This window comes from Populus trichocarpa, chromosome 2 (genome assembly GCF_000002775.5).
Source record: "Populus trichocarpa isolate Nisqually-1 chromosome 2, P.trichocarpa_v4.1, whole genome shotgun sequence".
Taxonomy (NCBI): domain Eukaryota; kingdom Viridiplantae; phylum Streptophyta; class Magnoliopsida; order Malpighiales; family Salicaceae; genus Populus; species Populus trichocarpa.
The window spans coordinates 22,623,601-22,755,512 of NC_037286.2; the positions used below are offsets into that span (position 1 = coordinate 22,623,601).

At 32.5% G+C, this 131,912-nt stretch overlaps 9 protein-coding genes across 12 annotated transcripts; 3 read left to right on the forward strand and 6 right to left on the reverse strand.

Annotated features, from left to right (window-relative positions):
- Window positions 1-4,678: 4,678 nt before the first annotated feature.
- Window positions 4,679-10,890, forward strand: LOC7466188 (tRNA(His) guanylyltransferase 1). Its single transcript, XM_002301609.4, has 13 exons — window positions 4,679-4,883; window positions 4,958-5,089; window positions 5,169-5,213; window positions 5,291-5,460; window positions 5,618-5,703; window positions 5,954-6,061; window positions 6,429-6,685; window positions 7,240-7,371; window positions 7,469-7,513; window positions 8,338-8,507; window positions 8,725-8,810; window positions 8,966-9,067; window positions 10,437-10,890. Exons 1-13 carry the CDS (start codon window positions 4,780-4,782, stop codon window positions 10,557-10,559), a joined length of 1,560 nt encoding a protein of 519 aa, XP_002301645.4. The 5' UTR covers window positions 4,679-4,779; the 3' UTR covers window positions 10,560-10,890.
- Window positions 10,891-13,211: 2,321 nt separating this feature from the next.
- LOC7496770 (CRIB domain-containing protein RIC4) lies at window positions 13,212-14,634 on the forward strand. Its single transcript, XM_002301610.3, has 3 exons — window positions 13,212-13,519; window positions 13,597-13,737; window positions 14,163-14,634. The coding sequence occupies exons 1-3, from the start codon at window positions 13,330-13,332 to the stop codon at window positions 14,420-14,422; spliced, it is 591 nt and encodes a 196-aa protein (XP_002301646.4). The 5' UTR covers window positions 13,212-13,329; the 3' UTR covers window positions 14,423-14,634.
- A 1,460-nt stretch (window positions 14,635-16,094) lies between these two features.
- Window positions 16,095-22,320, forward strand: LOC7481923 (eukaryotic translation initiation factor 3 subunit H). Its single transcript, XM_002301611.4, has 12 exons — window positions 16,095-16,220; window positions 16,301-16,380; window positions 16,458-16,574; window positions 16,657-16,760; window positions 18,025-18,091; window positions 19,563-19,696; window positions 19,784-19,832; window positions 19,968-20,039; window positions 20,121-20,222; window positions 20,289-20,356; window positions 21,096-21,248; window positions 22,080-22,320. The coding sequence occupies exons 1-12, from the start codon at window positions 16,202-16,204 to the stop codon at window positions 22,135-22,137; spliced, it is 1,023 nt and encodes a 340-aa protein (XP_002301647.1). The 5' UTR covers window positions 16,095-16,201; the 3' UTR covers window positions 22,138-22,320.
- A 12,900-nt stretch (window positions 22,321-35,220) lies between these two features.
- On the reverse strand, window positions 35,221-38,845 carry LOC7481924 (probably inactive leucine-rich repeat receptor-like protein kinase At3g28040). The gene is made up of 2 exons (XM_002302859.4): window positions 36,993-38,845; window positions 35,221-36,895 (listed from the first exon to the last, which is right to left on the reverse strand). The coding sequence occupies exons 1-2, from the start codon at window positions 38,552-38,554 to the stop codon at window positions 35,419-35,421; spliced, it is 3,039 nt and encodes a 1,012-aa protein (XP_002302895.4). The 5' UTR covers window positions 38,555-38,845; the 3' UTR covers window positions 35,221-35,418.
- A 5,311-nt stretch (window positions 38,846-44,156) lies between these two features.
- On the reverse strand, window positions 44,157-49,217 carry LOC7466189 (uncharacterized WD repeat-containing protein C2A9.03). 2 transcript variants are annotated; one of them, XM_024594182.2, is made up of 10 exons: window positions 49,072-49,217; window positions 48,523-48,692; window positions 48,253-48,420; window positions 48,078-48,164; window positions 47,580-47,714; window positions 47,300-47,410; window positions 46,344-46,435; window positions 46,157-46,262; window positions 45,371-45,457; window positions 44,157-44,758 (listed from the first exon to the last, which is right to left on the reverse strand). In XM_024594182.2, the coding sequence occupies exons 2-10, from the start codon at window positions 48,664-48,666 to the stop codon at window positions 44,345-44,347; spliced, it is 1,344 nt and encodes a 447-aa protein (XP_024449950.1). In that variant the 5' UTR covers window positions 48,667-48,692; window positions 49,072-49,217; the 3' UTR covers window positions 44,157-44,344. The 2 variants fall into 2 exon arrangements, with proteins under 2 accessions (XP_024449950.1, XP_002302896.2); XM_002302860.4 differs by having other exon boundaries at window positions 49,068-49,208.
- A 3,244-nt stretch (window positions 49,218-52,461) lies between these two features.
- Window positions 52,462-63,399, reverse strand: LOC7466190 (fanconi-associated nuclease 1 homolog). Of its 2 annotated transcripts, none has more exons than XM_024595868.2 (15): window positions 63,170-63,399; window positions 62,895-63,057; window positions 62,086-62,729; window positions 61,891-61,995; window positions 60,970-61,234; window positions 60,820-60,882; window positions 59,381-59,455; window positions 59,166-59,281; window positions 57,175-57,245; window positions 56,989-57,076; window positions 56,743-56,883; window positions 56,447-56,667; window positions 54,498-54,771; window positions 54,141-54,374; window positions 52,462-53,388 (listed from the first exon to the last, which is right to left on the reverse strand). In XM_024595868.2, the coding sequence occupies exons 1-15, from the start codon at window positions 63,287-63,289 to the stop codon at window positions 52,942-52,944; spliced, it is 3,027 nt and encodes a 1,008-aa protein (XP_024451636.2). In that variant the 5' UTR covers window positions 63,290-63,399; the 3' UTR covers window positions 52,462-52,941. The 2 variants fall into 2 exon arrangements, with proteins under 2 accessions (XP_024451636.2, XP_024451637.2); XM_024595869.2 differs by having other exon boundaries at window positions 62,895-63,077; window positions 63,170-63,335.
- A 3,040-nt stretch (window positions 63,400-66,439) lies between these two features.
- Window positions 66,440-68,499, reverse strand: LOC7466191 (protein WHAT'S THIS FACTOR 1 homolog, chloroplastic). The gene is made up of 2 exons (XM_002302862.4): window positions 68,355-68,499; window positions 66,440-68,125 (listed from the first exon to the last, which is right to left on the reverse strand). The coding sequence occupies exon 2, from the start codon at window positions 68,000-68,002 to the stop codon at window positions 66,551-66,553; it is 1,452 nt and encodes a 483-aa protein (XP_002302898.3). The 5' UTR covers window positions 68,003-68,125; window positions 68,355-68,499; the 3' UTR covers window positions 66,440-66,550.
- A 9,695-nt stretch (window positions 68,500-78,194) lies between these two features.
- Window positions 78,195-80,752, reverse strand: LOC7466192 (probable aldo-keto reductase 2). 2 transcript variants are annotated; one of them, XR_008058543.1, is made up of 5 exons: window positions 80,285-80,752; window positions 79,770-79,942; window positions 79,550-79,652; window positions 78,332-78,748; window positions 78,195-78,296 (listed from the first exon to the last, which is right to left on the reverse strand). XR_008058543.1 is itself a non-coding variant. In XM_002302863.4 (4 exons), the coding sequence occupies exons 1-4, from the start codon at window positions 80,702-80,704 to the stop codon at window positions 78,410-78,412; spliced, it is 1,035 nt and encodes a 344-aa protein (XP_002302899.3). In that variant the 5' UTR covers window positions 80,705-80,752; the 3' UTR covers window positions 78,195-78,409. The 2 variants fall into 2 exon arrangements, 1 of the variants encoding a protein (XP_002302899.3); XM_002302863.4 differs by having other exon boundaries at window positions 78,195-78,748.
- A 30,718-nt stretch (window positions 80,753-111,470) lies between these two features.
- On the reverse strand, window positions 111,471-113,944 carry LOC7462435 (probable aldo-keto reductase 2). The gene is made up of 4 exons (XM_002302966.4): window positions 113,528-113,944; window positions 113,047-113,219; window positions 112,827-112,929; window positions 111,471-112,044 (listed from the first exon to the last, which is right to left on the reverse strand). Exons 1-4 carry the CDS (start codon window positions 113,942-113,944, stop codon window positions 111,706-111,708), a joined length of 1,032 nt encoding a protein of 343 aa, XP_002303002.4. The 3' UTR covers window positions 111,471-111,705.
- Between the last annotated feature and the right edge of the window lie 17,968 nt (window positions 113,945-131,912).

Here is a 131,912-nt window from a genome sequence, read left to right on the forward strand (position 1 = left end):
TTCAATATTTTGATTGTTATTTGTTTCGTTTTGTATCATTTTTAATTGGTTTGTTTTTTTAATTTTATCTCGTAGTATTTTGTTTTATTTTATTTTTATATCAATTTTGATCATTATTCTTTTCATTTCTATTTGTTTTGAATCATTTTTTTAATTGATTTTTTTTTTAATTTCATCTCTCAACATTTGGTTTTGTTTTGTTTTTATATCAGATTTTGTTCTCATTCTTTTATTTTCTATTTGTTTTGTTTTGAGTTTTTTTATTGGATTTTTTTTCTCAATTTCATCCCTTGGCATTTTATTGATTGAAGATATGTCTTCGTGCCTTTTTAGGTTTGTCTTTTTTAGGGTAATCTCAACCTCATAACCCGAGTCATGAGTTTGGAAGATTAGCTTAAGTTGACTCGGTCTCTTTTAGGTCTTTTTTTACAATTGATATTTTTTTAATTTTATCCTTCAATATATAGGTTTATTGGAGATTGAACTTTATTATCATTACTTTTTGCCTTCCTTTTTATAGGATTATCCTAATCTCATGTCATGGGTCGTGAGTTTGGTAGGTTAACACGGGTTGACTTGATTCTTTTTTTTTTAAATAATATTTTTTTATGTTCCGCTCTTCAACATCATGTTGGTTTAAGAATTGAGCTTCATAGTTTATTCAATTTGCTTTATATGGGGTTATCTTGATCTCACGACCAAGTCGCGAATTTGGCAAGTTGCTTGAGTGGACTCAGGTAGGGTTTGTTTGTCCTTTTTTAAAAATTGTTATTTTTCAATTTTATCTTTCAATATTTGATTTCTTCGATACTGAGCTTCAATATTTTTTATCTATAAGGTTATCTTGTTCTCATTTAAATTTTTTTTTGTTATCAAATAAGATCACATAGACATTTTTAGAATATTGAAAGCATATCTTCTATGATATTGATAAACATTTTTTTTTTTGTAGTTTATCATTGTCAATTTTTTTCATTATAGTTTATTTATTATCGCTGCCTTTTTTAAAATTATATTATTAATTAATCAAGCTTAGTGAACCTGGTTGAATCAATTGCTTGAATCTCATATTTTTCTTACTTTTTAAAAAACACTAGCATCACATGAGCATTATTTTTTCATGTTAGGAAAATTTGGTCCAACCCACAACATAACATGGATAACCAATAGAAAACTGATCATTTTTTTAGTTTATTTGAAATTAGTAATTAGTAATAAAAAATTTGAAGTTATTATAATGAGATGAAAATGAAATACGAGATCAAAATCTAATAAATTAAATATATAGAGACCTAAATATAGAGTTGTAGAGTTGAGTACCCAACCTTTTAAAACCCTTAGATATGGAAAAAAAACTACAATAACACCATCAATTAATATAATTGAACAATAAAACACTAATTGTTTTTAGTTTATTGACTAGATTGGTAGCTAGCGCAACGCTGTGGGTCAGACCAAACTTTTTTTTTCATAAATAATAATGTTTACGTGACGGTAATGTTTTTACAGAAGTAAAAGAAACTCGAGAGTCGGGTTAAACCTCAATTAATTTGATAATATGATAAAAAAATAAGCAACAAAAACAAAAATAAATAATAAAAAACAATTTTAGGCTGGGTTAAGCTAGGTTAACATGCAAAACTCGTGATCTGGCACATAAGATCGGGATAACCCTATAAAAGAATGGAATCAGAAAAAATTAATTGTAGAGAAGGACCTAGAAAAAAAATATAAGTGAACTCAGTTCAATCTTTGAAACCCATAACCCAAAAGGATAAAAAAATCTTGATAATAAAATATTGAGGGATGAAATCAGAAAAGAAAGTTCCAATAAAAAAGGGTTAAAACAAAACAAATAGCAATAAAAAATAAAGACCAATTCTGTCATAAAATAAAATGAATTAGAATATTGAGGGATGCAATTGAAAAAAAAATTTAATTACATGAGTGATATAAAAAATTGAGGGATGTAATAAAAAAGATAATTTAATTAAGATAATGATTAGAAAAAAAAACTAAACAATCAAAAGAATAAGGACCAAATTTGGAAGGTAAAAAAAAAATCAATGGAGGGTTAAATTAAAAGAAAATTCTAATTCCATTGATTATTTAAAATAAAAATAACAATAAAAAGAATAAGGGCCAAATATGAAAGAAACAAATCAAATGGATGCTTTAAAAATGTGTAAATGAAGGATCTGAAACTGAGGAGGAGAGAGGAAATAATTAAGGGAAAAAATATTCACGGGAGCAAAACCCGACATTTGTTTGGTACACACACTACTGATTAATGAAGGAGATGTCATTAGAAATAAAATGTCATTGTGAAAGCCAGATTTTAGCCATCTGACGACGCCGTATACGCTGGACAAAGATTACTGGAACATTAATGCTCAACTGACTTTTTAAAATTAATTAATACTTTATATATGCTTAAATACTAAATTATCCATGATCAGAATTGATAATAATAATAATAAAAAAAAAAAGACATATAAACCATTTGACCCAAAGGCAAAGGCAATTTTAATCAAAGGACATTACAGTAATTTTATTGTGAATTTGAAATGGGAAAATCAAAAATACCTTTTCCCTTTAGCACATGATTTTTTTTTTTCTAAATGTATCCAAGTCATTTTCTTGTGCACAAAACCATAAAAAACCATTTTAACCTTGGTACCAAGGTTATGTGTTTTGTTGACACAGGTAAAACCATAATTTTATTATTTTAATCCAGAATGACTATGAGTCTAGAGCAACAGTAAAAAAAACTACAGTAAATATTCTACCCATTTTAGTTTCTTTTTAATGATAATAATAACAATAATAATTAATAATAGTGAAGTAATAATAGTAATTATGTAATGTAATCAAGTAGCTCAAAACTAGTTGCGGACTTGCACTATACTTTGGGCCTAACATTTTTATTTTTCATAAAATAAATCATCAGGTACTTCAAGCATGTTTCTAAAAAGAAAGAAAAATTCACAACTCAGTTTATAAACTTAATTAGGTCAAACAAGTTGGTTTTAATTTAATTAGGCAATAAAAAAAAGAAAATGATAACATATAGACCAAACTTAAAAAAAGTGATCATGATAGCCTGTGAATTTTTTTCTAAACGGGGACAAATGATATAGCTCAATTCTCGACTGTTAAATACATAATGATGATATAGCTCATAAATCCCTTAAAAAAAACTGTCAACCCATGTTAACTTTTCAAACTCGTGTGACTCGGGTCATTAAACCAGAAGCACTTTATTTGAAAAAGCAATGAAACCCAATTTTCAATTAATCAAATATTGAGGGATGAAATTGAAAAATAATTTTAGTTATACAAAAGTATTCAAAACAAAAAATAGCAATTAAAAGAATGAGGATCAAAATTGAAATACCAAATAAATTTTATCTTTGATTGAAGGGTGAAATTGAAAAGAAAAATCAATCTACCGAAAGAAACAAAAAAACAAAACAAATAAATAAGGATCAAAATTGAAATAAGAAATACAAATATTTTTTTAAGGATGAAAACGGAAAGAAAATTAAATTCAACAAAAGCCAAAAAACCCAAAAGAATGAGGAATAAATTGAGATTGAATGATGAAATTGAAAACAAATAAAACTTCTATAATAGGGCTAAGAAAAAAAATTTAAAATCAAAAGAATAAGGGCTAAAGTTAAAACACCACCAATAAAAAAAGCGAAGTTGTAATTTTTAAGGGAGGAAACAGAAATTAAAAAAAAAGGCTATGGAAAACAAATCACTCCACCATTGTTAACACGCGTCGTACCATCAAGAAAAGAACATGACGACGCTTTTAATGACATAGAGAAAGAGAATTTTTTGAGCTTGATAGGTGTTGCTCCAAGTGCGTGGGCACCTCCCATTCATTGGCGCTTGAGCCACACATATCTTCAATTTTTTCTATTTAAATAATATTTAGTCTATGCAAAAAAACCACGTTGCCCTTCAGGAAACCAACAATAAAAAAAACCATGTTGAAAAAGACCAAAAGACCCATAGACTCATGATTTATTTTTTCTTGGTTTCAAGGATGAAGTTATCATTTTATTGTATTTGAAAACATGAAAAGACTTTAATACTCCTGTTTGGTGGTATAAAATATCTTAATATGAAAGGTAATTAAATTATTATACTGTATTTAAAATTAAAAAAAATATTTATATATTTCCTATCAAAATTTTAATAACTAATAAATCTTGTGAAAAGATAAAATTATCGTAATACTAAAGGATGACTTTTTTTCTTGGATGGGCAAAGATGTCATTATATTATTCTAATGAGCTGTATAAATGGGTTGGGTGAACAGATATTTTCTAAGGGAGTTTAGCTTTTATTAATTCAATTATCTTTTGGATTTATAAATAAATAAAGATTTGTTTTTAAATAAAACGAGATTAATATCAGTTGAGCTAAATTTATTATATTATGTTTTTATTATTCTTTTTTATTTTTCTTTTACCACGAGATTTAATTAATTCAAATTTATTTTTTCAAAACTCATTTTTATTTTATCTTTGTTATATTTAAACTCTATTAATCAATCTTTCACACCATTAGGAAAGAACTAGAATGGAGGGGTGCGTATGACCAAGCATAAAGAAGTATAGGGACTCTCCTGCCCTGTTATGAAGTATAGGGACCAAACGTCCAACCTAGAGGTACGAGGTCTGTAGTTTACCCGAACCCATTGCAGGCAGCCTTGCAGCACTATTCCCCAGTAGCACAACAAACCCCTCCCAGTCCCGGGTATTGATGGCAAACAGCAAATACGAGTATGTCAAGTCTTTCGAGGTTGAAGACGAGATCATGTTCCCTAATCTCATCGTTGTCCGAATTGGAGACCGCCATTTTCAAAGGTAAAACAGAACAAGAACCCATTTACAGTTCTTGGGAATATTACTTATTAGTAGTACTTTGAATCTTGTTGTAGATTCAGTGAAGTTCACGAATTCGAGAAGCCAAACGATGAGAAAGCTTTGAAATTGATGAGCTTATGTGCTACTTTGGTTTTACAAGAATACCCTGATATTGTCTTCTCTTTTGGCTTCAGTGATGAATATAGGTGGTGCTCTTCTTCATTCTCTTTTTTTTTTTCAATTAATCCATTTCTTCTTTTTTGCTAATAAATTGTTGGGGTGCAGTTTTGTTTTCAAGCAGACGACTAAGTTCTACCAGAGACGAGCCAGGTTCTTTAATGTTTTATTACATGTTGTTCTTTATATTTATTGTTGTTGAGGTATTTATTTATCAACTGTGTGTGCAGCAAAGTGGTTTCCATCATCGTGTCTTTCTTCACTTCCGTGTATGTCACAAAATGGAAAGAATTCTTCCCTGAGAAAGAATTGAAATACCCTCCTTCATTTCATGCCAGGCCGATTGTCTGTGCATCCCTTGAGGTTCTACAAGAATATCTTGCGTGGAGACAACAGCATTGTAAGTATCGACACGAAATAGGATGCAAATGCTCGTAGTTTGCTGCAGCTTGTAGATGCCAATTTTTTGAATTTGTGGAAACTTTTGAGAAGCAGAAGGGCTAAGTGTTTGAGGTCCATGGATTATAAAATAGCATATGTGTTTCTTGGTTTTGCAGGCCATATTACCAACCAGTATAACACTTGTCTTTGGGAGCTTGTTAAAAGTGGCAAGACTGAAAAGGAAGCGCTTGAAATTTTGAAGGTGCTTATTTCTTCTTCCCCTTCTTCTGGAATCTGTATTTGTGTTGGCATTCATGTGTTTATATTTTCTTTGTTTTGTGAAAACTCTTATATTCAATTGTAAATATATTAAAATTGAGCTGTTCCATCCTGTTTTCCATGTATGTTGTTTATTCTATTTTCTCTCTGTACAAATTTCATTTTTTGTTTTGTAAATTGTGCACTTTTTTGTGCTTTTGAGCCTTCACTTGTATTCCTACGTGTTTTTACAGGGTACTCAGAAACAAGAGCGAAATGAGCTTCTCTTTCAACATTTTGGTATCAACTACAGAACTCTTCCTCAGATGTTTCGTCAGGGTTCTTGTGTTCTCAGGACAGAGGTTATTCCCATTCTATTTTATCATAGTTATCTTCCCAGTTCTGGTAATTCTAGGATATATGTTGAAGAATACATGCAAATTTTTGTGCTTCTTCAGTACAATTTGTAACAGTTGTTTTCATAAACTATGAATTTAATATATTGCTAGTCTCTGCTAAATTTGTAAATGCCTTTGTACTATTGTAATGTATTGTGCTCCTTATGTTACCCTGATTATATATTGAAGTTTTAAAGTTAATACTTTTGTTGGGAGCAATTTTTCACTTACAATAAGTGTATACTTCCTCTCTCACTTACAATGGTTATCATGATGGATCCATAGAGAGTATACTCTCAAATTAAATAATCCCACCTTTTGCTGGTTGCAGGTAGAAGATATTGTGAAGTACAGTGAGAATGGAACTCCTATTAAAAGAATGAGGAGGGATAAAACAACAGTCCATTCAAAGAATATTGCTGGGAGAAGTTTTTGGAATGAGCACCAAAGTCTTCTTAAAGAGCTGGGTGGTTTTACTAAGGATGTTGGCAAAATTAACTCAGATTACATTAGGTCTTTCCTTTTTGAAAGCAAATTGATGGCATCCACTTGGATTGTCATTAGAATTGATGGATGCCATTTTCACAGGTAAAGTGACTGTGTGCTTGGTAATATTGTTACCACTTTTTCCATGTAACAATTTCTTTTTATCTGAATGAACAATGAGTCTCAGTTTTTTATACATGACTGCTCCTGTGTTTTTGTATTGTTTTTTTGGAATTCAAAGAATGTCTTCCTGTATACAATTATATGTGCTTGGAAGTTGAGAATCCCTTGATTAGGTATATATGATGGATTATTTTAGGTATTGACAGTCTAAGACTAGACAAAACTCAGAAGTATACTTTAACCTTGCCCTGGATTCTCTCTTTTTTTTTTCCCATGGTCGTGCCTCTTAAATATCTAATTTAACATATTATCTCTGTGGATTAGTGGATGACTGAAAACTTGTGATATCACCATGAAATTAACAGAAAAATCTTTACAATAGTGGTATGATTACTATTCTAATCAGCAGGAATTGACTTTTAACTTCAATTACATGTTGTTATCAAGTCTCTGATGCATGAAACTTTGTTTGTTGTCTACACTGCTGTGATGCCGCAATGGAATTAAGAGTTAAGTTATATTGTTTATGGTAGATTTTCTGAAGTTCATGACTTTGAGAAGCCAAATGATGAGCAAGCTCTGAACCTTATGAATTCATGTGCAGTGGCTGTTCTACAAGAATTTGCAGATGTTGTTTTTTCTTATGGTGTCAGTGATGAGTACAGGTACTGAGTTTGTTTTCTTTTTCTTTTTTTTTTTTTTGATATCTTAACACTGTTCTTGTATCTGTTTATGTGATAATATCTTGTGTACAACTTCCAGCTTTGTGTTGAAGAAGGATTCTCAGTTTTGCCAAAGGAAAGCAAGGTACACTTTAGGCATTTTCTAAGCTGACATTCAAGTAGGATTGGAGGAAAAGCAGAACTGTGTCTCAGTTGTTAAACATAGTGCACCTCTCAGGATTTTATATTTTGTTTGCTGAGGTGCCCATGTTCCTGAAAAGATCCTTCTAATCATCAAAATATGTTGATTTCAATGCTTGTACTGCAGTGGTCTAATTGTGGTCTGGCAATATGAATAGCCAATGAAATTTAGATGGAATCCCGTTTATGGGAAGTTCTGTGTCCTTACCAAATTTGTGGTTGTCATTCTTCTCCATTTTCACCCAACTGTCTGCTGCACTCATAGACTCAAGGAAAAAGCTCTCATTGGCAAGCATGCTTGTGGCTGATGTGCCCCAATATTTTTCATCGACTCCTGGTAAAAGATTAATGTGGACAAGGACTTCTAAATAAGGCCCCCGTATGTCAGAATGGATCAAATAAAAAATAATTGAATCTTCCTATTGACAAAAGTTGTTTTTTATAGAGCTTTTTCAGCAGAATATTGTTTTTATGACTTGTGATTGAGAGATTCAAAATCATTTTGGTATTTTAAGGAAGCTATAGAAGTTTTTGGTTTCACTCCAACTTAATTGACTTTGGGAAGAAGTGGTTCTCTAGCGAATCTTTCTAATGTCAGTCTCTTTTCATCTGAAATGGGGCAGTCAGGCTTAGAAATTATTCCGGCTAAATGTGTCATTTCAGTCCATTTATCCTTTATACTGCTTGCAAACAATTAGTTTGCTACTGGTTTTCTTGAATTTTTTGTACTGATATATCATTGGAATTCATTCTAAAAATCACATGCAGCAACATCGTGTCTATTATGGTATCATTCTTCACTTCAATGTATGTGATGAATTGGAAAGCATTCTTCCCCCAGAAAGAGTTGAAATATTGTCCGGCTTTTGATGGAAGGGCTGTATGCTATCCATCAACTGAGATTCTACGAGATTACCTGGCATGGAGACAAGTTGATTGTGAGTAGTCTTAACTGATTTTACTGCTTTGCCTAAGTGTTTCTAAAATTCTATGGCTTTTGAATCTATATAAGCACACTGATGCTGGTTTTACCAACACTGCATTGAGGCTTGAGTTTCATGTTGGCTGACACTTGAATTTGCTATTGTAACATGCTTATAAAACCCTGTGTTGATGGTTACAATCTTCTCAGTTCTCCGGGTTTGCACTTTGCAGGCCACATAAACAACCAGTACAATACTTGTTTCTGGATGCTTGTTAAGTCTGGAAAAAGCAAAAGTGAAGCTCAACGTACTTTGAAGGTTCTATTCTCCACCCTCGTTCTCTGTGATGCTTTTAAATATACTCATTGTATTTGCTTTTCTATACTTGTAAATAGTAACTTAGGAGTTGAGATTCATGACGTGATTTTGATGTTCCTCTCATAATTATGTTTCTCAATTCTTTTATTATGCAGGGAACTCAAGCACAAGAGAAAAAAGAAATGCTTGCTTGGTTTGGTATTGATGACTACAATGCATTACCAGTCATGTTTCGGCAGGGTTCTTCTGTTTTCCGGGTACATATCTTTTGTTCTTCCACAGAAATTCCCAGTACAGCATTTCTGAACATTAGCTATCCAAAAACAAAAAAAAAAAACACTAAATGACATGAATATCTCTTGCATGATTGAGAAGCATTTAGGAGCAGAAAAATACTGGTTGATTATGCCAGTTGCATGAATTTCTTGTTTCAGTCTGGCCTTGAAGAGTAATTGATGGGGATCCTCATGATTATTTTTTAGGACGAATTTAGAAAAAAAATTATGGTTTGACTTCAATATTTTAGTTTCCTTATATGTTTCCTATTTTTATCAAGACTTATTTTATCGGTGTCTATTAATAAGCATCATTGGCAGACATTCAACTTTATCATATTATTATTGACTAAAATAAAAACTGAGTTTTCTCCAAGATTAAATGTGTCTCTCTTATTTTGGTCCCTTCAAGATCGAGTATGTCTCTCTTGGTTTGGTGATCTTATTCTTTGGTTCAACATCAGTAGCCCTTGTCCAAGTTAGTGGCCCCTTAAGAAGCACCAGCCCACATTTCCAGCCAGATCCTTGTTGCCATCAAATGCTACCATTTCACCACTGTGAAATGACATGGCAGAATAACTGTACTTTCATATTTTCATCCCTATCTCTGGTTAAATATCCTTTAAACTGTTGATTTTGGGATTGGGGCATGGGATGAAAGCTAACTGATTGGGTGAACAATGAGGTTCGCTTTATGCATGGAAGCATATTAAATCATGATCTGAGGTTTAACTTAAATGTGGATCGTACAACATCATTTGTTTACTTCACCTTCCAACGTGCACAGAATCATATTCTCAGCCCATTGCTTTGAGTATAGTGATTGTATTTATATCATTGTGTTCTTATATGTGTTCAGCCTTCCTGCAGTTTATTTAGTAGTATTCTGGTTATGCTTTTTATTTTTTTGTGTGTGTGCATGAAATTGTGTGAGAGTGAGTTTGTGGGAAGCTGAGAAGGTTTAAATATTGGTGACAAACATTACCTAACAGTTGAAGAATGAACTCTACTTTCCATATGTTTTAAATTTTTCTTGTATTCAAAATTTAACCACTATAATTTTGAAAAGATTGTGGTGTTTTAGTCCTTTACTTGTATGAATGATGAGGATGATTCATTACAACTCTTGGAGTGACAGCCGTGAGACATCAAAGGATAAAATGTTTTTGATGAGTGTGGTCATGGATGGACCTTCATTGGACCTCATGGTTTATTTTTAGGAGATTTAATGGAAGAAGATTGAACTGTTTCCAACCACATTTCAAGCTTAGGAAAACATGAATATTAATCATTATTCCTCTTTGTACTCGTATCCGACTAGTCCTGAATTCGAGATTTGTTTTGTATGCAGGATGGCATGGCCCCGAATGAAAACGGAGCAGCTGGTGAAAAACCTTGTTACAAAGTAATTGTAGAACATTGTAATATAATTGAGCAGAGCTTTTGGGAAGAACACCCAGGCATCCTTGGATAGGAGCATCGAACTCTCTATTTGTGCAACTTTGAAAGCTCCAGAATTCATTATTCATGTCTTCATGAAATTGCTGTCCATGTATCAGCAGTAGGTTCTGGAACTCTTACCTTGCTGACTTGAAATATTATCATTTTGTGTCTACAGCAACGAGAGAGAGGACTCGGGTAAAAGCTAGAAGTGATCTGCGAAGCTGCCTGTGGAAATTTTCGGTTTCGTTATCCGTACACGAGTTTTCTAAGAGCATAATTTTGCTGATAATGTTATAAGTTCTACATAAACCAAGATCTCCAGTATGAGTTACATGCACCCTTGAAATGATTTTGTTTGTGTATCCCTTTCACTTTCTGTCTTTTTTGACTGCCCTGTCTTTGGTTTTGCCCCCTGCTTTTCTTTAGGAAATTCACTATAAGATGCAGGCAGCCACAGCACATAAGTTTGTACAGGTAGGGGCTTGAGCCCAAATCTTTTTCAATGTAAAAAAAAAAAATGACAAGACAATAAAAGCATTTCTTAAAAAACCGAGATTTGGGTAATTGACTCTAAGCTAAGCTAATATATCCGTACATGCCAATGGATCGCCTGGGCTCTCGATTCGCAGCTCTACATTTCATGAAAGTGAAATGAGAAAGGCTGTAGTACCGTACACCACCGCCGGAGGCGGCGGGGATCACTTGAATACACTTAACACATAGTTTAAAATTCAGATCTCAAACTATCTAGGTAGTGATCCAATGATAAGAGTTTGGGACCAAGAGGTTTGCTCCTGATCTCAGGTTCGAGCCCTGTGATTGCTCATATGATGGCCACTGGAGGTTTACATGGTCGTTAACTTCAGGGCCCGTGGGATTAGTCGAGGTACGCGCAAGCTGGTCCGGACACCTACGTTAAACTAAAAAAAAATTCAGATCTCAAGTTAAATCATAGTTTTGCAACCGACATTATCATACTGGCCATAACTGGTAAATGGGGTTTAGATTTTGATCATTGACATGCATCTGCCAGTGGATGTTGTTGTCACCTGCAATCCGAAAGAATCCATCATTCTGAGCAGAGACGAGCTTTTAAAATTATTTTTTTAGCATCAAATTAAATATTTTTCAGAAGTTTTGGATGATTTTAATATAATGATATTAAAAATAAAATAAAAATATATTTTTAATTAAAAAATACTTTTAAAAAACATCTTGTATCACTAAATTCATTTTGGTGATTTGCAACATAAATAGAGGATGGAAATGAAAACACTTAATAGTTCAAGGATTAAAATTTAAAAAAATTAAACTATAGCTCATCAATGCCAATCACATGAGTCGCATTTCAGAGTTTTGTAAGCATTAGCCCAACACATGTACAAGATAACAAATTACCTACTGTTGATGAGACTGAAAATCTGTTCAATGTTCTTCCTAACTCTTTTTAAGAAATACGTTATGTGTTTGGTTGCTATATTTTCTATTTTAAAAAAGATATAAATTCATTTTAAATTATTTATCTGTAAAATAAATTTATCTATTCTTTATTTGTTTTTTTTCATTATAGGACAATAATTAAATACAACCTAAAGATTAATTAAGAATTAACAACTACTAGATTCGTTTTTTTTTTCTTTTTTAATAATTGTTTTAGGTTTCAGTGACAACATTTTTGGCTGAAACAAAAGAGACAATGGCAAGTAGCTAGACAACCACGATGCACTGAGTCATGGGAAGTGAAGCATTTTCAATTACAAAGAAGAAAAATGGATTGAAGGATGGTTAAAAGGAAAGAAAAAGGGTTCGAAAATGGGAAATTCAGAGTTGCTTTCTGTCTTTTTCTCGGATGATGTTCGAGAATGTGATAACAGTTGTTTTTTAAAATAATTTTTACTTAAAAATAAACACGTTATTAAACCAAGGAAACACTCGAGTCAGTGCTTGAATTCTCTATTAAGAAAGTCGCTTGGGATTCACTCTATCTATGAATCAAATTCAAAGTTGGTCTACATCACCAAGGAGTTCATGCTAAGAAAAATCAAGAAAAAAAAAGATCAGGAGAGTGAAATCTTGCTAGAAATATTGGTGGCTTGATCTGCAAGAGAGGCAAGTCAGAGAGATGAGCCCACCTCCAAGAGAATAATCAAAATCAATCAAGAGAATATATAACGACAAAAATGTTGGTTTGTGGGACTCTTTCTAATGCACAAATTGGAAGAGTGTGTGTATAATATTGTATAGGTTGGGTTGCCTAGTTTAACTAGCCACCCACTGCAACACATTTATTCAACCAATTATTTTTGAGAAAACTCGAGATTCAAACCCTAACCTAAATAATGTTTTTAATTAAACCGAAATAAATATTAAATCGATAAAATTTAGTTCGCCCGATTAAGTTTTTAGCGGCGGGTTAAACCTGGTTGAGTTAGTATTAAATAATCTTTTTAAAAATAAAATAATATTATTTTAATAAAAAACAGGTATATGTTAACCAAATGATTCGTGTGTTGAGCCGATAACCCGTGAATTGACCTAATAATCTAGACTTAGGCTATTTTCCAGGTTAATTCCCTGACGAGTATGACAACTATGCTGCAACCCACTCCGTAGAGTCTAATACTAGTCTCACTCTCACACATGCGCACAGCACCAAAGTTGGGTGGATCTTAACATATTCCATACACAAATCATTCTAGCTTGTAAGACAACCTACAGCAACCCAATATAATATAACAACTTGATATATTTTTCATGCCAATTCTTTATTTCCACATATCTAATCCTGGCACAGCTCTTGAATGCATGCATGCCCCTTTCAGATTTCGTGTTTGATTTTGTTGTGTAAATCGAACATGAGAGATCGTAAGGAAAGATTTGTAGTTCTTCCCTTCTCCATCGGCTGTGCTTCTCAGTCTAGTGTTGCGGTGGCTACCGCCGCTGAACCCTGCAAGAAACCAAAACATGAGACCAAATCATCACATGCAACAAGTAATCTCACCTCCCTCCTCCTCCCTCTCCGTTAAAAGTCTCTTAACAATTCTTTTTTTTCTTTTCTTTGACTCTAGGAAGACGGGAAGGGGAAGAAAGCTCTTGTCAAGAAAAGACGAAGAGTAATACATTCAGTTCCCTGGCTCTTCCAAAGCCTAACATGTCCAGTGGCATGTACAAACTCGTTAGGGGCATTAAAAGCCTGTCCCAAATATTTGGTAAGTGATTGCTTCTTCTTAATTCTTCTTCTTCCTGTCCAAATAGTGCAATAGATTAACACAGTAGCATATATACAGATTAATGGTCACATATATTAGAAATTGAAACTGAGTTTTTTGAACAAGAACCAACTTTAACCTTCGACCAAAACCTGCCGCAGCAGTGTCTTTACCCTGCTTTGCTCTTCTCTCTCTATTTCTTTTTTTTTTCCTTCGACCATCATAAAATTGACTTAATGTAGTAAAATATTCAAATCCCAGGTCTTAACTAATGCTGTGTAGCATGCCTTCTGGTTAATCACTTAGGTGTTCATGTCATCCTGGTTAATTATCTCAGCTTTTTTCCAAGTTTCTTAGCACTAATTCTCTTATGTGAAATGTCTTCCTCATGTTTCTACCCCACCTTTGGTTCATGCATGATGCAGTGTACAAAGAAGATGATGACGACAGAATGGAAAGAGAGATGGAGATCGGATATCCGACTGATGTGAAGCATTTAACACACATTGGATTGGATGGTTCCACTACTACAACGACAGCGACAAATCCTATTAAGGGCTGGGAAAGTCTGAAACCTCCAGAAATAATTTCATTCCCTTCTATTTCTTTAAGGCACTTAGAGCTTGCTATGGCTGCACAGGCTCATGGACCTCTAGTTGAGGTCGATCATTCCAGGCTCTCTTGAATGATGGGAATTCTTTAACTTCCATGTCCTCATCGTGTTTCTTTAGCACCTGGTGAATGGGAGATGAAGACGACTGATCAATGTTTTTGATGGAGGCCCTCCCTGGTTGCTTGATGTGTGATCATGATGATATGTGTATAGAACTTGACAATGTTTTTTCGGATGGAGATTGTGTTGGAAAATTATTATTATTATTATTATTATTTTGTAAATTTGTAAATCTTTGCTAAATGAAAAACTATTTGCATAAAACATTACCACATAAAAATAAACATGCTTAAAGTTTTAAAGAATTAAATATAAAAAAAATACATGCAAAATAACAATTATTCAATTAAATAAATATTGAATTGAAAAACATTATCTTAATAAGAATTTATGAGACTTATCGAAGACAATAAAAAAGAAATTAATGAGGAACTTAAACGCTATTGCCAAGAATTGAATCTTTTATCCTCAAAGCATAATTTCCCGTCACTTGATCCTAATGATCTGAATCCGAATGCAATTGTCTTGCATGAATTCAACAGCACCACATTGAAAGACAAGAACTACTCAAGAAATTTCTTAAGTTTTTTCCATTAATTAAAAGCATCTTTTAATAGGAGTTGAAAATAAAAACATTAATTACTTATAATTCATTAATATTCATAACTTATAAATGTTCATAGTTCATAAAAATTCATAGATGCATTTATTCTTATCACATTATAATTATAATGAATTGATTCATGTACTAAGATATTTTAGGAACTTAAAATTACTGATCAAACATGAATTTAATAATAAAAAAATATTTTTCATTAATCAAACTAGAGTCTAAACTCACGAGCTTACAATTTTACTGTTCAATCCATAAAATTATTTTTGGTTTGAAACCTCTACTATACAAAAGTTTTTCGAGAATATTTCTTCATTTATTTTTAATTAATTTTAAAAACATGTTAACATTATGAATAGGATTATAAAATGTAATATAATTTTAACTTTAAATGTGAATAGATCTCAAAATACTCCTTTGCTTTTATTTTCTTTCCACCTTGCAAATATAAATTTTGGGATTTTAGAAGAATTTTTTTTAATATTTTCAGTTCAAGTTGTTGCTTTATTTTCAATTACATAAATCTTATTAGTTTGATAATGTGAATTAATATAAATTATAGGGGTGAGCATGGTTTAAACAGTTTGGTTTGGATAAAAAAAATTTAATAACTAAACCAATCTCAATTCAATTTGGTTTTATATTTTTAAAAATCAAATAAGTAAAATTTAATTTACAAACCTTTTAGTTGGAATATTTTTAATAGTATTTAATTTAATAAATCTTTAGTTTATATTGAGTTTTTCAGATGTAGTTCAATTTTTTTTAATTTTGGTTTCTGAAACCGAAATAAACTGATTTTTTTTAAAAATATTTAATCATAATTATCCAAACAATTCATAAGCTATTTCAGTTTATTAATTTTGAGTTAATTTTTATGAATATACCAAAAATTCGATTAATTTACTCATCCTTAATAAATTCTATTGGGATGTAATAATGGATAAAAAGAAGAAAAAAAAAACAAAAGAGAATAATAAAAAGCACAAATCATCCAAGCCCACGAAGCCTTAAGCCCAGACCAACAACATCACTCCGTAAGCCCATAGGAAAACTACCTTTAAAAGCAAGGGTTTTTTTTACCTCTGTCGCCAGGTAGAAGAGGCAAAGGGGAAGAACAGAGAAGCAAAAGCAACCGCGTCATTCTTTCCTTCCTTCATCAATTCACCGGCGACTCCATGGCTAATCTTACCCCCAGTTTGTTCTCTTTCTCACTCTTTTCTATGTATCTTCATGGAAGGTTACGATCTGTAGTTAATCTTTTCGTTTTGGTGCAGCAATGGCACGGTCTTTCCTTCAGGTTGCAGCCACGGAGGAGGTTGCTCTTCCTCTCCGTGTTGTTCAGATGGAAGGACTGGTACTTTATCATTTTCTTATAATTTAACAACAACAACAACAACAATAATTGTTTAAATTAATAAAATTAGGTTACAGGTTGTTTTGAAGATAATCAAACACTGCAAGGAGTTTTCGCCGTCTTTAGTGACTGGGCAGCTCCTAGGGTTGGATGTTGGTAGCGATCTTGAAATTACCAACTGCTTTCCTTTTCCGGTATGCTGATTGTTTCAATTTTGAGAAAAAGTTTGGTTGGTTTCGCTGCCGAATTAGTTATTGTTATTGTAATGTAATGAAGATTAGGGAGGAGGATGAGGAGATTGAAGCAGATGGTGCTAATTACCAGCTTGAAATGATGAGGTGCTTGAGAGAGGTCAATGTTGACAATAATACTGTTGGATGGTCAGTTTCTTAATGATTTTTCATTCTTCCTTGAAGGTGCCATGTATTTTATTGATTTCTTCTACATTGTTTATGTGAATTTTGAGATAGAAATACATGATTGGATTACAGCTGATAATTTATGTGATAGCTTCCCCTTTATGATATTTCAATTTATCATCTCATGTTAGAATTTTTTTTTCTTTTTAGAATCAAAGGATTTGGAATAATACCATAATTTATTCTACAGTTAATCAGTTATGTTTATTGTTATGGCCTTTAGGCTCATTAGTTATCCTTTGAAGGATCTTTCTTTCTTTTTAAGTTTATGATTTTTAATGCTAACTTGGTCATTAGTTATGTGGTCCATGGACCATAAGGTTGGGCTTGTTGTGGTTAGATTCTACAACAAAATTTGAGATGGAGTCGCATCAAACAATTGACATGGGAACGAAGATCTCAAATGCTTGTTTTTTGTGTGATTGTTTCGGATAGCACCGACACTTTTGTTGTGATCAAGAAAAACCATGGTCTACTGATGTTTGTTGCTAATGAGGTTCTCATGTTATCACTAGGGAAAAAATATTAGTGTTTCAATCCAAATAAAACAAATCTCATTGCAGCGGATTTGCAACAACCTTTTGAATTGAAATATACTTTTACAATTTCTTATTTTTTGGAGAATTTGTGTTGAATTTTCACTTTTCATGGTATCTTCTTGTTCTTTTCCTTAGAACATGGACTATATCCATCATGCAATGCAGTGAATGAATTTAACTGGTTCACTGGACTGTTAAAGACCGTTAAATTATTTGGGAAGGATTAGTTTTTGGCCTGATTATTGCAAGTCTGTATTTCTTTTTCATTTTCAATAAATGGCAGTTTGAAAAAGAAAAAAACAACGATTTTCTGTCTTGAGTGCAAATTCTAGGAAGTATGGATTTTCCCAAGTAAATTATCTTTTATTAGGAGCATTTATTTGTAAAGTTTTACCTTGAGACTCATTTTTAATTGGTTTTGTATGTGTATGGTGTTACCTCAATGTGTCTATTGCTATATAATAGGATACACACATAAACCCTTCTCTAAATGTGTCTAATTTCCATTATGAGAGGTTGCGACATGGACCTTTGCCCACTTTATACCATGAGTTCATTGCTTTCATCGATCTTTTTCTACAACATAACTGTTCTCCTTCAAAATAAATATGTACTTGTGCTTCTGCTTGCGCATATCAAGTTTGCTAGTGCAATCTGTGATCCATTACTCTCTTCTCAATTTCCAGGTATCAGTCAATGTTGTTCGGTTGTTTCCAAACGGTGGAATTGATTGAGACATTTATGAATTACCAGGTACAGGGGTTTCCTCGTTGTTTTCTTTTTTGGCATGGCATACTCACAATTTGAGTGATGTATTCATCTTAATTCATTTTCCCTGCTCTTATTATTGTTGTCTGTGAAGTTGAAAGTGCGGGAATATGAAAGAATCAAATGAAAATAGAAAGCTAGCACTGAAATATGAGAGAAGCAAGTGACTATTTAACTGTTAAGTGGTTACATTACTGATTATTTGGTTTTTTTAATACTGGAAAGGTAAATATTTTGTCTGCTAGAATAGTTTTTGGCCTTTTTCTTATTAAAAGTAGTAATCCTGAAACAGAAACTAGTATCGTGTGTGCTGTTTTCTTGAAATTACAGTCTTACTTGAAAGTGAACCATGGCTTAGTGGGAAGGTCAGCTTGAGCGTAGATGAATTGATAATGGAATGCTTTTAATTGCTGTACATCCATTTACATGGTAATTTGATCATATTGAGGGCGAGAACAATCCTTTCACCTTCATTTAAGGATTTGCTGGTTGACATTTACATATTAATGGTATAAAGGAAAACTAACATTATTTGCAATGCTTGAAAGATGGTTAAGACATTTGATGGTTTAGGACAGCCCTTCAAATTGCAATTTTAAGGGTTATTCTACAAATATGATGCAGGATCTTTAACTACAGCACCTAAATACGGAGATTTTCAGATTATAGCTGATGTGGTGGATTAGGAAATTAAGGAATAGGTTATAGGAGAGGATTGGGATATGTTCACTGGTATAGTGAATAGGTAAAGGGTAAAAGGATATGGGGTTTATAAATGCAAATGGAGATAGATTTCTGCAAACATGTTACTAGTAGGGTTTCTTGGAATCACACCTAGAAGATGAAAACCTTAGCATCACATCTATGGTTCTTAGGAGTCACCCAGGTATATTTGAAACTCCCATTCATTCATTCTCTAAAAGTGTATGCTTACTAACATATATATGGAGCAAGTAAGAAGGTGCCATGAGGAGGTGCTTGTTAGGTGGAGCCAGCTGACCATTCACAAGAGTGAGCAGTTGACTGCTCAACTTTTACAAAATTATAAAATTAACCTGTGAAAGACAATCACAGAACTCTTGCAGGTAGTTTAGACCTCAGAATCTTACAATATTACAATACCAGCTTAGGAATATAGTCTTCTTTGGGCTAGTTCTTGTTGGGGGTCAAGCAAAATGGACATGCTTGCCTTAAAGATCACATAAAGATATATGAATTCTAATTGTTTCAGTTTCTGCATCAGTTTATTTACCCCAAAAGGAAAATAAAAGCATTTGCATATATTTCATTTTATTTTTTACGGTTTTGAACACAAACTTAGTATCCAGTTTCAGGAAGTTGGTTTTGAATATATATGAATTCATTAACGAATTTGGTTGCCAGCACTTGGTACTGCAGCTTGCTACTGGCTTTCCACACTCAATTGTTTCATTACTCAAACTTTTCATGAATGCAGGAAAATATTAAGCGGTGTGTTTGTATAATTTATGATCCTTCAAGAGCTAATCAAGGTGCCTTAGCTCTCAAGGCTTTGAAGCTTTCTGATTCTTTCATGGATCTGTACCGCAACAACAATTTTACTGGAGAGAAGTAAGAACTTTTCCTGAGGTGAAGTTGGGGAACTGGATTTAAACTATTTAACACAATCTTATCTTGATGTCTCTTTTGCTTCCATAGATTGAGGGAGAAAAACTTGTCATGGGTGGATATTTTTGAGGAAATTCCTGTAAGATTTTGAAGCTTTTTTTTTTTACTGCAAGATAAATAAAATATTGCTGACTTTTCATTAAATTGTAAAAAATGTAGCATGAAGAAAGGGTACCTGTTTCTATATGGGTAACATTTTTCTTTCTGTTCTCAGATCAAAGTTTCAAATTCTGCACTTATCAGTGCCTTCATGACTGGGCTAGAAGCTGATACACCAGTGACTCAGGTACAATTTTAGCATTTTGAGCAACTATTGGAACCTAAGCTTCATGTTTGTAATTTGTCTTACAGTTGTTTCTTATGCCAGTGTGATTATGACCGCCTGCAATTATCAACCAGTCCATATTTGGAAAGTAATGTAGAATTTTTGATTGAATGCATGGATGATTTGTCAGTCGAGCAGCAGAAGGTTGGTTTTCTTGTTATCCATTATTACTGAATAACATGTTAGCCTAACATTATAATGCCTTTGCAGTTCCAATATCACTATCGGAACCTTTCACGCCAGCAAGCTCAGCAGCAAGCATGGCTTCAAAAGAGAAGGTAAAGTGTTGATTTAGTTGTTCACTGCTCTCTTTTTGTTTGGATGGATGGTACTGTGTTTTGGGTTGCATAGTTGGGAATTCTACTGATGTTTGGGCTGCATTCTGGTTTGTAGAAGTACTAACTGTCATAGAGTTTATGTTTATATGCCCCTGAAACCAAATATGAGGTGGAACTATTATTTTCAGATAGTTGCTATGGATGCTTTGACAGGAAATTGGTACTGTTTTCCCTATAAGTTGGTTGTGTGCAATAAGGATCACAGTGCACTTCATCAGGCCTAAGAAATCAATTTCATCCCCATAGGCTGGCATGAATCCCCAACCCATTCACAAATTAGAGTGTTGTTTTTATGTATAAGTTGTGGATATGGAACATATCTGTCTTGGGTTTTGACATGTGCACATGCTCAAAGACACCCAGAGGACAAGGGAAAGATAGAGGTTGGCTATTTGAAAGGCTTGGGGTTTCAGAAGTTAGGATATAAGCTCCTTGTAACTCTTGACCACTGGATTAACAACATTTATCCACTGACAAGTCTACATCAAAAAGACTAAAGAAGAAAGGCTAACAAAAAGAAACAGAAGCTGTGGGAGAAAAATCTGTCAGATTTTAGAGCTGTGTTGTCATTTTGAATTAAAGTTCTCAACGCAAATGTGCCTGTTTTTCCGTTATTTTTTCTTGTTACTATTTTATATGCTCATGGAGGCACCTGTATTGGATTCATTCTGTTCTGCAGGTCAGAGAACATGACACGCAAAGCTGCAGGAGAAGAGCCCTTGCCTGAGGAGGATCCTTCAAACCCCATCTTCAAACCAATCCCTGAACCATCACGTTTGGGTAGTTTCCTGATAACCAATCAAATGGCAAATTATTGCAACCAAATCAACGGGTATGTTACTGATCTAAAAGACTGGCTGATATCATATCCTGTTGTAATGCCTCTCCTGCTAGAAAGCTGACTATCATTGTTTTCATTGATGAGTTCATTGGCTTCTATTTCTGTGTCCACTCTCCATTGCCTTGGGAAATTCTGATATGTAATGGTCTGGCTGTTGTCTGAGATATTCTGTGCTTTCTGTATTTGCTTTTTAGATTCGTAACACCTGCTTGTTAGAATTGCCACCTTTTTTAGGCTAAATGCTCAAATGTTAACTTTTTATGAAATTTGGACATGTTGAAGTGCCCCAGTTGCGCCTCAGTCCCCAGCATCAAAATTGTATTGTTCTGTGTTACTTCATCTTCTGCAATTTGACTTTTCCAAATCCCTACCCATCTAGATTGCTCATTTAATTGCAGTCTTGACATTTTCCTCCTAATTGATTATGCCTCTGATGATCACATAGAAAACTTTAAAAAATGAGAGACCATGTTTGGATTTCTGTTGTCGGATATAGCCTCTGAAGAAGTATGTGTTTTTGTAAATAATTCTTCAAGCTGAGCTCCTTGTTTGTTGTCCTAGGGGGGGATAATACCACTTAGCCATTGAGCCTGGGGGAACTGTAATAGAAGAGATTTTTTTGTCTTTCTTTATGACAAATTTACGTATTTATATCAGAATACAAATTTGCATAATCTAGAAGGGGTAATTAGTTAGTAACTTTTATTGTTGATGCTCTGGGTCTGGGAGTTAAATTTCTTCTCTCTTAGGTGACACTTATCCACTACCTCAAATCATTGATGTTTATAGTCTCATTGTAGCTGTGTATCATATAACATGCAGGGTTTCTGGACAGAGCTTCAGCCGATTATACTTGATGAAGGCTTTGCATAAAGATTGATGCTATGTGAGGTTTGAATGGCCTGTCATCCCTCATTTCAGAATTATTTATTGTTTGTAACAGCGAGGTATGACGCCATTTTGGATGAAAATGAAAACAATTTTGGGAAAAGAACAATTGATGCGTAAAAACAGTGTCTTAATTTTGAAATGATTATAGAATGTTACGTAGCATTGTTTAAAACCGATTCCATGGTAGAATTCCAGGTCTGATTTGCTGCAGGGTTGTCTCCTCGGGGCAAATTTCGGGAGCAGACACTTGAAAATTTTGAGTAAAAACAGTGAAAAATGAAGTTCGAGTAAAAACCGAGGTATAGAATTTGGAATGCTCCCAGATATCAAGACAGTGAAAAATGAGCCCATAAAATTACCCAAAACATCCAAATGGTATTTTCTTTAATTTCCCAGTCATGCCACTCACTCTCTTGCTCTCACGATCAATATTTATATTTTGACCTCTCTTCTAATAATTTTTTTCTGTTTAATATCAGTATTGTTTTTTTGAAGAAAAATACAAAATATGTTTGGTTAAATTGTGATGTTTTATTTTTTTTATGTAAACGATTTAAAAAACTAAAGCAGTTTTTAAAAAACAACGGAAGGTTATTTTCTATTTTCTGCTTTTTATGCATAGAATATCATGTTATATTATTATTGCCACGATACCATCTCTTTTATTTTTGTAGTCTTCAGAACTATCACTTTTGTCAACTAGATATAAAGTGGGGATGGAGTAACTTTAAATCTATCATTATTATTATTAGATGTGAATTTTTCACTAGATATAATTTAATATGGATTGTTATAGTGCAATTATTATTTTGCTCGAGTGAAAAAATAGGAGGCTTTGTGCCGAGGGTAATTTGATATTTTTCATAGATTTATTTGTTTATTAAAAGATTGTTTGAAAATATATTAGTTTTTCTTAAAGTTTTATATTGGAATATCATGTTTTTACCTTTTGAAGTCAGTAAAATTTAGAATTAACTTTAAAATAATAAAAATACTTTTTTATTTTCAAGATAAAAAAAAAAAATAGATGACCAAGAGTTTTTTTGCTTTTACCCAAACCAAAAGACAAAAAAAAAAAAGTATACATTTAGGGATGTTTTTGTCCTTCCACTTGAGTTTCTTTGTAATTTTCAAGAGAATGAGGTGTTTTAATATTTTTTATGTTGGAATTTTAATTTTTTATAATAAAAAGTTGTTGGCACGTGCCCATTATACGCCAACATATAGGTTTGTCCGCACCTTTTGGATAGCACCCAAGAGGCCATCTAGTAGCCAAACTTAATCTTTCGCCATGTCCTTGGAAGGGCCACAATATCCTCTTCCTTATGGTATGGCCCGTGACAACGGATGATAGACGATTTGTTATTGGTGGTTGTTTTTTCCCCTTTCTTTTCACTCAATTGTTAAGAAAAATGCGCGATTGTTCTTTTTGTTTTTTATATTTCAATTTTAATCATTGTTTTTTAAGTTTTTATTTTTGTTTTTATCCTTTTTATAAAATTTTTATTTATTTTCAATTTAGTTTTTCAATTATAATTATATATGTTATTTTTTTCATTTCGGTTCTTATTCTTTTAATTTTTAATTTTTTTCGTTTACTCTTTTGTTAAAGTTTTATTGGTTTTCAATTATATCATTCGATCAAAGTTTATGTTGTTTTATTTTTTTCAAATTGAGCCTCATTCTTTTGATTTGTTTTTTATTTTGTTAAAGTTATTTTTTGTTTCAATTTAACCCTTCAATTGAAAATTTTGGTTTGTCTTTAATTTTTTTTCAACCTTATTCTTTTAATTATATATTTTTTAGATTTTTTTGTGTAATTGTTTTTTCCCCCTATTTTATCCTACGATATTTGATTTGTTGCAGATTAAGTATCATATTTTTTCTATCTGAAGTTGATCTAATGGCCCGAGTTACAGATTTGAAAAGTTACTATTATGTTTTTTCTACTTTTTGCTCATTTTCTTTTACGATATTATGGTTGTGATTATCTTCAAAAAAATTTCTGTGAAATTATTATGGTTTCATGACCGAAGTCACAAGTTTTGCAGGTTTTTTTTTAAAAAAATTTGTTTTGTTTGTGTTTTATTTTTGAAAATATTATTCCAATTCATTTTTTTTTATTTTATATAGATGAACTTTGTTTTTAAAAATAAAATATCTATTTTTAGATAATATTCTTGATATGTTCGGCCTAGTGTGATTTTCTTTAAGACGCGAGTTTACTTAATTTTATTTGTGTTTTTATTTTTATTATCTTTTGTTGATTTAAATAAACAAGTTCATTAAACACAATTGGATAAATATTTTATTTTATGATGTTACATATTTTGATCTATATTTATTTATTTATTTTAATTTTTCTTTTAGTTATAGTTAATAATTTTTTTGTTTATTTATATAGATGATTATCAATTTATTTAATTAAGTTTTTGCATAGGTTTTTAATTTATACTTTAAATTTCTTTTATAAAAGAAAACATATTAACATAGCTTGCATGCTCGATATTATTTTGAAAAAAAAAAATTTTAGCAAAGCACAGGTTAAATAGTTATATATATATATATATATATAATGCAATTGTCATATTAATATTGTGGGTATAATTATGTTGGTGGTTATTTATGGTTAAAATATTCAGTTTTAATATTCATTAGGTTTTGGATGGAAATAGAAAAAAATATATTCAAGGAAGGTAGGGATGTTTGAAGAGTTAAAACTCGAAAATATCACTATATTTAATATTGTTTTGAATGGTTACGTTCATGTACACTAGTTTTTTCGCTCCTTGTAGTTATATTTTTGGGTTAAAAACTCCGCAAATCATTATTAATTTTAAAGACGTGATATATTTTTACGGTGACGCATAAAAATAGCATTTCAATTGCTTTGACAGTTGATCTTTATAGCCAAATTTCGAATCACAACGATCTTTTATTGAACATAATCCTTTATAGCATGGGTGTTGTTATTTTGAGCTTCATGAATTGTTAAATCCTATTCCACATTTATTACAAATTCTGATTCATAGACTATATTATCCTTTATCTTTAATATAACTTCTTTTTTACATAATCAAAAACTTACATAATTTTAATTACTATATTATATATATTTTAAAAAATATGTTATTGGGAGATAATATCATTAGTTTATCAAATATCAAATACTGCATTTCTTTTTCTTAATAAAAATTCCAATAACCCCTTTGTTTAATGTACAAAATTAATCCATCTCTAACTTAAAAATATTTCTAAGAATTCTCTTTCAAAATTAATTTGGTCTTTTATATATATATATATATATATATAATTGCTATGGTAAGACATAGAATATACATAAAACACTAAGAATAATATACTAAAAAGATAGAATAATATGATTCTATCATTAACATTTTTTTATTGATGTTATTTTTTTTTCTCACCTCTCTGTTTTTATTACTGTCACTTCTCACTTTTTTTTCTTTTGATTTTTTTTTTATTATCTTAAACTAAGATAAGAATATTACATGTAATAGTAAAAAAGAATATTGTGATTGACAGAAGAGCAAAATGATAAAAATATCAAAGAAAAAGGCGCCAAAACTTGTCCCTTTTCTTCTTTACGTCTCTCTCGGCCAAAATTTATGAAACTCTTTGAGCTCAAAAAACGAGTGCTGATGGATTTGTCAAAAGTGAGTGATTTGCTACTGATTTGATGAACTAGGTTGGTGGCTGCTAAAGGCGTGGACTGGTGGCTGTATAGGTGGGGCATTTTTTGTGTGGGCAATCGGCGTGGATGATTTATGATTGTTGTGGGAGGTGGTTATTAGAGGTGAGTAAAAAAACCAAAAAACAGATTAAACCAAGAAAATTGAAAAAAATAACTAAATAAACCGATTAAAATTTTAAAAAAACCGACCGGTTCGGTTCGGTTTTGGTTTTATAAGCCTGAAACTAAAAAAACCGAATCTAACCGAACCAAAACCGAAAACATCCGAGCCAAACAAAAAAAACCAAGCCAAATCAGGAAAAACCGAGCCAAACCGGTTTGAACTGGTTTTTTTTCCAAAATAACCGAACCGAACCGAAACTGGTCGGTTTGAACTGGTTTCGGTTCAGTTTTGATTTTTTTTCAAAAAAAAACAATTTTTATTATTTTTTTTATATAAAAACCGAATGAAAAATAATCACTCGTGATTACTGTTAAAGTATTAGCTGGCAAAACATTAGGAGAGGATTCCAAAAGATACTACAACGAATTTTACGAAAACTTCTAATCTACAGAATATTCTAGTCATTAATAGATTCACTATTTTGAATTTCAAATTTCTTTTAATCTCCATTTTATTCCTTAACTCAATTATGTGTATGTAAGTCTCTATATATACTATTGAATACAAAATAAACAACATTCTTTCTAGTCGTTCTTTTTAAATGTGTTTCTATAAGAAATCTATATAATCTTTTATAAATTTACATGTTACTAGAGGTAAAATAGACACACGCTTGATGCTTTTTAAAGTTTGGTGAATGGTTTCATCTAAAGCAAATAATTTATAAAATTTATTAGAGGTGTATTTCTCATTCAAATCACACCTAAAATATTTAATAACAACAGAATGTTGAGTTTTGATAAGAGCTTGAAAGACTGTGTATCTCATAGAATTTAGAATGGTGTTTTATTAAACAAATCTAACAATAAAAAGTATGATCATCAATAATAATAAAAAAAAAAAACCATAATATCAAGAATCTCCTTTTATGGCAGCATGAAAAGGTCCCTTTATATCAGAATAAATCAAATCAAATGGAGGAAAAAAAATACTTCGATTAAAAGGTAAAGCATAAAATTTTACTAGTTTACATCCACTACACATAACTTAACTAGATCTGATCTTATTCATATAGATTTTTTTTTTGAGGATTCTAATAGTTTATCATCTTAGGTTCCTAGTACTTTAAATACCTCTTTTTATGTTCGACCAATTCGTACTGATTATTTTGCAGGTACTAACACTTTACTCTCCGGTATACCTGAAGCTCCCTTTTCATCTCAGGTTTCATTGATACTACATGATGTGATCACAATAATCTAAAGAAACAAGTTTAACCTAAATACAAAAGGATCATATATAGGCTAATCTGAAAAGAAAATAAAAATATTATTCTACTATTAATAAATAAAACAAAATAACTCTATATTTCTTAACATAAGAAAGTTGCAAGTTATGCTGGTGTAGGGGTACTTCAAGTGATGAAGAAAGTGATGTGGTGGTTTCCGTATAGGTTCTCAGGTTGAAGAACTGTTGTTCTATCATGGATTTAAAGTGGAATATGGTTGAAGTTATTGTTAGGAGGTGACTATTAAGGGATGTTTGAAAATGAGATAGAGGGTTGTCAGTTATTTTATTTTTTGGAGGGGTTGTCACCAGAAAACAAGAGCTCCTCATGATATGGGTTTTGTAGGTTTTTATAGGATAAATGGTGAGGTTCTAGGGCTCATGGATTAATGGAGTCTTGACCCTTGATATTGGAGAATAGATACCAGCCCGAAGGAAGACCAATGTTGTTTTTGCTGGCAGAACAATGCTGGATAATGTTTTTAGGAGACAATTTATAGGTGTTTTTGTTGACATTAAAGCTGAAATTTTATCTTAGAGTGAAGTACATATACTTGGGTATGAGTTGGTATAAGATTTGTGTGGTATGAACAAAGGCTTATCCTACTCTTCAACTAACAAAGGGAGAAGCATGGTTGTTTTTGTAGGCATAACAGTGTTGGGTGGTTTTTTTGGAGAGAGAATCGGTAGGTGTTTTTAGTGTTATTAGAGCTAGAATTTTAGCTTAGAGTGAAGTACAAAAATCTTTTTTCAACATGCTTTTTTTACATTAAAAATATTAAGTATAAATCAAAAAGCTTATGCATGCATTTGATTAAATAAATCGAGAACCATCTGTGTAATAAATCGAGAATCATTTGTGTCAATAGATAGAAAAAAAAAAGTCATTAACGATAACTAAATATGTAACTGGAAAAGTTAAGAGGTGAATATAGATCAAGATATTTGATATTGCAATACGGGTCATTTATCTAGTTGTGTTAATTGACTCTGTTTATTAAAATCAATTTTTTATTTAATAAACTTATAGCATGAATAGATACATATATGAAATTGATTAAACAAAATCAAATGAAAAAAATATCTCGGAATGTTGCACTTATTAGAAATAAAATCCAAAAATAAATATTTTTATTTAAAAAAATAATGTTCAATTATATAAAACATAAAAAATTATAGATGAATTAGAATAATCTCTTCAAAAATTAAATACATACAAAATAACTAAAAAACACCCACTATTTAAAAAAAAAGCTAAATACAAAAAGAAAAAAAAATGAAAGAGAAGGTGTATCAATTTAAATATAAATTAAAAGATTATTTAAAAAAACTCTTATAAAAAAAGCATAATTTTTTTACAAAATGAAAAAATGAAAAAGAAAAAAAAGAGGCAAGGTGCCGCTAGGATTGACTCATTTAGAAAGGGCCGCACGGGGGCCTTATTTTAAAAAAAAATATAATTGGGGTGGATAACATGTCATCGACCCCAATATTTTTAAATACAAAAAACTTACAAATAACATGTCGTCTAATTTTCCCTGAATTTCAACCACTATAGTATCTGAAAAATCAGGATTTATGGTTTTTTGATCTAAAACTCAATTTTGACAAAATAAACTTAGAAAAAAACCCTAAACACCTTGATAAACCAATAAATGCCCTTAAAAATCGCCAAAAACCCGAAATCAACCCAAAAAAAATAAAAAATTAAGGGCTTAGATTTGGCTTTTTAAGTATTTTAAAGTGAAAAAACACCTATGAGGACTCCCCTCAGCAAGTGAAACTTGTGGACACTAAGATCAACCATTTTAGTTGTCGAAATTGGTGTCAACGTCAATTTTCTCTCTTTACCGCCAGAACTCAACGATCTCGATCTCTCTCTCTCTCTCTCTCTCTCTCTCTCTCTCTCTCTCTCAAATCAGAAACTAAAAAAATAATAGAAATAAAATTTTATACCAAAAATCAAACTGTAAAGACATTGAGGGATCAAATGGGTATGATTTCAAAAGTGTGAGGATTAAATTGAACTTTTTCCATGAACTTTGAATTCAGTGTCTTTTCCACATTGGTCATTCTTTTTTCAATCTTGTCCTTAGTTAGCATATTTGAATAAATTCTCTTTTAATTTGCCTAAAAAAAATACAATCATGAACAAATAAAGTTTGAGGACCAAAGTAAAAAAAAAACTGTGAACAATAGGGAATTTGTTGTTTTTTCTTTGGTTAAGTTGCCGTGAATATTATTAGTGGTTAGGAGAGTACTCATGTCCATAGAAACAAAGTGTTGCAAGGATACATAGTTATATATTATAATGACTTACATAAATGGTTAAGTACAATATAACCTTCATAAATTAATAATTTTGATTAAATAATATTTTTGTCATAACCCAACTTAAATTAAAATTTTAAATAATATCTCAATTAATTGATAAATTTTCACAGTTCTAAGAACATTAAACATGAATTTATAAAGGTTTAATTGTACATTGATTTTTTTTATTAAAAAAAACATATTGTTTTAGAACATACAAAACAACAGTATGATTCTTAAAAAGACAGCGATGATAATCAAAAATATATCAACCCTCCTTCCACACCCATCCTATTTGGGAGAGTGGTAGCTTTTGTTTCTGGATAATGTTTAATATACACATATGAGGTAACATATCAATAATATATATATATATATATATATATATCGACACACCATAAGATGAAAAGAAAGTAAAAAAAATTATAAAGTTCAATATGTGGCGTTGTTACACTTAAGAATGATCTAAAAATCTGGTTACAGGTTTCTAATCGATATACTGAATTTGAAAACAGAACAAATTTCTGATGTGAATGAAGAGGCAAATCAAAGAATGACACGATCCTCTAACAAACACATAACATAATTAATGCAGAAATATAAACAATAAATATAGTAAAACAATATGATTTTAAAGGAATTTTGCATAAATTTGTATAGAAATCAGTATAGGAGATACATGAGATATTGGTTACAGGAGAGTGTTTACAAGAAAGATTTTTGTTTCTTTTTCAATAAACTTTTCTCCAGTGTATTTTTTTCTCTCTCTATCCTTTGAAGCTAAGGAGGTCTCTTTATATAATGGAGTTGTCATGGAAAAGACCAAAAGATCTTTTGAAAGGTTGAAGATTCTTTTTGGCGCGTTATAGTTGGTCATATGTTCTTGTTTCACATTGTCAAGAAACAACAATCTTGAAAATTGTCTTTGAATTTCTTGGGGTTTTTCCTTATTGTTTTCTTACTCACCGACACTTGTCTTGTTGTTTGTATCATCAAGAGACTTTGTAGAAAAAGGCCTAAAACAATGGGTCTGGAAAAAGAGTTGGCCTAGAAGAAGGGCTCAAAACAGGTGAGCTTAAAAGGAAAAAAACCTTGAAAATACCTTTTTTTTTTATGAATTTTGTAAAGATGGCAGGATGTCATAGCAATCATCTTCATTTTCATTACCTAGAGGAGTATATGATCCTAATGATAATGAGGCTGAAGAAGAGGAAAACATAAATTCTCCTTTTCCACTATCCAATAGTTGTTTCATGACCTCAAAATATTCTTCTTTGGACTTGGCAGTTGCTAAGAGTGTTGAGGCATGGGCTTTTTGGGCGAGAAAAAAGGATTGAGACTGCTCTTGTAGAGGTGGTGGTTCTTTAATGTCATGTCTGTTGTTTGAAGAAAGTCATAACATTACAACAAATTCAGAGCTTTTATTTACTACCGCAAAAGAGTCCTACCATTTAACTTTGTATTTTCTGATCAAAATTACATGAGTATTATGGTCATTGTAATCAAAGTACCATGAGCATACCCAATGCACCAAGAATTTGGAACAGAACATAAGCATTGGGGGAAATTTCTTTTCCCTTTCTATGGGTGAAGGAGTTCAGTAATACAACCAAAGTAATCCCACCATTGATAGAACCAATTTGGTAGTTTTGTAGTATTGATTGAGTTATCAAAATAAAATAGCTAGGAATAGCTTCATTTGGAGTTTTAGAGAAAGAAAGCATTAAACCATGCTTGTTGGTAGTCCCAGTAGGAATAAGTTTGGCAATGGTTATGTAATTTGGTTTGAAACCTGATAGGAAAATGGATCCCATGATGAGGAGGTTGTTTCCAATCAGTTGGATGGAGGACATCTTTGATAATAGTAGTGGAATAGGCTGGTTCAGTATGTTGTTGTTTGAGGTTAAAATGTTTAAATTTTACTGAACCTGTAATTTCAATGATAGTCATATAGTAAGCATGAGTTTTTGTAGTGTCTCAAGATTTGAACTACCACCCTAAAGGAAAAAAAATTTGCATTTGTGACAAGAGGATCAGGATGGTAAAATCCATCTACAATAGTTAAAACATTTTGAAAATTGTTTCTCTTTTCCAAACTTACATTCATTTTCTTGGCCATTATATCTATCAATGTACCATCACACCCGTTGAGAGATCTCTTATATTTAATGGCAAATTCACATATAAAATCCTTGACAAAACTCAGTTACAGAGGTTTCTAGGAAGTCTAAATTATGTTCTAGACTTTTACCCAAATGTTTGTAGAATTGCAAAACCTCTCAATGATAGACTAAGAAAAAACCTAGTATTATGGTCTGATGAACATATTGCTCTTGTTCGCTAAATTAAAAAACAAGTTTAAGAGATTCTTTGCCTTCATATCATCAATCCCTTAGCTCCTAAGATTATAAAAATACATGCGTCTGAATTAGGATATGGGGGCATTCTCAAACAAGTTTAAAATTCCAATTTACTTCTACCCATTGAAATGATTGTCAAAAGAATTACTCCACCATCAAGAAAGAAATCCTTTTAATTGTTTTATGTATTACAAAATTTTAAAGTGACTTATTAAACTAGAAATTCCTTTACACATTGATTGCAAATCTGCTAAAGAAATTTACAAAAAGATGTTCAAAATATTGCTTCAAAAAACATATTAGGTTCAATCAGCACCTAAAAAACCCAAAGCACTCTAAAACTTATGGCTTTTGTCATATCTTCTGCAAAATCAATAACTTCTTGATACGATGTTGTTATTGCTGAAGAAAAAGCAACAAATCCTTCATAAATACAAAGTGACAAAGTACAAAATTTGGTAGAAACTCTATCCAAATCTCCAGAATTACTTCTAGTCTTACAAACTATCAGCCAGAAGTCCTCTCAGGAGGATGAATCCTCTCAATTAGGTAAAACCTTTAAACTAATTTCAAAAACCCAAGCAAAATCTTCTTCTAAAAAACCTTTGCTTCAATCTGCAAATCTTTCATTTTCCCAAACCAATTTTATGAAAACATCTTCAAAACCAAAATATAAATATTTCATCAAAAACAATTTTCAAAATGCTTAAACTATTGAAAATGGGTTTTATCATCCCGATCATCTTGTCACAATTGCAAAAAACTTTTCCCCATGGTGGTACTTCAAACCTTGGGACACTACAAAACCCCATGCTTAGTACATGGTCATCCTTGAAATTACAGGTTTAGTAAAATATTTTAACCTCAAACAACACCATACTAAACTAGCATATTCCACCGATATCATCAAAGATGTCCTCCATCCAATTGATTGGAAACAACCCCTTCATCATGGGATTCGATGGGATCCGTTTTCCTATCAGCTTCCAAACCAAATTACATAACCATTGTCAAACTTATTCCTACTAGACTACCAACAGGCATGGTTTAATGTTTTCTTTCTCCAAAACTTCAAAGGAAGTCATTCTTGACTATTTTATTTTGATAACTCAATCAATACTACAAAACTACCAAATTAGTTCCATCAATGGTGGAATTACTTTGGTTACATTACTGAACTCCTTCACCCACACCCTGTAGTTGAAAACGGCTATAAACTTTTCAAACAAAATTTCAAGGGCATAAAGAGGGAAAAAAAAATTCCCCCCAATGCTTATGTTCTGTTTCAAATTCTTTGTGCATTGGGTATGCTCATGGTACGTTGATTACAATGACCAAAATACTCATATAATTTTGATCAGAAAATACAAAGTCAAATGGTAGGACTCTTTTGCAGTAGAAAATAAAAGCTCTGAATTTGTTGTAATGTTATGACTTTCTTCAAACAACAGACATGACATTAAAGAACCACCACCTCTACAAGACCAGTCTTAATCCTTTTTCCTCGCCCAAAAAGCCCATGCCTCAGCACTCTTAGCAACTGTCGGGTCCAAAGAAGAATATTTTGAGGTCATGAAACAACTATTGGATGGTGGAAAAGGAGAATTTATGTTTTCCTCTTCTTCAGCCTCGTTATCCTTAGGATCATATACTCCTCTAGGTAATGAAAATGAAGATAATTGCTATGGCATCCTGCCATCTTTACAAAATCCATAAAAAAAAAATTTCAAGGTCTTTTTCCTTTTAGGCTCACCTATTTTGAGCTCTTCTTCTAGGCCTAGTCTTTTCCATTTTCAAACTCTTTTTCCATACCCATTGTTTTTGGCCTTTTTCTACAAAGTCTCCTGATGATACAAACGACAAGATAATTGTCGGTGAGTAAGAAAACAACAAAGAAAAACCCTATGAAATTCAAAGGCAATTTCTCATATTGTCGTTTCTTGACCATGGGGAACAAAAACACATGGCCAACTATAAGGCGCCAAAAAGAATGTTCAGCTTTTTAAAAGATCTTTTGGCCTCTTCCATGATAGCTCCATTATATAAGGAAACCTTCTGAGCTTCAAAGGATAGGAAGAGAAAAAATACACTGAAGAAAATTTTCTTGAAAAAAAAACAAAAATCTTCTATGTAAACACTCTCCTATAACCAATATCTCTTGTACTGATTTCTATACAAATTTATGTAAGATTCTTTTAAAATCTCATTGTTCTATTGTATTTATTATTTACATTTCTGCAAAATTAAATATGTTCTGTGTGATTGTTAGAGGATCATGTCATTCCTTGACTTGCATTTTCATTCACATCAGAAATTTGTTCAGTTTTCAAATTTAGTATATCAGTTGGAAATCTGTGGCCAGATCTTTAGATCATTCTCAGGTGTTATAACATCATATACTGAACTTTATAATATATATTTTTTTACTTTCTTTTCAACTTATGGTGTGTGTGCGCGCGCGCGCGCGCATCCAAGTTTGGCTTATACTTTTGCAGGTGAAACTTATGCTTTTGCAGGAGAGTTTCATAGGAACTTGCACCAAACAATAAGGGTTAATCATAAGTATAAAATATATATGATAATGAGGAATATATACAAGTTTGACTTATGCTTCTAATTAACGCTTATTTTCAGTTAACCGGTTGACCGAAATCTACCAACCAGTGAACCGAAATTCTTCAGGCCAACCGGTCTATTGAAACTGACCCACTAGTCGATCGAAGCCAAACAAGTCAATCGGTCGACCGATTCAGACAAACTAGTTGATCGGGAGTCCAAATTCTCGATCCACCAGTCTCTCCAAAATAAAAGATCTCTAAAAATCCTATTGACACCTCAAATAATCATAACAATTAACCCCTAACATTTAATTCATAACAATTAACCTATAAAACTTTAATTAATCCATTAATTAACTCAAAACATAAACTTCAAACCCTAAACCTTAACAAAACCAAAACTAAAGCTAATTACTATAGTCATACGCATTAAAACGTAACTCTTACCTTAAAAACCTATTTTCACCAATTCTCTTCCCTTTCCTCTATCTTTCCCTCTCTTCTCTTCTTCTCTTCCACTTCCCAATCTCTCCCTCAATTTCAGATTCTCTCTTTTCCTCCTCCTCCTCCTCCTTCTTCTTCCTCCTCCTTTTATATTTATCAATTGGTTGAGCAATTACCCCCAATGTCTCTCATTCATTTATATTTAATTACTCCTCCACGGTTATTGTTGTCTTTTCATATTAAAATCTTTTTTCTTATTTCAAAACATCACCAAAAAAAAAAAAAAAAGGGATGATGAGATACCGATGCAATTAGGGGAGGATGAAGAACTAACTGTTTACAACAGAAATAAATCAAACAGGAAGCAGCTGCTGATAATACAATTCTCAGAAATCAAAAGGTAAAACAAGACATCATGAGAAAAGGAAGGACATGTCTTTGCTTTTGGATGTTGTAGAAAGTTGTTAAAATAACTTACATGGTTCATTTCTTAGAAAAATTCTGTTCTTTGTGGAACTGGGGTCTTGATGACCTGCAATATTTGCACCACTTCTGCCATGGAAGGCCTGCTGGAAGGTATGTGAGAGGTGCATACAAGGGCCAATTTGAGCACCGGAAGAACCTCATCCTCAGGATAATCCCCCATGCTTGGATCAACACAATCAAAGACATTACCTTGTTCAAGCAAAAACCTCACATGATCCTTAAGTATCAGCACATTGTCTTCACCATATTCCACTGGCCTTCTTCCAGTTACTAGCTCAAGAATCAAGATTCCAAAACCATATATATCACATTTCTCATTGATTCTCAAGCTCTGGCATGATAGTTCTGGTGCCACATATCCTAATGCACTCTGAAATCTAGTACTTATAACATGCCTATCAAGCTTCGCCAAGAACCTTGCAAGTCCAAAATCCGAAATCTTTGGGTTGAAATTTTCATCAAGAAGAATGTTGCTTGGTTTTATGTCACAGTGAATGATTGGTGGACGGAAAGAATGATGCAAGTGTGCAAGTCCCTTTGCTGTTCCAAGCACAATCTTCAATCTGTTTGCCCAAGAAAGACGTGGAGCAGACGGTATCCTTTCATGGAGTTTGGCTTGCAAACTGCCATTAGGTGCATATTCTGATACCAACAGCTGCAATTGAGGAGTCCAGTAATACCCTTTTAATGATAAGAGATTTGGGTGCCTTGCCTTTCCTAATACCTGAACTTCTCGATCAAAATCTTCAGGATATTGGATAATGTTTAATGTCAAGAGCTTCTTTATTGCTACCATTCTTGCCTCTGAACCCAATGAGACCTTGTAAACAGTTCCAAATACTCCGTGACCTATCTCAGCAGCCTTATTAAGGAGTGCTTCTGGATTGCTGATCCAATCAGGAGATGATTTCGAATCGAACAGGACCAGCTTGCCTGTGGATAGATTTCCGGACCTGGAAGAGCTCGAGCACATGCTTTCCAAGGCATGGTCCACAAATGCAAGCCTCTTCCGGACAGATACATTTAGTAGACTTACGAGTATCACTCCAAACAAAATGAATATAGCTGCTGAAATTGCAATGATAGTTGAAACACTGAGGAACATATGATGATGGAACCTTGCGGGGTGAGAGGACACGTTTCTTGGTTTCTTACCATCCCCTTGATTGCCATAGGCATACGGATCAAGTACTAGAGGCTTGGGAACATTCATCTTACATGGCCCCTTCAACAACGGTGAGCAAAGTCCCAAATTCCCCTGCAATGCACTTCGATCCAAACTTGGAAATATACCCCCAACAGGAAGCCTGCCCACTAGCTTATTATAAGATACATTTACAGCCAGAAGATTCTCCAGTTTTCCAAGCTCTTGCGGTATCTCTCCGGTCAGCTCATTGAATTCCAACTTCAGAATCTTGAGCTTGTTTAGCCTTGAAATGGACTCGGGAATGGAACCGCTCAAATTATTTTGGGACAAGCTCCTGCAAATAAAATTAATGGTTTTCACATTTGGTACGTAAACAAGCATCGAATAAAGCATTAGTTGTAGTTTTGAAGTGGAATTGATGCAAGACTTACAGCAAATACAGTGATGAACAATTTCCAATCTCTTCTGGAATTTGGCCCACCAATGAGTTTCCGTCCAATTGAAGGATGTTCAAACTTCCAGACTCACATATATCAGCGGGAATTAAGCCAACTAAAGCACTGTTTCGAAGATCCAACACTGTCAAGTTCTGAAAGTAGCCAAGCTCTAGTGGCATTCTTGATTCCAGATTGTTCCAGGACAAATTCAAGTATCTTAAATTAGATGAGAGACCCCTTTCAGCTGGAATATGTCCTGTGAGATTGTTCTTTGAAAGATCAAGCGTATGAAGAGATGAAAAGAAAGTAATCGAACCTGATGGAATTGAACCTACCAATCCATTGTCTGAAAAATCTAATTCCTCCAGCCTAAGATCAAACAAGCCTTCTGGTATGCTGCCATTGAAGCTGTTACCTCTCAACCGAATCACTGATAACATCGTGCAAGAAACCATTGAAGTGGGAATGATGCCAAAGAGTTTGTTATTGGACAAACTCAAGTAGCGCAGAGACTTCAAGTCACCAATGGATGATGGGATGCTTCCAGTTAGAGCATTGCTTGACAAGTCCAAGTATTCAAGATTGGTCAAGCTACCAATCCACCGAGGGAACTCACCTGCCAACATATTCTTGGATAAACTGAAAAGGCTCATTGAACTCAGCCTCTGAAGAGATTCTGGCAGTGCTCCGCTAAAAAGATTGCGGCTTAAATCCAATCTATTCAAGTGCGGGCACAGTCCAATATCTCCAGGTAGTGGTCCGGAAAAGCGATTTCCCTGTAATTGGAGCTCTTTCAAAAAGTGAATGGCTGATACCCCTTGTGGCACGGACCCCGAAAACTCATTGTGTGAAAGATCCAATTTTCGAAGCCGCTTCAATGACCAAATCCCACTACTAAAATCTGGGTCACCGGAGAAATGGTTGTTGGACAGATTAATAGTGTTCAAGGAAGAGCAGCTCAATAGTGAACTTGGAATTGGCCCTTGAAGTAAATTCCCAGCTAAAGAAAGGTAACGAAGAGAATGAGAGTTTCGAAAAAGATTATCTGGGAGTGGTCCGGAGAATGAATTCTCAGAGAGATCAAGAAACTTAATGGAACTCATATTGTCAAGAAAAGATGGGATGAGGCCTGAAAGACTGTTGTGGCTAAGGTTAAGCCTTTCAAGATTTGACAAGAAACCAAGCTCAAGACTAATGCCACCGCTAAAATTGTTTTGAGACAATGATAATGTCTTCAAATGCTGCAACTTTTGGAGCCCTTTACCTAATCTACCTGATAATCCCAAGCCATCGAGTGAGACTTGAGAGACTCTGCCGCTCACCGGATTGCATTCTATGAACTTCCATGAACATGGTGAGTCATCGTCTTCGTTCCATGAGCTGAGATAGGAAGATGGGTCGATAAGGTCTGCCTTGAAAACAATCAAGCCGAAGACATCATCATTGATTTGTATCGGTACACTATCACTTCCCATGCAACCTTCAAGAGAAACAACTATAGAAACTAGCAAATATAACAACAAATGAGAATAACCCATCACTAGTGGGGTAGCCATTAACAAACCCAAACTCTCTCTACCTGGTTCTTGGCTATGGAAAGAACAAGAAATTAAACATAAGCTATAATATCGAGATACTGTACTTAACAAGAAATCTAGTATGGGTGACTGTTAGGTTAAACTGTGCGTTCACGAGCAAGTGAGTCTGAGGTGAGATAGAGCAAGACATTTTTTTTTCTTTTTTTACCCAAATGGAGTACATGTACACTATGTAGTGATTAAAATTTTGGTGCTATCACCTTGTCAAACATCCCGTGAACAAAGTGTGAAGCTAAAAGAGGGAATGCAAGAAGTTATTTCCTCATACGAAATAGTAAATTAAAATTTTGCTCAAGACAATAGGTCCAGCACGTTACAAGGGTCTCGTCATCTGGAGTCCTGACACATTCCCACCACAGACCAAGTCTTTTGTATTTGTCTACAAGCTGTGTAGCATGTCTTTGCTGAGACCAAACTTGTCGTTTCTTAAAGCACCTTCTTCTCCTGTTTCAGATTTCAATAATGCATCAGCTGCATATGACACTGCTGTTCCAAGTTTCAAAACAGCTTTCAGTGTCCATATAAAAGATGCAACTAGTTGCTTCAACTATTTTGCTGCTGGAAATACGTAATTTGCCTCAAACTTGACACCATTAAGGTTTGTGGCTCTTTTGCAATGTTTTAGCCTCTCTTCTTTCTTCCTTTTTTAATAAAACCTGCCCCCACCTCACATGTTAAATTTGAGTACGGTTTTATTTTTAACTAAACCATTATGTTCTATTTTCTTTTAAAAAAATCCATATCAATGTTATTTTTTAGTTTTTTATAATATAATTTCAATCAACTCATTTCAACTCAAGATTCGGGTCTTGAACTAGAAACGACCCTGGAATTGGATGTTTTAACCATGAATTTAGAAGGATAGTATAGTAGTAAATGTGTTATCCATGTGATAGCAACTCTTCTACTCCCATTTTAATTAGCTCCAATTGAGATAGATAACCAAGGGATTATCTATCCCTTTAAGGACGCAAAGCATGCTAGAATTATCATGTTGGTGTTAAAATATTTTCGAGGATTTAATTAACAATTTGTATGTTTAGTACCTTAATTCTAATTCATTTGAATAATTATATTCAAGTAAGATAAAATAAGTTGTTTATAGATGTTTGCATATTTTTTTTAAAAAGAAAATTTAGAATATCCATATCAGTTTACACATAACATGTTTAATCTCTAAATTCACTAAACATCTTGTAACCAGGTAAGGTAACAAATATTCAAACCTAAGGTGTAAAGATAGAAAATTTCCTACTAGGACCGCTGGGACATCGATCCTTGCATATCTTTCAATACACAAGTAGTTGGGCAGCATATTCAATGTTGCCCTACAATTAATTTGGCTTGTGTTAGCATAGGGGGAGGCGTACCTTTTTTTTTAAAAAAAAAAAAAGAATGCTTAATGGGGAATATTTTCTCTTAAGTCTAAATCTAATCATGTTCTTTCACGGATTCTAATATAAAATTTGTAATTAGTAATTTGTAAGTCTTAACAGTCCCTTTAAAAATAATGTATTACTATATTATTGTCCGTGTAAAAGAAATCTTTTTAACATGTTTTTTAATATATAAAAAAATATATTGTTTAACATATTAGTTTAGTTGAATAAAGTAGGGTTAACATGTAAATTTCATTACCCGGATCATAAAAGTCTGATCTTTATTGAAAAAAAATCAAAAAAAGTTATTTAGCGGGATGAAATTAAAAGTAAAATCCAACTAAAAAAATAAGTTGAGTTAACCTAGGTTAACTTGCTAAATTTGGATAATGAAATATGGATAACTTTATAGAAACAAAATCAAAATAAATTATAAAGTTCAATTATCAATCAACTCAATGTTGAAGAATAAAATTAAAAATAAAAAAAAACCATTGAGTCAACCGATTAAACCCGTAGCCCAAGTCATGAGACCGGAATAATCTCATAGAACGCAAACTGAAAAAATAATTATGAAACTTATTTCTCAACCAAATCATATTGAATGGTGAAATTAAGAAAAAATCAACAAAAAAAAAACAAGTCAATTGACTTGACCGGCAACTCGAGTCATAAGATCATGATAAACATATAGAAAGCAAATAAAAAAAATTATGATGTTCAATTCTCAATCAACCCAGTATTGAATATTAAATTAAAAAATAAAAAAGACAAAAAATAACCCGAGTCAACCCGGGTTAACTTTTCAAATCTGGGTTAGGATATCGGGTTAACTCTATAGAAAGAAAATTAAAAAAACTTATAAACTTCATTTCCCAATCAATCCAAAGTTGAAGGATGAAGTTTTAAAAAAAACAAATAATCAATTAAAATATGATAAAAAATCAAGTTTACTTAGTTAATCCACAAAACTCGCGAATCGAATCATGATAATGTGATAGCCCCGTAAAAAGCAAGTCAAAAAAATAATTATGAAACTTCATTCTCAATCAACTCAATGTTAAATTATAAAGCTAAGAAAAAATAATTTAAAAAATAACAAAAAATAACTCGAGTCAACACAACTAACATACAAAACTCGTGATTTGGGTCAAGAGATTGAGATAACTCTATAGAAAGCAAATCAAAATAAATTATGAAATTTAATACTTAGTAAATCCACTATTGAATAATAAAATTAAAAAAAAAACTAAGTTAAAATTTTTATAAAAAAAATCCTAAAAAGTTTTGAAGATAAAAGTGAAAAAGAATTTTGCATTTCATTGTATACACTTTAATACATGTTAATAATATCTATCTTTATATATTTGGATTTTTTTTATATGATTTTTGAGGATTTTTCATTTTTGTATGTTTTTATATATTCATATTTCTCTAGTGTGTAATTTTATTTTTTTACTTTTTGAATGAGAAATAACCCACAAAATATATAAAAAATAAAAATTTTAAAGTAACTTCAAAGTCGTAAAACAAAATCTAGAAACCATAAAAGCATTTAGAAAAGCAAAAGAAAAAAAATAAAAGAAAAGGAGTTTTTGTAGGGCATGTATTTTTAAGTTTTGCATTAGTTTTAGATTATTATTTTTTTTCACTTTTTATGGGTTATTTCATTTTTTTAGGGATGTTTCAAAATAACTCCCAAGTATTATTAAGCATCTAGATTTTTAAAACTTTTCTACTCCCTAGGTTTTTCAAATTTTCTCAAGTTTTTTAAAATTAGTGTTTATTCTTATGTCTTAAAAATTAAATTTGTAGGGGTAATTTTGAAAACAAAAGTGTCGAAAATACATAAGAAAGAAAAGATATACAAATAAATAAGAATATATGAAAGAAAAAAAGAATTTAATAATAAATAAGAAAATAATAGATGAATCAATTAACCTATATTATAATATAAATAATATAAGTAAATTGAATTTGCTCAGGCTCCAACTCCAAGTGTTCATTTCAAAGCATCATGGGCACTATTCAGTATTCACAAGATCCAAACTTTCTTCACGGGGATCCCTCTGTTACTTCCCCGACTTGCAAACAATTTTTCGGTCAACATGTGGGCTCCACTCCCATCATATCATATCATATCATATCATAGTAGTGTGGGCTTAATTCTTTGATTTCTTCCTTTCTTTGTCCCATTTTATTGTTGCTTCTTTATTAATTTTTGGATGAACTTTCTTAATTTTTTGGTTTTTTTTTAATTAGGATTAGATAAAGTTTGAAGAGTTTTAAGTTATTTTTAGTTTCAAAATTTTAAATAAGTAAATAGTGGGTAAATAGTTTTTTTTATGATATAAAACATTGATCGGCTTGCTAAATTAATCTGAGATTTAGAGCGTATTTGAAAACATGATTGAAATGTTTCCATAAACTTTAAAATTATTATTTTTTTATTTTTATATCGTTTTAATATCATGATCTCAAAAATAATTTTTAAAAACTAAAAAATATTGTTTTAATATATTTCTAAAAAAAATATTTTAAATCATAAATATTATCATAATTACAAACACAATTGATCTAGATTGAAAAAAAAAAAAAAAGTTTGACCGATTAAAGACTACATCACAATCAACTTGATGGAACTTGATCTAAACCTATAAAAAAAATCTCTCAACTTTTTTTTTTTTTTTTGGGGTCAAAATAACATTGTTTCAGCTTTTTCATTGATATGGAACATTGACGATTGCAACCGGTCCAAGTTTATGCTCCACTTGCAAGCTTATTCTGGGCAAAATTTATCCAATCATTCTTTCCATGCTATCCATACTCGGTTTTGTTTATTTTTAATTGAAAATATCCTTCACTTTTTGTATTTGGACATTTTTCATATATCTTTCTATGAAAATAAATAAAAATTATTTAGGAAGAGATAAAATTAAAGAGATTTTTTATTTGGAAAATAACAAAAGTTATTTTCCATCAATTATTTTTTTTTAATAAATAAAATATTTAATTTTATAACTTCAAAATAGATTAAATAAAATAATAATTTTATTTATGAAAGTAATTAATTGTATTTAAAAAATCAGTTATTTTAAAATAAATACAAATAAACTATTTATTTTGACAAAATTATTATTTTATTTTTGAAAATAAATACAAATTATATAACACAGTATAAAATGATTTATTTTTATCATAATTTAATTATATGACTTAAAAATAAAAAATAAAAAGAATTAAATTATTATTTTTATATTTATATGCATGAGAACGTATAAGGGTAAAGGTTAAAAAAATAATTTAATTTAATTACTTTTTTTTTTTTTTTTTCGTTTACCAGTAGGTTATCCTAGTAGAATTTATCTCAAGTCAAGACTAAATGTTTTCTATTAAATCTTAAGCAAATCATCAGCATAACAATTTATGGATTTATAAAAAAAAAAAATTCTTATGATTTTTTTAGGATTGAATTCTCACATTGTTGGAAACATATTGACTTTTCATAATGTAAGAATGGATCAAGAAATTAATGGAGATAAATCACATGATTATTTAGAGCGATTCAAGGGATTAGTTGACTTTCCCTGATAAAATTAGTATAGATGATAACATGGAGAGCACCGTCGTCGTCGTCGTCGTGGTGCAAACGAATCCTTCTCTGTCTCTCTGGACTTCCGGTGATTGGCTTAGGAGAAGCTTCAATGGGAAGTGGAGTAATCTTCTGGGTATACAAAGATGAGGACAGCTTGTGAAAGGGAAACCAGAAAAGGTTAGAGAAAAGGAAGTCAAAGATTCGTTTAACTTTAAGATATACAAAGGCTTTAACAATGAAAGGAACGATTTGAAGTCTTGTCAAATACAAGTGAAAGGAAAAAAACACAAAAGATTGGTGGGTTTTTTCCCCAAAAAAATGTCTGCTTGGGGATATTGCAGATTGCTTTGAATTGCAAATCAGTGTAAGAACTCCATCTTTTGATTCAAAATCCAGAGGGTCTACAGGGTTTGTCTCAAAATCTCACAAAATTAACTCCCATCTTTTGATTCAAAATCCAGAGGGTCTGCAGGGTTTGTCTCAAAATCTCACAAAATTAACTCAGAATCGAAAGAAAAATGAAATAGATGGTCTTGTTGGGGGTAGAAGCGCAAATGGAGCGTGTGCAGATGTAAGAAAAATGGAGTTGACGAAGACAGCATTCATTACATGTAATGATCAAAATGTTACTATACATGCTCTAAAGAAAGTTCTAACCAAGAGTATCTTATTTTATCCTCATCTTTGATTTCATATCAGACCTAACGAGAAGAGTACAAAAAGGTGGGTACAAGCTTGAGCAGATGCTTAGGGAAGAAGATACTTTGATACAAATTACAAGTAGGAATCGAGATATCCATATGTATGCCTTTTGTTATACTGTAGCAAGCTCGCATAAGTACGGTCCCAGATTCCTATATACAAAGATTCATCGTCTGGGCTAAGAGCTACTCCTGAAATCTCACCAAAGAAATCAATCTCTTGCCGTCTCCTGTAGTCATCCTGTGTACTATAAACATGCACAAAATCTGCAGGTTCGGCTACATACATGAATTGGCCATCTGATGAAAAGCAAATTGAACGAACCGCACCCAAGTTTCCCTTGAGGATAGCAGTAGGCGACGACAGCTTTCTTATATCCCACACTCGGCAGGTCTTATCCTGGTTCCCTGTGGCAAAAACATTTCCATCTGGGTGCCACGCTGATGCAAAAGAATAATCTAGGTGACCTTCCACAGTGGATACAGTCTGCAAAACATTGACATGATTATGATTTAAGAACGGCAACAATAAACCAAGAGCTACAAAGATCCAGTCCAGAGAAACCGCTGCAAGACCCTTGAATGTATCACATTGAAGGCAGGGATAATTGCTTCCAGCATTCAAGGAATTATGAGCATGGAAGATGACAAGTGGAAAACAAGGTTATAATACTCTTCTGTAAATAATTTTCCAACCGGACATAACATAAAAAATAACACAGTTGACAGGGGCAAGTGGAGTATTGAATGCTTTACATTTAGTTTTTTTATGCAGTTTACCTGTCTTGAAAACAACCAGTTCCTCCCCGGGAAAAATAGAAACACGGGCAATTTTAATTTCAATTACTCGTTTGGGGCAGCAGTGCAACAGGAGTTTCATGAAATTTTGATTTTTTTTTTTTTTTGCTTCAAATTTTTTTTTTTTTTTTTTTTTTGTGTTTTTGAATTGTCTTGACGTGTTGATATCAAAAATGAATTTTTTTTAAAAAATAAATTATTTTGATACATTTCCAAGTAAAAAACACTTCGAAAAACTACCACTACCGCTATCTCAAACACCTCTTAAGAAAAAAAGCTTTAGATGGAAAACTTCTTGTACCTTCCCACTTTGTGAATCCACCAACAATCCATCCAAGTTATCTCCGACAACTGCTATTAGCCTCCGGTCAGGACTCACTGATGTGTGCTGTAAAAAAAAAACAAGTTTAGTCATCAAATTGGAAGTTGAGAAAGGCATAGCAGTTATCAAGTTTCACAACAGATGACGACTAAATCAAGGACCCTAAGGGACACTTCAAAAACTTGCCTTGTTAACACCCAGCCTGGAACAATTCACAATTGGGCAAAATGAATTGAATTTGAATTCATTGAACCCAATACATATGTTGGAAACTGAAATTACTTGGCATGAAATGAATTGAAATTACAATTCAAATGAATTGACAGAGCCAAAATCAACCAACACTGATTTGGCATGATTTGTCAATTCATTTGTGAATTGCATTGCAGCAATTGTTGATTCCTATTTTTTCATGCTAGTGTTAGCTCAGCTATTGCTCTTCCAAATAGTTTTGGATAGAGAATTCATATGCAATCCATTCAGTTTGATTCATTTATAAACTACTCCACAACGACTTCTAATGCATTTTGATTGTTTAATTCCTCCTTCCTCCTACAATTATTGCACTCCCACCTATTGTGTATATGAAAAGAAATTGATGAGGAAAACTTGATACCAGCTAGCAGTTCCCCTGTGTGTGTTCCTTCCTAACTGAGTATTCATGTGGCAGTCACAGAGAAAGTTGTCCCCAATAAACAACAAAATCAACCAGAAAATGCATATTAGGCTTCTTGTAAGTTGCTACAAGTAATAAGGATAACTTACATTCACTGGCCAAGGGAAACGAAAGTGATTCAAAAGTTGAAATGTCTCCAAGTCATATTCTCTAAGACCACCATCATTGTTGGATGACATGAAACGGATTCCACCCCTGCAAAAGCAGTTCCCATATCAACCTGTAATCCCTGAAAACAATTTATGACACTGAGCAAATACAACACAGTCTTACTACCTCATGCTGTCATATATCTCAATAGCATTCGTGATGGCATTGTCATCATATGTAGTGCGGGTACAAAAGCTAACTCCTTGTTTATCCAAACGCTGCAGCAGATAAAATAGCTGTTTAGAGAAAGAGTTTCATAAAAGATGTTTGAGCAGCATATTGGCCTTCTCATTATTCCGATTGTCATCTTATTTTATTTTTCCTGTTTGCAGGAGCAGAGGATATTTAAAACCCAGAAAAAGTAGAGCTAAAAATTACATTCTGTTGTCTTTCCAAAACCTCAGACATAAATACAACATCAACAATTTCATCACTTCATCAAATGGACAAACTGTCAGTTGCAAGCATGAAGCATCAAATGGAAGCCATTCAGCATTACAAGACAGAGGACAACAGAAAGTCACTCCTAATCAATCTTTCATTAAGACATCACCACCAGAGCAGTCTTGATATAGTGTAGAACTGCAATTTATCACAGTTCACTTAAGCTCCTGAAAATTGTATTTTCACAATTTCATCAACATCCTAATGGTGCTAAAGAGCAGATAAAGGAGTAGAACAATGCATTGCTCAATCATACAGCATACTTCACATGCCCTCAAGTGTATTAAGGTGATTATATCACAAGCAAGTTAGCTTAACTCAGCAAAAAGGTTGGGGATTATTAAGCATAAAGAAACCCATCCATATCTCAAGTTCATTCTGAATTGTTCATATTTAAGATTCCAACTTCAAATTTGAAAATTGGTGAATGGCATGTCCTAACATTGCTAAATTCTAGTAAGAGCACCGCGACCTGCTAATAACGCTAGGTTTAAACTTAAATGTCAGAACTACTACTTTTTTAGTTAGGGTAAATTGAAGAAAATTGGATGAGATGATATGTTTATGACCCATGTACATGTGCATACCCTTGTGTGTGTGTGCATTCAAGAGAGGGGGGGTGGGGGGTATCAACTCACTTTGCAAGTAAGCTCTCCATGGAAGCCCCCAGCAACAAGAAAATTATCTTTGACTGCTATGGTGCTGATTTGAGTTTGGGTGAAACCTTCTAACAAACTTCCAGCATGTTTCTGTATTTAAAAAAAATGAGTTAATAGGGGGGAAAAGAACCAGAATGGTAAAATATATACAGGCTGACAAGGACCTTTTCTCAGAAACATAAGAGGTCTCATTCATATCATACTTTGACATACAGACTTGTTATCAACTGTGAAGCCAACATGGAAATAACCATAATACCTCAGAAGGGGCTACATGTCCTGCAAAATCAATGACCTCAGACAAATTGCCAGATATGGATGACCAGTGCATGACTGAATAATTAGACATAAGATATACATCGTGCTTTGAAGTAGCCCAGACCAAGTTCCTGAGCTGCATAACCATAACATAACAAAAGGCTATCAAGAGTCAAGTGGGCAATATAATTAGCAAAAGTAAATGAAGTCAGCTATCATGCAATTTGGCTTGAAATCAAACTTGCTACTACACGCAGTCCAAAGAAACAAATCAACACAGTCACTTTATAAACATGGAAACAGATGTTTGCAAACTAACACCTTAACATTTAAGAATAGAAGTCCTAAAACTAAATATACGACTAGCAACATTTACGCACTCTTTCCCTATTCCAGAACGTTGTCAAGACAAGCATGAATACAAACTACACGATGCTAACATAAACTAGTACATAAAATAATCTGCTATCCAGACACAGAAGTTGCAAAATCCACCAACCTGAAAATGAAGAATGGTGGGCTTAACCGATCTAGTATTATAAAAGAACTCATAGTAATGGCCACCCTTCTCCATTTGTTTGCACTCCTACAACAACCAAGTACAGGAATCATAACAAATTCCAAAACCCAGAAAGCAAATCAACAATTACCAATATAAATTAGTATTAAAGTACCTTATCGACAGCTTCGCCGGATAAGGGGATGTTCTCATAATTCTTGTACTGGTCAAGCCTCGTAGATCTGTAATTTTCCCTGCTTATATTCAATCTTTCCCAGGGAATACCCTGTATGTCCTGCCCGTTTCTGGCTTGCCCAGATGATGTATCCGTAACCTTGGTAATCTGGTCATTATTATTATTATTATTTACCAAAAAATAAATTAATTCTACAACCTCTCCATCTAAACTATAAAAAAAAAAAGAAACAAAATTGAGAATAAATACCAACTCGTATTCATCCGCGTCCACATCTTCTACACCACCAGCGGCGGCGGCGGCTGCTCCTCCATCCATTTCGTCAACGAAATCAACCATTTCTGCCTCTTCCGCCATGTAATTCATTTCTTCTAACCGCTGGTAGTATGACATACACTATTTATCTATTTATATATTGTCTGTTCCAAAAATAAAAATCAAAATCAAAATCAACTTCCAAGAGATTAATTATCAATTGTCTTTGTAATTATAATATATATTAGTTATATTCATGGAATATTTAAAAAAAAAATCCAACTCAAGGAATAACTAAAAAATACTTGACAATTTCAAGGATTAATTTACTGTACTAGATTATTAAGATTAACCAAAAATAAAATATATTTAGCACCCAAAAAAAGGAAGAAAATAAATTAAAATTACAAAACAAAAATCATGGGAAATAAGTTAACAACTAACTGTTACTAAATTACTCGACAAAAATTTAAAAAAAAAAAGAAAAAAAAAACACACAAGAAGGAGAAGGAGAAGAAGAAGGGAAGGGATTCTCTTACGCACACAGATTGTAAAGAGGAGAGGAAATTAATTTTTTTTAAAAAAGGGGTGATGATTGTTATTATATAGGGTTAAGTTAAGTCACTCTGTTTAAAGGGTTCATAATATATATAGCCACACGCTTAGATGGGTGTCCCAAGCGACGCCACAGGCAGCAGCATTTTCTTTTTAACCTGAAAAAAAAATTGAGACAATAAGAGAAAATTTATAATTATGTTAAATTTTGATTAATTTAATAATATGATAAAAAAAATAGTAATAATAATAATAAATAATTTTAAAAATATATATTATCTTGAGTAAAGCTAGGTTAACATGCAAAACTTATTATTTAAATCCGGATAACTTTATAAAAGAATGATATCATCAAAAATCAATTTTAAAAAGGACTTGGAAAAAAATATAAGGTAACCTGTCAAATATTTCAAACTTGTAACCCGAAAAGCTAACAAAACTTTGATCAATAAAATATTGAGGGATGAAATAAAAAAAAATTAAATAAAAATTAAAAGAATAAAAACCAAATATGACATAAAATAAAATGAATTAAAATACTGAGGGATGCAATTAAAAAAATATCTAATTAAGAGAATAAAATAAAACACCGAGGGATACATTCGAAAAGAAATTCAATTGAGAGAATAACTAGAAAAATCAAAAGAAGAAAAATATGAACCAAATCTGAAAGCTGAAAAAACCAAAAGAGGATTAAATCGAAAGGAAAATCTCATTGTATTGAGAATCTAAAATAAAACAAATAAAAAAAATAAAGATCAAATCTGAAAGAAAAATAATTCAAAGGGCTGCTTCGAAAATATATTAGGGTTGACTCTAAGACCGAGAAAGAAAGGAGGAAAAAAAGAAACGACTACTGACGCAAAACTCGACATATTTTTTCCACACATGCCACCCAAAAATAAAGACAATATTGTGGGGGTTAAAATGTTATTGTGAAAGACAGAGTTTGACAACCAAAACGCACCATTCAAAAACCACAAAAGAACCCATTCGTGTGTTCGTGTGAATACCATGCGTAGCTCGCTTCATCAGCCTAAATAATATTTTATTTATGTTAAATACTCTAAAATAAAAATAAAAAAACCCTTTGACCTAAAGGAGGGACAAATTCTCATCTAAGGGTTTTATGGTAATTATACTAACCCTAACCTTGAGTGATTTTTTTTTTGCTTCCAAGATTATAATGGTCATTTTACTAGTTATTAAATAACAAAAATAATATTATACCCGCATTACCAAGTCCATTTATATGTTGTTATCAACGACAAAATAGTTATTTTATTATTTCAATTCATGGTATCACTAATTTTAGAAATATATTTATAAAACTCGATCGTTTTAACATATTAATTTTGGATTTTATGTCTAAATTAATTTGGGTTAAAAAAAAATTAGAAAATGAAAAAAAATTAGTTGACTCAATGGAAAATTCAATTCCAGGCTTATCCTTATTCTATTCAAAACTTATCACTTAATTCATTAAGTTTTTTAAAAAATACTTAGTTCGAACAATATTATTTTAATCTTTTTTAAAAAAAAAATTGAAAGTTAAAGCACGACTCCGTTGTCGTTTCAAACCAACCCAAATTTTATAATTATATATATATAAATGAATAATAATACCAGGAAAATAAATAAATATAAGTGGGTCCCGCAAATAAAAAGCAAAAAGGGCGCGTGTGATGCCCATTCCTGTTCTTATTTTTAAGGGGGGAAAAAAAAAACCCCTCGCTCTCGAATTATGGAACCCAACTGAAAATTTAGACAAAACTAGCGAATGGATCGTCGTGGGTGGTTGGGGATCATTTACTTTTATGATAATTAAAATAAGTATTACTATAAAAAATTAATGATTTATTTAAAGAGGAAAAAGAATGTCGAATTGATTAAAACATCATTACTCTAGAGAGGGTGATTTCTTTGTTTTTTTTTTCATTTCTTATTTTAACTCTTGAAGTAGCTAGTTTGTACTGATGATTGAATATCTGCATTTAGGGAGTGTAGTTACGGTTATTTTTTAAAGTGTTTTTTATATTGAAATGCATTAAAATAATTTTTTTTTTAAAAAAATTATTTTTAAAATCAGTGCATTAAAACGATCCAAAACACAAAAACAATAATTAATTTTTAACAAAAAAAATTAAATTTTTAGAGAACGCGGTCCCTGACGTTCTAATTTAACATTTAACAAATAAATATATTACTCTAAAGAGGTTTAATTGAGAATGCTAACAAAAAAAAAAAAAATTGAATATATACAAATCTTGGTTGGTTTTCTTAAAGTAATTTTTCTTACCATTAACATAAGTAATTTTTCTTATTATTATTAAATTTAGTTAGATAAACTGACATGAAACCTAGTTAGTCTATATCATATTTTAATAAAAATTAACATAGAGTTAACCATTAATTGTTATTTTTTAAAATAATATTATTTTGATTTTAAAAAATTAACTCGAGCTAATCCAACCCAACAAACAATAAAGCCGAAATTAGATTAATAACCCTGAATTTTTTGTGTCTTGACAAAATTGAAGATCACAGAACACTAGGTGGATTCATTTTATAGCAAAAGGAGAGGGACAAAGTGAAGAGCCTGATTTCCCATGATGGCGGGCAGTGAGCTTCAAGCACATAAAAAGAGTTAATGAGGTAATGGAATTATTACATATGGTTTTGTATGCCACATTGCATACATATAAAATGATGTATCTGAGTTACCTTCCTCATGCTTCCATGCATAATAATAAAAAATTATAGAAACCCACACCCATCATCATCACCATGCACATTCTTGTTGATGGAGGAGGCATTCTTTGACTTCTACAGAAGCTTTTTACTCTTGAGAATTTCCAAAAGCCATCATCACTCAAACCTGCATTATTTGTAAATTAATTTTTTTATATTTTTAAATCATTTTAATATACTATATCAAAAATATATTTTTTAAATAAATATTATTTTAATATATTTTTAAATAAAATACATTTTAAAATACATCTACTCATTCAGCTTTTACATCTCCTCAAGGCTTCAACACCACAAAATAAATCCAAAACCCATGAGATGCAAAGATAATGAAAGAAAAACCCTAACCAATATCCTACTTAAATAGCATGGACACTTATACTTTTATGCATAGTTTTGAAACCCGATTTGAGTTGGCAGGTCGACCCGGAACCCAGCCGATCCGGGACTAGAACCGAACCGGATTGATGAAAAAATAGAAAAAATCATATCCCGGTGTAACCCGACCGACCCGGCAGGTTGACCCGGCAAAATCCGGTAAAAAACCAGTTGACTTTTTTTTTTTTTACTAAAACAACGCCGTTTTGAATTTTTTTAAAAATAAAAATTGACCCGGCCGAACAGATCAAAACCCAAAACCCGAGCCTTGAACTGAACCGGGTTTAAACACGATGCTATTATGTTCACATTACTAGCTAATGTCATTATTACATCAACATGTACATTATGTAACGTCAAAAATATGTCTCCTTTTTGCCACCAAACAATTATGTGCATCTCGATAGTAGCAAGGATTGATATTAACATATAAAAAGGATACAAAAAAACTTATAAAAAAATTATTTTTAAATAAAAAAATTCATTTTTTTTTTGTAAAATGTTGTTTGGGCTGCTTTCCTAAACGGCAATTTAATAGCATGGTTTAGGGTTCTCTCCGTCTTTAACAAAGAATCTGACGAATTGAGGCCCTCCCTTGGAAACTTTATGCGTTGAAGTGGACAATAATTGCAAGTGAAGCCATCTGTATGATACTCCATCAACTGGCTTCTGTAAGCTTCTGAAAGTATCCTTGCATGTCTGAACAGTCTTACGAGCACCAGCTTGTCATCACGTGGATAATGGCATAATGCTTACTTTACATACTTCAGTGTTGAACCCACAATCCATTAGTAGCAGCAACCATGCTCGTTGCTGCTCAGAGAGGCAATCCCTGGGGCCTTTAACTTCGACAAGCTTGGCTTCACCTTTGTACTCTCCATGGAAGCGCCACAGCAACAAATCTGGCATTCCACTGGACCAGCTCCGATAATCTTGAGCAAGGTGTCGGCAGAGAGAGGCCAAACAAGGGCCTCCAACGCAGGTAACAGCGGCTCGAAGTTCCGGGAGAGAATGCCGGTCCCAATTAACACCCCTACAAGCTGTTCCTGAATGCAATTCCCATGATGTGATGAGGATCATCTCTGCCGTGCCATCATAAATTTTCTGCAACTGGGATTCTATAAGGCTCTTTCTTGCTGGATAGAAGTTATCAGTCTCTAAATCCAAGGGAGCAGTCTGCAAAATAAAATATATATATATATATATATATATATATATATATATATATATTTTCTTAAATTCTATAAAAATAGGTAAAAATTGGAGAGTCAAGCAACAAACTACACATAACAAAAGGGAAAAACAGATGAAGAATTGAGTAGCAAATACATTGGAACTACATTGAGAAGAAGCTCTTAGTGTCTGTTTGGGAGTGTGGTAGATATTGTTTAAAATGTTTTTCGCTTGAAAATACATCAAAATTATATTTTTTAATTTTTAATTTTTTTTAACACTAGCATATCAAAATAATCCTAAAACATAAAAAACAAATTAATTTGAAGATAAAAAAAATCCAAAAATTTTCAAAACAGCAATCGAAATGGAAGTCAAAACTTAACAAATATTCACAAGTTTTTATTTTGTTTTAGTAATTCATTTTAAATAAATCATTATATAATGAAAATCTTGAACATAAAACTAAATGATTAAAAATAAAAGAAATCTGCAGGGAAACTTCAACTGTCTTTTTCCCCGACTAGGGAAACCTGCCCACTACCATTTCTAAACTTCTCTTCCACAATTTTTAAAAAATATCTTCAATACAACAATGATAAGACTGATGATGGGGCAGCAGCTGTTAGCAACAATATAACTTATGCATATGATAGGCTATTTGTCTACCATGAAGTTTTGAGCATCAATATTTTGCAGCAAAACATGCCGAAACCCAAAAGATGAGAGTTTTACAGCTTAAATACAAGCCATACCTGAAATCTGTTGCGGAAGACACTTGGTAAATCAGAAAATATAATGTCCCACATAAGAAGTGCAAAAATTGTTAACCAAATTCCACTCTCTGTATGAACACCCTGCCATCCACCGCCTTCACCAGCATAATACTGTAAAGCAAGCTGCTCAACTCCACATTGTGCCCCATCTTCTCCATAGAATCTGCTCTTTATTCCAGCTTCACAGTTCAAAGGTCTTCCTTGAATATGAACCTATATTAACAGTAGGAATTTGTAAAACAGAACATTGTTGGGAGATGGCATATTTTGAGTTATTAACGTTGAACTACAAGTTCACTAGCATCCCAAATCTGAAAGAATCACCCAATCAGTTACCTCTCTGATCTTCCTCTTGATAAACGATGAGAAACTAGGAGCTTTCCAGCGCCTTGGTGGTTTTCCCAGGCGAAGAACACGCCTTTGCAATGCAATTCTTGAACCAGCACGTACCCCTGGATCCAGTAACCCATCTTCAGCAACTAAAAGGCTCTCATTGGGACAGCCCATGTGCTCCAAATCAATAGACAATCTCAGTGTCCAGTTCCCCCTTCTTCCATCACAAGTGAAATTAAAAAGCAACCTCTTCAACAAATTAATTGCATCCTTGTACCTGAAGAGAACTTCAGTTCATTTAGACATATTTCATGTAATCGCACATAATACAGCACCATTTTCCTGATGCTGCAACTGTCTTATTTAGTAATTCACATGATACTACAAACAAAACAGATTTTGACTTGCAGAGTAATCAACAGGAGAACATGAGACCAAGGACTATTTCCTTAAACACAAACAGAAGAGAGATGCCTTGCTCAAAATAATACAACTGTCCTTAAATGGATATACATTATTATACAGCTGAACAACAATTTTGTTACCAATAAATTCTGTGCAAATAGATTTTTGGCTTTGACCATAGCACCCACCAAATTTGATTCTGAAAACCAGGATAAAATCTTTCTATAAAACATTTGTATCAAAAAGGAAAAGAAAAATTCAATTGTTTACACAAGAAAATGCTTTCCAGAAGTAGAGCAGGAATCATCCAACATCAGATTGCCATTGACCAATCAACACCCCTTCCAACATCCTAAAAGGATATCCACGAATATACTCTGAAGCAACTTTTCATTCTTTGACTGTTCTTTCTGCTCTTGGTATATGATTTTAGAACAGTGCTAATCAACCCTAGGAAGCAAAACAACGAATTGGATGAAAAGAGCAAGAGAGAGAAAAGAGATGCATTGCACAGCCGCCAAAACCACCAGCACAATCGTCATCGCTGAAACATCTTTTCCACTTTCCCATCAATTAGCAAGTATATTGAAGGGCTTTTTTGTTAAAAGAAATTATTTAAAATGGTTGAAAATGACGGTTGATTTTTCTGGTCTGCATCTATCTTATGAGTTTTAGATTTGAAATATAGTGTAGGAGCCTTTGATGGTGGAAAATAATTTCTGCGGCGGCTTTTGTACCTTACCTTAAAAATGCAGCAACAAGTTTCTGAGCACAAAATATCAATGTAGCACCGACACAGCTAACTTCAATAATATCTATGAGGTTTCTAGTTCAAAGAATGTAGGAGAACTGACATTGCACAAGCACACGATCAACTTTCTTTATTTGGAATCAATATCAGTCACTTGAAAGACCAAAGTAGTCACAATGGTTTTTCCAGAATGAATTTATACATGTATAAACAAGCATATATAAATTCTACCACATGATCATGCATAGTTACCCACCATACTGATTTGATATGCACGAATTTATACATGCATCAACAAGCAAATATAAATTCTATCACATGATCATGCATAGTTACCCATCGTACTGATTTGATATGCATAATTTCCTCATAACTTAAAAAAAAAGATCATTCAGAACTCAGAAGTATCTCAACTTTACTAAATTTCACTTGCAAAGAAAACATATGCTGCAGAATGAACTGCTTCTGAAATTTGCAAAGACACTATAAGGGGCTGGCAGGTGGAGCCAAGAACTTCCGTGTTGTTTGGGGGAAGGGATGAAAACTTATTCTATTTCTTTATTTTGATGTCTATAGGGATGAGACCATTCATTTGAATAAAAAAAAGTTAAAATGGTAGAAGCATGAAGAGAATAAGAAGTGCTGCCCAGGAAGAGGAGAGGGCACTCATGATTTTCTATACAATAAAATAAATAAAAAGAAAAAAGCAAGTTTGCAAATCTTAAAATAAAGAGAGAAACAATCCAATTGCACTACAAAATTTCATAAAAGCGAGGCTAAATTATAAATTGTGTACCTCCGCTCGCGCTCAAGAAAAGAAACTCCTAGAAAGACCACTTTAGAGTATACCCAGGATGCTGAAAAGCATGAGAAAAAAGCAGTCACTAATTCAGAGGCTGTTGAGTGACTTGCTTTAGTATGAGACATACGAGACTCAGCTATCTTTATGCATCTAAGTACTGATTCACTTTTGTTTTCATCAAGAGATTCATCCATCATTTGTGCCACTTCAATTGCCTGTAAAACATGAAGTGTTAATGAAGGTAAAAAGCAGCAAGACTTTAAAGGCAAATTCTCATAGAAATATAGCACCTCTTCATAAGCTATAAGGTCACTTCGAGCTGAGAAAATTTGTTCCGATATTATGCAGTGGTATGCTGGATACTTGATGATGCCCAAATCAACAAGTAGGAATGCTGAAAGATCCTGCTCTCCATTCAGGAAGAAAAGTCTCTGCATAGGAAATGAAATTCAAAGAACACCTTAGTTGTAAACCAGATCAACATCCTTGTCTTATTTCCACCATGACTAACTCAAGCAATGGAAAGTAAAGAACACCTCAGTGCGCCAGATAAGGGACTCAGCTTTTGAAGATATCTTAATACAAATTCCTGTTCTATCCAAAATAGCGATTGGTAGGAATGGGCTGGTAAGATCAAAATCAACATGAAAGATATTAATTGCGATACTCATTGACACACCAAGAGGAGAAGCACATCATCTAACAGAAAAAAATATTAATACCATACTCCATCTTCATAGGATGAAAAAACAGATGCAATAAGATCCTGTTTTCTTGTAACACGAGTACCATTCTGAAGCCTCAATAAAGCACAGAAAATTACAAAGAAGTTCCATCAGAGAAACAAGAAGAGCATATTGCATCATTATAAGAATTTTTAATATAAAAAAAGATTGTGTTGCCTTCATGTACTGATTTACAGCCGCAGTTAAACATGGGTTTTATTTTTTAGGACATAATTATCACGCACACTTCATTTAAATATCGAAATTACAGAATAGGGAAATCACATAACAGAAGTAAAAGCTGTGAACCTGTAACCCTCCATGAATTTGTCACTTCCTATCCCCATAAGATATTCAAGCCTCTTAAAAAGCAAACATAAGGAACCATCTGAAGACCTAGATCAATATATTTGCTTAAAGTTAGTTTGTCTACATGAAATTTAAAACCATGACATTTTACTCTCAGTTTCTCTTTGCTTTCCCTCCATTTGAAGCCTTTCAAATTTGAGCACACTGCCTCTAGCATGGAAGCATAAATGGCATAAGGAAGTGCAGCCTTTGAAATTTGCCATCTAGGTGCAAACATGCAGAACTGTGGCAATATTTATAGTGCTCTAAGGCATTTCTTTGATGATTCATCTTCAGACACAGTTCAAGAACACTTTCTAAAACAGATGTTCATAATGTGTCAAATAAGTCAATTGTCCAATATGTACTGTAGACTTTATCAGGAAAGGACTACTATTTTGTTTGTTTAGTTGAATGTCATAGGACACATGCTTATTGAGCGAACCACATCACAGAATTGACTGATGAATACTGAAATTATTGACTGTAGTTTAGTATTTAGTACCATTCCAAACATGAAATCAGTCATATTGTAGAATATTCACTCACAAATACATTTTGATTAATTCATTTTTTTATTTTACATTCTGGAAAAGATCAAACCATGAAAGACACTTTAGATGAGAAGTAGATTGGTAAAGCTATAAACCAAGAAAAAGAATGGGAACTGAGACTTTGAAATGTTCAATAACAGCACAAGAGAACTTCTTAAATCATGGATTATGTTAACTTTTTAGAAAAGACCCGATCATGTGTGCACAAGCAAAAATCAATTAAGGACCAAGGAAGCACTGTATTTGTTGAGTTTGTCTGTTTTTAGTATTCTTTTGTGCATAAAAGGATAAAGTCTTGATCATCAAGCATGTAAAAGATGTTTGATCCGTATCTGTCCACAGAAAATCTCACTGTGTAGTCATCCAAAGCCAAATTTGTTTTTCTAAAGTAGTAAGAGATTTGCTAAACTAGTACGAGATTTGCTGCTAGTAAGCAAGAGAATGCATTATGACCTTGTTTTTCTAAAATAGTAAATTATAAAATCAATAATAATAGTAGTAGTAGTAACAATATTTTTTTAGCCACACGCTCTAGTATCCTATAAAACTTCAAAGAACCTATAATATGAGTTCAAGAAACAAAATGTAAAGAAACCTTTTTTTTAACATTTGTGCATAGGACCCTCTTTGTGGGACGGAGTGACTACAAATGTGGAAAAAAAAATATAGACTACTAAAAAATTAGAATCACAATTGTACTTCTGGAATCTACCATGACATTGCAAATTCATAGCCATGACACAGAAATCTTTTATGGATCAACAAGCAGCATCTGTAGCTAGAAAATTGATAAATAAAACTAAGTGTACCAATGGCTAACTTCTTCTTGTACAAGGAAGTAGACTAGAGTTTTCAATGGGACTGGGAGCATACCTATGTAGCACGCACTAATGGTGTGGGAGTTATAGAGAATACACTTAATCTCTAGTTGAGAGTGTTTAGTATTAAATACTGCTCTTCAGCAATACTTCTCCAATACATTACACAACACAATATGCCTGATGCCCTTGTCAGAAATCAATGCTTATGCAACAGTGGAAAAAGGATTAGGTCAAGTACTTCGGAAAATATGATACAAATGCAAACCTTGGACATGGATGCAATTTCACGTAGCTCAGACACGGTGAGTAAATTCAAAATCTTTTCCATGTCATTCTCTTGTAGTTCATCCACTCCTTTAAAGGAGCACATATAACCCATTGCTGATATGAAAAGAAAGAAAAAAATAACTCGCCATCAAAAGCCACATTCAGAAATTCAATATTAAGTTACAGAAAAAATTATAAAAATAGTTTAAATACCAGAAAGATCCTTGACAGCCTGCTGAGAATCAGTAACTTCTGGGTATGAAATATTGGACATCCGAAACCATGGTCCTAAAATAAGAATAGCAAAATGCAAGTTATAGTATTGGGGATGGATATCTAAATTTACATTTAGCATAAGAAGGTGATTTATTAGAGTGTAAGTATATATGTGGAGACAATGTCAATATTTAAACCAATAGGCAGGTAGAGAAATAAGATAGTTTCAAGCACTTCCACCAGCAACAATGATTAAAGAAAACCTTCATTATGAGAAAATGAGAAGTTACAGTGGTCACTCAAATTGTTATCTCATCCTAAAAGCCAATATACCTAAATTTCATTTACTCTTTGTACAAGCACTTAGTTAAGTCAAGAAAGAACTAAGCCAACACATTAATATCTTCTCTCTTATAAGCCAAAAATACAAACCAAATAAAAGAACTCTTACCACAGTTGAATACATCATAAAAACGAGCAAAGCAATATATTTATATTTTTTTCCCTCTCCTTTGCTGCCTTGATATGTGGCACAGAGTCCACTACTTGTTCAAACTAAATCAGCTCCTTGAAAAACCATTGCTGGCTTTCCTTAAAAGCTTGGCAACAACAAGAAAGATGGACGCAATGACATACTCTTGGGTCCCACTTATACAAGACACTCTAACAAATCTCAACAAAGAAACCATTTGTTTGATTTTCTTGAATTTCAAGGCCTAATATAAATATATCTGTTTAAATTACTATAACCAAACTTCCAAGAGAAGCCAAAAATTCCCAAGTTTATGAGACAAGCCATGAAACCACTAAGCATAATTGTTAGAGTATTGACCTAGATCATGCAAAAGTCTCAATCCTTAGGCCATTGGTTCAAGGTTTGTGCTTGTGAAATCGATGAAATTTACCAGTTCAATTGCTCAAGCAATTAAATTTAAAACATGGCCTAGCCAAGGGTCCAATTCATCATATTTTTGTTCAAACATCCAACTCAGGCAATGTTTAACAACTCCATCACAGTACTTTAAAGTGACCCATGCAGGTTTTATCTTTGGGGTTCATTTAAGCACCACTAGTAAAGAGCACGGTGCTTTTATATGCATCACCAAAAGAGAACAAAATAAAGAATTTCTAGGTCCTTCCTTTTATCTGGGATGACCGGAAAAAAAAAAAGAACAGGGAGAGAGAGAAAAGAGATGAAATTCACATTTATCTGGGTTTTGGGTAGATTATGGTAAATATTGTTTTTCATATAATGAAAATTTTCCAATCATCATCACCCAAGAAGTTATGCTTTGAAGGCTCAAACCTTAAAAACTCTTTGTTCTTGTGGTGCAGATAACTTACCATTCTAGTTGTTCTCATAATTGTCAACTTGCCTATTAATCCAGGTCTTGGGTTCTATATAGTATAAATTTTTGACAAGATAAAAAAATAACCTTTACGTGTATAGAGCCGAACAAAAAGCCTCTGACTGTCATCTGATAGAGAAATAAATGATTCTGTTGACAAATAACAATGAAATAGTTAGAAATTATAAAGAAGAGAAGAAAGTGATGAAGTATTAAACTAGATAGCAGAGTTTATACCTAAAAACATTTTTTCATCATTGGTGAAAAGATGGGGATTACTTTTTAAAACCTCTTGTATCAACACCCAAAAGTTTTGTTGATATTTCGTCATACTAGGCGGATAATTCTTGGCAGATTCAGCCACATGAAGAACATTTTTCCATGAACATGTGAAGTCCTCAATTTCAGTATGGTCTTTATTGTTTTGTAACATAACTTCGCAACATTCGATTTGAATGGGAACAACATCAAGATAATGTTTTGGAACAGATGTTATGCATCCCTGCAAAACAATCCTGATGGGATTATAATTATTTGGGAGTGGCAACCATTCATCATGTTCTCATTTGATTTGAACAAACACATGATAGTAAGATTAGGTTTGGTCGGGAGTAAACAGACATAAAAGTAACAATGGTAACTATTCATCATGTTTTGTGCACAATTCTGAGAGCAACAAATGTTGTGCAGGAAATTCTTTCCTTGGGGTCAGGGGCAATTAATTCTCTCTTTAAGAAAACAAATTTTCAGATATATATAGTTGAACAATTTTTAGTTCTTCTGTTCACCTTAAGTAACAATTTAACTTTAAAAACCTTCACAACAGTACTAATAACTCTTGCTAAATTACTTCAATATATATATATATATATATATATATTGAAAACAATCCATAAATGTAGACAGAGTCAATAGGACAGGTAAAATATATCATTAAACTATGCATCATCAGATTGGGGGGGGTTTCTGTATCACTTATTGATCAGTGCATATTTATCAATATCTACACCAAGATTCAAGAATAGATTCAATGGCAAGAAAATAAGTGAAGTGACACCCATCCTTTGATTTCTTTACACTACTTTACTCAAACACAATCTAGAATTCAAACATACAAGTTTGGATAGAATTATTTTCACAAATTAAGAACTATATTACCTTAAAGGTCAGTGAGTACTTATCAATTAGAGGAGACAAATATTGAGCTAATTCTCGGGGGAGATAACCCAGCACTTTACAGCATCTGGAATCTGCCAAAAGAACCTGAATCAAAATGATCACATGATTTAACATTAAAACTAATCTATAACAAACTGAAATTCAAGGAAAAACCAAAGCAGAAATGAGATATACCTGGATAGCATTGGGATCTTTAGCATTATCTGTCTCTCTCAAAAGACAGATGTTTGCACCAAGATTTAATTCCTTTTCAACACTAAATCTACGTCCAACAATGAAGGTTTCAAGAAACACCCCTGATATGTCACCCACAGGTACAGCCTCAATAGATTTCATGACCTCACTTCTCAAATTCAACAAAGAGGGATCAACTTGGCCATTGATCCGATCATCATCAATCAGTTTTTGCTTCATAGTCGAACCACCAGCACTAGTTCCTAAAGCAGTCTCCCCTGATATGTCATCCACAGTTACTGCCTCAATACATTTCGTGAACTCACTTCTCAAATTCAACAAAGAGGAATCAACTCGGCTGTTGATCCCATCATCATCAATCAGTTTTTGTTTCATAGGTGAACCATCCATGCTAGTTCCTAAAACAGCCTCCCCCATTGGAACCAATGTGCCTAAATTACCTTCATTTTCATCAACTGCAGTAGAGTTGTCAAAACCAACTGCCGCATCCTCCTGTACATTTCCTGTTCCCAACTTCTTTACATCACTAGACCTACTACACACCATTGGTTGTGAGCAGAAGTTGAGTTGGAAGAGGGTGCGCTGCGTCAATTTCCGTTTGGTTCCTCTAGTTAGGCATGCATCTAGAAACACCAATAAATAATAAAACAATTAAAAAAAAAATCATAAGCCCTTAACGCAATGTCAATATTTGGTACCTAGCAATTTCGAATAGTATCTCTCTATCTGATTTAAGTAATTAAACCTAATAATAAACGGCCTTAATTAAAAAAAAAAAAAATCTATACCTAAATGAGAGTTGATGATGTGGTCTTGAGCAGCAAGTTTAGAGGAACAAACAGGGCAAGTTACCGAATCTGAAGACTGCGGTGATTTGGATTTCTGTTCACTCTCCATTGACATTATTATTCCATCTTCATTTTCATCCGTTTTTCCCAAATTCAAAGGCGTCTGAGAGAAGAAATTAAAAGCTTGAAATAACAAATAACAAATCAAAATAAATAATAAAGAAAATCACAACCACAATCATAATCGGTGAGGTGAGGTGATGTGCAAGGAGTACCTGAGGAGGGTGAGAGTGAGAGATAATGGAAGTGGAATCGGAAAGAAGAGATTTACGATTGGGGAGGAATCTTCGGCGCTTACCAACCAATCGGATCAAGCTCTCCCTTCCCCTCAACATTTCTCTCCCCCTCTCCTCCTACTTCTGCTAGGCTAGGGTAAGCAGTGACCGAGGAAAAAATAAACTTTCCATTTGTTTATCGTCTCGTCCCGCCAAGCTGGGTTTTAATTTGGTGTGATGCCTAGTTTCGGCTTTAACTCTTTTTGTGCCGTTAGATTTAGCATCAGGCCCCGTTTGTTTGCAGGAAAGTAGTTTTTTTAAAAAAAATGAATTCCGGGGAAAGTGAATTCCGGAAAAGTATTTTCCGATGTTTGGTAGTGTAATGGAAAATAAACTGGAAAGCACTTTTCAGTGTTTGGTTATGTTATGGAAAATGAACTGGAAAATAATTTATTAGTGAATTAATTTTTTTAAAAATTTTATCTAATATATAAAAAATATTAAATATAAATATTAAATCACTTATAATATAATTTATTAATAAATTAATGGAATATGTCATTGGGGTTATATTTACTTGAATATAATTGATTGACTTGACTTCACAAATTAACCTAGCCTCCCTGCCTCTCTGCAGTTGCTCTAAGCAAATTCTTTCACTCATTTTATCTGCTACATCCATCTCCATAGTTTTTCAAATATCGCAGTAGTGATCATCCTTTACTTGTGGTTTGGCTGCTAAACAAAGACAGAACATTGGCTATGGAGATCCTTGGTTCCCTGACATCCACAGTTGTGGAACTGTTAATTGTTCTCATTAGACGCTCCGTTACTCGTGTATTCAACTACACAGGTAGTGTGAATGTTATCATACTCCACAAGCCTTTTAGAATAAGCCTCAGCTGCAAATTCAGCATCTGATGTAGGAGCCATGCTTTCTTCAAGACCAGCATACGTACTTCCTTCCTTTAACACAAGGGCGCCGCAGAAACTGCAAGGCCCCTCTCCTTCTTGTTCGCAGACAATCTTGCCACAGGATAAGCAATTACTCACCAGTCTATGCTGACGGGCTTGATATGGGCATGGCTTCCCCTGCTGGAAGACAAATGACCCTTTGGCAGCCTCTGCAAGTGAAACGACTTTTTCCATTTTGATATTGTAAAGTGGCTTGCTAGTGTGAATGTTATCACTGAAGAGGCTAACAGAGTTTTTGGAGATGAAGACGAGGCAAAGAAGAGGTGTTTCATGGGAAAGTGTTTTCCTTAGAATAAGAAAAGGAAAACACTTTCCTATCTTTTTTTTCTTTGACCAGAATTGAGTTTCCTTTGACCCATTTTCCTTATGTTCACCAAACATGGGAAAGTGAGGAAAATGGTTTCTAGGAATTCATTTTCCTGGAAACAAACAAGGCATCAGTTTGGAATTGCATTCCATTCTAAACGACTTTTTTTAAAAAAACATTCTTTTGAAAATTCTTTTAATATATTAATGTTAAAAATAATTCTTTTAAAAAATATATATATATTTTTAATACATTTTAAAATAAAAAATACTTTAAAAAACAACCGATACCGTATTTTCAAATAACGTATTTTCAAATAACTATTTAATATCCTAATTAAAGTTAATTGTATTGGATTAGTGACTCCAAAATGCAATGTAATTAAATAGCTTTTTTACCATCATTAATCATATATTTATTTATGTATTATATAGTTTTTTTAAAATACTTTCTAATTTAATTAATTTTTTTCTCAAAAAATTATGGTATTTTTTTCAAGGCTATTATAGAATGAAAGATATAAGAATCTATAAGAAGTTAGATTTGAACAATACCTTATAAATAAAGTCATTTGAAAAGGTTGGATATCTTATAATGTGCAAGTCAATTTAAATATGAGATGGGAGTTTTGTGAGATTGCGCGTGTATGTTTTTTAGGTTATATAGAATATTCAAGTTTGAGAATAAGATGAAGTCTTTTTTATCTCTAGGGGAAGAAGATGATTTGCCTTAAGGTTTAGACCTCTGTGTACAGCTTTGAACCCCCTTGTATTTCTTGTAAGGGTAGGATAGTCCATGTGTTTATCATCTATATTTCTTGTATCTTCCCCGAGTCTAATTTTCCTTTTAGATTAATGTAAATGTTCGGGCCAGCTTGCGTGTATATTGACTAATCCAACATGCTTTGAAGTTAATGACCATATAAGCTTTTAGTGACCCTGAAGTTAGTGAAACTCGAACTGGTGACCTCTAGAAAGCAAACTCAAGACCTGACCAGTTGAGTTAAACCCTTCAAAATCAAATTTTAAACATTGATATATGGGTTGGCTCCGAGGATATACTAATAAACCTCGAGCATGTATTACTTTCTTTTATTTATTCTATTTTCTTCAAAAAAAAGAAAAAAAATGAAGAAATGAAATTCATAGCTGAATTAAAATAAAAACATATAGAAAAACATTAGTATTAGATGCTGTAGTTTATGAAACCACATGCAATAATTAATTAGTTTTATTGAACTAGAGAAATTAAGTTGTAAAACTGTATATAAGTTTAAACTGTAACTGAGCTTTTCCTTTGTTTTCTCGCTTTCTTTTCGTTAAAAAGACTGGTATTTTTCTTTAATTTCTTTAAAAAATTTAAAGCAACTAATTTCAGAACTATTTCATCCCATTTATTTTTTATGTTTTAAAAGTATTTTTTTAAAAAAATTAAATTTTTATTTATTTATTTTCTTTTATATTTTTAAATTGTTTTAATATTAAAAATAATTTTTAAAAATTAAAAAAAAACATTATTATAATATATTTTTAAATAAAAAATATTTTAAAAATTACCACAACCACAATTAATTTTAAATAGAAGGCCTCGGAGGCAACAAACCACCAGGTGAATATAAGACACGAGGAATGCTTCGAACACTTACATGGTCTTGGTACATAAAGCCCATCAGTTCAAGTGCAGCCAATCAAGTTTCATTTCCCCTGCACTGCCTAGATATAGAAGACCACGCACATTTTGGAACGTAGCAAGTAGACAGGGAGAACTTTCTCCAGGAGAAAATGCTACATCTATAGGATTTGTGGCTACTGTGGTAGCATAAAAAACAAGCTTGATGTGCAGGCCGAAGGTTTAAAGCTATTTCATCAAAGGAATTAGGACGCCAAGATTAGCATCAAAACCATTTTAACAAACTTCCATCTATTTCTTAGAGATCATCCAGCTTTTTGGTCAGTACTTAGGATTCAATCATCTTCGCAAGGTCCAGCTTCAAAAGAAGTATAATTCACTGATATTTGCTAGCATCATTCACATTATACACAAACTACCATTAAAACACCTATATTTCGCAAAGATAAATAGTACAGTATCAGTCAGTGCTACCAAGGTTCCCTGGAGCCTCCCCCATCACTGGTGCCATCAAAGGAAGTATCAGCAGTCCATAACTCTCCATTCTCCCCATAACCATCAAACTCATTGTATTCGTCATCTTTGTCAATAAATTCATAATCAAAGCCTGAATCTTCAGAGTCAAACACATTCTCGAAACCATCATCATAGTCATCAAAAGCGTCGAGCAATTCATCATTCTCATCAACATCATTGGAGTCTCCAGTATCATTGCCATACTTACCACGCTTTCTCCTTTCTCGTCTCAACCTCTTTGCTTCACTGACCAACTTCATCAACTGATCTTTTATGACTGAAGTTCGATCATTTTCCAGAAGTTTACCATTCTCATCAAATCCCTCGACCAAGAAAACAGAATCCCTTAGGCCCTTCAAGCTCACATAAAATAACTCTGGGTGTCTTATAATCATCCCTCTCAACTTGTTGGACAGCCCAAATTCCTTCCTGAAATGTGTCAAGTGGTCTATTAAAGTCCTCTTTTCAACTGTCATGGCCAACACCTCTCTTACAACCGCACAAGCTCTCTTCTCAGCCGCAACGGACTCCTTAGCAAATTCTTCTAAACATGTGTTATATGGACACACATCAGGCAAGTCTCCCAACTTGACCAGGAAATCTCGGTGACGTCTCTTCAAATTAAGACCCTTTCGAAGTGTCAACTGCTTGAATTTCAAAGGCCTGTCCACTATCAACTCACGAGAAACTTTCGGAGCGGGCAAAGGAATAGCCAGCTGTTCATCCCACGATACAAGCTCAAGTGCACGACCGTACGAGGTGTCAACAGTCCTGAATTTATCAGGGTGGTCATTGCAGAGGCGAGATCGAAAATTAGCGGGAAGCCCGAGATCAGGTGCAAGATGAACCAGCTTCGACAAGACAAGTCGGCGATGAGAAGAGAGCATGAGAAGCTTCTGCAGTTTGTTGGCTAAATCAGTGGAAATTTCAGACTGAAGACGAAGTTCCTGTGCAGCAAGGGCTGCAGCAGCTGGGGTCAGACGAACACACAGCTGATAGTAAGGCTTGGTGGCATTTAATGGCAACGGAGGTGTCGGCATTGGAAATATTTCAAAAATGGAAGGGTAACGATAAATCATAGAGCGGATTGAACAAGGTTTCGTGAGTGAAAGATAGGAACGGCATTTGGAAAGAATGTGGAGCGGAATGTAATGTTTTGGTTTGGACAACAGCAGCGTTTTAAGCTTTTGAACAAACCGAATCCTACTTTGTCTCACAACGTGCTTGTCTAGTGAAACATCACGAACAATTTTTGGAGCTGAACAAGATATGGAAAGACGCTTGTATCTGGGTTTTCTACAAGTCAGGGAGGGATTTGCATGTAGCTCAGAAGGAGTACTCGATGGGAGGAAGGTGTACTTGAGGAAACAACCGGTTTGGGAAGGGGAAGACAGGTACAAAGCCATTGTTGTTTCAGTGATATAAGAACCAAGAAAAAGTCTCAGAGACTTTATCACAAACAGTTGGGGAGCATTCAAGAAACGAAGAACGGCCACCAAAAAGGGCAGGTGGGAAATGTTGTATGTACCCTAACGCGGATGAAAACGAAGAAAAGTGCATCATTAGAGATGAAAAGTAAAGGGGTTAACGAGAACGAATTGAAGTTGCATGAATGCAATCAATTGAGTAAAGAAGATTAGATTAGCTCAAAGACAAGGTGGGTGTTTCTTGAGTTGAGCTTGTCGGTATCAAATCTTTACCTTCTTTAACATGAAATTACACGAAATTGGAAGAAGATGGCAGAGACGAGAGACTTACAGACACTTGGTGGGTGAAAGTTCATGAGAATGGAGTACCTCTAGCTGATACAGCCTTAGAGTGGAGTGGTGAGGATATACTTTTAAAAGCCGACCCGGTGAGGGTTGAGAGCAATACTCAAATTCATCCTATTTTTTTTTTTAAAATTAAAATCATATCAATTCAACTAAAAAAATTTCATAAAACAAATTAACATGCTAATAGTTAAGTTTTTACTAGGTTACCGATTAATTAATTTTTTAATAAAATTAATTAAGTCTTTTTCTTAACTTGAATTTTTTTAATTAATTTTTAATTTTAGATCGATGAAGTTTTAATGGACTCATTAAATGGTCCATATTTTAAAACAAAAGAGAAGAGAGGATGATAACTTTATATTTGTCCAATTTTTTTCAAGCTAAATATGAGTATCAATATAATTTAAAGTTATTTATAATTGAAATAATACATAATTAATATTACTAATTTAACTCATCATGTGATGTAGAAGATATATATTCATATATAAAATAATTCGATTTTTGTAAGTTAATATGATGAAAATATCAACCAAAATCAATATAAAAAAAGTAAATCCAATTTAATGAATATTGATCAATTAATATGGATTTACATATAACTCAACAATTATATAAGTTACAAGATATTAATACAATTAATAATCAAGAAAGCTCACTAACATGTAATTATGCACAATCATTTACATATAATATCATGAATTCTCCAACTTGTGATTGATGGTGATAGAGGCTGCATGTTCTCTTTATAGAACATGTTACCTATATATATATAAAAAAAAATTAAAGTAAACAACAACCGATATAAACACATATATTGAGTTAATAAAATAATAATAACATGATAAAAATACAAAAAAAAATGTAAATACATAAATATGAATAATAAAAAATAATACAAGACACTTAATATTTCAATTATATTTATGGTCATTTCCGTCGTCTTCTACATTTTTATAATTAATTACCTTCATCTATTTTATTATTTAATTTTTCATCTAAATGAGTTGTGAATTTCTCTATTTCGCCAACATCAATATTAATAAAATTATTTTGATTCATACAAAAATTATCATCATCAAGCTATTTCGTTGATTCTTATTTTTACTTGAGATTAATATGATATAAATAATGATTATCTCTAATAATGAACACCTTTCATATATATCAAAGAATAATAGATCTAGAGGTTTGCTCTCTCTGTGGTCTCAGGTTCGAGCCTTGTAGTTGGTCATATGATGGTCACTGGAAACTTACATGGTCGTTAACTTCAGGACCCGTGGGATTAGTCGAGGTGCGCGCAAGCTGGCCCGGACACCTATGTTAAACTAAAAAAAAAAAAAATAGATCTAGAAAAAGAAAAAAGAAAAATTCAATTCACAATAGCTGATCACAAAAAAAAGCCACCACCTTTGTTTCTCCTCTCACCATTATTGTTCATCTATTCCAATTCCAACCTTATTTATCTCCCCAATATATAGGTTCAAATCCAGATTTGTGTTGTTATACAATACTTGCCCTTACGCCTTTACTTTCATTTCTGGGCTATGATCCCGCGATCTTATTTCTTTTTAATTAATTAAATATCTTGGGATTCCATCCCTATTTCTTTTCTTTCCCACTACGGCACTACCTCTCATTATTGCTGTTTTTTTTTTTTTTTTTTTTTTTCCTGACATAGGACTACTAGCTTGAGAGCTTCAAAAAGATTTTTTTCACAGTTTTTGTTCAATAAAAAAGGGCTACCCTCCCATTTCCATAAAAAAAAACCTTTAAAAGCCTTTGAGGAGGAGAAAAAAAAGAAGGAAACGATGAGTTAGGTAACTAGGAAAGGAGAGAGTAGTAGGTGATGATGTTCAAAAAATCCATGTAATCTAGGAATATGGTTTCTAGGTTGGATAGTTGGTTAATCAACTTGTTCTTGCAATTTTATTCATTCTTCCTAACCAAGGTGGTTAACAGTTTATATTTAGTGCTTAGTAGACTAAGGTGAGTTGTGGCTAGTATATATATGTAACAGAGAATAAAGATTATGAACCTTTGTTATGAAGGTCTCATGATATATTTATAGCCTGTAAATTTTTTTTTTATGGAGAAAAGAAGCTGGAGTGCAACTTCATCTTTGTGATATTTTAAGTTACATTGTGAGCTGTATTCTACTCATTTTATCCAGCTAAAAGATTGAGACATGACGGGTCATGATAGACCTAAGACTACTTGGGTCTAGGCTTGTCATACTATCAAGCCCACCCGGGGTTGGGTCTGGTTAACTCCATACCCAACGTGCTTTCATTGGGGTGTGTTTGGTCCTAATGCGTGCCAACCCAACACATGAAAATTTGAAAAAATTTATACTTGTATGTTTTTCCTAATCCGATATTTATTGGTAAATATATATAAAGATATACTGATAAAATCTTGGTTCATCAGTAGGAGATAAGAGATGCAATTTTATAATTGAAATAATTACCCATAACATTCTATAATATGATCAAAATTATATTTGCCTATCAAGTTTTGAAAATCTATAGTTTGCATCCTAAACTTTGATGGATGTGTAACAATTTACTTCTTATACATTACATATCCAAAAAAAAGTCAACAAAAATCATTTGATACTTACAAGTTTACCATTATTTTCTATTTAATTACTAAGAAACTCTAAACCAAAAAATAACTAAAAGGCCATATATTTGATTTTTTTACCCAAGTAAAAAACCCTAAAAACAATAACCAATTATTAAATTGTGCAAATGAAGAAAATGAAGGAAATTCACCATTAGAAAAGGTTAACCGGACAAACTCAAGCATTGAACAATTCTAAGCTAGGGCTTTAAGACTCATATTTGTGTAATCTTGGTGGATTGTTCATCAGAAGTGGTAGGGAGAAATTTAAAGGAAGTTGGAGTGAAATTGAGCAAAGATTACTAGATTTTTGTGCTAATCTTACGATACTGCACTCTCTGACTCCAACAATTGTCCAAATGAATCTTCTCCAGGTTCTTGCACTTCCCCGACCCTTTCTCAGGGCTGATCAGATGTAATTTACTAGGCCAAGCTCTAATATGGAATCCATTGCTTTTGCCTTCGATCAACAACTAGCATAAAAAATGATTTTCTCTCTTCAAAACCTACTTGTCATCACCCAGTTCTAGAACCTTAGTTTTCTTCATTTTCTAAAAAAAAATACAAAAGTAAAAAAAAAAAAACATGTTTTCAACCCAATGCAAAATTTAAAAAAATAATAAATAAAAAAATAAATAATAAAAAAAGAAAAGAATATGAAATAAGTGTGTGTACTAAACTTTGAATTGAGTGAACTTTGTACTTAGTATAAAGTCCGTTTGTTTGCAGGAAAGTAATTTTCTTTTGAAAAGTAGTTTTCTTGGAAAGTGAATTCCAGAAAAGTAAATTATATTTCGATGTTTGGTAATGTCATGAAAAATAAGTTGGAAAATAATTTCCAGTGTTTGGTTATGTTATGGAAAATGAGCTGAAAAATAACTTATTAATATTTTTTTTCAAGTTTATTAAAATAATAAGGAACAAATCTTACAAATTAAAAAGTTGAATGAGAATGGAATTGAGAAAAATCTAATTTCATAAATTATCTCAAATAAAATAAATAATAATCAAAATAATAGAGATCAAATTTAACAGATAAAAAAAAATAAAAGATGATGAAATTAAAATAATTATAATTATAATTTCATAAATTATTTTAAATAAAATAAGTAACAATAAAAAGAATGATGATCAAATTTGATAGATAAAGAATTTCAATTAAAAAAAAAGTACATAAAAATAATAAAAATAAGGACCAAAGTTAATATAAAAATTAAATTAAATCAAATTTTAAGGGATGAAATTAAAAAAAATTCAAACAAAATATATAGCAATCAGAAGTTTTATGGACTAAATTTGACATAATCAGCAAATAATATAATATTTCTAAACTTTTCACAACTTCTGGAAAGTGTTTTCCGCCTAAAATAAAAGGAAAACACTTTCCTGGAAATCAAGCCAAATTTTCCTTTGACAGGAAAGTGTTTTTCGTTGACCAATTTTTCTAATATCAAACAAACACAGGAAAGTTTGGAAAGTGGTTTTTTCAGAAACCACTTTCCGGAAAACAAACGCACCCTAAGTGTATTAAACTTGCTATAAAGCTATTACATTAAAAAAAAGAAAAACAAAACTTATCCCTTTCTCACTTGAACAAGAAAAACAGGCCTATAATCCTGAATGGTATCTTAACTAGTTAGGTCTGGATTTGCTTTCCAATAGTCACAAGTTAAAGTTCTCTCAAGGCCACTAGAAGCTTACATGGTCGTTAACTTTAAGACTCGTGAGATTAATTAAGATATGCATAAGTTGGTTAGAACATCTTTATTAATAATAATAAAAAAAAACAGGCTTCTTTCTTTTCAGAAATAAATGATGAAGTTATCCATCTCTCCCCACAAAACCACCACCATTCACTCAAGATAGCAGCAAAAACACACAATAACAACACTTTTTCTATGATAAGAAAATAAAAAATGAGAGAAAACAAGTGCAAAAAAAACATCTCCCTTTTTTTTAAAAAAAATAATTGCCCCTCACTCTTATTATTTATTCCTTGTCTCCAGCCATTCTCCCCATGCAACAACTCTAATGAATAGCAACAATGTCGTTGTCTCCTTTAAACCCAACAATAGTAACCCATCTCCTTTTAGTGACACCTTCGCTTCTAAACCGCCTTACAACCTCCTTCCTCCTCAAACTAGGTCAACTGTTAGTCTTCCAGATCGCTACCCATCAATAACTTTTCACCACTGGCCCTTTCATCAGCAACAGTGACAGCCAAGACATATAACCTCTTTTCATAAACTAGAATGACAAAAAAAAAAATTATAATAGAGAAAGAGAAGAAGCTAGAAGAGATAGGAAGGAGAGGGAAATCAAGATTCAAAACGGGTTGATCTCCTCCTTTAAGCAACCGTTGATCACACCGTCGACATAAAAGTGACGAAAAGAAGAAAACTACCCGATCCATTTAACCATGCTCTTCCAAAGTCACCAGAGCATTAGTCCACTGGCCACTAGTCATGGCAGTGCGTGATCTACATGTGCCAACATTATTTTGACAGTCTTGATAGATTCTCGACTGTTCCAGCAACTTCTAATCGATTCCCACCATTCCAGAAGGTTGATTTTGAATTCCAATTATTTTTTTGAATGATTATTTTTATTGTTATTGTTGAATCCTTGTGATAAATTGTTGATTTTTGTTAAGAATTTTAGTTGATTCTGTATTATTATTATTATTATTATTATTATTGATTGTTGAAAAATATTTGAAGTCTTGTGGGTTACGCTTGTTGCGTGACAACCTCGATGGTATGATGTCATCATGGAATTTATTTTTATGGTGAAATAAGGTTGAAAATTAATACCCTACAATGAAGTTGAATGGATTATATAAGTCGTAAAAGCTTTATCTAATATATAATTGTTTGGTCTTGATATGGATTTTAATATAAATTTGATTTGTTTGTGAGTTTTAACGTGCACTGATGTGTTCGTTATATTATGATTTTTGTTGATGTTATTTTTAAACTGTGAATTTTATTATGTGTTGACATTTGTTTTTTGTGAAATTTGTATGTGCATGCTTGATTTCATTGCGTGTTTAATTTTTTTCATAATGAAATTTTTGGAAGTGTTTCCACGTAAAAATCTAAAAAAACATAAAAATCTATGAATATAAAAAAATAACATGTTCATTTTTTATTGTTTTTATTTTTGTATTTAGAATAGGCAAACTTTAGCAAGAACGTTTAATACATTTTATCATTGAAAACAAATAATAATACAACTTATTTTAAGTATGATGTATAAGCTGATGTCTATCTTTCATATTATATAACTAGCCTTTTATCTAGAACTTTTAAAAATCAATTAGGATTTCTTATTTTTATAAAACTAGGTGGTAACCTTTTTCATATTTTTTACTCTCTTCATATGCAGCTCACCTTGATATCCCCTTCGACACCACTAATCCAGACCCACCAAAGCACCAAGATTTTGTAATTTTCAAGACCCCATTTAGTACTTATTTCACTAGAGTAAAAAATTTTCAAGTTCCCTTAAAATGGTTTTTTTTATTCACCTTGATAACTAAAATCCAAAACTTGATTGAAAATGAATCCAACCCATAAAGGAAACAATTTGTTTTCTTTATTCTCTTTTATGTTTTTAACTTGTAAATTTAATCTAGCCTCCAATAAGAATCCAAAGAATAAAACCCTAATTAAACAAAAAACTCAACCTCCCACTCTCCAAAAATAGGTTTTGCCGCTTTGGATCTTGATGAAACGAATGATAGAATCCAACAGCAAAAAGAGATAACCACACTAAACTACGAAATCATGTGAGAGAAAGTGATTACAATCACTTGTTTTTTTTTGTTTGATTTGGGTTTAGGAGGAAAGAGAAATTGATTTTTTAAAGAGAAGAAGTTATCTATCGTTTGAGTTGATTTTTAATATAATGTAGATGAGGGTATTTTGGTATTTCTATCAAATTTAGAATTTTTTTTGACCCGTGATGCAAACTGTAATTTTTCAAAACTTGGTAGGCAAGTGGAATTTTGACCAAACTATAGAATAGTGGAATTTTGACCAAACTATAGGATGTTAAGAGTAATTTTCTATTTAATATTTTACGACTTTAGGGCTCTTTAGTAATTAATTAGAATATAATGAAAATTTTGTAAATAACTTAAACTATTTTGTTGACTTTATTTTAGCGAGGATTCAAAGTATTTTACAGCTTTAAAATATTTTGGTTTTGGATGTAAACTGTAATTTTCAAAAGAATAAAGACAAAGTGAAAAAATAATTAAATTATAGATGGAAAATCACACTTAGCATCCTAATGTTTGGTACAAATTGCGATTATCTAGTATAGTTTAAAAAATTACATTTTACATTCTAGATAAAAAAAAACTTTTGGAATTTGATGAAATGATCATATTGCCTTTATATATATATATATATATATATATATATATAAAATGAAAATTAACCAAACAATAGATGAGTAGCTCCATTGCATTCTCTCTTAGACCAAATCACTCCCTCTTTCTCTCAATTACATTTTTCTTTCGTCTTGTGAACGAAATTGAAACCTAAATCAATTGATTTTGTTTAATTCGAGTTGATTAATAACCATTTATTTTTCAAAAATTCCTAATGGTTACTTGGTGGCATTTTTATTATTTTTTGATTTTTAATGGCTCTTTAGTCATTAAATAAATCATAATGGTAAACCTATAAATAATTATATATTTTATATTGATATTTTGTAAAAAGAATATTAAGTGTTGGCATATATCTATAAATTTAATCACAATTCAAACCAAACCTCATAATATCAAAGATAATTTTTAATTATAAAAAGATAATATCAAAGATATTTCTCAATCATAATTATTTTTCCCTAAAAATATTTTTTCTCAGTTGAATTCTTATATGATATAAATATCACATTGGAAGTTAAAGGACACATGTCAAAACATGCAATCACTCATGCAAAATCTAATATGAAAGGTGATCCATAGAGACCACCTATACCAATAATATATAAATCTTATTTAAATAATGTTGGGTTTCTGAATGTTATACATATATTAAAAACAATAAAACAAAATTACTTAAGAGTCTTGGGATCTCGTTAAACAAATCTAGATTTGCTTAGGGATTTTTTACTTGAAGATTTGATATTCTTCAGCTTCTAATAATTCTTTAAATGGTAGGTTGTTACAAACCACAGGTCTTCTAATTATCCAACCTTCAACAGTAATTCATATGAACCACTAGTGAAAAATCTTCTAACCTCTATTTAAGAGAGAAGGATTGCTATGCCTAGAGTGTTTGCTCTATATTATGTGATTTTCATAGTTTTTCTGTTTAACAAACAACTACTTCTTAAAAAAATAAGAGGCACAACATACCATTTAAAGAAAAAATATGAAAAACCCTACAAATTGACAAAATATCAATTTGTCCTTTAAATAATATCCATATATTATTTAAGAATAATTTTAGAAATTTAATCAATCAAGTCCCTACTTGATTATTCTAGGACTAAAATTATAATCCTTAAATTAAATACATTCTAGTGCTTAATTTCTAAAATTATATTCAATCAAGTCACACTTGATTAATTATCCCATTTTAATTTGTATCTAATAGTTCTTAATATGTGTGACCTATTAGGTTCTTAATTTCTAACTCTTTTCAAATCTCATTTCATCTTGGCCAATGATTTTTTAGTCAATACTATTTAAGAACATATGAAATTTTTTTTTTAATTCATATAAAATGATGAATCCTCTCTTGATTATTAGTGTATCTTCTTTATATAGTTCATGCTATACTCAATGTCCGCCTCTTCATTACATCGATTAAGATGAAAAACAACGTGATCAAAACATAACATTCTTTATATAAAATAGCTTAGTGATCTCAAGTCTAAGGATCATTTACACAACCGTCACATTAACATTTTCATAGATATATGTGATCTTTTTATATGATTCTTATGCATGTAAGTTCAATGTACATGTCTTATAACAAGCATTTACATATTAGTTCTAGATTTTCCTTGTACCTTAACTTATAAGAACAACTATTTTCTTTCATAAAGAAAATAATATAATAAGTATAAGTCTCTACGACTCTAATAAATATCTAGTGTTTAAGAGAATATCGACTAAGAACATTTTAAGAATAAAATTTTAATGCAATAATAATCTCATAATTATAACAATTTTATAATTTCTTTTGTAAAGTATTTTTGTCATATGAATTTTATCTTTACTGTAGATTCAAAAATTAAATGTTAAATTTATTAATCTAGTATTATATAAATATTCAAGATAAATTAACTTTTTATTAATAATAAATATATATTTACATAAATATAATAATATTATGTGTAATCAATTAATTACAAGACATATTATACTAAAAAAATCAAGGCAATGACATGACTCTCTGTCTCTCTCTCCCTTCTACACACATTGAAATTCCAATGCAAACGGCATTGACATGCAAATGCTAGACTATATTATATACATAATTCAATTAGTGCATGATCACAAATTCCGCAACTTGTTTTCCACTATGCATAAAGCATAGATTTTAAATCCAAGTATGGACTGGAAGATTTACATGGAAAACTTGTAATTTCAAGTTTAACCGGAGCCAGGTTCTCAGCATAAAATATAGTGGTTAAATCCAGCATATATTAGCAGATTTACTTCAATTTTAGTTGAATTGGATAAATCCGTAACTCAATAAACTCGTCTAGATTTTTAGTGATTCACTTATCCCTTTCAAACATAATTTAAATCTAGCCGATTCAATATAAAATAAATAAATGATACTTTGAACAATTATTTTCAGGTAAGTATAGTATATAAAGTTTTTAGTCACTCTTAACAATTCGAAAATAAATAAATAAATAATACCTTGAACAATTATTTTCAGGTAAATTTTTATATCGAGTATGACAGATATAATATAAAATTTTTTGTCACTCTCAACAATTAGAAACTAAATAAATAAATGATATTTGAAAAATTATTTTCACTTAAGTCTTTATATCGAATATGACAGATATAATATAAAGTTTCTGGTCACTCTCTACAATTAGAATAAATAAATGATACTTTGAACAATTATTTTCAGGTAAGTCTTTAAATCGAGTATGACAGATATACTATAAAGTTTCTGGTCACTCACGACAATTAGAAATTTCTACGAGGACAAACTAAGAAACACCATCTTTTTATAGCAAAGATAAAGGAAAGTTGCAATAATTTTAGATTACGAAAACATTTATTCTCTTCAGAAGTTCAAATGGTGTACAAACTCTTATTCTCTTCAGAAGTTCAGATGGTGTACGAACCTCACAATTTTCGAAAACTTCAAAGGCAGCTGAAATCCACGAGTAGAAGCAAGACAGCATGGCATGGCAGCATGCCTTCTATACAGCTTTCCATGATGTAAGAGGTGGAGTATCTGAATCCTTGAATGTTAAGATGCCATAGCCGTACCGATCTCCCCTTACAGCATCCGAAGAAGCTATTGATTCGAGTTCAGCCATTTCTTCTGGCGTTAGTTTGACAGACAGAGCTCCAACATTCTGGTTGAAGTTTTCGATCTTGGTGGTTCCAGGAATAGGACATACATCATCACCCTGGTGGTGTACCCAGGCTAACGCCAGCTGCGATGAAGTGCACTGTTTCCTTGCTGCGATTTCCTTAACCCGCTCAAATAGTTGTGAGTTATGTTCAAGATTTTCAGGTCGGAACCTAGGCAAACCCTGAGACAATTGAAACACTAGTTAATTTCAGCAGCTAAGCCTGAAACAACTCGTCAAGAAGAAAGCATCATAGATTACAGTTTATGCAACATTCCAGATGTACTTGTAACATGTCCTTTTTGCCATAACAAAACATTAATCCTAGTACTAAACGCAAACCATCATGATATTGTATACCACGCAGTTTTTTATGGGTGCAAGCACGCCAAATTCCCATGTACAAGGCGAGTGAGCAGATTTTAGGAATCCAGAAGTACTGAAGAATGAATATCAGAGAGAAAGATTTAAGCAAAACATTAAGTATGCAGAACTTTTTGTTTGGACATGCATGGGACAAACTAAAGCCACCTGTCTAATACAAGGAGATCCTGTAAATCTGTGTTTTATTTGATTGAATCTTTAAGCAATCCAAGTGTATAGCATATTTGTAGGAATAATGCAAATGTGAAAGAACTGCTAGGTAAAATATAATGATCTCAAAGCTAAACTTTTACTTTGTGCAAGTTTCTTCTATGGAGTTTAGACCACCAAACCACTCCATAAGATGGAAGAGACTATTTTCTGAGGCATCTAAGCTAACCAATATATTGTCAAAAACTCGTTACTTAAAAGTTTATTAGGTGAGTTTTCAAGAACGGTTTTATATTATTCTGTAACGCATATAACAGTCAAAGGAGGAAATGTGATTTGTGACATTCCTTCCTTTCCAAACTGTAAAAGATTATGCTTGTACAATTGGTTATTTACTGGACATGTATTATACAGATCACAAACTCTATATTCAAAAAGAAAAGAACCTACCTTTCTGTAGTCACCATCTGTAAAGCTCTCAACCAACTTAGGCCCAGAGGAAAAGAATCCCCGTCCTAGAGGACTGTAAGCAACAATCCCAATGCCAAGTTCTCTGAACCATTAGAATGATAAGATCAGAATCTGGATATCTAAGGCATCCCATAAACAGCCTAAGGTTTCGGTTATTTTGATCTCCAAAGGAAATTAGTTTTTCTCATCAATGCCTCACCTGCAGGTAGGAACAATCTCTTCCTCCACATCTCTTGACCACAGTGACCACTCCAACTGCACGGCTGTTATCGGATGAACAGCGTGAGCTCTTCTGATTGTTGAAGCAGAGGCCTCAGACAGACCTATATACTTTATTTTACCTTCTTCAACTAGTTTCTTGAGTTCCCCCATCTAGCAAAGAAAAGAATTATGAGTGCACGACTGCAAGAAAATTTTCAGCTAGAATGCAGGGACAGAACCCACTATTAGCATTGTCGGCATCCAACTACGAAAGAGACCATTGCAAGATGTCAATGCACATAATGAGCATGACGGTATTATCAGTAACATGTCTAATCTATAATTTTAGTGGGTTTATGCTCAAGTTTTAGGGATTTTTGGATATGCCTGTCACAGATTCTGGAAAATATATCATCAAGTAAAAGAAAAATTCTCTAACTATCATCATGGCCATCGAACGATCAAGATTAATCAGAACAATATTCAGAAATAAAAACAATTAAAGAGAAATACCGTAGCTTCAATAGGAACGCTGGTATCAATGCGATGTTGGTAATAAAGATCAATGGATTCAAGTTGAAGGCGTTTCAAGCTGGCCTCACAAGCAGCTCTCACATAATCAGGATCCCCTCGAATCTCAAAACTGCCGTCCTTAAAGCTGGCGCCAAATTTGGTGGCCAATTCAACTCTCTGTCGTAATCCTCCCGCCTTCAAGGCCTTGCCCAGAAGGATTTCGTTGGTGTGGGGTCCATAGACATCAGAGGTGTCGAGTAAAGTGACCCCGGTGTTGACGGCATGGTTGATGAGGGCGATCATGTCCGATTCAGGCTTTGGAGGGCCGTAGGCGCCGAAAGACATGCCCATGCATCCAAGTCCCTGTGCTGATACTTCAAGACCCTGTGACCCCAGCTTGATCCTTTTCAATGTTGCCATCTCTCTTGTTCTTAAGAACTCTATTGTTAATTGACACAATGGCGAAGCAGTTGAAACGAAACCGCAATAAATAGAGAAAGGGTGTGCGAGCGCGCGGACGAGACTAATTTCTAACGTCAGCACCCACGTACTGGAAGTAGCACAGGATTGTTTGGGAATTTGATTTGTCGTTTTTAAAATATTTTTTTTATTTAAAAATATATTAAAATAATATTTTTAACACTCATATGTAAATTCAATCTACTTTATCAATAAACAAATTCAGCTTGGAATTATCGCAGGAACTGAAATTGATGTTTCAGCTAACCGATCCATGATAAGAGCAGCCGTTCACTTGATGGATGCATTTCAATTCTGAGCCGCCAACTTAAAAAAATTAAAAAAAAATATTTGAAATTTTAATATTTTATATAAAAAAAATAAAAAATAATTCATATAAATATAAGTCATATATGTTATAAACAATGAAGTTTAAAATATTATTTGAAAAAGATTTTTTTATTCAAAATATAATATTTTTTAGTAATCTCAAGTCCAAGGATCTGTTACACAACCGTTCCATTAACATTTCCTTAGATATATGTGATCATTTTATATGAAATTTTTATGCAAATCAGTTTAATATACATGTTTTTCTTGTACCTTAACTTATGAGAACAACTGTTTCATTTCATAAAAAAAAAAGAACATAATATGTACAATTCTCTACGACTCTAATAAATATCTAGTGTTTAAGAGAACATCGACCAAGAACATTTTAAGAATAATGTTTTGATGCAATAATAATCTCATAATTATAACAACTTTATAATTTTCTTTGTAAAGTATTTTTGTCATATGAATTTTATTTTTACAGTAGATTTATAAATCATATGTTAAATTTATTAATCTAATATTATATAAATATTAAATACAAATTAACTCTTTATTAATAATAAATATATATTTATACAAATATAATAATATTATGTGTAATTAGTTAATTGACTAACTGATCGGCAATGGCATGACTCTCTCTATCTCTTCTAGACACATTGAAATTCCAACGCAAACGTTAGTCAATAAACTCGTCTAGATATTTAGTCTAGAATCTAGATATTTAGTGATTCACTTATCCTTTTCAAATCTAATTTAAATCTAGCTGATTCAAAATAAAATAAATAAATAAATAAATAAATAAATGATACTTTGAACAATTATTTTTAGGTAAGTCTTTATATCGAGTATATAAAATTTTTAGTCACTCTCAATAATTAGAAATGATACTTTGAATAATTATTTGCAGGTAAGTTTTTATATTGAGTGTGACATATATAATATAAAATTTTTGGTCACTCTCAACAATTAGAAAATAAATAAATAAATAATACTTTGAACAATTATTTTCAGGTAAGTTTTTATATCAAGTATGATAGATATAATATAAAGTTTGGCATTGACATGCAAATGCTAGACTATATTATATACATCATTCAATTAGTGCATGATCACAAATTCCGCAACTTGTTCTCCACTATGCATAAAGCATAGATTTTAAATCCAAGTATGGGCTGGAAGATTTACATGGAAAACTTGTAATTTCAAGTTTAATAAAAAACAATATTATTGATGTTATAGATATTATTATTTTTAGTATAATTAATGGTATTAATATTAAAAAAAATATTATTTTTATTATTTGTGTTCTAAATATTTTGTTTTTTATAATTAAACGTATTCATATCAAATATATTATTATTTGTGTTATAATTTTTTGTTTATAATTCAACATATTCATATTAAAGATATTATTATTTGTGTTAGAAATATTGTCGGGTTTCTAAATATAATTATCTGTGTTATAAATATTATTGTTTTTATTATAATTCAACGTATTCATATTAAAGATATTATTATTTGTGTTATATTATTATTATTTTTATTATAATTCAAAGTAATAATATAAAAAATATTATTTCTTGTATTATAAATATTCTTGGAATTCTTAATATAATTATTTGTGTTATAAATATTATTATTTTTATTATAATTCTAAATTATCATCTCTAAAATATGATTATTTGTGTTAGAAATATTGTTGGGTTTACAAATATAATTATTTGTGTTATAATTATTATTATTTTTGTTATAATTCAAAGTATTAATAGAAAATATATTATTATTATTTGTGGTATAAATATTATTATTTTTATTATAATTCTCCTGGTTGCTGAACCAATTGGCCTTGGGTTCTTTGTCAGGATCTAATTGGATTGGGTCTGCGGTCGGACCCATTTCTCTTGGGTCCTGTGGCCGGACCCGTTTCGCTTGGGTCTTGCCTCAGATATGTTAGTATATTATTCTTTTAATTTAAAATATTTAAATAATATATATATATATATATATATATATATATATATATATATATATATATATATTAAAGAACTTCAAATCCCACATTAAAAAAATAATTTTTTTCTATAATAAATCAATCTATAATAAAAGGATAAAAAAATAAAATCATATCAGACTTAAGTAAAGAGACTGAGATTACCCTGTAGAAAGACAAACACAAAAGAAGAGAGAGTAGAATATCCAAATACAAAACAATCTCAAATCCAAGAAATGTAGACCAAATTTAGTATAAAAACTAAATGAAGAAAAATAATTAGGGATTAAATTCAAAAAATAAATAAATTAAGATACTGAGGGATATAATTGAAAAAAATAGATAAATAAAAAGAATAAGAAAATAGCAATAAAAAAGATGACCAAAATTGGATACAAAAATAAATGCAATAAAATGATTAGGGATGGAATTGAAAAAATTAAAAAAATCAAGAAAATGATAAAACACCAAAAAAGAGTAATCAAATTAATGAGGACCAAATTAGATATAAAAATTAAATGATATAAAATTCTCAGAGATGAAATAAATAAAAAACTAAAAATACAAAAAAATATTAAAAGCAACACAAATAGTAATTAAGAGAATGAGGGTCAAGATTGATAGAAATACAAAATAAGGATATTTTGTTTTTGGATGGGCTGACATAAATTTTTAAGTTAGGAGAAAGAAATTAAAGAAGGACAAAAAAAACTTGCTAGGAGCCAACCGTGTCTCCTCCAGAAACACGCACCACACTACTAGAAAGAGAAAGATGAGCCTCTCCTAACGCTTCCTTATATGGTGGAATTTGATAGTCGGAAAGGCCCTATATGCGCCTCTCGCGGGAACTGTCATGCACTAATGCGTCAACAATTTTTTTTTATAATAATATTTAGTCTTTTAAAATGACAAAACAACCTTTAGACCAACCCAAAAATAACAAAAAAAACTATAAGTAAAAACAAAAAATACCCTTGAAATCAGATGTATAAGTTTTTAATTTTAAGGGTAATACTGTAACTTTATTGTTCAAAAAACTGAAAATACAAAAAAAAACCCCTAATTTAATGGTTATTTTCTCTAAAAGACATAATTGAAGTTTTATTGTGCAAATAATAATAACAAAACAAAGTAATTTAACAGTGCAAAAAAAAGTGTACTAACCAATTTATCCCAACCAATTTTGTAATGCCTAATGGATTTATTAGAAAAGACAATTCGACCCCTACCAGCCATGCTTTTGGTTTGTGTGGAGAAGGGAAAAAAACAATTTATATGCTAATCCATGATGAATTGTGTCACAGCTATAATAAATAAATGTTTGATCTCTTTTTTTATTTTATTTTATAATTCACTATTTTAAGTGCAATAGGTGTTGTATTCATTTCCTTGTTATTTTATGTAGAATTTCAATTCAATTTATAATGTAAGAGAAGGAAGTGTTTGCATTATATCATGATTTTTCTTAATTGAAAAATGAAAAGATAATGTATAATAGAATAAATTGAAAAATATATATGAATTGATAAATTGAAAATGAAAAGATATATATGTTTTTAAATTTCATAATGCTTTGAAGAGATTATTATAATTTATCTACCATTATTTTTATTTTTATTTTATGTAAGTGAGTTGTATTTACATGATATTTTTTTAAAAAAACAAAAATAGTTTGTTATTAGTAACAAAGATAAAATAAATTAAAAAAATTAAAAAAATCAATATAAAATATTTATACATACATCAATCTCTTACTTTATAAAAAATAAATATACAAAACTGACATAAATATAAACAAACTCAAAATCTTATTTTTCTCCCGCGTATAGAAGTTCTGCTCACTCTCAACAATTATAAAATTCTAACAAGACAAAGTAATTACGAAAGACCAGCTTTCTATAGCAAAGCAAAAACACAGAATTAATGGTAAAATTAAATTATGGGGAAAAAACATATATCTCTACAGATGGTGTGCAAATTTGATAGAAACCGATATGCAAGAACACTTGATGAATACTGAATTGTATGTCAATCATGAATGAACAATCGTTTGGCTTTATATAGCCTTTACAATACTGCAGGGTAACTAATAACTGCTGCCCCGTGATCCAAGGAATCAGTTTGTTAACTAAGAATTGAACACTAACAAACTTACCTGACTTGACTAATTGCCAGCTAGATTAACTAACTAACAACTTTAACATATTTAGCTAACAGTAATAGTGACAGTTATGGAATACTTCTCAACATTCTTTCCTTTAAACTAATTCTGTGTAACAATTAGTTTACTTCAGGCATCACACAGACTCCTATTTGTTCTCGAAGGTCTTTAAATGTCTGTAGTTTAACTGGTTTTGTCAGCAGGTCAATTATTTGATCCTGTGAGCCACAATGCACAAGTTCAATGACCTTGTCTCGAGTTAAATCACGTAAGAAATGGAATCTCACATCAATGTGTTTGCTGCGTCCATGCATAATGGGGTTTCTTGAGAGCTTGATGGTTGAACTGTTATGTAACACCCTACCTTACTAGCAAGATATTGTCCGCTTTGGGCCTCTTAGTCCACCCAAATCCAGGGCTTCCACCCTTGTCCCCCTTACGGGTTTGTTCTTAGCAGCCACGCATGGCCCCAAAACGCGTCTTACTAGTCAAGGTGAGCATGCACTTATAAGGCCCTTGCTCTGGACGCTCGCTTCTGATGTGGGATCTTACAATCTCCCCACCTTAAGACGAGTCGTCCTCGGCTTTGATACCAAATGTAACACCCCACATTACTAGCAAGATATTGTCCGCTTTGGGCCTCCCAGTCCACCCAAATCCAGGGCATCCACCCAGGTCCCCCTCACGGGTTTGTTCTTGGCAGCCACACATGAACCTAAAACGCGTCTTACTAGTCAAGGTGAGCATGCACTTATAAGGCCTTGGCTCTGGACGCTCGCTTCCGAAGTGGGATCTTACATGTTATCACACATTAAGATGGTGCAACCTTTTTGTTCATGATTTAACTTCTCCAGAATCCTTCTCATCCATACTGCTTGACACGCACAAGCTGCTGTTGCCACGAATTCTGCTTCAGTTGTTGACAGAGTAACTATAGACTGCTTCTTTGATGACCATGAAACTGCTCCACTCTAGTCGAATGTACTCTTTCTGTCTGTAATGTCTCCTGCATAGTCATTATCAGTGTATGCAATCAGCTGCTTGTTCTCATTCTTCTTGTAGAATATACCATAATTGATGGTGCCCTTCAAGTATCTTAATATTCTTTTAGCAGCTTGTAGATACACTTCTGTTGGACTAGCCATAAACCTGCTAATAAAACTCACCCCAAACATGATATCTGGCCTTGTAGCAGTGATATACATAAGACTTCCTACTATCTGTTTATAGTAAGTCTCATCGATTTTTTTTCCTTCTCCAATTTTGTCAGTTTTGAAGCCAGGGACTATGGGATTCATTACTGCCTTACTTTTTTCCATTCCAAACCGTTTCAGAACCTCTAGTGTATATTTCCGTTGACAGATATAGATTCCATTAGTCTGTTGCAGTACTTCTATGCCTAAGAAGAACCTTATTCTTCCTAGATCAGTCATGTCAAATACCCTCATCATTGATTGTTTGAATTCCAGCATCATTTGTTCATCATCTCCAGTGAAAATCAAGTCATTCACATAAACACTCATAATAAGGATTCTACCTCCACTGGTTTTAACAAACAAAGTTTGTTCACTGATGCACTTCTGAAATCCTTCATGGGTGAAGTAAGCTTCAATTCGACTAAACCAAGCTCGAGGGGCTTGTTTTAGTCCATACAAAGCTTTGTGTAATTTGTAGACCTTGTGCTCATTTCCTTTCTGCTCATATCCTTTTGGTTGTTCTACAAATAAATCCTTACTTAATTCTCCATGCAGAAAAGCCGACTTAACATCTAATTGATAGATGAGCCAACCTTTTTTAGCAGCTAGTGCAATGATCAGCCGAACAGTGTCCATTCTTACCACAGGAGCAAATACTTATGTGTAATCCACACCATGTTGTTGAGCATAACCCTTTGCAACTAACCTGGCTTTGAGCTTATCCACTTTACCAGACTCATTTATCTTGGTCTTGTATATCCATTTCACCCCAATCTTCTTAGTTCCAGCTGGTAATTCAGTTAAACTCCATGTCTCATTCTTCTGAATTGACTCCATTTCAGTATCCATGGCTTCCCTCCACTTGTAACTTTTTACTACCTCTTCATAACTCACGGGGTCATCAGAAGTTACAATTGCCATATTCAATTCAGTTTCTTCTTCTGACAGTCCTTCACCAGAGACATAGTCTCTCATCCAACTGGGCATAATTGTCTCCCTCTTTGTATGCAGATTGACATCTTCTTCATATATTGTGTTGGCAGGAGCATTGCTGGATTCTTCAATGCCATCCCAATTTGACTCTGCACCTGAGTTTGCAATATTATGCCCAATTACCTCTGCATCTCCACTACTGTTTGCTTCATCTCCATCAGTTTCACCTTCTTCTCCCCATTCTAAGTTCATTTGTAACTCCTCTTTATAACTGACATCCCAGTCCCAGTGTTTCTCTTCTTCAAAGATTATGTCCCTGCTAGTTACAATTTTCTTTGTTACAGGGTCATACAATCTGTAGCCTTTTGATTCTTCGCTTACTCCCAACAGTATACAGCGTACACTCTTGTTTTCCAGTTTGGTTCATCTTGCATTTGGTATATGCACATGAGCTACACATCCAAACACTCTAAAGTGTTCAACTGAGGGCTTCTTTCCAGTCCACACTTCTTCTGGAGTCATGTCTTTTACAACATTAGTAGGGCATCTGTTCAATACATATATGATCCAGTTTACTGCCTCAGCCCAGAAGCTTTTAGGAATCTTCTTTTCTGAAAGCATTGATCTTACCAAGCTCATTACTATACTATTCTTCCTCTCAGCCACTCCATTTTGCTGAGGGGTGTAGGCTGTAGTTAGCTGTCTTTTGATGCCATTCTGCTTACAAAACTCATTGAATTCCAGTGAGTTGAATTCACCACCTCTATCTGTTCTTATACACTTGATGTATTGTCCAGTTTCTTTTTCAACAAGCTTCTTAAAGTACTGGAAATGCTGGAGAGCTTCTGATTTTTCTGCTAGGAAATAAACCCAGGCCTTTCTGCTATAGTCATCAATGAGACATAAGAAATACCTTTTCTTGCTGTTTGAGGTTGGTGTGATTGGGCCACATATGTCTGCATGGATGAGTTGTAACCTTTGTGATGCACGCCATTGACTCTTCTTTGGAAAAGATTCTCTGTGCTGCTTGCCAGTAATACAAGCAGTGCATTCTGTAGTTGATGCAGGGAGCTGTGGTAGTCCTCGAACCATCTTCTTATATTGCAAGGTTCTTAGTCCTTTGTGGCTGAGATGGCCATATCTGCAATACCATAAATATGACACATCTTGTGCATGTGTATGGAAACAAGAAACATCTTTGACTTGAGCCTTTGCTATTAGCATAAACATCCTGTTGACTGTCATTCTGGTTTGAATGATCAGGCCTCTCATAGGATGATAAATCTTGCATATTCCTGATTTGATAAGGATTGCCAGACCCTTTTCTTGTAGCTGGCCTATGCTTTAGGAGGTTATTCTTTAGTTTAGGCACATAGAATACATCAGTAACCATGTGCTGCATGCCATCCAAAAACAACTTGACTTTTCCTTTTCCAAGAACTGTCATTCGTGTATTATTCCCAAGCTTTACCAGTTGTCTAAATTCTTCATTTAATTCATAGAACATATCCTTGTCTCCACACATATGGTTTGAGCAGCCAGAGTCCAAAAACCATGCATCCTCTCGATTGTTGTCATACAATTCCACATGAGACATCAATAGAATTTCTTCTTCATTGTTCAGTTCTGCATAATTTGCCTCATTGCTCATTGTGGGACATTCATACTGAAAATGGCCAAGTTTGTGACATCTATAACATTCAACAGTGATTTTGTCAAAGGTATATTGTTCTCTACCTCTTCCTCCTTTTCTGAAAGCTCGTTTGCCTTGTCCTCTGCCATATAACCTTTCTTCAGATGTCACCTTCAAAGCTTGTTCTACCATGCTGTGTTTCTGAAATTTTTGTTCATGTACAATCAATGAGCTTCGTAACTCATCAATTGAGAGAACATCAATGTCTCTAGATTCTTCAATTGAGCATACTATGTAATTGAATCTGTCAGTCAAGGATCGAAGAATCTTCTCCACAATCGTTACATCTCGCATTTACTCCCTAGAGGTTCTTATTTTGCTGGCTACAATCATAACCTTTGCAAAATAGTCAGTGATATTCTCACCTGTTTTCATCTCTAGTGTTTCAAACTCCTTCCTTAGTGTTTGAAGGATAGAACGCTTCACTCTTGCATTTCCTTCATATTTTCTCTTCATTGAGTCCCAAATTTGTTTAGAGGTGTTCTTCTCCAGAATAGTTTCAAGTATGGTTCTGTCAATGGCCTGAAATAGGTAGTTCTTCACTTTCAGATCTTTGAGTTTTAACTCCTCTAATTTGTTTTGTTGTGTTTCAGTCACACCTACTCCTTCCTCTGGCTCTATGTAGCCAGTTTCAACCAAGATCCAGAATTTCTTGGATCTCAAGAAATTCTCCATTAGCATGCTCCAGTGATAGAAATGACCATCAAAGCACGACATGGATGGTTGTATAAAATTGTTGTTATTGTCATTCGCCATCTCTCAGTTTGACTCTCCTTTGTTTTGTAGATTTCAACAGAAAAACAAAATCAACTGCAACTTTCTTTTCCTCTCCCTGTAGCTTTCTCTTTCTCTTCCTTTGTTTTGCTCTGATACCAATTTGATAGAAACCGATATGCAAGAACACTTGATGAATACTGAATTGTATGTCAATCATGAATGAACAATCGTTTGACTTTATATAGCCTTTACAATACTGCAGGGTAACTAATAACTGCTGCCCCGTGATCCAAGGAATCAGTTTGTTAGCTAAAAATTGAACACTAACAAACTTACTTGACTTAACTAACTGCCAGCTAGATTAACTAACAAACAACTTCAATAGATTTAGCTAACAACAATACTGACAGTTATGGAATACTTCTCAACAAAATTAACTCCCACAATCTTAGAGCACCTGCAAAGGTAACTGAAATCTACAAGTACCAGCAAGATAACAGACATGACAACATTCTTTTATATAGCTTTCCATGATGAAAAAGGTGGAGTGTCTGAATTCCTGTATGTAAGCATGAAAACCTCGTACCTATCACCCTGAACAACACCTGCAGAAGCGATGGATTCTAGTTCTGCCATTTCATCTGGTGTTATTTCACGTTGCCTGTTATGCTCCAGAGTTTCTGGACGGAACCTAGGCAGATCCTGAGACAATTAATGCAACACAATTTCAGAAGCTAAGCTTCAGAAAACTCATCAAAAAGGAAATCATCGTAGGTGTAAAGTTTATGCAAGGCGTTCCATATGCACTTGTGACATTCCTTTTCTAACTATAAGGTCTTATGCTACGACAACTGGTTATTTACTGCGCAAGTACTAGTCGGAAACTTAATTTTCACAAAGAAGCGTACCGACCTTTCAAATGTCACCCTCTGAAAAGCTCTTAACTAGCTTAGATCCCGATGAAAGGAATCCCCGTCCTAGGGGACTGTAGGCAACAATCCCAATGCCAAGTTCTCTTATAAATTAGAATGACAAATTTCATGGCATGCAAGGCGGAATGACAGGTTTTTCTCTGAATAGAAGAGGTTTTGAATTTGATCATAAATTGTGATTTTGAAGGAGTTGTTGTCTGTTATTATTTTACTAAAAAACTTATTGGTTTGCGAGAGTTTAAGTAAGAGGACCAGTTGTATAAGAAAAAGACACATCAATCCAGTGCACCTTATCTATGGTAAGTTACATTATTAATTGATTGTTATTTTAAATCATGTTTCTATTTGTTGGTCTCATCTAAGGTTCGAGGTAAATCTATGAGAAAGTCTCTATCCTATCGGGTTAAATCCTAACCATTTTAGTATCACATTTATTTTTTACTTTGTATCTTTAATATCTCAGTATATACTTTACAATGTAATTTTATACCCTTAAATAATAAAATCTAGAACTAATTTCTAATGTTTATTGCTATTAACTCATTTAATTTAATATTGGAAGCATGCATTACGTTGAAAAATTCATATTCTGAATATTAATTAAAAAAATTACTTTTTGTGGTATTTTTGAGATTTTGACTAAATCTTAATAAATAATCATAAATCGATTACAATATTTATCTGTATTTTTAAAACATGATAAAAATATAATTTTTTTTGAAAATATATGTGAAAAGATTTTTAGAATTTGGCCATATGCACGTGAACAAAACATATATATATTTTTATTTTTGAAAGGAGGATGTTTTTGAATTTTTGGAGAAAAATTAGGTATTTTTAATACGAGGCAGTATCATACAGTGTAAGTTTATAACCTGATATTAGATAAAATTATTGAAAAAACACACGAGAGACCCATAAATAATTTTAAAATGATCCTTGAATTGTTTCCTACTTTTCCGAACTAGTTTAGGGTATGTTTGACTAAACACTATAATAAGGACAAGATAAAGATAAAGCTAAGCTAAAGGAAATGGTAGGAGGACGTGTTTGCTAAACGTGTCCTTATCCTAAAATCAGAGGCATTGAAAATACTTTAAGGCTGTGTTTGACAAACATGTCTTAAAAAAATGCATTTTTCCTTTGGTAAAAATAGGGCATGCTAAACACACATTTAAGGTTGGGTTGAGTTTGGCCCAACCACATGGGCTGGGCTTAACCAGCCCAGTCCTTTGGACTCGAGGCCGAAGCTTAACCGATTTTGGGCCAACAGACAGCCCAACAAGCTTCTTCTCCTTTTTGTATATATATGGACTGGACCCAGCCCAGTCGCGCAGGCTAGGCTTGGATTTGGCCCATTCAGCTTTGTTAGTGGTCCAACCCAGTGACATTACCTTTACTAGCAAATGCAAACAACATAACGTGAATTATTTCACATTTTGCATGCACAAAAAGATGTACTATATGTTTTAAAAGGACGAAGAACTCAAGCGATTCCCATGAACAAAAACCATTTTGATGCTAGTTTAAAACAAACTTATTTTAAAAAGAACTTGGGTGATTCCCATAGATAAGGTTTCTTGAAGGTTGACTTTCTCTATGGTATTGAAGCGTTCATTTTACTTGTATGAATAATAAAGCATAATCAAAGTTTCTTGAAAAGCTCATTTCACATGAGAAAGCATCGTTTACCAATCCTGATTGCTTGCCTTTGATTAAAAAAAGCTTTATTGGGCATGCAACGTAGGATTTGGCTTTTGGTAATGAAAGAAAAGGATATTTGTAGGCTTAAAAGGTGTTTAAGAGATCTTAAGATCAATGATCACTAAATCTCGTTTCCAAACCTTACTTTTTGGTCAAATGATTCCTAGATTTTAGGGTTGACTTTGCAAAATAGTTTAGCATGCCCCCAATGTTTGGACTATTTGACTTTGAGTGTCATCATCATACTAATTATTTTCATTTTGCATGGCATGCTCAACCTTTTTGAATCTTTGAATTCTTCATGCTCTTGCTTTGTTTGGGCACCTTTGATAATTGAGGATTATTTTGTATATTCTTGCGGTCAAATTGCTTTTCTAATCTTGGTACGTTCCCCCAATATGGGGTATGATCCTAGTCATTGTTGTTTTGCAAGAAAGACTTACTAGGCTCAATGAGGACTTGCAAATGATATTTTTTTAAAGTATTGTGAAAGAATTATAAAAAATGACATTCTCCCATTTCAAACATATGAGTTTAGGATTAGTAAGCTTTGCTTTCTTTCATTGTGATTGTTTGGTCATGCAAAATTGTTTTCATCATAATTAAATTATGATTGTTATTCAGCCAACTAAAACTCAGCTTCAAAGTCATTTAAATGGTTTGGTTACCTCACTAGGAGATCACTTGAACTCGCAAAACTCACTTGTAAAAAGCGAACACTAATTTGACCTCTGTATTTGTACTAATAACTTTGATTTTCCAAAAAATATTTTATAAAAACACAAAAAATAAGGTTTTTTGAGCATATGAGATCATGTAAAGCTTTTTAAAGTTTACAAAAAGAAAGTGCACCAAAACATTCCTGGCCAAACTTTGATCTTTATTGATATATCAATAAAGTACATCATGCATAATACTTCTTTATAATGTTAGAGTTTACAGGGTTAGGTAAATCATCTTCGTCCATCTTGTTCAAAACCAAGGCTTCTCTAGGAAAGGCTTTATTCACCACATATAGTCCTTCATATTTCGATGCCTATTTGCTCTGATCTTCTCCTGATGTTGGCAAGATCTTTTTCAATACTTGGTCTCCTTCTTTGAATACCCTTGTTCTGACTCTCTTGTTGCATGCCTTAACCATTCTACTCTGGTATAGTTAATGATGACAAATTACTACCAATCTTTTCTTGTTGATCAAACTCTACTACTCAAATTTCAGATTTGCATATTCTGATTCTTCTAGTTCTGCATCATTTAGAACCCATAATGATAGAATTTCCACTTTTAAAGGTATCATCGCTTTCATCCCATATACCAAAAAGTAAAGGGTTGCACCTGTAGAAGTTCTAACTGTGGTGTAATATGAGTAAAGTACATATGGAAGCATCTCGTGTTAGTCGTTGTAGGTTACTATCATTTTCTGGATGATCTTTTTAAGATTTTTGTTGGCTGCCTCGACATCACCATTCATCTTGGGTATGTAAAGAGAAGAATTAAAGTGCTTAATCTTACACTTGGTGTAGAGTTTAACAATTATCTTCTCATTAAAATTTTGAGCATTATCAGCTAACAATTTTGCTAGCAAGCCATACCGACAAATCAAATCTTTCTTGATGAATCTCTTGACCATTTTTTATGTCACATGTGCATAAGAGTTGGTTTTTATGCCCATTGATGGCATTCGAATTGATTGGTTCTATGACATCTAATCTCTATATATTGAAAGGCCAAGGTGAGGTCATGTTGAATAGGGGTGCCGAAGGTGTATTTATATTATCCCTATATATCTTACACTTATGAAATTTTGTAATATAGTTAACACAATCCCTTTTCATAGTCAATCAGAAGTATCTAAATCACTGCATTTGTCTTATCATTGTATGCCTATTAACATGAGTAGCACAAATTCCCTCATGAACCTCTTGTAAAGCTTGCTTAACCTATTTCTCATTCAAACACTTAAGTAAAGTCCCGTTGAATGACCTTCTATATAAGATTTCACAATCCAAGTTATAATCCATGGTCATCCTTCTCAAAGTCTTTTCATCCATCTTGGAGGCTCTTAGAGGATATTCTTGATGCTGGATAACCTCATGATATCATTGTACCATGGTTTTTCATTTGTTGTCTCTTCAAGTGAGCAATAATGAGCTTGTAAATTTTTGACTTCGATGTTTATTGATTGAATCTTGCCCCCAATATTAATATGTGTCATTAAAGTTAATGTGGCCAAGGCATCGACAAACTGATTCTTATATCTGCTCATATGAGTGAATTTTATCTCATCAAACTTATTAGCCAACGTCAAAAGATAATCTTGGTATGACCTTAGTTTCATCCTTAGTTTGCCATTCCCCCTTCACTTAGTAGATAATTAGTAGTGAATCTTCATGAATATCGAGTTTTCCAACTTTTAGCTCTAAAGCAGCTTTTAGACTGATGATGCAAGTTTTATATTCATCCATGTTATTGGTGCATTCAAACTACAACCTCATCAAAACATGGTATAACTTCTTTTATGGAGAAATTATCACTACTCTAGCCCATTTCTCTAATATATTCATTACTCCATCAAAATACACGGTTCACCAATTGTTCAACTCATCATCATCCTCAATTGCTCATACATGCTCATCATAAAATTCAAAATCTAATGACTCATAGTCTTCCACAACATTATCTGTAAAATGGTCAATAATTGCACTTCCCTTTTTCATAACCTAAATTTGGATTTCCCCAAAAATTACCATTTTATTTTAAAATAAAAAGCAACTAAAAATTAAAAATTAAAAAGATTAGCAACTTGGCAAAAGCAAGCTAAAAAGGGTTTCAAATGCATGAAGAAACCAAGCTGAAGTTTTAGACAAAATCGAAAGCATAATTGTACCCAATTATACCCAATACTAGATGAGAATGCAAATTCAAGGTCAAATTAAATGATTATTGGATGAATTAGAATAAAAATTAAGTCTAAGGATTTAATTAGACTTTTAATAGGCTAATTTGATTTAATCATATGCCCAATTAAATGATTAATTAAGTTTAAGAATTAATTTTGATCAAATTAAAAGAATTAATAAAGTGCAAATACTTAATTAGACTCTTAATGGGTTAAATTAATTTTACTAGGGACTTAATTTGACAAACGTTAACTTTGGAAGCCTAATCTAGGCTTAATTGAGAAGATTGAAATTTTAGAGGATGAAATTTAATTTTTACTAGCTCAATCGGCCAAAATTAGGAACAAAATTGCAAGAAAATTAAAGTTTGGAGGTCAAATTGAAGAATTTTAAAAATCAAGGACCACTTTATAAAAAACATAAAAATTTAAGGGTCCAATTGATGAAGGCCAAGGGTAAAATTGCAAGGAATCCAAAAGATTAGGGCTGATTGGGGGTTTAATCACAAAGTTCCAAAGGCTTAGGGACCAAATTGAAAAATACATTATTTCACTATTCATCATCTTTTTCCCATTTAAACAAGAGAAAAAAGATGCCAAGTGCCCACCTTTCAACCCTAATTTCTCCCTCACATTTCACCATACCACACAAATCTTATACCAACTTATACCTTAGTATTTTTACTTTACTCTAAGCCAAAATTCCAGGTCCAATGGTACCAAAAACACTTGCAAATTCACTACAAAAACATTATCCAACACTGTTCTGCTTATAAAAATAGCCTTGTATTCTTTCTTTGCCAGTTGCAGAGTAGGACAAGCTTTTGTCCATACCATGAAATATTATTCCATCTCATACCTTGGAAGTTTTGATTCACTCAAAGTCAAAATTCCACCTCTAATAACATCAAAACCACCTGTAGATTCTCTCCTAAAAAAGCTACTTAGGATTATTCTATCTGCAAAAATAGCCTTGGTCCCCCTATTGTCAGTTGCAGTTCAGGACAAACTTTTGTTCTTAGCTGCAATAAATAGCTGAGATCTATTCTCTAACATCAAGGGTCAATATCTGATTAATGCATGAACCATAAAACCTCTCTGTTTCTCCCATAGAAACCCTCTCATACTCTCTTTCCATTGGCAATAAATTTACTCACAAGTTCACGAATGGAAATGCTCTGTCGCTAAAACTCTCGTCAATAATTTTTGGTATGTTGGTGAGTCTATCGGTAATAAAATGATGGATTTACTGATGGAAAAGGCACAAAAAAAAAATACCCACTTCATTCTGTCAGTATTTCCCTAAAGAATTTTGCCATATAACCGACATAAATACTGTATGTAATTCTATCGGTGATTAAACAATGACACAATGACATTTGCAGTAATTCTTTTCTAACTTTCTGGAATATACCAACGGATGTAATCCATTGGTAATACTATCTATCTTTATTTAAAAATATTTTTTAAAAAATCTATTTAATAGAAGCAAAGAATAATTAAAATAAATTAAATTAATATAAATCAACACTCGATAATACTTAGGAACTAAGTTGCAAGGAAAAAAGAAGAAGAAGAAAATCAACTCAAACAAATTTGCAACAAATAAATAACATAAAAAAATAAACAACAACAACAAATAAATAAATCAATGAAAAAAATCCACCTAACCTAGAAAACCTATTTCAGAACCCATAATCCAGTAACAAATAAATTAATTTAATTGAAATTGAACAAATTTGAAAAACAAAATCTAACTAAAATCTAATAAAATTGATCTTATATGAAAACAATCCTACAACAACATTCATACAATTATTAAGAATAGAAAAAATTTAAAAATAAAAAAACAAATATAATGTAAAAAAGCACAAAAAAGAAAAGGAAAAAAAAAAGAAAATTCTTACCTTAATTTAATTGCGAATGAGGCTGAGAAGAGAAAAGAAAAAAAATAAATTTATAAAGTATGTTAATTAAAAAAAAACTGACAAGAGAAAAGAAGAAAGAGAAGAGAAGACATTCCTGCGCATGAAGGAGAAGAGAAAAGAAGAGGAGTTGAAGATAGAAGAGAAAGAAAGAAAGGGACATTGGTGTTTTTTTATATAAAAAGAGGAGAAGAAGAAGAATAAGAAAAAGAAAAAGAAAAAGAAAAAGAAGATGAAGATGAAGATGAAGAAGAGGTATGCTTATTATGAAATGAGGGATTATGGTCTTTTTACTAGGGCATTTTACCAATGATTTTACCGATATATAATTAAATATTAATGTTTTTAATTATTTTATTAGTGATTTCATCTATAATATTTAATTTAAATCTTCAATTTAATCAAAAATTTTCGGAAACCCTAAAAAAATCATCAACAACTTTTCAATTCATCAGTGATTCTGTCTGTAATTTTTAATTAACATTTTCAATTTAATAAATTTTTCTTAGAAACCCTCTAAATGTCACTGACGACCTTTGAATCCATCAGTGATACCATCTGTAATATTTAATTTGATAAAAAAATTTCAGAACCCTCCAAATATTACCGACAACTTTTCAATCCGTATGTGATCCATTCTATAAAGAACAATAATTAACAGTAAAATTAAAAAATAAACAATTCTAGAACTCTATGGAAAATACCAACAGAATTAATCCGTTGGTGATTCTGTATTTAATTAACACAATGAATAGTGTCAAGGAGAAGGGAACAATTTCAAAGCTCTCATGAACATTTTACCGACAGGTATACAGACAGATTTTACCAATGATATTAATACCGACAAGTATACGGACATATTTTACCAATGGTATTAATACCGTTGATATAAATAACACGTCATCGTACTTTTTTTCTTTTTTTAATCCCTTTTTTTCCCATTGTAATTCCCCTAGTATATATCAAAGGAATATTTATGTCGGTGTTTTCCGATGGATATAACAAGGGAATATGTTGTTGGTAGAATTCAATGCAATTTACCGACAAAAACATTCTGTCGGCGTTGCCATTTGTATTAGCCAATTTTTTGGTAGTGAAAGGGAAATAATGCTTGCAATTGAAGGCTCCATGGTGGCAAGATTCACGATAGCAGCAACAGGGGAAGGTTGTACGACAATAGCAACATGAGAAGATTCCAAAGCAGAGGGAGAAGAAAAAGACTAAGGATTCACGACAGCAGCAGGACAAGCTTTCTAAGCAGAGGGAGAAGAAAAAAAAAATTCTACACCATAGGTTGAGATGAAAAGTCCATTAGAGAGAAGGAAAGAAAGTTTTAAAGTGTAATGACTCTAATATCAACTTGAGAATAATATGAGGTTTAATCTATTAGTTAGCCAACCTTTCTTATTTATATATGTAAGGCAATGTACAATAGTTAATGTAGAGATTACAACACAAGTGTCGCACCCGACATCGCGACGGCCCATAAAATAATTCTCGATTATGGAAAAAGAATAGATATCTGGCATCTTGTTCTTTTAGGGGAAAATGTCTTGTTTGAGGAGTCGCCACCTAGTATTATGGTCACTAGGAACCCTAACTGGTCATCAGAGATTCTATGGCTCGGGATTGGTTACGTAAAAGGGAAGATATTATCACCCCTTAAACGTTCTGCCTGAGGCAGACTGCATTGCTGGTTTTGTCTTAAATTGCTAAATGTTTATTAGTTTATACTGTGATAATTTACTTATAATATTCCTGACTCTGGCGCCAGTGAATATTCACATAAAAAATTATTTTTTTACGCATGCACATATTTTTTATTTTCTAGCTAAATAAAATAAAATATAACGAATAAAAATAATATAAATTTAAACCAGTATTTTATTCCCAACTCTGGCGTTGGTGAATAAACCAATAAATTTACATTATTTTTATTCATGCATACACATTTTTTTATTTTTTCTACTTTTTTTTTATTTTTCTGTTTTTTCTAATTTTTTTATTTTTTTGGGCTGGGCCCAGCTCAACCCACATGGGCTGGGCTAGACCCAGCCAGCCCAGCCCGATCACTGGCCTAAACCAGTGACCCGGCTGGGCCACATGAGGCACGCGTGATCCAAATCACGCGTGCCAGGCCTTTAGTTTTAAATCAAGACAGGCGGCGAAGATGAATTAATGAGACACGCAGGGGGGGGGGCGGGAAACAGAGCAGAAGACTTACCTGGTTCGTTTGCAGGGAGTTTACGCGAGATTGCTGAGGGCGACGTTTCTGCTTTGAGTTTCCTCTTAATTCCTTCTGCTTGTGTTCCCTGTTGTATTCCTTTCCCGTGTCTCTATTTCAGCTTGTTTTTCTTCGTCTTTATGCTCTGTTTTCAGAACACCATCTCTCTCTCTCTCGGCTGGTTTTCTCTCTCGTTTTTCTTAAGTCAGAGCGGGTGAGGGAAGCCTATTTCTAGCATGGGAGTTCTGGAGATGAACCTAAAAATTGTGTGCTTTGCTTGTGTTTCTCTTCTTTTTGGTTTCTTTCGTCTCTCTCCCTCTCCCACCCACCTCTGTTTTTTCGGTGCTCCTCCGTTTATATAGAGTTCGGCGGGTGGTAACGGGCGGCAGGCTGAGGGTCGACCACCATTAAGGTGCCCATTACTGAAGCCAACGGATGACGATTACTGCCGCAACGTTCGGCGTCCTCCATTACTGCAGAAACGGTCACTGGCTTAAAGGAGAAGAAGATGAACAGCATCCTCAAAACGACGCCGTTTGGAGATAATCAGTGGCCATTTTCACTTTGACCCATGAAGTTTCGAAAATTTTATAATTAAACCCCTGGTTTAAACAGTAATTTTCCCTGCATTTCGGCGCCTTTTATAAGTTAGTCCTTGGACTTTAATCTGCTGCAATCGTATCCCCAATTAACCCCAAACTTTGCTATTTCTTCAATTAAGTCCCTGATTTCATTAATTTAATTAAATCCAAAGTCCAATTAAGTCTAAAACTTATCAATTCTCCAATTAAGCCCCTGATTGGATTAATTAAATTAATTCCAAGCTTAATTAAGTCTCAAAACTTATCAATTCTCCAATTAAACCCTTGATTGGATGAATTAAATTAATTTCAAGCTTAATTAAGTCTAAAAATTTATCAATTCTCCAATTAAACCCTTAATTAGATTAATTAAATTAATTTCAAGCTTAATTAGATTAATTTCAAAGTTTAATTAAACCCCAAAACTTTCAATCATTTTGCCCTTAACCCAAATTTTAATTCATTCTTCATTTATTTCATTTTACTTGTTTTTCCATCATTATTATTATTATTTTTCCATCATCATTTTTTTTTCCAGTAAATAAAATAATAATAATAATTAAAATAGGTCAAAATTTGGGTTATGACAGTTGCCCCCTCTTTATAATATTTACTATGCAAAGATATTTGGAAAATTTCATTTTCCTTTAGCTTTGTGTAGTAAATTTATAAAGAAAAGTAGATACAAACAGAACTTTTGCTTTTTTTTCTTTTTTTTTGTCTTGAAAACCTTGAAAACAGTAGATTGACACATAACCTTTACAGAGAGATGTAGAAATCAAGAAACAAGTCATTTGGAAGACGACCCACTTATTTTTGTTTGTTTGTTTTTTTTTTGTTTTTTTTGTTTTTGTTTTTTTTTTAGCCTTGAAAACTTTGAAAATAGTAGATTAACACACGACCTTTACAGAGAGATGTAGAAATCAAGAAACAAGTCATTTGGAAGACGATCCACCCTTTTTTTTTGTTTTTTTGTTTTTTTTTTTTAGAAGTGGTCTCATTGTGATGGGTGACCTACCCAAGTAAAAAAAAAGAAACGAAAATGAGGGCTCGAAGGCGCGCTCGAAGGGAAGCGAGGGCTCAAAGGCGCGCTCGAAGGGAGAAAGCGAGGGCTCAAAGGCGCGCTCGAAGGGAAGCGAGGGCTCAAAGGCGCGCTCGAAGGGAGAAAGCGAGGGCTCAAAGGCGCGCTCAAAGGGAAGCGAGGGCTCAAAGGCGCGCTCGAAGGGAGAAAGCGAGGGCTCAAAGGCGCGCTCGAAGGGAAGCGAGGGCTCAAAGGCGCGCTCGAAGAAAAAATGAAGTGCTCAAAGGCACTCGAAGAGGAAAGCAAGTGCTCAAAGGCACTCGAAGAGGAAAGCGAGGGCTCAAAGGCGCGCTCGAAGAGAAAAGCGAGTGCTCAAAGGCACTCCAAGAGGAAAGCGAGGGCTCAAAGGCGCTCGAAGAGGAAACCGAGGGCTTGAAAGCGCCCTAAAAATGATGATCAAAGGCTCGAGGGTGCATTTGAAGGGAGGTAAGGCTCGAAGGTGTTCTCGAAAAGGGAGGTAGGGTTAAGAAACGCAATACCTTGGATGGCTAAGGGCTCGAAAGCGCACTTGAAAGGAGATAAGGACTTGAAAGCGCCCTAAAAATGATGATCAAAGGCTCGAAGGCGCATTTTAAGGAGGTGGAAAAACATAGAGATTTTTCAGAGGGCCTAATTCTCGTGGGCGACCTGCCCAGGTTGAAAAATTCTCAAAAGTGAAAATTTTTCAAAAGCAATTTCAATCCTGACCATTTCAAGTTGGCCTTCCACTTGATGGATTCCGTTGGAATTTTCTCTAATGAGATTTGCAAATCTCATTGTCCAATTTCTCAAAGTTTAGATGATATGCATGCATCTTTACCTGATTTGAAATATAGGCCCCCCATTTCTTCTTTGTCTTCTTGTTGCTTGATTGATGAGGACTTGTTATCTCTGATTTGGGTCATCTTCATTGTTTGGCTTCTAGTCCACTCGAGTTGGCCCATGTAAGTCTATTTCCAGATTTGTTTGCACAACTCAGCTTTTGTGGTGCCCATCGTGACCGACTTGCTTGCTAAAGATTTTCTGACTCGTCAAATAATTTGAGGGGACCACTCATTACTCCTCATTTCACTGTTAGAAACATTCGATGTCACTTGCTGAAAGGATCAAGTTGTGTTTTGTAAACCAAAATGCCCGCTTGTCTGGTTGAAGGAAATTCGAATTTTTCCTTCTAAACACAATGTTGCCCCCTTGTATTGCCCCTAAGTGTGCTCTGTCAGCGACATAGGTAAATGGTTTTAAGAGGCCATTCTCTCATTTCTCTCCTTTTCAGTTTGGTGAAGGAATATGGGTCTAGAATGAATCTTGAAATCTTGATCTCGCATTTTGAAAACAAAAATTATTTTGATGTGAATCTAAAACAATTTGCTTTTGAAATCTTGCAACTCCTTGGTTATTTTCTTTCTTGGAAAAGAAATTATTTGCTCTTGTGTTTGGCAATGAGGTCTTCGGTGAAAATACGTCATGAGATGACCTTTTGTTTTTATGGGTTTTCAAAGTGAAGGGCTCGAGAAAAAAGCTCGAGGTTTTATTTGAGAAAAAACTTGTCTCTTTTTGAACATTCATTTTTATCAGCATGAATAATAATGAGTAGTTTATTCTTGATGTCATGAATCTTATGAAAAAGTATTCTTTGCATTTTGAGAGCATTGTTTATTGTTCCAAATTGCTTGCTTGCTTGATTAGAAAGGACTTTTACAGGCACGTAACGTAGGCTGTGGTTTTTGGCTATGAAAGAAAAGGATTCATAAGGCTCAAAGAGTGTTTCAGGGTTTCAAAGACTGAGGATCACTATCAACAGTTTGACTCTTGACGTCATTCATATTTTCTTTTGCCGCTCTTCTTTGATTTACTTTTTTTTTCTTTTTTATTGCTTTGCTAAGGCATACTCATTTTATCTTGGAAGTCACTTTTTCTAGTGATTTGAGTATGCCCCCTAGCATTTTGAGTTTCTTGAGCTCTTATGCCTTTTTGGCTTTCTCACGGCTTTTTGTCTTTTCTCATTGAAATTTTCTCTTGCCCCCCAGTGTGGGGTGTGATCCTAGTCGGGATTTTTTTCATGAAAGAAATTATTCAGGCTTAAAAAAGGGATCTCAAGGGATGTACTTATTTCAGAACGTGAAAGGAATAACAAAGATGACCTTTCCTCATTTCAAGCGCAAACAGTTAAGATCAATAAACTTTGACCTCATCCAATATGATGGTTTGGTCTTTGCAAAGATGCATTTCAAGGGTCATGAGCAACGAGTTCACTACATACCATTATTCATACATTTAAAAACACATGATTCAAGAGTCATGGGGTAAGGGTGTTTATTCATTTCTTTTTTCTTTTTTTCTTTTTTTTTCTTTTTTTCTTTGGTTTATAATAGTCACCTCAATGATGGAGTTGCTTGATTCAATTGTCATTCTACAAGTAGAATGTTAAAAATATCATTTTTGAAAGAACATCAATTTATTTTTGAAATCAAAACGCCAGATCAAATTTTCAAAACTCCAATAGGGAAACTGATTTTGGTAAAAGGGATGAATTGAGTCTATGAGATCACGCGAGGCTTCAAAAGTGTATTCGTGAGTTCTTATATGAAAACTCTCTTAATCAGATGAATAATGTTTGGTCGTGAACACGATTGAATGACAAACTCATTATTTCATTGAAGCTTAGGAAAATAAGTTCAATAACAAAGATCTTATACCAACATGAATACTGGCATGATAACACATAAAGGGGCTAAACATTTAGTGATCATTGATTGGAATTTCCAGAATCTTTCAATCACTCATTCTTCTTGGCAAGGGTATCTTTTCGACAGTTAGTTGAAGCCATATGCAGACCATTCTTGGCCTAATATCACCGTAGCGTTTTCTTCAAGATATTTGATTTCTAGGAGTCGGTATGAAGAAATCAGCTATAGGAATGATAAGTGCCTTGACAACCACCTTCAGTGTCCTTTCCTTTTTCAGTGAAACCGTTCTTTTCAGTTGGATCAACAATTTTACCTAACCAAATGGCTTGTTCAATCCTCTCAGCTATAACAACTAAGTCAGTAAAATGTTGTGCAGAGCTTCTAACCAGGTATTCAAAGTACGGGGCCTTGAAAGTGTTGACAAATAAGTTGATCATCTTCTTTTCCAACAAAGAAGGGTTAACCTGTGCGGCGGCCTCACGCCACCTTTGAGTATATTCTCTTATGGACTCCTTGTTATTCTTCTCCATAGCTTGCAAGCTTAACCGATCAGGGCCCATGTCTATATTGAACTTATATTACCTCATGAAGGCATCAACTAAATCCTTCCATTTTTTAACCTTGGTATTATTTAATCGCATATACCAAGTGAGGGCAGCGCCACTTAAGCTGTCTTGAAAGAAATGAATCAACAATTTCTCATCATCAACTACCTCAGCCATTTTGTTGCAGAATGCCTTGAGATGAGTTATAGGGCATTGAGTTCCCGTATATTTAATGAATTATGGCACCCTAAACTTCTTAGGAATGACTATGTTAGGTACCAAACACATATTGACAGCTTTCACCAGGTCACATAAATGGTCTCCCTCAACTGCCCTTATCCTCTCTTCTAAGGCAGTCCATTTTTCCAAGTCCTCTTCTTTCACCATCTTGCCCTTTTGAGATTCTTTCTTGGTAGAATCAATGGTAAACGACATTCTCCTGGGGTATGCTGGCTGTAAATGTATAGCTTGTTGAAATTCAGATGACACCCTATTTGCCCCCAGATTCTGTGCATCGAAATGAGTTACATGCATATCTTCAGGCTGAGCTATAAGTGTTGCTTTTCCGGATTTATCTCTCAAGGTCTGCTCGAGTAGACTAGTAAGCCTTGCGACTTCTTCTTTAAGATTATCCATCTCTTTTTGATGTTGGGCTTCCAACTGGGCTCTTTCTTCATTTTCCATTTGTCTTTTTCTCGAACGAGGGCTATAGATGGGTTTCAATAGGGAACCTATATTTCAACCTGCTAAATGTAAATCATGTAATTATGCAAAAATGCTAAAGCAATTAAAAAAATGCGTATGAAATGCGGACTTGCCCTACACGGGATGACAACCTAATAGGAAGTTCCTAATTATTGAGTGCATCAAAGGGTTGATCATTATCTAGTTTCAAAGGGTCTCTCGCATGCTCAGTGATCGTCCATGAAAGGTCGATATAAGGCTTACAAGTAGTGTGAAGATAGAGGCCCTGAGTAATATCAGTTTGGCATATCAACCACTTCCAAGTAAACAATCAAGCGAGAGTTGGATGGTTTCACGAGTCTTACCCAGGCTAAAGCCATTGGGGTACCGTTACTCCCCCACTTATCCTAGTTTGTAAAGTGTGTGCTTCCAAAATGACGCATGACAACATAAACAAAGATGCATGCTAAAGCAGTAAATGCAGGAAAAATAAACAAATCAACACAACAAACAAAATAGCAATAATAAGACAAAAGACAAAGCTTAATCCTAAGTCCCCAGTGGAGTCGCCATCCTGTCGCACCCGACATCGCGGCGGCCCATAAAATAATTCTCGATTATGGAAAAAGAATAGATATCTGGCATCTTGTTCTTTTAGGGGAAAAGGTCTTGTTTGAGGAGTCGCCACCTAGTATTATGGTCACTAGGAACCCTAACTGGTCATCAGAGATTCTATGGCTCGGGATTGGTTACGTAAAAGGGAAGATATTATCACCCCTTAAACGTTCTGCCTGAGGCAGACTGCATTGCTGGTTTTGTCTTAAATTGCTAAATGTTTATTAGTTTATACTGTGATAATTTACTTATAATATTCCTGACTCTGGCGCCAGTGAATATTCACATAAAAAATTATTTTTTTACGCATGCACATATTTTTTATTTTCTAGCTAAATAAAATAAAATATAACGAATACAAATAATATAAATTTAAACCAGTATTTTTATTCCCAACTCTGGCGTTGGTGAATAAACCAATAAATTTACATTATTTTTATTCATGCATACACATTTTTTTATTTTTTCTACTTTTTTTTTATTTTTCTGTTTTTTCTAATTTTTTTATTTTTTTGGGCTGGGCCCAGCTCAACCCACATGGGCTGGGCTAGACCCAGCCAGCCCAGCCCGGTCACTGGCCTAAACCAGTGACCCGGCTGGGCCACATGAGGCACGCGTGATCCAAATCACGCGTGCCAGGCCTTTAGTTTTAAATCAAGACAGGCGGCGAAGATGAATTAATGAGACACGCGGGGGGGGGGAAACAGAGCAGAAGACTTACCTGGTTCGTTTGCAGGGAGTTTACGCGAGATTGCTGAGGGCGACGTTTCTGCTTTGAGTTTCCTCTTAATTCCTTCTGCTTGTGTTCCCTGTTGTATTCCTTTCCCGTGTCTCTATTTCAGCTTGTTTTTCTTCGTCTTTATGCTCTGTTTTCAGAACACCATCTCTCTCTCTCTCGGCTGGTTTTCTCTCTCGTTTTTCTTAAGTCAGAGCGGGTGAGGGAAGCCTATTTCTAGCATGGGAGTTCTGGAGATGAACCTAAAAATTGTGTGCTTTGCTTGTGTTTCTCTTCTTTTCGGTTTCTTTCGTCTCTCTCCCTCTCCCACCCACCTCTGTTTTTTCGGTGCTCCTCCGTTTATATAGAGTTCGGCGGGTGGTAACGGGCGGCAGGCTGAGGGTCGACCACCATTAAGGTGCCCATTACTGAAGCCAACGGACGACGATTACTGCCGCAACGTTCGGCGTCCTCCATTACTGCAGAAACGGTCACTGGCTTAAAGGAGAAGAAGATGAACAACATCCTCAAAACGACGCCGTTTGGAGATAATCAGTGGCCATTTTCACTTTGACCCATGAAGTTTCGAAAATTTTATAATTAAACCCCTGGTTTAAACAGTAATTTTCCCTGCATTTCGGCGCCTTTTATAAGTTAGTCCTTGGACTTTAATCTGCTGCAATCGTATCCCCAATTAACCCCAAACTTTGCTATTTCTTCAATTAAGTCCCTGATTTCATTAATTTAATTAAATCCAAAGTCCAATTAAGTCTAAAACTTATCAATTCTCCAATTAAGCCCCTGATTGGATTAATTAAATTAATTCCAAGCTTAATTAAGTCTCAAAACTTATCAATTCTCCAATTAAACCCTTGATTGGATGAATTAAATTAATTTCAAGCTTAATTAAGTCTAAAAATTTATCAATTCTCCAATTAAACCCTTAATTAGATTAATTAAATTAATTTCAAGCTTAATTAGATTAATTTCAAAGTTTAATTAAACCCCAAAACTTTCAATCATTTTGCCCTTAACCCAAATTTTAATTCATTCTTCATTTATTTCATTTTACTTGTTTTTCCATCATTATTATTATTATTTTTCCATCATCATTTTTTTTTCCAGTAAATAAAATAATAATAATAATTAAAATAGGTCAAAAATTGGGTTATGACAACAAGAATACTAAAACTTTCCTAAATATATTTATACAAGCCTTTCATATATCATATACTATATTATTAGATTACACAAACATTTATTCTCTTTCTTAAGGCTGAGATGCAATTCATTAGGCTAAGCTCCAATATGAAATCCATTGCTTTTTCCATCGATCAATAACTAGCTTTAAATGGGTTTTTTTCTCTCTTTTTCAAACCAATTTGTCATCACCTAGTTTTTGAACCCTAGTTTTCATCATTTTCCAAAAAATAAAAAAAATAAAATACAAAACTCACAAAAAACATGTTTTCAACGCGATTAGACCAATGAACAACTATTTCATAATTTTCAACCTTTTTGCATATTGTTTTTGTGTTTGCAAGTTTAAAAAATAATAAATAATATTTAAAGTCTTGTGGGTTTGTGCTTGTTGCGCGACAACCCTGATGGTATGATGTCATCATGAAATTTATTTTTATGGTGAAATAAGGTTGAAAATTAATACCCCGCAATGAGGTTGGAAGGATTGGATCGCAAAAGCTTTATCTGATGCATAATAGTTTGGTCTCGATGTGGATTTTAATATAAGTTTGATTTTCTTATGAGTTTTAATGTGCACTGATCTGTTTGTTAAATTATGATTTTTGGTGATGTTATTTTTAAATTCTGAATTTTATTATGTGTTGACATTTTTTTTTGTGAAATTTGTATGTGCATGCCTGATTTTCATTATGTTTAATTTTTTTCATGATGAATTTTTTGAAAGTGTTTTCACATAAAAAGCTAAAAAAACATAAAAATCTATGAATATAAAAAAAATGACATGTTCTTTTTATTTTTATTTTTATTTTTTTATTTGTGTATTTAGAATAGACAAACTTTAGCATGTAAGAACATTAAACACATTTTATCATTGAAAATAAACAACAATGTATCTTACCTTAAATATGATATATAAGGTGATGCCAGCCCCTCACCTAGAACCTCTAAGACATATAATATCGACGAACCATAGACGACGAGGCAGGGAGAGCTGATCTCGAATGATGCTGTAATGGATAAGAAAAGAGGTCAATAACCAAATTTAATCCAATAACAGAGGTAGACTAAGAGGTAGAGCTTGCAGTAAAGGCATCATTGTTAGAAATTGAAGCACCAGTAGTGGGAGACCTGGGAGAACCAGCAACATCAAACATGTCATGTTGCAATTTAGAAGGGGTTGAACATGTACCTGTAGTATGATTATTAGAGAAACATACATGTGGTGACATAAGAGCTAATGGGTTGTTATGAGGTGGTAGAAACGAGAGGCTAAGAGGTTACAAGTATAGGATTGTGAAAAATTAGTGAGGTAAGGAAATTAGACAAATTGGTAGAATTGTTAGGAGAGGGAGTAGGGTCTAGTTGTGTAATTTGTTCATATTTGTCAAAAGAAAACACATGTTCACGAAAATAGACATGACGAGAAATATAAATTCATTGAGATGCGAGATCAAAACAACGATAACCAAGATAAAAGGAGCTATAACCTAAAAAAACATATGGAGAGGAACAAAAATCTAATTTATGATTATGATATGGACGCGGACACGGAAATGGAAAAGACACTCAAAAGTACACAAAAAATCATAATCAGGAGAATGTTGAAAAAGATAATTAAAAAGGGCATGCGATTGATAAGATAAAACAAGGTTTCAAAAGTGTAATTCCAAAACCTCAATAGTGCTTTACATTGGCCGAGAATAGTAAAACCAGTTTCTAAAATATGCATATGACGACGTTCAACTATGTCATTTTATTCATGTGTATGAGGACAAATTAAACGATGATGAATATGAATTGTTTGAAAGAAATTATGGAACTTGCAGTATTCACCACCCCAATCAATTTGAAAAAAATTAATTTTAGCAAAAATTAGCGCTCAACCAAAGTTTAAAATTGATGAAAAACATAGAAGACATTAGATTTCACAACAAGAGAATAATACCATATATATTTTGTATGCATATAACAAAAATAACAAAAACCATCAAAAAGAAAAAAAAGGAGTACGACCCCAAACATCACTAAATATTAAGAAGATGACTATGAAGATCAGCATACAAAAAAGGTTATATCTTGGTCATGATGCTTGTTACCATGTACTCGAACTCACCTCAAAGACAACGAAACATGTACAAATTGAAATCCTTTAGCGAAATTATCTAGTCAGCAGTGACTAATTCATCAAACATGCCTTTGCTTTTTTGCATAAATACAGTGACCAAATCATCACCCTAATGAAGATCTTGAAAAAACCATGAAGTTGCATAATACAAGAATTAAACAGAAAAGCAAGGGCTTACTCGAAAGTACACCAAACACAGTGCGAGGTTTGGAAATCGACAACAAAATGTAGTACATCCATTGAAAGAGAAGAAAGTAGTGCATCGAGAATAAGTTGATAATGTTGTTTCCAAAAAAGAAAAGAATTATTAACTGAAAAGAAGAATCATCAACAACAACCATATAAGAAGGAGGACACGGCTAAAAGTCATCAACAAAAGGGAAAACACCTTGTCTAATAAGATATGGCTTCATCTGCATTCGTCAATAAAGATAATTTGTGTTTCTAAGCTTCAAAGAAATAACTTGATGAGTATTGGAGAAACTACTAGAATTCTTAGAAATACCGATGGAATTTTTTGTTAGTATGTATACTCTCCTTTCATTGAAAAGAAATTTACCGACGGACTCACCGATTTAAATGCTTCGTCTGTAAAACTCTCTTCGGTAATTTTGGGTATGTTGGTGAGTCCGTTGGTAATAAAATTACTGATGGATTTACTGACGGAAAAAGCACACAAAAAAAATTACCCGTTTCATTTCTTTGGTATTTCCCTCAGAAATTTTGTCATATAACCAACAGAAATAATGTATGTAATTTCATCGGTGATTAAACAATGGAAAAATGGCATTTGCAGTAATTCTTTTTCAACTCTCTAGAATATACCAATGGACTTAATTCATCGATAATTTTGTTAGTAATTATTTAAAAATATTTTAAAAAATATATATTTAATAGAAGTAGAAAATAATTAATTAAATTAAATTAATATAAATCAACACTCCATAATACTCAGGAACTGAGTTGTTTGGAAAAAAGAAGAAGAAAATCAACTCAAACAAATTTGCAACAAATAAATAACACAAAAAAATTAACAACAGCAACAAATAAATAAATCAACTAAAAACAATTCCACCTAACCTAGAAAACCTATTTCAAAACCCATAATCCAGTAATAAATAAATAAATTTAATTGAAATTCAACAACAAAATTGAAAACAAAATTAAACTAAAATCCAATAAAATTGATCTCATTTGAAAAAAAAAGTCCTACAATAATATTCATACAATTATTAAGAACAGAAAAAATTAGAAATTAAAAAAAAACAAATATAATGCAAAAAAAAAAACATTAAAAAGAAAAGCCTTATCTTAATTTAATTGTGAGTGAAGCTAAAAAGAAAAAAGAAAAAACAAATTCATAAAGTATGTTAATTAATAAAAAAACTGACAAGAGAAAAGAAGAAGAGATGAGAAGACATATTTGTGCGTGGAGGAGAAGACAAGGAGTTGAGAAGAAGAGAGAAAGAAAGAAAAGGATGTTGGTGTCATTTATATTTGCCAATTTTCTGGTGGTGAGAAGGAAATAATGCTTGCAATTGAAGGCTCCATGGTGGCAAGATTCACGATAGCAGCAGCAGGGGAAGGTTGCATGGTAGCAGCAGCAGGGAAAGGTTTCAAAGTAGAGGGAGAAGAAAAAGACTGAGGATTCACAACAGCAATAGGAGAAGCTTCCAAAGCAAAGGGAGAAGAAGTTTGCACCATAGGCTGATACGAAGAGTCCATTGGAGAGGAGAAAATAGAGTTTTAAAGTGTAATGGCTCTGATACCAAGTTGAAAATAATAGAAGGCTTAATCTATTAGGTAGCAAACCTTTCTTATTTATATATGTAAAACAATATACAATAGTTAATGCAGAGATTACAACACACAAGTCTTTAATACATAATATACTATAATATTAGATTACAGGAACATTTATTCTATTCAGAAGTTCAGATGGTGTACATACTCTCACAATTTTCAAAAACTTCAAAGGCAGCTGAAATCCAAGAGCAGCTAGCAGCAAGACAACATGACATGGCAGCATGCCTTCTACACAGCTTTCCATGATGAAAGAGGTGGAGTATCTGAATCCTTGAAAGTAGAGAATCCATCGTCAGACCTATGTCCCCTTACAGCATTTGAAGAAGCGATTGATTCGAGTTCAGCCATTTCTTCTAGTGTTAGTCTTACAGACAGAGCTCCAACATTCTGGTTGAAGTTTTCGATCTTGGTGGTTCCAGGAATAGGACATACATCATCACCCTGATGGTGTAACCAGGCCAAAGCCAGCTGCGATGAAGTGCATTGTTTCCTTGCTGCGATTTCATTAACCCGCTCAAATAATTGTCTATTATGGTCCAGATTTTCAGGTCGGAACCTAGACATATCCTGAAACAATTGAAAAAACAACTCATCAACAAGAAATCATCATAGATGGGCGGTTTATGCATAGCATTATTCCATAGGTACTTGTAACATGTCCTCCTTGCTCAATGTTTGAAATTAGGACCAACTTTGCCATAGCAAAATATTCCCAGCACAAAATGCTAATCATCATCATATTGTATACTACGCAGGTTTTATGGGTACAAAAATTGCAAAATTTCCAAGCTACAAGGCGAGTGAGCAGATTTTAGGAAGCCAAAAATACTGAAGATTGACAATTAGAGAAAGGATGTCAGCTACCCATGAGTTTGTGTTCCTCTAGCTAGTCCTCTTTTTAGTACATAACTGAGTAATCAAAAGATATAAGCGAAACATTAAGCATGCAGAATTTTTTGTTTGGACATGGGACAAATAAAGCCACCTGTCTAATACAAGGAGATCCTGTAAATCTGTGTTTTATTTGATTGAATCTTTAAGCAATCCAAATGTATAGCATATTTGTGGGAATAATGCAAATGTGAAAGAACTGCTAGGTAAAATATAATGATCTCAAAGCTAAACTTTTACTTTGTACAAGTTTCTTCTATGGAGTTTAAACCACCAAACCACTCTGTAAGATAGAAGAGACTGTTTTTCAAGGCTTAGATAGGTTTAGTTTTATATTATTTTCTAACATTTGTGACATCCTTTAGAAACCGTAAAAGATTATGCTTGTGCAATTGGTTATTTTCTGGACATGTGTTATATTGATCACAAACTCTATATTCAAAAAGAAGAGAACCTACCTTTCTGTAATCACCCTCTGAGAAGCTCTCAACCAACTTAGGCCCAGTTGAAAAGAATCCCCGTCCTAGAGGACTGTACACAACAATCCCAATGCCAAGTTCTCTGAACCATTAGAATGATAAGTTCAGAATCTGGATATCTAAGGCATCCCATAAACAGCCTAAGGTTTCGGTTATTTTGATCTCCAAAGGAAATTAGCTTTTCTGATCAATGCCTCACCTGCAGGTAGGAACAATCTCTTCCTCCACATCTCTTGACCACAGTGACCACTCCAACTGCACGGCTGTTATCGGATGAACAGCGTGAGCTCTTCTGATTGTTGAAGCAGAGGCCTCAGACAGACCTATATACTTTATTTTACCTTCTTCAACTAGTTTCTTGAGTTCCCCCATCTAGCAAAGAAAAGAATTATGAGTGCACCACTGCAAGACATTTTTCAGCTAGAATGCAGGGACAGTACCCAATAGTAGCATTGTCAGAATCCAGCTACGAAAGAGACCATTGCAAGATGTCAATGCACATAATAAGCATGACGGTATCATCAATACCGTGTCTAATCTATAATTTTAGTGGGTTTATGCTGAAGTTTTAGGATTTTTGGATATTCCTGTAACAGATTCTGGAAAACGTATAATCAAGTAAAAGCAAAATTCTCTAAATATCATCATGGCCATCGAACGATCAAGATAAATCGAAATACCGTAGCTTCAATAGGAACGCTGGTATCAATGCGATGTTGGTAATAAAGATCAATGCAGTCAAGTTGAAGGCGTTTCAAGCTGGCCTCGCAAGCAGCTCTCACATAAGCAGGATCCCCTCGAACCTCCGCATTGCCGTCCTTAAAGCTGACGCCAAATTTGGTGGCTAATTCAACTCTCTCTCGGAATCCTCCCGCCTTCAAGGCCTTGCCCAGAAGGATTTCGTTGGTGTGGGGTCCATAGACATCAGAGGTGTCGAGTAAAGTGACCCCGGTGTTGACCGCATGGTGGATGAGGGCGATCATGTCCGATTCAGGCTTTGGAGGGCCGTAGAAGGCAGACATGCCCATACATCCAAGTCCCTGTGCTGATACTTCAAGACCCTGTGAACCGAGCTTGATCCTTTTCACTGCTGCCATCTCTCTTGTTCTTAAGAACTCTATTGTTAATTGACACAATGGCGAAGCAGTTGAAACGAAACCGCAATAAATAGAGAAAGTGTGTGCGAGCGCGCGGACGAGACTAATTTCTAACGTCAGCACCCACGTACTGGAAGTAGCACAGGATTGTTTGGGAATTTGATTTGTCGTTTTTAAAATATTTTTTTATTTAAAAATATATTAAAATAATATTTTTAACACTCATATGTAAATTCAATCTACTTTATCAATAAACAAATTCAGCTTGGAATTATCGCAGGAACTGAAATTGATGTTTCAGCTAATCGATCCATGATAAGAGCAGCCGTTCACTTGATGGATGCATTTCAAGTGTGAGCCGCCAACTTGGACGGATGCACTCACAATAGAGAGCAGAAGAAGATATTTTAAGTCGAAAGGACGGTGAAAGAAGCACCTGGGCAGAGTGAAAGAAGTCCTACCAATTGTATTGGGTGAAGAAAAAATCACCCTTTAACTAGATGTAGACTAATTTCTAACATGCTATGTGATGGATTAGTAAAATCTATACACTATTCATTTGTTTAAAAAGAACGTAAAGGGCTAAATCCAGGATTCTAACCCAACATACCTAAGCTTTACAGAATGTCAAGCTCATATAATATGAATTTGGTTTGCTTTCAAACCCAATATTTATTAAGTTCAGTTGTGTGTTGAGCTTAAATGCACATGGATCTATTAAGATATCAGACTCAATATTTTTTAGCTCAACTATGTGTTGAGTCCATATATATGTATGCGGGTCTGACGAGATGTCATATCCAACGCCCTTAGGCTCAGCTGCGTGCTAAGCTCAAATGCATGTGGGTCTGGCAAGACACCAAACCCAACACCCTTAGATTTAGCTATGCACGAAGCTCAAGTACCTGGGGTCTGGTAAGACGTCAAACCTACCATTTTATGGCTTAGTTACACACTGAGCCCAAGTGCTTGCGGGTTTGGCAAAACACCAGACCCAACAACCTTTGGTTCAACTATGTGTTAAGCCCAAGTGCATGTGAGTCTGGTAAGATGTCGGACCCAACACCCTTGATTTCATCGACATGTTAAGCTTGAGTGTGTATAGGTCTGGCAAGATGCCCGACCTAACAACTTTGGGTTTAATATCATTCCAGGTCTAAATATACCCGGAATTGGAAGTCTTTATAAGCCTCATCCCAGGTCACAACGCTATATTATAGTCCTTAACATAAAATAACAAGAATTTAGGATAGTTATTTCTCTACATTCCTAGGCATGTAAAAGTCTTCCAAAAGCTTGTCTTGTTCCGGTCATCATTAATGTTGATTAATAGTTATTCACATCAACATTAATATTGCGTGTAGTATAATTTATAAAATCTACTACGGATCCACCTTATTTCCATCAACATTAATGTTGATATAAGGGTTATTTCCATCAATATTAATGTTGTGTAAAAGATATTTTCTTCTCATCTATGTTTTCAAAAGGAAAGGACTCTCCACCCCTTCAACAAAATAAAATAGTTCAGGGGCTATAAATATTCTTGGAACCATCCTTGTAAACCCTAGTAGGATTTTGGCATCAACAGGAGCTTTAACATGGGAGATTAAATAGGGTTAAATTAAAATAAAATATGCATGTGTGTAATAATGTGAAATAAATTAAGAAAATAATATTTTTGGTATAAGAATATTTGGAAACGGTAAAGTTCATGCGTAGGCCATGGAAATAACCCGAGTAAAAAGAAAACTTATCCAAACAAAAAAACTAAAGGATAGGATGGTAACAACAAATTTAGGGGACCTATAAATACATGAATAATGTGCATTTTTTAACACTTTTGGCCGGCCATGAGAGAAGAGAGAAAGGAGAGGAAATTTTGAGAGAAAACTTGAAAAAATTCATCATAAAATCACAAAATGAGGTGGATTAAGAGGTTAAAACAGGATTGGGAGTGATTAAAGAAGGAAAAATAAAAGAAAAATCAAGTTTTTCTTGTTAGAGGATACAATTTCAAAGAGAAAAAAAAGAGGAGAAAGAGAAGTGATTTTGTGGGTGTCATCCAAGCTCTGATCTTCCATTTTCATCTTATTTGGAAGGTTATATACCCTCTTAAACTAAGTTTTTATTGTGTTTTTATGATTGTGGAAAGTTTAAGAATTTTAGTATAATTAGAAAAATATTTTGTGTTGTTGTGATGGGATGATTGTTGATTTGATGAGAAATTAGTGGTTAATTAGAGGAATAAGTAATGGGTAAGGTTTCAATTTAAGAAAAAATTGAATAAAAATTATGCTTCCCTTTTTATAGTGATACGATCCGGGCAACGAAAAACAATTAGATTCGGATTCTGATGTAAAATACATAATTATCCAGTTTCACGGCAACAGTCATAATTCTCAATCCAACTGTTGTATCAGGCTAAAATTTTATATGGACTTCATGGCATCATTCTTACACTTCTCGTTTGCGAATCAATATTCGTTGGGTGGGGGTTTCCATTTTCAATAGTGCTGGTGCCTAGGTACAAGTTATCTTTGTGTCACACTCCTATCAAACCTGATTTACTTAGCTTTCCGGGAATTGATGTCTTTGCGTGTGGGTTGCTTGACCGCGTGTTCAAGACGTTCGCATCATTTGGTATCAAAGCTTGGCTCCATTAATCAGGTTACATCCTTTTATTTCTTGTATTTTTGTTTTTATCTTCGGCGTTAATTTTTCTTTGTGTTGTCTTTGTTTCGGGTCTGATCTTGTTTCAAATTTAGTTTCGGTCAGATTATCTTCTTCCTACATTATTTTTTATTAGTTGCATTGAATTGAGTCTTTTGGGATAAAAAAAAGGTTTCATATTATTCTTTCTGTACAAAATTTCTTTTTAGAGTAAAAACAATTCAGAAAACGTTATTTTGGACAAGGGTTTGTTTCGCTTTTGTTTTGGGTCTACTTATCAAACCATATTATAATTATGTCAAAATTGATATTCTGGTTATATATGGTGAAATCGCATAATATATCAATTTTCAACTCAGTTGGACATCGTTAGGTTTAGGTATCAAATTTAGGTTTTAAAGGGGCTGATTCGCGTCAGTTTCGCGTCCATATATTAAATCAATTCAGAATTAAATCAAACTTGATATTCTAGGTTTTTGGGGTGAATTCGCTCTAAATATCAAATTTCAGACCATTTGGAAGTCGTTTGGTTTATGGTCTAAATTTGGGTCTAAACTCTAAAGGAGTTTGTTACGTTTGTCAATTGAAAGTCCATGTAATTTTGGGTCAGTTTTCAGTCCTCGGTGTCTTCTTAATTTCTTTATTGTCATTAGCTTTCATTTTAGGTTATGATATAAAAAAATGCAAATGGAGTATTACAATCAGGATTCCATATATTTTGATGAGGTATTATGGTAAAAGAAGAAGAGGATTCAAAAGGAGAGGTGGTATCAAAGGGAAAGAAATAAAGAGATTAGTTTTCTAAAAAAAGAAAACCAAGAGTCTATCCCATATTTTAAAAGAGATGCAACAAGAACTTGATGTGTTAACGGTATTAATCGATGCCCAGCAAGCTTTAGATATAGAGGAGCAAAAACACCGCAATGATGATAGACGAAAGCGAAGGGCTGCTACCTTCATCCAAAGTTGTTGGCAATGATTATTGGCAAGAAAAGAACTTCAAAGGCTTCAAAAATAGGCTAAAACTGTTTCTCTTATCCCTGCTAATGATTCAAGGACGATTCATCTTGAAGAGAGAGGGAATGATACGATCCGGGCAACAAAAAAAAATAATCATAATTCCCAATCCGACTGTTGGATTAGGCTGCAATTGTACGTGCAGTCTCCTGACATGTTGTCCTACCTTGGGTTAAAATTTCAGGTCAATCAGAGTTCAGGAAGGTATCGTAATACTGGTCAACACAGGTTGTATGAATTTTGTTATTTACTTCCTTTTGACTTGTGAACTTCCTATATGGCTAGGATTCTTTTACTACAAGGATGTGGTAGTTGGTTTTGGGAATTTTTTAGTCTTGCAAGGATATTTAATGGGCAACAACATAGTTTCCATATGTGGTATAGACTCCATATTAATGTGGAATCCTTATGGTGTATGGAAATAATTATTCTATCCTTATTATAGTAGGAATCTATCATTAAATAAGTTTTCAAGTCAGCTAAGAATACTTTGCAAACAAGGAAACTAAAGAGGAAGCAACTTCAGATTTGATTCTCCTAGCTTAAATGGAACTTATAAAAGGCAGCAGATCTGATCTTATCATATTTATGATATTAAATTCGTATTTATTATTTTCTTCTTAGTTTAGGGTTTATTTATATTATTTAGGTTAAATGGTAAGTAAGCATCATATAAGTCCATATAAGGGGTCCATTAGGGTTTGTTTCAATCTAGAGTAAGTATAAATAAAGGCATAACCAAACATGTAAGTTAGACAATTCAGATTAATAAAATTTCTTATTTGCCGCACTTTGTGTGTGTGTTGGTGAGATACTCTCCCTTTCTTGGTTCTTTAAAGAACTGAAAAACAACTTATCAAAGAACAACTAACTTCATGGCGTCATCCTTATACTTCTTGTTTGTGAATCAATATTCGTTAGGTGGGGGTTTTCATTTCCAATAGTGTTGGTGCCTAGGTACAAGTTATCTTTATATCACACTCCTATCAAACTTGATTTACTTGGCTTTCAGGGAATTAATGTCTTTACGTGTGGGTTGCTTGATCGCGTGTTCAAGAGGTTCGTATCATATAGTGTTTCGGCTAAATTAATAAATTGAAGGGGGAGAATTGTTAACATAGGATTTTGTTGGGGTGTGTTTGATTGAACATTTGATGAATGAGTTAAGAATTTACTAAGAGAAATTTGAAAGAAAACATACCCCCACCTAAATGGAAGCATTCGACCAAATGAAGAAAATTGAAGGGATGAGTGTGTTTAAATAAATTGATAATTGAAAAGGTTAGAATTACAATGAATTAATCATAGGATAATTAATTTATAACTTGGTTTTAAGAATTTTAAGAAGAAAACATATCCTTCTCTTTTTGGTATTTTCAACCAAAAGGTAAAGAAATTGTATTGGAGAAGTAAATTGTTTATGTATTGATTTGTTTACGTAAAATGAAGTTAATATGATACATGGAAGTTGCATGGCATAATGAAGAATTTAAAGAAAATGTGTTTTCTTTAAATGGTGGGGGGAGAAAACAAATGACTTAAGATAGAAAGAAAGGGAAATATCATAAAAGAAGCTTGAGTTTTCCTGATTTTCATGCTCAAAGAGAATTTGAGACGTCTAACATTGAGCTGTTAAAATCTGCAGGAGAGACTACCGAGGGGGTACCGAGATAGGATCTCACACATAGAGCTCAAACTTAAATAGATACTCGACACCTTATTAATTATGTTATATTTAAAACTATTAAAACATCAAATTTAGATTCTTTTATTATTCAATTGTATTATTATCTAATGTGAGATTGTTGCCTTGTTCTAGGCTAGATGACTAGATCTTTGGTTCAAGGACTAGTGTCATGTTCTGGACTGGATGGCTAGTTCCTTGGTTTAGGGACTAGTATCCTATTCTAAACTGTGAAACTAGATACCTTGAATAGGGTTAGTGCCATTTTTCTAGATGGTGGGGATGTCACCCTGAATAAGGGTGAATTACTCGAGTCTGGGTCAAGGGATAAATCTATAGGATGTTCAAGGAATTGTTGTAATAAATGTGAAGAAAAGATGAAAATTAATTAAATTAATTGTTAACTAAATCCCTAATGGATATGTATACCTTAGTTTACTCAATAAAATTTATTAAATTGCATTGGAAAACTTTAAGTCATATTAATTCATTATTTTATAGTATAAAATATTTCCAAAATCATCGCAGCTTTGTCGGGATTAGTAGATGACAAAACCTATCATTTTGTATTTATAAGATTATTAGTGATATTGCATATTATGTATGATTTTTGGGAATGATAACATGAATGTAAATATTTCATTGTAACTATTATGATAGGATTTTACGATGTTTTGGACTTAAATAATAATTAAATCCATGATTATTTGTTGTGGATTTTAATTTGATAATGTTTGTATTAAATTCCTAACGTAGTGGATAAATGATCCTTAGTTTAATTTATAGGTGGTTATGTTCCAATTATTGTATGGATGATTTAATTGGAAAATTCTAAGTCAATGGCTTTTCAATAAAAAAAATCAAGAAATAAGAAATTATTAAACTTTTATATGAGGGTTAAATAATGTAACATTGATATGTTACATTATGCTTTTTATATTTTAAAGATTTGAATATTTTGATGGTTGGTGATAAAAGTCCCGACACCTGCAAAACAACTCTTTTTTTAGGGATTTAGGGACTATTCGATGATAAAATCAGTGGCTTTTTTATAAGGGATTGTAATAAATAAGCAAATGAGCTTTAAATTAAAAAAAAAAGTAGTGTTTGTTTTGTTTTTGTTTATGTATGATAAATGCTTTAAAAATAAGGATATGAATACTTTAGAGAATAAGAAAAGTGTGAATCCCTTATGTAACATCCTTTATAATTACATCCAATCTTTACTTAGTTTTTCATGAATATAATCTTGGATTTGGAAATCTACTGAAATTATGATGATAATTTTGATAGAAAGAGAGTTCATTACACGGAATAAAATAAAAATATTTGTAAACCCTCAATCAGAGTTTTTCAAATTATTAAAATAATTATTTAAAGGAAAGTTTTTATAATAAGTTTAGTTAAAAGTCTCTGATGAAATAATTTAAGAATCATGATGATTTAAATAAATTAATGACGTGAAAATTTTGGATTTTTTACCTAAAACTACCGACTACCCAGGTTTATAATATTGAGTATATCTCTCAATACAACAGTTGGAACGGGTTGAAATTTCATGGAGAGTCGTCTAACATGATGATTTATCTTAGGTTAAAATCTCATGCCTTAGTTAAAAGTATCAGTGTATAGGTAATTATAAAACATAAAACATTAGGGGGAAAATAAGTGAGAGCATAATGGTAACTTAGCCCATCATTTAATCTAATTGTTGTTCATGCTACTATTCATATCGAACAATAGCATAAGAGAAAAAGATATAGGGTTCCTCCTGAGTCTTCAAGTCTTCTATAAGAACACCATGAAAGTTCTTCCAACAACAAAAATTGTGAGCTTTGAGTGCATGTAAGTGATTTTTGGTAGGGATAAACAAGCTTAGAAATCATCTACAGAGAGTTTAGAGAGAAAACACAGTGATGGCATAACACTTTGGAAGACATAACTTCGTCATCCATCGTTGGATTAGGCTGAGTTCTGAGTATGTTGTTTTTCTCAATGTCCTATACATTCTCATCGAAGGGATTTTCTATATTATTCTTCATTTGAGCGGTATCGTTGGAGGCATAATTTTTGTAAAAAAAACACCCTTTTGGACAGTCTCAGTCACTAGCCGTTGTCTCCTCTTTTCATCTTTGGATTGGGCTAAAATTTTGATATGTTGTGTTTCCAAATGTGCTTTAAATTCTGAACAGTGGAGATCAAACATAAACCCTCTGGACAGAAATCGTTCTTCCTAAATAGTAGGTCTATAATTTTTATGTCAGTTTGGTTAAACTTAATTTTCATATAATTCAATCGTTGGATAAAGTTGATATTGGAATATGTTATGCATATCATGAAGAAATACAACTCGAACGTTAGGATTGCCTTGAATTTTATTCTTATGTTAGTTATTGTTGTTTGAGATTGTTTTCCGGAACTGGTTCTATTACTGTATTATATTATACAAATGTCTTACATGTATTTATGAGTATAATCATTATAGAATTAATCTATTCTGTGTGGAACTAATATGGAGTGTGTTTTGGAAGATAGGGTGTGTAAAAGCAATGTTGGAATGTTTTTTAATTATGTGTTTTTATAGAGAAATGAATGGCTAATCATGGTTAGAGGTATTGTGAATTGATTTATGCAATATGGGATCATTGTGGGGGTGTTTTAGGAAGATTTGTGTGGTTAAATTCTATGTGAAGGGTGACTATTTGGTATGTCCATCATGTGTATGACAAAATGAGAGTGTTGATGATTGGAAATGAATGTATATAAGTACTCTCGGAAGAAAAATGAATTGTTTGAATGTAAAGTTGTGTTAGATGTTATAAAAATCTAAACTACAACATATTAGTGTGATCTTGGAACAAAAACATTGAAAGAATACCCTTGGTCTAATGTAAAGAAGATTCAGCCAAATGGTGGAAGAAAAAGATAATAATAATAATTTGTGTTGATGCATGATTGTTGTGTATTAGTTTATAAATAAAGTTGCAAAAGATATCCAAAAGTGGTTTAAACATGAATTCGAAGACAAACAATTTCAAGTGAAGGATTTTCCTTCATGGCCGAATGCTAGTAAATAAAATGAAGGAGAAGTCTTGTTCATATAGTATTTGGACAAGTAATGAAAAATAAAACAAAATCAATTAATGTTGTTGAAATGAGTTTGGGTGGTCTCATGAAGTTTGTTGTTGAAATTAAAAGAAAAGGAATATGTATAATATATTAATGTGTAAATGTATGACTATTGTCATGATAAATATGTCGTCTAGAACCTTGTTATGTGAATGTATACAGTACGTAAGAATGAGTATTATCAGAACCCAATTTTGATTTCCTCCAAAATTATCTTTTGTTATATACAAAAATTTAGAAAAAAAAAGGTTGAAGAATAAAAGAAATACAAAGAGACAAGAAATTTGGTTGGCAAGAACAGGTTGAAGAGGGATCTACATGCATAAATAAAAGATGAAAGGATAAAACTAGATCTTTGACATTTTTAGAAACTCAATAACACCCTTGAAAGACCTAAATGTGAAAGGTAATGAAAATTCAAGGTTAACTTAAATGAATATTGGACGAATTTGCATAAAAGTTAAGTCTATGGACTTAATTAAAATATTTAATAGGCTGATTTAATTTAATCATTGGTCTAATTAAAGGTTTAATTAAGTTTATAAATTAATTTAGGTTGAAATTAAAAGAATTAATTAAGTGCAAGGACTTAATTAAATTTTTAATGGATCATATTAATTATATTAAGGACTTAATTGGTGAAGAATTAAGTTTGGAAGTTTAATTTAGGCTTCATTGAGAAGATTGAAATTTTAGAGGACCACATTTAATTTTTACAAGCTTAATTGGATGAAATCAAGGTTGAGATTGTAAGAAAATCAAAATTTAGGGGTTAATTAAAGGAAAAATTGAAGAAACTTGAAACCAAAGATGAAAGTGTAACAAGCGCGCAAGTTTAGATACTGAAATTAATCAAAATAAGTGGTCAATTAGAAAGAAATTAAAAGTTTGATTATTGATGGGGGTCAAATTGAACAAATTGAAAACCAAAGACCAATTTGAAAAAGATGTTCAAATCAGATGAGTTAAATCAAAGTTTTCAGGGATGTGATTGCAAAAATTAAGAAGTTTCAAGGTCAATTAAGGGTGCATATGCTACAATAAACAACAGGGACCAAATTGAAATTTACAAAATCCCAATTCTTAAACCCTAATTTTTAGGGTTTAATCAAACGACATGTCACTTTTTTTTTAATAAAAGAACCGAGTGACATGTCATTTGTCCTTGTTTTATTATCTTCTTCAACCGAAAAGGTTGATCGAGTTGTCACCTTCAAGTGAATGAACATAGCATCTCTGACTACCTTAGGGGCTCCGACCACCACCATTTGACAGAGGAGATTCTCCTACACAAGGTTGTGCCATCCTTATTTGAAATTTTTGCCCCACCTGCCACGTGGAAAATCTTAGCTTCTTGTCCTAAAACAACCTTGTCTGATTCAGTAAATTTAGAAATGTTGCACCCAACTTTTGATCGATGGTGGGAAAGCTACAAGCCACCAAATCAAGCATGGTTTGATCCTAGTCGAAGAGTAACACCCCCTCTATAAGGTCTATGGTTTTTTTTTTTTTTGCTTCAATGATATCCCATTTTCCACGATTAATTCATGGAAGGTGCCCCCTTAGACAACTATTTTTGGTCAAGTCTCAATTATGAGGTTCCCAACTTTTTCTAGAAATTACAAGAGTTTATTAGACATCTAGGGAGAGGGAAGACGAAAGAAGAAGAAGAAAGACCTCCTAATAAATCAAAGGTAAAAAAATGGAAAATAATTTTCTATAATCTAATTTTCAAAAACAACCGTCAACCCACAAAAGGTTTCACTAGCACTTTCCATTTTAGGGCTATAAAAGAAAAAGAAATCACAGAGAAAAAAAGGGATCCTAAAGAGAAAAGTCATAAAGAAAAAAAGAAAAGAAATACATAGAAATCAATAGAATACTTAAAATAGAACTGAAGTAAAGGGGATGAATATTGTATTTTAAGAAGAAAGAAGAGGGATCTAGATCAGTCTAAGATATAAAAAAAAACAAAAATCAAGAGGAAAGAAGTAAAGAATCCAGAAAAGGAATCAACATTCTCTTTACAAGGTAAATCTTCAAACTTTGATGGGGGATGGAGATCAATGAGCACACCCCCTTCCTTTTTATTATGTCTTTTAAATTGTTGCTTATAATGTTTGTTAAGCATCCTTTAAAGTCTTTTTGTTGTTTAAAAGCCATGATTTTTTGTTTTGAAATGTTTAAGCATGCTTTGAATATAGCTTTTATATGCTCAAGTATTGTTTAATTGTCTTGTTTTGATGTGTTAGAATATGATATTGAAATGGAAAATGTTAGTATAAAATATTGTTTTGCATGCTTTGATGTTTAGTTAATCATCTTTGAAGTCATTGCAAGATGTATTAAGTTTTGAAGTTGCTTTGTTTTAAGCTGTTTTAGGGTAGGTTGCTAGGTTTATTGAAGTTGAAAGCATGTTATTTGAGCTTAAGGACATTGAAATTAATTGATGGAATAATGTTTTTTGCCTAAAAGAATGTTGTTTTTCCTTGCTGTTTTTACTTCTTCTTTTTTTTCCTTATCGCTTTGAGGATTCAAACAAGTTGTGTTAAGCATGTTTAAGCTTCAGTTGCTAGGTTTGGGTTGCTTTTCTAGGTTTTATTGCATTTTTTTGGGTTTAGGCTTTGTTATTAGATTTATAGGTTTGATGACTTTTTGGGTTCAGATGTTCTTACGTTGAATGTTGACTTAGGTCATTGATTTTTGTGTCATTTTGATTGTTTGTTGATTCTTACACACGCATACAGTCTTGTTTATCACTAATCTAGGATTCTAATGACCTAAAAACACTAAGATCATGGCATTTAATCTTTAGTTCTTTCACATTACTTTCTATATAAAAATCAGTTAATCGTGATGATTGGATGTTTATTATTATGATCCAGACCTAAAGTTTTCATTAAACAATGGTTTTTCATGTTTATGCTTTCAATTTAATATAATTTGGTTTGTTATTGTGTTCATCCATGAGTTCTTGGTGTTCCTATCAATGAGGAATGTTCAAAGGTTGGGTGACAATCTTTTCATCTTCAAAGATGTCGAGAAGAGATACAACAATGACTTCAAAACTAGGCAAATAGCTCCACCAAGATATGTGGATTGGTATGACTTTGAAAGAATGAATATAGTTAATTGTTCTAAGAACATTGATTGGAATGATGTGGTTAGTATAAATTATATCTTCTGTTAGAATGCCATTAGGATGTTCTATACAAATTTAAATGTCAAAGAAAAGAAGGTGACATTTACATAAGTAGTTGTGTTTATGGTGTTAAAATAGAGTTGAATTCAAATCTTCTAACTCAGATTTTAAAGATACCAAAGGGAGATTTTACTAAAACATAAGCATCCTATCAATTCATTGAGGCACCAAACATGTCAACAGCTATTGAACAAATGAGATTAGTGTTTGGAAGAATTTTGGAAATTGATGAAAGGACTATTGCAATGCCTTTTTCTTATGAAATGTACATATTGCATGCAATAATTAGTTGGATTTTTTTGCCTAAAAAAGGGCATAAAGAAGAATTGAAATTCATGGAAAGCCATTTAATTTAGCCTATTTGTTTTTAAAACACATGAGCAATGTCATTAAATGAAGGCAAAGAAGAGCCTTAGTGTATAGAGTTATCTTAACTAACCCCGTTTGTTTGTTGGAAAGTAGTTTTCTTTTGGAAAGTGAATTCCGGGAAAGTGAATTCCGGGAAAGTATTTTCCGATGTTTGGTAGTGTAATGGAAAATAAGTTGGAAAACACTTTCCAGTGTTTGGTTATGTTATGGAAAATGAGCTGGGAAATAACTTATTAATGTTTTATTTTTTTTAAGTTTACTAAAATAATGAGGAACAAATCTTACAAATTAAAAGGTTGTATGGGAATGAAATTGAAAAAAAATATAATTTCATAAATTATCTCAGATAAAATAAATAATAATTAAAATAATAGAGATCAAATAAAAAATAAAAAAAATTGAAAGATGAAGAAATTAAAATAATAATAATTAACATTTCATAAATTATTTCAAATAAAATAAGTAACAATCAAAAGAACGAGGATCAAATTTGATAGATAAAAAATTTTAATAAAAAAATGATAAGGAAAAAGCAAATAGCAATTATAAAAATAAGGACCAAAGTTAATATAAAAATTAAATTTTTAGAGATGAAATTAAAAAATAAATATTCAAAACAAAATATATATATATATATATATATATATATATATATATATATAGCAATCAAAAGTTTGAGGATCAAATTTGATATAATCAGCAAGTAATGACATTTCTAAATTTTTCACAACTTCCGGAAAGTGTTTTCCGCCCAAATTTTCCAGGAAAACACTTTCCTGAAAACCAAGCCAAATTTTCCTTTGACTGGAAAGTGTTTTCCGTTGACCAACTTTCCTAATGGCAAACAAACACATGAAAGTTTGGAAAGTGGTTTCCCGGAAACCACTTTTCGGAAAACAAACACAGCCAAAAGGGAAAACACTTTCCTTAAAACCAAGTAAAATTTTTCTTTGACTGGAAAGTGTTTTCCGTTGACCGAAAAGTGTTTTCCGTTAACCACCTTTCCTAATGGCAAACAAACACAGGAAAGTTTGGAAAGTGATTTCCCGGAAACTACTTTCCGAGAAACTTTTCCGGGAAACAAACATGGCCTAAGATCTTTATTGCATTTGATGTGAATGTGTTAAACTATAAGGACAATCGTAACATTGAGAGAGATCATGTCTACAATTCCATAAAATTGAGGAAATTAGAAATGATTTGTGTTGACAATGTGTAGATTTACGATTCCTCTAAAGAACCTAGTGCAAGGAAATTAGAACTAGGTCCAAGACAAAGATCCTGAAATATAGATCAATCAACTATGCCTTTACATCAACCTCAATCAACCTTTGAAAAATGTTCATTGAGTGCTCCACCGATCACTTTGCAATCCATTCATAATATGCAAAGCGAGATTCTTAAGCAAATGAGTGCCTTTCATGGAGATATCACAAAGTTGCGTCAAGTTGTGAGAAGGGTAAATAGAAGAGCTGAGGGTATCCATAGGAGAGTGGATGCAACTCGGAAAGTGTTTTCCGTTGACCAACTTTCCTAATGGCAAACAAACACATGAAAGTTTGGAAAGTGATTTCCCGGAAACCACTCGAGTGGTGATATCGGGAGGACTTGATGCGGATGATATTGATGACATTATGAATGAAGGCGACGATGATGGCAACAATTAACTCCTTCACTCATATTGCTCATGACTTTTGTACTTCTTTTTTTTTTTTTGAAAAAATCTTTTGTATTTTACCTTTATGGTTGTATTAAGAATGAATTTCTTTCTGATATTGTTTGTAATGTATGATGACTTAATGTTTTAATTGATTTATTTCTAAGTTATGAATAATACATTTAATGTTGATGATTTAATTTATGCTACTTGATCATATCTTTTCGCTAAAAAAAAAGGGAACAAAAATTTCTAAAATCTAATATGCATTAATTTCTTTATTTAAAGGGAGCTTATTTTTAGAATTTTAAAGGGGAGAATCCTTCAAACAAAAAGGAAGAAAAAAAATTAATATATTTTTCCATAAAAGGGGAAATGTTTATGTATACCTTTTTGCCTGATGACAAAAAAAGGAATGAGTGCTTATTGCATCATATGCATCAATGTTTTATCATCATAAAAAAGAGAAGATTGTTAGCCTTATTGCTACAATGATGATTTAATGTTGTTTTTCATTATGTTTTGATGATAACATAAACATTGAATATTAATGTTATTAATATATATATATATATATGTTATATGTCAATATTAAAAAATTGATTTGATATAGTTTTGATATTCATATTAATAACTCATGATGTATTCCATAAAGCTTTTAAATGCTATGTTATAATGCTTAAAAGACTTAATAAAAATATGTCAATATGGTTATTGACTTCGTAGATCAAGTTTTTATAATAGAGTTTTGCTAAATAGCACTGACTTGTTTAGGACACCTAATAATACATACCCACACAATCTAAACAAACCCAAAAAAAACAAAAAAAAAACCGAGAAATGACTAAAACACAAAAACAGGACAATAGCCAAAACGATCTAACCATGTACCATTTCTCAAAACGATCTAGCTATTTCTCAAAATAACTAGTTCATTTCTGGAAAATTTCCAGAAACTCGGGGTTCTTCAAAACAATCTAACCAATTCTAAAAGGGTTTGATTGATTTCCTAACAAACAGAAAACTATGTTTAATGGCTAGTTTCTTTTCTAAGCCTACAGATAACCCTTCACTTTACCAAAATAAGTGTGGAACTCCTAAGATAAAAATCTAAGCATACTCCTTCTCAAAAACAACTTATAACACTCTTATTTCACTTGTAATCATCCAAAAACAAGGTTAAGTGTGAATTGACAAATTCCTCCAAAAGAGCTTAATTGTTATTCAAATCAACTCTACTAAGAGAGTACATTATGGAAAGTATAAGTGACACTTTAAACACTTGGAAAATTCTCCTAGAGACTAAATTGTGGGTGGTTTAATACAAGTATTGGTAAAAGGTTTTCTAGTCTTTAACCCACAAAAAGATTAAGGATAACGGTTTGATCCTAAACTTGTAAAAGGATTGGGTTTGATCTTGCACTTACAAAAAGATTATGTAACGATTTGGTCTTACTCACTAAGAAAACCGGTGTATGATAGTGGAACTCTTGAATGGAAGTTCAAGGAGAGGATTAGGTGGTTTGCCAAACCTCTATAAAACTTAGTGCACTCTCTCTAAACTCTCACTTTTTAATTATCGTATTTATATTGTTTATTGCTTCTACATTTGGTTATGTGTTTAGAATTGCATGTTATTAGGTAAAACGTTTTTAATTCATAGTTTTACTTTACATATTTAATTCACACCCCCCCCTCTTAGGTGCTTATGTTACCTTAATCCTAGAACAACACCAAGAACGATCATTTCTTACTTATATAAAACTATATAGAATATTAATGATAGCATGTATTAGTTAATAATGTGAACTAAACAAATTATCGATAACCAATTAATTAGATATCATTGGTTTAACTCTAACTTATTCAATTTATTTTAATAGCACCCTTAAATCATTATCAATTTTCTATAAAATTTAAATTCCTCCACATTTACCAAAATTTTCAACTTAACAATAAAATTAACAAAATATAAAATGTACCCATTAAATCAACCATTATTTATTTCAATACAAAACACCTAAGTCACAAAATCAAACTCAATTTCATCGAATTATAAATAAATATAAATTTTCAAAATCTCAAATAAACCCTAACATGTACAAATCATGCATTCATACAATAATTGTTTATAGAAAAAAGCTATAAAACAAGTAAACACACAAACAAACTACATATACTACATCAAAATGCCAAAAAATAACCTTTTAAAAATGGATTACAACAAAAAAATTGGTAGTTTTGCTTACTTGATATGGTCAATCTTAAAAAAAAAATGAACCAGATTAGAAATGCTGACGAATTGAGTGTTGAAATGGTTAAATTTGTGATTATAGAAGCTTGATTTGAGAGAAAATATGAGGATGTTGTGTGTTATTTTCTGCAAAACAAAAAGGAAGAAGAAGAAGAAGAAATGGGAGATGGGGTCGTTTGCCAGGTTATAACTTAAATATTATCGATGAGTTTATTTTATCAGTAATACCGTCTATAATAATGACATGACATTTTTTTTTCTTTTTTCATTCTTTTATTTTCAATTGTAATTCTCTCGGTATATACCGATGAAAATTTTTTATTAGTATATATCGAGGGACATAACAAGGAAATATTTTATTGATAAATATCATTGTAAATTCCTGACGGGTTTTGTTTCGTTGATAGTTCTGTTTGTATTTGATAGTTTTCTAGTAATTAATTAACATTTTGCTCAAATTATTTTTATTGAATTATACACAAAAAAATCACAATAAAGCAAACCCCATAAAATTATATAAAAAAATGATTATAATGAGTTGTACAAAAAAGAACGATTGCTCAAGGAAAATGTAAAAATTAAATGAAATTTAATGAAATAATATCTAAAAAAACATTTTTAATTAGTCTAAGAATTTAAAAGAAATTTTATATATTATATTTAAATTTCAAGAAATTAAATATCAATTATTGGAAAAAAAATTAAAAAGGTAGACATCGGACTTGGATAGCCCAGCATGCTTGGACCATTAAAAATAAGTTCAGCCTCGTGCTCCTTAGCCTTTATTTATTTATTTAAAAATTTAAAAAAAATAAAAACCAGATGATGCGTTGTCTATAAGGCCAAATTTTAGTCATCATAAAAGGGGTTGAAAAATCAGGTTATAAATTTTGTTTATCTAAACACCTAATTTTTTACCTATTTTCACCACCTTAAGAAGCAAATTCTCCAACTCAAAAAACCCTCAAATTAATTAAAAAAACTTCTTTCATCCTCGATCTATTTTCCAGACAATATGGAAGCTAAAAAATACCTTAGCACTCATTTCCTAAAAATTGTACTTTGTTCATATTTTGATCATTTTTATCAACAAAATTGGATCAACCAACCACTCCCTCTCCTTTGTTGTTTTCCAACGACTTGCTCTCTTCTTTTTCAAACTAAGAGATTAAAATATGAATAAAATAAAATTTTAAACTAAATCGTATAATTTTCAAACTACAAAGATAAAAAAAAAAATGAACAAAATCTTAGGCTAAATTTAAAGTTAAAAAAAAAAACCACAGACACGATTTTTTTATATATATAAGGTTGCTATTTTACTAAATTTTAATTTTACTCCCCTCATTTTTTAATTTTTGCAAACAATACAATTGAATTTTTTTTTTTTTTACAAAATTAAGAATTAACTCAATATCAAGAATTTTTTTAAAACTGTGATAACCCAACATAAAGCAAAACAAAAGAAATCTTCAAGCTGAATTTAAGATGGAAAAAAATCAATGGCTGGAGTTATAAAAAAAAAAAACAAGGACAGAAGGAGAAGCTTTTTTTTTTAATAAAAAACTATCATTTCACCTTATTTTCAATTTTGATACCTTTATTTTTTATTTTTCACAAACAATTAAACTAAATCCTTTTTTTAAATATCATGAACAAACTCATTGCCGAGAACTTTTTTGAGATAACAAAAACCTAAAAAAAACAATATGAAACAAATCATCAAACTTAATCACTAATCAGTGCAATGTAAAATGATAAATTTTAAAAAAAAATTAATAATCAGAATAAAATAAAAATACTACAAATCTATAGTATTTTCACTCATGACTGAATCACTAAAGCCTCTTAGTTTTTTTTAATCATTCAATTTTTTTATAGTATTTTCTTTTGAAAAAGAGGAAAACGAGATTCATTTTTCTATTATAAGAACTTATTTTGGCATTTTAATTTTAAAATTTAAATTATTTTAATTATATGGTG

Bases quoted from the DNA above. Each gene is read 5' to 3' on its own strand.
- LOC7466188 (XM_002301609.4), top strand. From the start codon at position 4,780: ATGGCAAACAGCAAATACGAGTATGTCAAGTCTTTCGAGGTTGAAGAC. The intron at 6,686-7,239 runs GTAAAGTGACTG...TGTTTATGGTAG, and splicing joins GATGGATGCCATTTTCACAG to ATTTTCTGAAGTTCATGACT. The intron at 8,811-8,965 runs GTTCTATTCTCC...TTTATTATGCAG, and splicing joins AAGCTCAACGTACTTTGAAG to GGAACTCAAGCACAAGAGAA.
- LOC7496770 (XM_002301610.3), top strand. From the start codon at position 13,330: ATGCATGCATGCCCCTTTCAGATTTCGTGTTTGATTTTGTTGTGTAAA. The intron at 13,520-13,596 runs GTAATCTCACCT...CTTTGACTCTAG, and splicing joins CAAATCATCACATGCAACAA to GAAGACGGGAAGGGGAAGAA. The intron at 13,738-14,162 runs GTAAGTGATTGC...TGCATGATGCAG, and splicing joins AAGCCTGTCCCAAATATTTG to TGTACAAAGAAGATGATGAC.
- LOC7481923 (XM_002301611.4), top strand. The intron at 19,833-19,967 runs GTAAGATTTTGA...TTCTGTTCTCAG, and splicing joins ATATTTTTGAGGAAATTCCT to ATCAAAGTTTCAAATTCTGC. The intron at 20,223-20,288 runs GTTGGTTTTCTT...ATGCCTTTGCAG, and splicing joins TGTCAGTCGAGCAGCAGAAG to TTCCAATATCACTATCGGAA.
- LOC7481924 (XM_002302859.4), bottom strand. From the start codon at position 38,554: ATGGCTACCCCACTAGTGATGGGTTATTCTCATTTGTTGTTATATTTG. The intron at 36,896-36,992 runs GTAAGTCTTGCA...TTTTATTTGCAG, and splicing joins TGTTCATCACTGTATTTGCT to GAGCTTGTCCCAAAATAATT.
- LOC7466189 (XM_024594182.2), bottom strand. From the start codon at position 48,666: ATGTCATACTACCAGCGGTTAGAAGAAATGAATTACATGGCGGAAGAG. The intron at 47,715-48,077 runs GTTGGTGGATTT...ATGGTTATGCAG, and splicing joins CCACCATTCTTCATTTTCAG to CTCAGGAACTTGGTCTGGGC. The intron at 44,759-45,370 runs GTACAAGAAGTT...AATGTTTTGCAG, and splicing joins TGGATTCACAAAGTGGGAAG to ACTGTATCCACTGTGGAAGG.
- LOC7466190 (XM_024595868.2), bottom strand. From the start codon at position 63,289: ATGTTGAGGGGAAGGGAGAGCTTGATCCGATTGGTTGGTAAGCGCCGA. The intron at 59,456-60,819 runs GTTATTTTTTTA...TTCTTATTTTAG, and splicing joins TCGGCTCTATACACGTAAAG to GACCATGGTTTCGGATGTCC. The intron at 54,772-56,446 runs GTACACAATTTA...AGTTCTCTTCAG, and splicing joins TTTCTTGAGCGCGAGCGGAG to GTACAAGGATGCAATTAATT.
- LOC7466191 (XM_002302862.4), bottom strand. From the start codon at position 68,002: ATGGCTTTGTACCTGTCTTCCCCTTCCCAAACCGGTTGTTTCCTCAAG.
- LOC7466192 (XM_002302863.4), bottom strand. From the start codon at position 80,704: ATGGCAACATTGAAAAGGATCAAGCTGGGGTCACAGGGTCTTGAAGTA. The intron at 79,653-79,769 runs GTGAGGCATTGA...CTAATGGTTCAG, and splicing joins GAGATTGTTCCTACCTGCAG to AGAACTTGGCATTGGGATTG. The intron at 78,749-79,549 runs GTAGGTTCTTTT...CAATTGTCTCAG, and splicing joins CAGATGGTGACTACAGAAAG to GGTTTGCCTAGGTTCCGACC.
- LOC7462435 (XM_002302966.4), bottom strand. From the start codon at position 113,944: ATGGCAGCAGTGAAAAGGATCAAGCTCGGTTCACAGGGTCTTGAAGTA. The intron at 113,220-113,527 runs GTATTTCGATTT...TTTCTTTGCTAG, and splicing joins GCGTTCCTATTGAAGCTACG to ATGGGGGAACTCAAGAAACT. The intron at 112,045-112,826 runs GTAGGTTCTCTT...CAATTGTTTCAG, and splicing joins CAGAGGGTGATTACAGAAAG to GATATGTCTAGGTTCCGACC.